Source organism: Pelobates fuscus, chromosome 2 (genome assembly GCF_036172605.1).
Source record: "Pelobates fuscus isolate aPelFus1 chromosome 2, aPelFus1.pri, whole genome shotgun sequence".
Lineage (NCBI taxonomy): Eukaryota > Metazoa > Chordata > Amphibia > Anura > Pelobatidae > Pelobates > Pelobates fuscus.
In genome coordinates, this window is record NC_086318.1 from 364919757 (window position 1) to 365050361 (window position 130605).

General features: G+C 41.0%; 1 protein-coding gene across 2 annotated transcripts; it reads left to right on the plus strand.

The window, feature by feature from the left end:
• The first annotated feature begins 59715 nt into the window (after positions 1-59715).
• RRBP1 (ribosome binding protein 1) lies at positions 59716-118075 on the plus strand. Of its 2 annotated transcripts, XM_063443698.1 has the most exons (24): positions 59716-59865; positions 79674-80732; positions 92555-92703; positions 96120-96242; positions 97824-97976; positions 99246-99364; positions 99963-100116; positions 102125-102263; positions 103181-103368; positions 104128-104165; positions 105094-105184; positions 106104-106196; positions 106967-107059; positions 108184-108264; positions 108986-109075; positions 109211-109303; positions 109989-110060; positions 111022-111117; positions 111858-111941; positions 112328-112411; positions 112954-113028; positions 113222-113311; positions 113675-113818; positions 117584-118075. In XM_063443698.1, the coding sequence occupies exons 2-24, from the start codon at positions 79697-79699 to the stop codon at positions 117620-117622; spliced, it is 3324 nt and encodes a 1107-aa protein (XP_063299768.1). In that variant the 5' UTR covers positions 59716-59865; positions 79674-79696; the 3' UTR covers positions 117623-118075. The 2 variants fall into 2 exon arrangements, with proteins under 2 accessions (XP_063299768.1, XP_063299769.1); XM_063443699.1 differs by lacking the exon at positions 113675-113818.
• Positions 118076-130605: the final 12530 nt, after the last annotated feature.

Below are 130605 nucleotides of genomic sequence, written 5' to 3' on the forward strand. Positions count from 1 at the left end.
TCGACGAGCATGTACCGCGGAGGATGACACCCAGGAATCTTCGTCAACCCCGTAGCCCTTCCACCGGATAAGATACTGTAAGGAACCACGATGGATTCGCGAATCCAGGATCCTCTGGACCTCGTATTCCTCTTCACCTTGTACCAGAATGGGATCAGGAGTGGTAAGAGCATCCCTCAGAAAAGGGTCGGAGCGGTGTGGTTTAAGCAAGGACACATGGAAGACCGGATGAAGTTTCATGGTAGGTGGAAGTTTCAATCTGACCACGTTTTCGTTGATAAGAGACAATATACGAAAAGGGCCAAGGAAGAGAGAACTCAGTTTCTTTGAAGGACGGTTGGTGACAATGTTCTTTGAAGAGAGCCATACGAGATCACCAACGTTGTAAGTAGGGGAAGGTCGTCTACCAGTATCGAAAAACTTTTTCTGAGCAGATGATGCATTTTTGAGGTTATCACGTAACTTGAGGAAGAGGGCAGACATGAAAGCATTGTGGTTGGAGACGTATGGATTAGAAGAAGGGAGTCCTTGATCAGGAAACGAAGAGGGATGGAATCCAAAATTTGAAAAGAATGGTGTCATTTTGCTGCTAGCGTGTACAGAGTTGTTATATGAGAATTCTGCCATTGGTAACCATGTGATCCAATCATCTTGTAAGTGAGAGCAATAACACCGTAAATATTGTTCAACACATTGGTTAACTCTCTCTGTTTGTCCGTTGGTTTGAGGATGATAGGCTGAAGACAATTTACGTTGAATACTGAGAGAGGAACACATCTCATTCCAGAATTTGGAGGTGAACTGAGTTCCCCTGTCTGAAATGATTTCCTCAGGAAGTCCATGGAGTTTCACTATGTTGTCGATGAATATTTTGGCAAGTTCAGATAAAGAGGGTAATTTTCTTAAAGGAATAAAATGGGACATTTTGGTGAAACGGTCTACCACGACTAGAATGGTGTTATGATGTTGCGAAGGAGGGAGTTCTACCAAGAAATCCATTGAAATGGACTGCCAAGGTCTTTCTGGAATCGGTAGGCTTAATAGTTGACCGAATGGTGGATGATGGTCAGATTTTGATCTCAGACAGGTTGGACAGGTTTTGACATAAGATTCTATGGTTCTGTCCTGGCGAGGCCACCAGTAATATCTTTTAGACAGCTCCAGTGTTTTCCTTGTACCAGGATGACCAGCCAGTGGGGAATCATGAATTAAGGTGAGAATTTTATTCCTAAACAAGGGTGGAATGTATAATCTGTTTTTGAAGTAGTAGAGACCGTCCTTTTTTGATAGTTTCTTTTGTTTGGGAAGCTCAAGATCTTCTTCCTTAAGATGTTTAATATCATCCATTATTGACGAAATGATACCAATGATTTTAGGTGGGGGAGTTCCAATCACAGGAAGATCTTGGTGAATTCTGGACAGAGCATCTGCTTTTTTGTTTCTGTATCCAGGTCTGTAGATAATTTGAAAATTGAATCGGGCAAAGAAAAGATTCCATCTTACTTGTCTGGCGGAGAGAGTTTTGTTAGAATGAAGATATTCAAGGTTCCTGTGGTCAGTGTAAACAATTACAGGAGTGCGTGTGTCTTCCAGTATGTGTCGCCAGTTTTCGAATGCTGCTTTAATACTTAACAATTATTTTTCTCCTATAGGATAATTTCGTTCAGCAGGAGACATAGATCGTGAGAAAAAAGCCACTGGATGGAGAGGATCTTGAGGCGATCGTTGTTGAGAAAGGACAGCCCCGATCGCTGTGTCAGAAGCATCTGTTTCCATGATGTAGAGAAAATCAGGATTAGGGAGTTGGAGAATGGGAGCACTTGTAAATCTCCGTTTTAATTCATCAAAGGCTGCTTGAGCCTTTTCGTTCCAAGCAAAGGAACGTTTACTGCTATTGAGCAGGTTAAGCGGATGAGCTACATTGGAGTAATTTTTAATGAACTTCCTGTAGAAGTTGGCAAATCCCAAAAAACGTTGTAAGTCCTTAGTATTAGTAGGAGTAGACCAATTGACAATACAATCTATTTTGGAGGTATCCATACTTATTGAATGAGGGGAGATAACGAATCCCAAAAAGATGATTTCATTGACTTCAAAAATACATTTTTCAGGTTTTGCATATAATTTGTGTGTTCTTAATCTGGATAATACCCATCTCACGTGTTTTCTGTGTTCCTCAAGGTTGTTGGAGTAGATGAGAATATCATCTAAGTAGATGATGACACAAACATCTAGGAGATCTCTGAAGATGTCGTTTATGAAATGCTGAAAGGTTGCAGGGGCGTTACAGAGCCCGAAGGGCATGACAAGATATTCGTAAAGGCCATATCGGGTCCTGAACGCCGTTTTCCATTCATCATTGGCCTTGATTCTAACAAGGTTATATGCCCCACGAAGGTCAAGTTTAGTGTAGATGGTAGCTGTTCTTAATCTTTCGATCAACTCATTGATCAGGGGAAGAGGGTAACGATTCTTGATAGTTATTTTATTTAATGACCTGTAGTCGATGATTGGGCGTATAGTCTGGTCCTTGTTTCTTACGAAAAACATGCTGGAAGCGGCTGGTGAACAGGAAGGTCTAATGAACCCCTTACGGAGGTTCTCATCCAGGTATTCCTTGAGGGTTTTTAACTCTGATTCAGATAGAGGGTAAATGTGTCCAAAAGGGATAGGAGCACCAGGAACAAGGTCAATCGGACAATCATAGGGTCGATGAGGAGGAAGTGTCTCCGCTTCCTTTTTACTGAATACATCGGCGAACTCAGAATAGATGGAAGGTATGGGGGGTTCTTCAGTAACTTGTAAAATGGGGATGTGTTGTAGACATGTTCCCTTACAATATGCAGAGTTAAAGGTGAGAGAGAAAGGAGCCCATGTAATATATGGGTTGTGAGTCCGTAACCAGTCGATTCCTAATATAATTGGATAAAGAGGAGAATTTATAACATCAAAAACAAGATATTCGGAATGAATATAATTAGTAGTAGTTCTTAAAGGGATAGTTTCAGAACGAATAGGCCCCGAGGATATTAAGGAGCCATCAATAACTCTGACAGAGACGGAATTTCGTTTTTGAACACAAGGAATTTTATTTTTTGTAACGAAGGATGAGTCCAGGAACACCCCATTAGCACCGGAATCAATAATGGCATCAGTAGTAATCCTTTCTTTGTCCCACTGTAATATGAGAGAAACAGAGGTGAAATGAGAGGTTGTTTTAGGAGGAAGTACACTCATTACATTCGTGGTAGAACCATGCTTACCGCCTCTAGGACGTTTCAATAGAGGACATTCTGGGACCACATGTTCTTGTGAAGCACAGTACATGCAGAGGTTCATTTGTCTTCTTCTGGTTCTCTCTTCTGGAGTAAGAGGACTTCTCAAAACCCCTATTTCCATAGGTTCTGTGGGAGTTATAGGTTTCTCCGGTGCTCTTGAAGGAGTGAAGGGTTTTTTCCATAGGGAGCTAGTGAGTGATTTCTCAGCTTTTCTTTCCCTAAGTCGTCTGTCAATGCTGATTGACAATTGGATAAGAGTATTCAGTGTAGTAGGTAGTTCAGTCCTGGAGAGCTCATCCTTGACAGCTTCAGATAACCCAATACGGAACTGGTTACGTAGAGTTATGTCATTCCACTGAGTTTCTGGTGCCCATCGTTTGAATTCAGCAATATAATCTTCGACAGGCCTGTTTCTTTGCTGCAGTGTCCTAATGGTTAAGTCTGCAGTTGCTTGTTTATTAGGGTCCTCGTAAAGGAGAGACATGGCTTCGAAGAATTCATCCAGAGAATCCAATATGGGGTCATCATTTTCCAGAAAGGAATGAGCCCAGGCCATGGGTTCACCTCTTAAAAATGAAATAACAGAACAAACCTTAGATCTTTCGGTGGGATATGATCTAGGTTTTAAGGCAATCAACAATTTGCAGGAATTGATAAATTCTCTGTATTGGGATCTGTCCCCAGAAAACTTTTCGGGGTTGGAAACAGCAGGGTCACTAGCCGAGTGTGTAACTGTATGAGGAGTATGTGTTTGCAAGTCCCTTACATAAGTAAGGATTCGTTCATTGGTGACCTGTAGATCTTGCATGCCTTGAGTAAGCGTATCCACTCTTTGGTTTAATCTTGTGATTTCAGAAGTGAGATCTGCTGGATCCATTAGAGAGGGCTGGATCAATCTGTAATGTTCACTTATTGACAATATGGATCACAACTGCAGATAACTGAAAATGTTTATTAACTGGTTACAATTGAATTAAAGTAATATTAAACTTGAACCGTCTCTTTAATTCCTTGTCAGAAAAATAAGCAGCAGCAGGATTTGCAGAGAGATTAGGTTAAGGCAATTATTAGTCCGAGCAGAGATGAGATTCCAATGTAGAACTGGTAGTTGCAGCAGAATATTTAGTTAAGGAGAAGCAAGAAAATGTAAGCAGAGATGCAAGGTAATTATATCCTGTTTAGGCCGATGAGTTCTACTTAGCTTTGTAGGGGTGGTAGTCCAGTTGGTGAGATCTGTTCTCAGAGAGGATTAAGGTAGCTGCAGACAAAAGAGTATCCAAAGGCAAGTCCGTGGTCGAGGAGAGGAGAAGGCAGGTAAACGATAAACAGTCCGGGTCCGATACACAGTAGAGGTAAACACAGATGCACGTAGCGTTGAAGTTTCGCGGGAGGCTTTCAAATTGATCCAGCACTGTGGTGTTGACGCGGTCTCCCTAAGTATCCTGGGAGCGACCGCGTCAGAGGAGGGGGAGTGGCCGCGCTCCGTCTACCCGGAAGTCCCCGGATTACGGATGCCGGAAGGTCTGACACTCCCCCACTATAGCCACAGTCACCCCACTACAACCCTTTACCCCCATTATAGTCCCTACCCCCACTACATCTATCACTATAGATACGATCCCCCCACTGTAACCATTACCCCAAATTACAGCCCTATACCAGAACTGCAGCCACTATTCTCTTACTATAGCCGCTACAAACCCTATTCCCTCACTATAGCCATTATCCCCCCACTATATCTACCACTGTATCCCCTATCACCCGCTATAGCCACTGCCCTCCACTTCTAGCACTGTCCAACCTATCATCCAACCAACCAATAAAACCCCAAACTAGGCATATAACTTTATATATATATATATATATATATATATATATATATATATATCCCCCTTATTTTATTGATACCCACCCAAATGTCTTGTTTGACCAATCCTCGCCTCCTCTGTGCCTCTCTATTCCATAGCTTTATTGCAGCCCTTTTTGACCCTATCATCTCTGTCTACCACAGTCTGAGTAAAAAAGTTTCCTGTTGAAAACCAGAACAGTTCTCAGTTGCCCTACATAATACTGCTCCAACCTACCTTTCCTCCCTAATACACAAATATGTCCCGTCGAGGCCTCTGCGCTCTGCCGAAGACCTACGCCTATCCTCTGTCCGTACTCCCACATCTGATGCTCGCCTCCAAGACTTCTCCAGGGCTGCACCTTTTCTGTAATACTCTCCTCCCTTCGCAGTTACACTTTCACCCAGTCTCCACTCCTTCAAAAAATCTTTGAAAACACATTTCTTCAGCAAATTCTATCATCTAAACTGTTAGCAGACCTGAGTAAGAGAGGAAATATCTGAAAGCTTGTCTTTGAAGTATTGTGTTAGTCCAATAACAAAGGTATCATTGCATACTGCAATACTCTGGTAATTTTGCATCTTATATATGTATATATACGGATGGGGGCATTGAGGAAACTGACCTTGGGGCAGCAAGGAGAGTGCAGTTTTTCTAGTGTTTATTGCACAACAGTTGCTTTCCTACAAGGATTTGCAACTCAGAAACGCTTTCACTGAGAATAAAGTTCACCCTGTGTATGCACAAAGCTATGCAACACAGGTTCTTCTTAGCAAGCTGGTGTCCTTTATTCTCAAACAGCTAACAATCCACACTATATTACATGGTTCTTGCCATGTTGTTTTTGTTAGATGTTACCTATTCCATGTCGACTATATGTGGAACCAACACGCTAATTGACTACTTTGTCTTCTAGAGAACCCAAGCTCTTGCTTAAGTATTCAAAAACAGCACTTGGCCTGTCCCACTGCCCGTTGTGATTATTAATAGTGTATGGACTTTTACAAGAGCATTGCCTGAGCCTGTCCTCGTATTACCTGAACTCTCTGCCACCAGTAATGTTGCTCAAGTTTTAGATCTCAATATGACTCAAATACTCCAGACCACCCTGGAATGGTCTTCTCTAACAGAATCATAGATCAGTGACCACGTCAGTAAATCCCAGCCAGAACATAGCCAATGCTCTGTCAAAGGCAAGCTTACCTGGCCACTACTTATTCTGAACAAAATGCAGATGAATCCACAATTAAGATATTTTTTTAGAAAATAATGAGAATAAAGAACGTAGTGTAATTAAGGTAATTTAAAAATAATAAATGGTGGCTCCTTGAATAATGAGAAACATATGCCATGTTCCTTAATACTTGCTTCGCGATAGGCATTTTAGAAAAGATATATATGTGAGGAGAAGCCTCTTTATCTTTAACTTCAAAAAGACAGAGCTTCTGAGTCGTGGAGATAGCTAGGATTTACTGTTACCCTTCCAAACAGGACTACACACATGGTAACCATTTAAATGTCCTGGCCCTCAGGGTATATACTGGAGCATGCATTTTTGTGAATATGAAACCAGCTGCCTTATCTATTTAAGTCACAACAGTTTTCCCTGCTGGAATTCACATCAGGTTTCTTCAGCCACTCCACCTTCTCACCATTTTCATTAGCAGAAAACTAAGCTTGACAATAACGTATAAAACAATGAAATGTTGCCGGCTCAGTTGATGATCAAACAAATTGATTATCTGTCTTTATGGTTATTGTTGCAAATTTTTTTATTATTCATAAAGATTTTGTTTGGCTTTTCACGTGGCTGCATATCCTCCCCTTCTATTTATTTTTAGTCTTTAAACATCTTATCTGAATGACTTCACACAAATTGAAACAAATGTTGTTTTTTTATTTTGATTTAACGTTTTTTTTTTGTTTGTTTGTTTTTCTGTTGCTTAGCAGTTCTAACATAATAATTTTACTAAAACCTAACATTTTCCATCACATGCAAAAGATTTTGTCAATACGTATTGTACAGTTTATGGAGCAAAATTCACAAAAAGCAACATGGACCTCATCAAGACATAGATGAAGAAATATATAAAAAATATATTTTACTTGTTGTCATTACCATCTTCTCCCTGGAAACCTCATGCTAGCATCACATTCCTTGCTTATGATAGGGATACTAAAAAAACTACCGTATTTATTCGAGTATAACGCGCATTTTTTTTAACCGATTTTTAATTTTAAATTAAGGGTGCGCGTTATACTCGAATAAATATACCTTCCAGGACCGCCGGGCTCATTACAAGCCCGGCGGTCCTGGGGGGGTGGGCAGCAAGCGTTTACTCACCTCCGTGCAGCTCCTCCAGCTTCCCAGTGTAAATCTCGCGAGACCCGCGGCCAGCTCTGACGCTCTGACGTCGTCAGAGCTGGCCGCGGGTCTCGCGAGATTTACACTGGGAAGCTGGAGGAGCTGCACGGAGGTGAGTAAACGCTTGCTGCCCACCCCCCCAGGACCGCCGGGCTTGTAATGAGCCCGGCGGTCGGTATTATTTATTCGAGTATAACAAGCACCCTAATTTTAGATTAAAAATCGGTATAAAATTTTATACCGATTTTTAATCGAAAATTAGGGGTGCGCGTTATACACGTGTGCGCGTTAAACTCGAATAAATACGGTAACTTAATGAAGCATTTTTAAAGTATAGATCAGAGGTAGTCAACCTTTGGCATCCCAGATTTGGGTACTGCAGCAGTTTTTCCAGCATTGTGGTTTTAAAAGCATTATGGGAGATGTAGTCCACAGAAAGAACATTCCAATTTTAAGCCTTTATCTTTTTTTGCGGGGGTGGGGGGTTGGGGAGATGGGGGTGTGCACGGACCACCACAAAAAGGGTTACTCTCTAACCAAAGTACTCCACTATAATCGTTGGATCACTCTAAAATATTCCTAATAACATTTTGGTTGATGAGCTCCTACAGTAAGGGAGTCTTCCATATTGCTCCCCCAGATTGTCACCACAGTAACAGTGTATATCATGCTCGGACCAATAGTATAATTTCTGGGTATACCTGGGATGCACATATAAAGATATTCTAAATTACTGATCTTCAGTCACTTTAGTTACTGTATTCTACACTGTACACAGATACAAGGATATTCACTAAAGACAGAATCATTAGGAATTCCAAGTGAATTTCAAATTGCAGCCAAAAATAGGCAAACTGGAAGCAATGCTGACTTGGAGAGCTTTTCTATTTCAGCTGCTTTGAACTTAAATTTGATTTACTTTGAATTCCTGACTGTTTTCACTTTACTGAATAACCCTGAAAGTATTTCAGGAAAGTATCTTGTTCCACGGCTCCAATGCGAATTATGTTATTTTTTTTTTTTACCTTTGTGAATTATTATTATATATATATACTTAATAGCAAGTGTGATTTTTTTCCCCCCCTTCTTACAGGTATACGTGGCATTCATAGCTACATAGCATGGTATGCAAATTAATGTAATCCTTCATAAATCATCAGCTTTCCCAGAGGTCATCTACTGACGAAAACTAAATCCCTTAATCTGTACAAATGTCACCCACATCACCGTGCACTTTTAAAAAAACGTATAGTTATAACTTGATACCACTCATAGAAACGGTTAAAGTTCTGTACTGTGACTATAATCACCCCCTCCGAGTATGCGCATGATTTCATCCACCCAAAAAAAGGCTCAACTTCCTTAGACTAATCTTTGCTTTCCCCCACCAGATGTTAGGCAGCTACCGCAATATCTTCTGGGATAGTGTGTTTCCGCTATATCTCTCAGTCACAGAGCAACAAATCACACACTGTACATAGGGTCACTGCACTCAGTAGAACACACAATGGAGGTTTGTCTAAGAAAATGAGGCAGTGTCTACAAGGATTCTACTTTTCTATATTTTCTAAAAGGATGGTAAAAAAATTATAAAAATCATTCTTGCTTAGTTCAGTAGAGATGTAAAAAATAGTAAGTTCCTTTTTTTACTTAAATGATTTTTATTTGAATTTTGTTTTCTAGTAAATATTACTGCTACAAACAATGGAAAGAGAGAAGAGAAATAAAGAATAGCCTTTAAACATTCGCACAGGTAACACGTCTCACGTTCTCCATACAGCAAGCTGTTTTAATACGTTTTATGTCATGTAAGAAGTACAGTTGTATCACACTTTTATAATAGTTGTAAATGACAAACAGTTTCCAGGATTTTGTTAATTTACGCTGCGGTAGGTCAGATTGCTACAATATGTCTTCATGATGGAGCGTAACAACATGTCAACAGGCTCATTCACAAAGCAGTGTGGAACTTTATCGAGAATGCATTGATCCTGGGTGCATGTACAGATCTGTGGAAAATAAGAGCTCAGTTACCTAGTTGACATATTCTACATCATAAAACAGGTTAAGGAACACCGCACTTATAAAATACATTTCTAAATTCTTTAGGTAACAATAACCAAAACTATACAATTCTCTAAGTTAGTTGTGTTTTCGGTTTGACTCTTTTGGCGTAACATTTTAAATTTATTTTGAGTTCCCTCTTTTGCTTGCATTTTTTTTTAAATATTATTCTTAGTTTTTATTTAAGGAATCATGAGATGTTCCAATAGTAACATTGTTGGTTATACATCAAAAAGAGACACTTGCAGATTGCGAAGAAGCATATTAGGCTTTATTTGTGTGGATAAACAGCAAACAGTTATAACCAGGGCCAGTTACCTTGTTCTGTGGACTTATGTTTCTTATGTTTCCCTCTTGCAGCTTCACATGTGCTCTTCTCACAAACCGCAAGAGGGTTGCCGTGACAACGCTCTGGCGTGCATTATGTGCCACGCACGGCGTTGCCATAGCAACCAGCGGCAACACAGGAAGCTGCAGGAGGGAAAGAGCATACTTCTGGGACCTCTCCACAGGACACATCAAAATGTGCCACTGGACCACCATGACAACTAGTGTTCCCCTCCCTGACCACTGGTAAGAGACAGGGAGGGGGAAATACAATACATTTTACAAATATATTACATTTTAAAAAAACTGATCATCCCTCACTGCTCCATTACACACACTTCATGCACTACACACAGACTCTGCATCTACTACACATACACTACATGCACCACACACAAACATTGCATCCACTACACACACTATGTGCACTACACACAGACACTGCATCCACTACACACACTATGTGCACTACGCAGACACTGCATCCACTACACACACTACAAGCACTACACACAGACACTGCATCCACTACATGCACTGCACCCACTACATAGATACTGCACCCACTACACAACATCCACTATAAAGACACTGCACCCACACATACACTGCATCCACTACACACACACTTTGTATCCACTATACACACACTTCATCTCCTGAAAGTGCGCGAGGTTCGGGCAGGAAGAGAGACATAGAGCAAGTAAAAAAAACAAAGAACTTCCTTCCTGTGAGTACCAACAAGTTCATATGATAGATAAGCAGTACTATGACCGGCACAGCGCATCTACAGCTAAAGTGCTAATTATATACAAGTTATGCCGTACACGCCGTTGTATTTCCCAACAAACATAAGCATCCAAAATTGTCCAATTTGAATAACATCTCTGTGCCACTCAAAAGAATGGAACAAGTTAACACAATACACCCAATTTCACTTCACTTCCGTTTTTGTTTTGTTTTTTAAGCTATTTTTATTATTATTTTTTGTTTTACTGGTAAAAGAAAGAACAAATCCACCAAATTCCATAGTGACAGAATTAATTTTTTTAAACTTTCTTTATTGTGAAAAACAAATGTGATAGCAAGAATAATAATATTAGAAGATACATAACTTGTAACGAATTTAAAGCAGAGATTAAATAAAGGAGCAATCTGTCATCTTTCTCTGCTGTCCTTTTCTTTGTAAACAAAGGCACTACAGTTTCTTTATAATGCCTATAAACCTTTAAGAGTTTCTGTGATTTTGCAATTTTCTCTAAGACCGGCCACTTGGAAGTAATGTTGCTTCATAAATCATCAAGTCAACATGTACTAATATATCTGTTTTTTTGTTTGTTTTTTAAATGACATATAGGGGTTATTCAGTAAATTACAAACTGTGGAAAGTTGACAAAAGAATTGCAAAGATGGGGCAAAGGACCATTTTGGGCCAGTAGCTGGGTTAGCAAATGTATATAATTCAAACTAAAACTTGCCATTCCTTTCTCAATAATCTACAATCCACAGTTGAGTGACTAAACCCTTTCGTGTCTCGTCAAAATGAAGTTGTACAAGGTTTTCTTTTTCTTTTTTTTTTAGATATATGTTTGCAGTACTGTGCCCTCATATTGTGAAATGTCTCTCCCATATATAGTCAGCAAGGACATTTAAGTTCATGTATAATCGCATACAATTGATGTGTTATCACAAGTGCATTGGAGTCCATAGGAGTGCCTATTAATGGGCAATAAAAATCAACTTCAAACATGACCTTTTCCCTTTAACAGGAAATTAATGAGTTAGGTTAGTCAATCCCGGTCTACCTTTACCTTTCATTGGGAGAATTTATGAACATGAATGATATACACAGTCATTTCTCATTCAATGTAGAAACAATTGCATAATCCATAAAAGCTGTTCAGACGCTGTGAGGTGGGGTTGGGGCTTGTTCTGAATGGTCATCATGGGCCTGAGAAAGAGTTATTATCACAAAATGCTAACAAGACCAGTGCCACCTTCACTTTCGGAGCAGAGTAGGGGCATCGTCAATGTATTTGAGACACCTGGACATGTTTCAGTTGGCCTAGTGCTACTTTATGTAGAGCTTGCATACTCTCTCATCCAACTGGCTGTTTAACTTCAGAAGACGTACAAGAAGACCCACTAAGAAATAAGATCATACAGGCAGAGCCGTCTTTAATAATGATTGGATCCTGGGCAAGCATTTGCTAGGGCCGTGTCCCCCCACTCCCTTACATGCATTCACGCGCTCCACCCCAACGCAGTGGCGGAACTAAAGTATAAAGATCCCTGGTGCAAGAATTTTATTTGGCCCCCCCAATTGCAAGGTTGGACAAAAGGTAGAACCCTATCTGTCGTGCAACTCCAATTTCCCATGCTTGCGGGGTTGTATTTTGCACTGTTTCAATGTAAGCATGTTTTTGGATGAAGTATGTTTGTCTGAATGTGTTTGTATGTGGTGTTGGAGTTTGGATGCAAGCGTGCATTTATGTGTAGTGTTGTTTTTTAAACGTGTGTTTTATATATAATTTTGGTGCTCAAACACTGACATACATGGCAAATACACAAATACACACACTGACTACTTACAGATACACTGACACATACATATACATATACACTGACAGACATACTGACACACACACAGACATACTGACACACACACAGGCATACTGACACACACACAGACATACCCTCCAGTTTCCTACCTTTTGCCCCCCAGGAGTAAGTGGGCCCGGGGCAGCTGCCCTGCATTAAAGACGATCCTGCATACAGGTATGGGCTGGCTTTTGACCACGTTACTGTGTCCTCAGCTGCTACCCAAGTACTATAGTGGGTAATGGCTAAAGCAACTTGTACCATTACTCTTCAGAGCGCATTCCCCAAATCACCAAAATTAATTAACAATTCTTGGCCTTGATTAAGCCTAGTTCATGTCACGATTCGGGGAACCCAACACGCTAACACACACACAGAAAAGGTGCAGTACCGGACCTTAGAGTGGCCGGGCTAAGCACACAAAGAATAGTCAGGAGACAAGCCGAGTAAGGGGAACCAGAAGATAGGATAACGAAAAACAAGCCGAGGTCAAAGGGTAGGAGAAAGTCACAAAGTCAGATTAACAAGCCAGAGAGTACGTAACCAGAAAACACAAGTTCAGTAGCAATACTAGCAAGCAAAGACCACAACAGGGCAGGGAGGAACAGGAAAGGTAAGTATTTATACCAAAAGGTTCATTCTGATTGGATAATTTCCAATCAGAATTAACAATCACACGTGGGAGATATCTAAACCTCCCACTGTGATTGAGGCACTGTGCCTTTAACTCCGGGTCAGGTGACTGACCCCGGCGTGTGATATATTGGGCGGTCTCCCAGCGTGCAGCATCATGCATGCTGCCGCTGGGGGACGTGGAGGAAGTCGCGGGCGGCATCCGAGGCCGGAAGGATGCCGCTCGCCGAACCCACGAGGAGGAGGGGACCGCGGACGGCTGTAGGGTGAGTACTGCGAGCGGAGTGCAGCCTCCCCTCGCAGCCACCCGCGGGATCCCGACAGTTCCACCCCAACCATAAGAATCATAAAAAAACAGGATTATTTATATTACCATCTCTAAAGAGCTTTACAACATACAAGTTCTACTGGAACAGTGCGTTTGAATTACTGCAATGCCGGAGTACTATACTGCCAAAAGAAAAGGAAAATGAATAAACAGAGAACAAAATGACACTTATTTTGACAACATCAAGGCTTTACACCCTAAAACACATATAATGAGTGCAAAGTGGAACGATCCTTGTAGAAAAAGGATGTTAGAATGCAAGTTGCCAACAGATTAAGGAATTTGTTAATGAACTCTTTCTCTCGTGGTTCATTGTTAAAAATCTTCTGCAAACTTTACAAATTTGACTTGCATGAAAATCAACTTTACTGAAAAAGTCAATATCACCTAAGACAAAGAATAAATGAATATAAAGAAAAGGAGCTCTAGATAAACCCCTCTCCCCATTCAGTGACATTATCCTGCAGTTGGGATTAGATAGCTCCTTCTTATAATGCATTGGTCAATAAGGAGATCAAATCTATACTGGTTTCTTTTTAATCCCTCTTGTGAGGTCTTGGCTGCTCACCAAAGAAAAGACTACCAATTGGGTGGGTAGTCCTTTTACCTTTGTACAAAGCAACTAGATAAAGCAGTTCTTCTACTCCATGTAATAAGTTGATACCAAGCAGGTATTCTGCACCTCTCCCCAATCTAAGCTGTAATCACAATTTTGCTATTTTAGCTTGAATTTTGCAATTCATTACCATTCGATTTTTCATGAACAACATCTTCTCCATTTCTCAGTTCCACAAATCACTGTGTAGTAAATAAACCCTCAATTTTATTAAGACACCTATTACGCTGCACTCTTTCTTTATTTCCCTTAGCAGCAAAGAAAAATAACATTAAATCAGTATAAAAAGAAACCAGTGAATAACATGGGAGGTATATCTTCCTAGCAACAGGAACAGCCAATCAGCATCCTCTTCATAGCATAATAGGCGGTATCCATTATACTACTTCCAATTTCTTTGCTGCTCCCTCAGTTAAGTGACACTGGGTCCCACGGTTCTTAAATTTGGGATCTTTTACTTTTACTCATATCATTACTGTGGTGAATATAGTTATTATTATAGTTATTCCATTTTATTCATAATAGTTTCATATTTATAAATATATTTATGGTATATCCTTTGATAATTTCTTTAGTTTCAAAATGGCTTTATTCAGACATAAACATTTCAGGGCTTGCCCTGATCGATGTACAGTAGCATGTATGTATAGAGTTAACAAGCAAACATAATATAACGGACACGCAGGTCCCAGCGAAGAATGTGTGAACAACATTTGAACAATGGTACGTTTTATACAGATATGTTGTTTAATCATGTTTAACTCGTTAGAGTAGTCATATGGGTGACCGATTTGCGGCTTGAGGAGAGGTATATTTGTAGGTTGTACGTTGTGTCTGCCTATTGGTCTCTTTTAACATTTCCTTGTCGCCTCTTGGCCTCTTCCCTGGTGGGTTAGTGAGGGCTATTGGTCCGGTTTTAGTGGTCATTTGCTGTTCATGAGTGTTTCTTGTTCGTGTTGTGTGATGTCATGATATAGGTGTTTGCTTCCAGTCTGATGTGTGAGTGTGAGTGTGCAATCTCGGGTTGAGGTGGGCTGCATCTGTTCAGATAGTACAGGAGTCATTGTTGGAGAACTTAGAGAAAAGATGAGTGAGAGATAAGAGAAGGAGAGAGGGGGGGAGGAAAAAGCGGTTTGGAGGAAGGGTGGGGAGGGCGGTGTGGAGGGGTGGGGGGTCCCATTGCCCGTGCCCATGGTATCGCATGTATCGTATCAGATTTCAGTCCCCATCCATGGGGGGGCGCGGGGCTCCTCGGGGCTGCAGACAGTCGTTCCTGTCTGTGTTCCGGTCTGCTATGTAGAGTAGCCATGGGCACCATCTCTCCACATTTTTGTCCTCGAGGCCCATAAGTGTGGCCTGCATTGATTCCGCTCTATATATCTCTTCCACACGCTCCATCCATTGCCTTATCGGTGGGATATTCGTCTGTTTCCAGTATAGTGGAATCAGTGCTTTGGCTGCGTTCAGTAGGTGTTTACGAATGTTTTTTCTATATGCCCCTATGGGGTCTGGTGTGGAGTGTAGGAGGACCGCCTCTGCGTTGAGATTTCCTTCCATCCCTAAGATTTCCCCTATTTTCTGTAGTACTTCGTCCCAGTATGGCTTAATGAGTGGGCAGTCCCACCATATGTGTAGTGGCGTAGCTCGCTCATCCCTACATCTCCAGCATGTGTCAGGTATATTCGGGAAGATCCTGTGTAGACTGTCAGGTGTTCTGTACCAGAATGAGAGGAGTTTATAGTTTATTTCTTGATGTTGGGAACTCGATGAGCATTTATGGTGCAATATGAGGATCTTATCCCATTGGGACGCAGTGAAGGATGTACCCAGCATGCGTTCCCAGCGCCTGCGGAATTGGTAGTTGTTGGTGAGGTGCCCCACTAGCATGTGTTGATACAAAAGGGATATCGCCTTATCTAGGGTAGTCTTGTGGTCGCAGAGTGTTTCGAATCAGGTTAAGTCCCTATGTAGGTTTTCCTTGCCCGGGAGTGTCTGATAGTAAGATCTGAGTTGCATATAACGGAAGGTTTGTAGGCTGGTGGGTTGGTTGCCTTCCAGTAGTTCCCTCAGGGGGGTCATGCCCGTGTTGTTTAATACCCCATGTATGGGGAATGATTCCCCCTCTCCTAGGAAGGACCATGCCGTCTGTGGCAGCCCACCTCCTATCTGAGGATTGTGTTGTATCTGAATAATCTTGCTTGGTGTTTGAGACACGTGAGGGGCTCTCCTGATAGTATCCCATGCTTTCAGTGTCTGCGCAACAGTAGAGGTCGGTTCCAGAATCCCCCGTGGCATCCTCTTCGAGTTCCACACTGATGTCAGAAAGGGGCGGCCTATATGGTTTTTGTCTAGTTCGATCCATTGTTTGTGTGCCGGTTGGGTATGCCACTCCAGTACATGTTGTAGTACTGTCGCATGGTGATATTTGCAGAGGTCAGGGAGCGCCATGCTCGAGGTAAGCATAGGACTTCCTGTCGGAGCCTTGCCTGTTTCCCATTCCAAACGAACTTCACCATTGCGGATCGGAGTGATGCGAAATATGCCATTGGTAGGGCTTGCGGGACCGTCTGATATAGATATAATAGCCGTGGTAGTATATTCATCTTGAGTATTGCGATCCAGCCGAACCACGATATGTGTGGGTATGTCCATGTTTTCAGATCATGTTGTATTCGTTGCAGCAGTGGAAAGAAGTTCCTTCGGTACATGTCACCCAGGTCTCTGGTTATTGCTACACCTAGGTATTGCATGTGGTTTGCACACCATCGGAATGGGAACTGTTTTTACAATGCGTTTGCTTGGGCTGTCGGAACGGTGATGTTGAGTACTTCACATTTATTCATGTTCAGTTTGAATCCTGAGACCTCTCCATAGTTCGTGATCATAGTGACCAGGGGGGGTATTGTTGCCTCCGGGTCCGTGATAAAGAATAGAAGGTCATCCGCGTATGCCGCCACTTTGTGTGTTGTATTACCATTTTTGAAGCCCGTGATTTCATCTGAGTTGTGCACCGCTTCTAGAAACGGTTCGAGGGCCAGGGCAAAGAGCATGGGGGAGAGGAATCGGTAAGTGCTCCGTTCACTCTCACCTTCGCATTGGGGCATCGGTATAGCGCATCAATCCATTTCATCATGTTCTCCCCAAAGCCCATTTCCCGGAACGTGGCTACAAGGAATGTCCAGTCAACCCGGTCGAATGCTTTTTCCGCGTCCGTTGACAATAGTAGGAGCTTATCAGTTGACCTCTTCGCCAGGTGATGGATGGATTGTACTCTAAGGGTGCTGTCCCTTGCCTCCCTTCTAGGGATGAACCCCATCTGGTCTGGGTGGACCAGTCTCGGGAGTATTCTCCCAATTCTGGTGGATAGGATTTTGGTGAAAAGCTTCACATCCACATTCAGCAGTGAGATTGGTCTATAGCTGCTGCATAGTTCGGGATCCTTCCCCGGTTTCGGGAGGACTGTTATAGTTGCCGCTAGGGATTCGTGTCGGAACTGGGCACCGTCTACCAAAGCGTTGAACGCGTTGGTGAGTTACGGGAGCAATATGGTTCGGAATTTCTTATAGTAGTCCAAGGTAAAGCCATCAGGGCCTGGTGCACGGCCCGTTTTGGCAGTCTTGATCGCTCCCGCTACTTCCGCTTCCATGATCGGTGTATCCAGTATCTCTGACTCCCCTTGCTGCAATCGTGTCCCCACGTGTGATTCGATGTAGCTCCTTATTCTGTCCCGTCTGATTGCTATAACGATGTTATATAACGATGCGTAGAACGAGCGAAACTCGGACGCTATTTTATCCGGGAATTGCGTGATCGTGCCATCCGACGTCCGTAGCTTATGGACCTGGGTCATGCTCTGGGGGCCTCTAAGCATTCTGGCCAGCAGCCTCCCTCCTTTGTTGGCATGTTGGGAAAAGAAGGCCTTCGAGTGCTGTAGGGAGCTGTAGTATCGAGTTGTCATGTGGGCATGGAGTGATCTTCGGGCTTCCAGTAATTCCTTATATGTCTCTTCGAGGTGGGAGCGTTTGTGTTGCAGTTCGAGGACATTTATGTGTGTTAATAGTTCCGTCATATGTCTCTAGGATTCCCTTTTCTTCTTAGAAGCAGCGTACCTCTGAGCACACTTTTGTGGGCTTCCCAGATCGTGGTCGCGGAGAGTTCATCTGTGGTGTTTAATGTGAAATAGGAAGTGAGTTCCTCTGTGACCCGTTCCTTCACCGCTGGAGCCTCCATGTTCAAGTGGATGGGCGCACCCTAGCGGAGTCCATTTGTAGGGTCACAGGTCCATGGTCCGACCAGCTTGCCGATCCAATTTCTGCTTTTTGGATGGTGTCAAGGCGCTCCTGTTGGAGGAAGATATAATCAATCCTCACGTATCACTTATGTATCACAGAGTAGTGGGTGTATTCCCTGTCCACCAGGTGCATTGCGCGCCAACAATCCACCAGCCTAAGGTTCTTAAGCGATTTCTGTATACTTCGGAGGGCTCCTTGGGAGATGCTACTGTGTCCCGTGGACGAATCTGTTAGGGGGATGAGGGGTACATTGAGGTCTCCACCAACGATCAACGTGCCCTCCGTGAATGAGGAGAGTCTGGAGAGTGTTTTACGGATGTAGTGTGATTGTTTGTTGTTTGGCACATAGATCGTCGCGAATGTATACCTATGATTCTGTATAACAGGTATCTGCCGTTAGGGTCAACCATCCGTTCCGCTTCCTGGAACTGTAGTTTAGCATGAAGGAGGACCGCCACTCCTGCCCTACGTGCGGTGGGGTGGTTGCTATGGGCCGCATTGGGATAGTGTTTGCTTTTCAGCAGCGGGGCATGTCCTTGCTTAAAATGTGTTTCCTGTAGGAAAGCAATTGATATGCGTCTATAGGATAGTTCCCAAAGGAGCTGTGATCTGCGCTCCGGGATATTTAGGCCTCTGCAGTTCATGGTCGTGACGCGTAAAGGATCAGGTTCGTAGGCCATTTGTGGTGGGCGTGAGCGGTTCACTATGACCTTTGCTGGTTTGTTTGCACTTCCAGGCGAAGTCTGCTACCAAGTTGTACCCCGTCCCCGCCGGAGTTCCGCGGGCACTATGGCAATGGGGGGCTGGGGGGGAATCGTGGGAGGGCCGGGGGGGCTAGGTCAGAGTCATAGGGAGGATGAGGCAGGGGATAGAGAAGGGTTTGAGGTGAAGTAGGGAGAGACCCCTGTCTGCACAACTGCGCAGGCGGGGGTGTGAAGGTGAAGGTGAATTTACGGCACCTAGAGGTAGGTGTCGGAAGTCCCTCCTGGGAGGGGTGGTTCGCGTGATCACGGCAGCAGCCGGCAGTCGGGCCTGTCAGAGAGTATCCAACGACCTCCAACTATCGACTCCCCGTGGTTCGGGTTTGTTCATGCAAACTTGTTGGGGGTTAGTGGTCGTGTCCTTGTTTTATCACCAAATTAGGATGTGTTTTCTAGTTGTCGTTTTAGGTATATAAGTCCGAGATTACCCAACGGGTGTGCCACCACCATGGGAGCATTTGAATGTCTTTTGCCCATGTTAGTGTTAGTAATGGACCCTATCTAGGGTCACCAGCGGCTATCAGTATTGTCGTTATTTGCAGCCTATTTAGGGGATATCATGTGGGTGCAGAGGCGTGGGTCCCACCCTGTTATATCCCCTATTCGTCCTCCTCCCCTGGGGCAATGGGGTGCGGATGACCTCGAGAAGATGTGGGTTAATGTACGATCAGGGAATCGAGAGTTGTTAATCGGGAAGTTTAGCTAACGTAGTGTAACCAAGCAAAGTAGCGGCCGGGGGTGTCGTGTTCGGTCTCGGTCGGGGAGTGGCGGCCGGGGTCAAAAGCTATATCGTGTCGAGTCTAGGTCCGGGGTCGGGAACGTGGGCGGGGTGGTGCCCCGGTGAGCCGTGCATGTCGTGCGGTCTATGGGGTGTAGGGCTGGGTCTGGGGAGAGGCAGAATTACCACCATCCATCTCAGTGGGGGAGCTGTCATGGCTAGTGTCATGGTGAACTATACAAAATGCATATCACACATTGCAGTACATTTCCTCCCCACCTGGATCACAGATCAAGGCATATATACAGTAAGTGTAGCATTGAGTCCCCTTCACGTTCCCCTTACCTCCTGTTCTACTTCTGCAACTCCCCCTATCCCACCCCAGTGTACCTGTTTTGGAACCACATCTAGGCCTGAGGGGTATGGGGTGATATCGCCCACGTTAACCTCTAGCTACTCCCCCAGTATCTACGGTCTAGCTGTGCCAGGCAACTATCCAAAGGGGTTCTAAACTCCCCCAATCTCTCCCGTATCCTCCCCCACCCTCCCAACTCAGAGCCGCTGGTCTAGAATCTCGGTTATTTGTGCTCCGCTGGCTCCATGATATCCCCCATGCAATCTTATACATTCTTGTATGTTTCGCCCTCCCACCCGTTCCGCTCACAATCCCACAATGCTTTGTCTACCCACTGTTCACCTTCCCCCCCTGAACCTGTTGGTACGAGTTCTCCAGCCTGAGATGTCTCTGCCGGTGCGGGTGTGCATCCCCGGATCAGACTCTTGTGCTGGCATGGTGGAGACATGGTAGCAGGTTCGAGCCAAATGAGCCGGCCTATGATTCTTCAGCCTCATAGGGCTCCCCATGTGGCTATAACAAGCCTTCCCCCTCCCAAAAGAGTCCTGTGGTGGTGCCACCCCCGTGGGCCATAGGCTGTGGAATGGTGGGTATAGGGTGGGAGTTAGCTTGGCCAGTCAGGCCTTTCAAACCAGTGACCCTCAGTTCCATCCCCTGTGGTCAAGAACATGTTACGTCCCTCCCGGACCCCACCCAAACTGTGGCAGTCGCAGGGTGTGTGCGCATCCCAAACACCCCGCGGAGCGTTCGGCGTGAATCAGGGGGTTGTGAACTGTGGAGAATAGCCGTGGGCTACTGCATGTGTCCATACCATCTTGTGCAACCGGTTCTCGGGCAGTGTAGTAGAGCTGAGTCCGGTGTCATCGGGGCATGGCTATTCCTCTGGGTTGGATGGGTGTTGAGGCGCACCATTTTTTCGGTTCTCTCTGGGGCCCCTCCGTGGGGTCCGCGGTTGTCTCTGGGGTCTGGGTTCTCGGTCCAGTGGTTCCAGTATCCAGTCCGGGACCTCTATGGGCGAGAGGTCCAGCCTTTGGAGAAAGCGTGGTATTTCGTCCGGCCAGCGTGCAGCGACCCATTCGTTATGGTGTTTCACTTGGATGCTAAATGGGAAGCCCCATTTGTATGGAATATTGCGTTCCCTCAGTGCTGTAGTGATAGGTCTGAGAGCACGTCTAGCTTCCAACGTGGATGGGGAGAGGTCGTTGTACAGGGAAACCTCCGCCTCTTGATAACGCCACGTGGGCCGGGTCCTGGCTCGTTGCATTATGCGTTCTTTAAGGGGAAATGAGTGTAAGCAGCAGATAATGTCTCTAGGGCCTGGGTTTCCAAGGCCTGGATGTGGCCGCCTTGTGCCTCTATGTCTGTGCGCAGTGCCGTGACCACGGATGTGAGGGAGGCCATGAGGGTGGATGTCAGGGACTGCAGGTCGGACTTGGTGACCAAATTAGCCACCAGTCTCCTGATCTCTGCCCCAATATCGGCCAGAGTAGGCTGGTCGGGCTCCGAGCAGGAGGAAGCTGGAGAGACGGGCGCCATCTTGGATCCGTGCGCCTCGCGGCTCGGTCCCAGCGGGGTTTGCAGGAATCCGTCCATCGGTCCCAATGGCGGTGCCGGCGGTGCTGCCCTGGGGGTATGCTGAGTCTCCTGCCTTTTTGTGCGTCCCAGTTAGGCAGGCTTGCGGGTTATAGACGGCTAATGGTGGCTCGGTGGCGATGAGCTCGGGACTTACATGTCCATGCTGGTCGGACTTCAGGCCATGCCCCCCTGATAATTTATTTCCCCTCTGACCTCCCTGGCCCCAAGATTACCAATAATTGGGGGCTCAGGGACGTCTTTGAGGATCTTTATTCCCTTCACAGAGTTATTGCACTGTTTTTTCCCTTCATTCATCTGTCTGGCCGCTGCTTTGACCCCAACTGGCAGAAATCTAAGTTGGTGTTTAGTTATAGTGGCGGCCAGACAGCTCCTGCGTTTTCCTATTACAATTGCTATTTTTTCACTATTGTGAGTACTTTCATTCCCTTACCCTGTTTATTTATTTATTTTTTACTTGAGGGTTACTCAACCCTTTCCTTTACGAATTATTTTACTTTATTAATTCCCTTAGGCTTGTCTGTATATTTAGGATGCAGTCTGACAGGATCTTTCTGTTCCTTCTGGGACTACAGCAAACATGCAGATTACTTTAGAAGCCTCTCCAGGTATCTTTGGAGATGAGGCTGATTTTTTCTGCTCCTGCTGATCTGCAGGCTTTAATTGACACTTCCATGTCAAAAGCAATGACGAAGTCCCTGGTGTCAGTGATAGGGGTTATGTCTGATTAACTTTCACAGATATTTGCCCAGGCCCTATTACAGGCACAGCGATCGGCTCAGCCAACTACTCAGGCGGCAGTACCTGTACTCATACCTGCTCTGCTTCAGCCTGGCCTCATATAAGGCTAAATACTCCTCCAAAACAATAGAGATGGACAGTACCATACTTGTCATTGATGGCCCATACCCTGGCTTATGTGAGCAACCTTTTCTTCATTTATACAGTGAAGAAACTCCTCCTCTGAGCCATGGAGATAATTGAGTCAGAGAAGTACTAATTCTCAATTATTGTCTGGTCAGAAAAAGTCAAAATTTTCACAACACCCTGAAAGTACCCCCAAAATGCATGGGAACCCCATCTCTGGGTAGCCTGGATCTGGGGAAACGATATATTCGAAAATCGGCCATATCCGTTCGATAGATCGCGAACGACACCGCAGAGAAGATTTGACCAGTCTGCCACAAGGTCGAAGCTCAGAAATAGTTTCATGAAAAATGTAGCAAGAGCCGGTCTCCGTTCGTGGGGTTTTTCACGAAAACCACAGAAGATAAAGTCAAGCTGATTCATGGGGAATGATCCCTGTGTTCGGTATTCTGTAACTCCCGAACGCCGTTCATCTAAGTGAATGGGAAGAAGAACGTAGAGTGCATCCATAAAGACCGGTGTTCGTGAGAGTGCCTGGCCGAAATCAGTTCCAGGCACTCGACGACCAAGTCCCACTGGCAGCGTTTGGGAGACAAGATGGCCATTGTTTCAACAATGGCGGCCACCCAGGGGAGCATTTGATTAACAGTTTTCTCTTTGGTTTTCATACAAGATGCACAACGGTCCAAGTTCTAATTAGTCTCTGGGTTGTTCTCGGTTCGGGTACCGAACAAAATGACGAACAAACTGGAACAGGATAACAAAACGAACGTAAGTAGTAGAACAGTGATGGGGCATTCCTTCACACCTGGGTTGTCTACTTTAAAAAAAGATGTACATGTGAGGTGTGATTCAGAGATTTATGACAGATAACAGTGTTACAATGTCCCTATTGATACATTTAAAAATATATATATTTTGAAACAGCAATATCCTACTTGTACTCATAGCCCTATAACTTGCAAAAAAAGTTAAGAACATGTTAACATTGGGTATTTCTAAACTCAGGATAAAATTTAGAAACTATTTAGCATGGTTGTTTTTTGGTGGTTGTAGATGCGTAATAGATTTTGGGGGTCAAAGTTTGAAAAAGTGTGTTTTTTAAAATAGTTTCATCATATTTTATTTATTTTTTATAGTAAATGATATGATATGATGAAAATAATGGTATCTTTAGAAAGACCATTTAATGGTAGGAAAAACAGTATATAATATGTGTGGGTACGGTAATTGAGTAAGAGGAAAGTAACAGCTAAACACAAACACTGCAGAAATGTAAAAACAGCCCTGGTCCTTAACGGTAAGAAAATTGAAAAATGGTCTGGTCATTAAGAGGTTAGTGTTATTTTTCTTTGCTGCTGACAGAAATAAAGAAAGAGTGCAGCATAATACTCGCCTCCGTGTCATTAATAAAATCATGACCTTACTTCATGCTAATAGTAAAATCTGTGAATTGTTGTGCGTAAAGGGTGTTGTTTAATATTATATACAGTAAAATATATTTAATTTTAATCTTCCTTAGCGTTCCTTGAAATATTCAGTTTTTCATAAACAAATCCTGACTTTTTAACCACTTAAGGACAGAGGCAATTGTACAAATTCTGACCAAAACAAAACCTAGAATTTGAGCTACATGTTTGTTCCAACCATAACTTACCTCTTTTATATTAACTTCACCCACACTTATTATATATAATTTTTCTGAGAAACAGGACTTTCATTTCACATCGAATATTTGTACATTTAAGGAGAATAAAATATAAAAAAGAGTGGGAAATTACTACTGCTAGCTTTTACTGCAATAAAACACACATATTTGTATGCTGTGAAGTGCTAGATGGTGGTTTTAACACTGTAAGGTCAGGAATACATGTTTGTGTTCCTTTAAGTGAACAGGACAAATGTAAAGTTCTGCTCATATTTCGAATTTCCAAGTACAATTTTGCGTAGGAAGTAAAGCATAATTTGACCACAAATTGCTCGGCAATCACTTTTACAGCTCAAGTTTAATGTTATAAGTAATGTAAAGTTCTGAACTTCAAATGACCAAATATGGAAGTGGAATGAACTTGACCGCACTGACATGTGGTCATGGGAGTTTATCCATCTCTTTTTCATACTTAGTATAGTGACTCAGAAACAGATCAAAAAATATTGATAATGCATTGTACACTGAAACAAATAAATTTAAAACAAAGTTGCCTTCCCAAATTCACTAGTGATAATTGACATACAATACATTCTTTTTGCATCAATAATTTGCTACTTTAAAACATACAATTAACAAGCAAATTTGTGCGCTTTGGAAATTGACAATATCGTATCACCTCCTACCAGGAAATATCTAAGGGCAGAAGGTGCAGTAGCATCATTAGGTGGTTCGTCTTCTGGTTAATTATTGCCCTTCATCTCATCTGGGACACCAAGTTGAAGAAGAAGGCGTTTAATAAGTGAGCCAGCCAGTTATTGATGTGTCTTTGTGAACAACCATTCACCTGTTTTGTGAAGAAGAAGGCTTTTCACTGAGCTTTTCTCAGATAGTAGATGTTGCGTGTCCACTTTGGTATAGGGATTTCTTGGGACCCTGACAATCGTTAGTGCAGTTATTTTGTTTTGTTTTGTTTTTTTGCATTTGAGAGCTGACAGGTGTTTATAGTGCTCACAAGGGTGTCACTTAGTTTTATGAAAGAGAGTGAATACGATGACACATAAAGTGTCACATCAACGCAAAACATCATGCGAGTCCTTCACTAAGAACTTACCTGACTGTTCTCAGCCAAAAGGTAAAATCTCCAATGAGATAGAGAAGGGTATTTTTCTAAACCCTATAAAGCTTGAGTGCAGGGCTTAATGTTGTATGTTTGTATTTGCTTTTGTATTATGCCGGCCACCCCATGTGTTCCCTATTAAGGGTTAATAAGTGTGCAGGTGTTTATAGAAATACCCCTCTCTGTCTCATTAGATATTTAACCTTATAGCTTAAAGGACCACTATAGTGCCAGGAAAACAAACTCGTTTTCCTGGCACTATAGTGCCCTGAGGGTCCCCCTCCCATGGCGCTAAAGGGGGAGAAAGGGGTTAATCCCTTACCTTTTTTCCAGCACCGGGCTCCCTCGGCCCTGGGACTCTCCTCCCTCTTCTTCAGTCATCGGCTGAATGCGCATGCGCGTCAAGAAGCACGCGCATTCAGCCAGTCTCATAGGAAAGCATTCTCAATGCTTTCCTATGGACGCTGGCGTCTTCTCACTGTGAAAATCACAGTGAGAAGCACAGAGGCGTCTCTTGCGGCTGTCAATGAGACAGCCACTAGAGACTGGATTAACCCTAAACTAAACATAGCAGTTTCTCTGAAACTGCTATGTTTACAGCAAAAAAGGGTTAAACCTAGATGGACCTGGCACCCAGACCACTTCATTGAGCTGAAGTGGTCTGGGTGCCTATAGTGGTCCTTTAATACAGCAAGGTGAATTGTTAATGTCGGACTCGCCTAAGAGGTTTTGCCTTGACGTGGCAGGTGAGCTTACACTTGAATGGTCATTGGAGTGATACTAAAAAAAAACTCCAGCTTTTAAATATGCATGGGGTTTGGAATAGTGAGCAAGTAACTTTTTACCTTTGGTTTTTACTGAAGGTATTGGGGCTGATGTGTACTATAGTCATTGCTGCCACCCAAGAGTACTGGGACTTTGAGTGCAGGGCTTAATTGTGTATGTTTGAAAACAAAGTTTGTAACTTGGCTTTTTAGACTAAAATTCACTATTTTCATATGATAAGCCCTTTAAAAACATATTCGTACTATATAGACATAACATCAAAGATATAACCAAATATATCCGCTTTACTGTTAGATATTGCAACATTATTTATATATAACTTCCTATGCCTGCATTTCTGAGGGGAAATTTATAAATCCTGTCACAATTTCTAACGTAAAGCATGAATCATTTGGTCATATTTTTTTACTTTGCGTCAGTCTGCATGTAAACAAACAGGCACACATATGGCTTTTATTGTCAGTGTCACTTTGTCTTATTATTAATTTTCGTAGCATACATAAAACAGCACATATCAGATGATGGAAGATCTGGGCACTCTGTAAAATGGAATACTGTTGCCTTTATCCGGAGGAGTTAATTTTAAACATGATGCAGATACCAATTGCCTTAAAGTTGTGCTATTTTTTTCAGAGAAACACTTTTGTTTTCTAATCTTGAGTCACATTATGTCCTTATGTCCTATGTATTACTCTTGTCTTTGTATTCTATCCGTACACAAGAATAAGTGTATCAATGTGGCATTAAAGGGACCTCATTCTTATACATATATTAAAAATACACTGATCTGCCATCTAAGTAACAAATATGCCAGCATTCAGGCCGGAGTTTAAAAACTGTGACTAATACCCAAAAGGTAGATCATTCTGATCTTGTCATTCTGGTGAGGTAGCTCAGTTGGTAAATACCCTGACTACAACACCTGTTAAAAATGCACAGTTTCAAATCCTGGCAGGGTCAACTCTGCCCTTCATCCTTCCAAGGTTGATAAAATGAGTACCATCAATTGGGTAATAATAACATCTATTACTATTCAGTTGATGACTTGGTTAATACCGAGAGTGTGAGTCCCATTGGGAGAAAGGCACTATATAAATACTAGTTATTACTCGTAAGGCATGCAAAGCCTCATGGGATTTGTAGTTTTACAACATCTGGGGATCTACCTTTTGGGCACCCTGGTCTAAATCGATTTGTTTGAACACAAAATAAATGTTTTTTGTTTCAGGCAAATTGGGGTTTCTCCATGTGGTATTTTGGTTTGGGTGAATTTTGTCCATTGAATAGTTTCGGGAAAACATTTAGACAAACCAAAACGGCACAAAAATTTGCCTATTTGTGTACTGCAAAATATACACACACACACACACACACACCGCAGTGCACTGATAAGCACACACTGATTATCCTTTTTTCGCTTTATTGGTCACTTCTTACTAGATCTGTAAATTAAATCAACATTGAGAGTTAGACTGCCCCCTAAAAATCAATTATCTTTTTTTAATGCCATGGACAGAACTTCGAATCACAAAACTCATCCCTTCCTTGTTTCATGATTCAGTCATATTCAGTCAGAGGGCCAAAATGTAGCTGAATTGCGATTTATTTGAAAACAAATGCCCAAGTTTAATTTATATGTAAATACACTGAACAAAATTAGTGTATTTGTTTTTGCCCCCATTTTTCATGAGCTGAAGTCAAAGATCAAAGCCTTTTTCTATGTACACAAAAGGCCTATTTCTCTGAAATAGTGTTCACAAATCTGTCTAAATCTGTGTTAGTGAGCACTTCTCCTTTCCCGAGATAATCCATCCACCTCACAGGTGTGGCATATCAAGATGCTGATTAGACAGCATGATTATTGCAAAGGCCACTCTGAAATGTGCAGTTTTATCACACAGCACAATGCTACAGATGTCGCACGTTTTGAGGGAGCATGCAATTGGCATACCGACTGCAGAAATGTCCACCAGAGCTGTTGCCTGTGAATTGAATGTTCATTTCTCTACCATAAGCAATCTCCAAAGGCATTTCAGAATTTGGCAGTACATTCAACTGTCTCACAACCACAGACCACGTTTAACCACACCAGCCCAGGACCTCCACAGCCAGCATCTTTACCTCCAAGATCGTCTGAGACCAGCCACCCGAAAAGCTGCTGCAACAATCGGTTTGCATAACCAAAGAATTTCTGCACAAACTGTCAGAATCAGTCTCAGGGAAGCTCATCTGCATGCTTGTCATCCTCATCTGGGTCTCGACCTGACTGCAGTTTGTCGTTGTAACCGACTTGAGTGGGCAAATGCTCATATTCGATGCTGTCTGGCACTTTGGAGAGGTGTTGCCTTCACGGATGAATCCCGGTTTTCACTGTACAGGGCAGGGGTCAGAAAGCGTGTATGGCGTCATGTGGGTGAGCAGTTTGCTGATGCCAACGTTGTGGATCAAGTGGCCCATGGTGGAGGTGGGGTTATGGTATGGGCAGGCGTATGTTATGGACAACGAACACAAGTGCATTTTAAATGCACAGAGATACTGTGATGAGATCCTGAGGCCCATTGTTGTGCCATTCATCCACGACCATCACCTCATGTTGCAGCATGTTCACGGTACCGCATGCAGGGTAAGTGGGGGGTCTAATTTTCGGCAGATTTGACCCTTTTAAGGCCGAAATGGGATAGGCCCATTTTTGACTGAAAATTTTGGTGCATACCTAGTTTATAGGATAATATTCTACCCCATAGATAATAATAATAATTTCTTCATTTGGGAGTCTACCAGCTGTTAATACCTGCTGTGCATATGTAAGATTTTTTTCATGTTAGTGAACATCTTTAAATTATCTATCTAAAGGAGAACAGTTACTTCTCAAGATTTGTAATGTTGTTTAGTTATAGCCTATATTTGACAAATACATATATATGATGTGTAATAAATAAAGTTAATGATGAGGCTCGCCATACCTAATTCCGAAGAGGCTGTGGGGCGAGATGGCTGCCAACTCCATTGAGAAGTGAAACAGCTTAATTGTTATGTACAGTGTTATTTTATTAGATTTCTTGTTTTCTTTTCTTTTCTACCTTGTGTTCATTTTTATGATAACAATGTAAAACTATTGTGTTTATTTTTATGATAACAATGTAAAACTATTGTGTTCATTTTTATGATAACAATGTAAAACTTTGACAGATGGCAACCAGGTCACACATAACTATATGCCATGATATATGCCTTAACACTAATCATTTTCCTTTCTGTATCTAACGTATTAACAACCGAAATGTGATGTGGATTTTGCACAAGCCTTGACATACTTGATGAATATCGACTTCTGTAATTCCAAAAATAAAGAATTAAAAAAAAATAAAAATAAATAAAGTTAAAGGGATTCTGTAGTTTTAGGAAGACAAATCTGCATACATTACACTATAGTGCCCTCTAGTCCCCCCTCCCTCATTCCCCTCCTGCCCTCTTCGTAGTACATAAAGAGTTAAAAAAACATTTAGTCACCTACAGGATTGTAGCGCCGATATCCCTCTTAATGCCTCAATGGTTTTCACTGATGTAGGATGTCCTCCTGCAGAGCGTGAGGATGCCAAGCATAGTTTAACTGTGTCAAACTCCCTTAGAAGCCAGGGAGTGCCTCTAGTGGCTGTCTGGTAACTCCCCATTTTAGGACTAAGGGGGACAGAGACAGTGCACCCAGTCCACTTCAATGAGATGAAGTGTCTGGTTGCCTATAATGTCTCTTTGAATGTAGAAATCCACATCTATTTATTCTGCAAATAGCTGCCTCCATCTTAGCTCCCTGTCAGACATTGTTATACCCTTGTTCCTTTATGCCTGGCAGTCAGCTTAGAGAAAGCATGTTTGCCCCGTACTGATCTGGATAGTGATGTCACTTGCTAAATCTTAAATATAAATTTAATTCAGATCATCACATAAAGTGATGTAAATGTTTAATTGAATTTAACAATTGTATTGCTTTCAGAGAAATTACAATTCCTTTTTAATTCATTAAAAACTTGGGTCATTTCTATTCTTTTGTTTCTATTTAAAGGGTCACTCAAGCACTGAAATTGTTTATCTTACAGAAGTGTTTAATACAAAGAACATGTCCCTTGTGTGTATAGGTTTGCCTCCCTTGGCTATCAATCAGCCAGCTGCAAAATGTTCTTCCTGGTTGGCAATATTGGTTTTATACAACTTTATTGTCTCAAGCCAGCTCACACAGCATGCTTAGCCCAGGTACCTTGAGCAAACTCGAGTTTCGCTCCACTGTGCGAAACAAATCAGAAAGTAACAGGATCAATTTTTTAATTTATAAAAGTTCCAATTTATGTTGAAATCTGCACTTTTTGTCACATAAAAAAGGACACGCTCTTCACACATTAAGTGCTTCAGAAAGCCTTTCTATTGGAAGAATTTGACTGAATAATGCACATTTTCCCATCATTAAAAAGGAAGTAAGTGCTGGACCTTTTCTGCAGCCAATGAAAGGTAATTTATTTAAAAGGATTGTGCTTGGAAACTTGCTGCATGCATTTTCAGAGTTACATGTCATGTAATTCTCATGATAGCGTGGCTAACTCCTCAGTAAGAATAATATTTAATTCATATAAATACCTCACTTAAACAGCTACAGCACAGGCGTTTTGCAAAACTGTGCTGAGCATGATATACTCTATTAATCTAGAAATTAGCCCTACAGTGTATTACTAGGCTGTATACACATTAAACGGGTCATAGATGACAGTGATGAGCTTCATCTGAAATCTTATTTCCATGTGCAAGCCTGGTGGAGCTCTAGGAAACCATATCTTCATTGAAATTATAATAACAATAGTTTAATTAAATAAACAGAACAACATGTCCTTAGATGTAGATATGGGGAGACTGATCAATAAATGGTATTGTCGATAACTCTTCTTTTCACCCACATATTTGTATAGTAGGTATCAAAGTGCATTAATCTCATATTGTTACATAGAACTCATATCAATCACAAGGTTTTACTGTCTGGGATTATGCTTGTGCAATAGTGAAGAAACTTTACACTGTGATGTGAGGACCAGACGGTCGTGGAGAACAAGTCATATGCAATAAGAGCAGGGCCGCCATCAGAGGGGTACAGCCAACACAGCTTTACAGGGCCCGACAGCCCAGTACTGACCTTCTACAAGATAGCTTGCAGCAGCGAGGCAATAACATTAGTGAACCAAAATCAAGTAGTGCTAATGAATTATCCATAATATTAGGACATACCATAAATGTCCAAACAAACAAAAAAAAATCTAAATAAATAGATTTTAGATTTAATAAAGTAATTCATTTTTAGGTTAATTGTTTTTATTTTAATCAGGGATAATATTAAATTGCCCAATTCAGCACTTTATTGGATTATATTTGGACTAAGCCATCCTTTGCATTTTTATCATTACAATCACAAAAGCACAACTTTGTAATGCCACACTGTTTGTCGACATAGTGTAGAGAGAGCAAGACAGTGTAATACAGGTTTTAAATGAAGTGCAAAAGGGCAGATAATAACATTAACAGGGATATTCCAAGTGAATTTCAAATTTATGGTCAAAATAGCCAAATTGAAAAAATTCTGAAACAAAGTCAGCTGTGCTTTCAGTTCAGACACTTTAGCCCTACATTGGTAATTCACTTTCAATTCTCACTTTAGTAAATAACTTTGTAAATGACTGCAGGAGTAATGAAGCTTGAGGGAAAAAACATAACTAACAGAGTGAAAAGCTGAGCATACAGACTCCACTCACCACGAACACTTCAAATTCCTAAAGTGGTCATGGTGCATGGAGTGACCCTTAAGAATATTAATGCTAAAAAGGTGAATAATGAAAGTGTCGGTCCATTGAAAGCTTTAAGTCTTTTTTTTTTTTCATAAACAGCGAGGATAAACTTATGGCTGCACATTTGCAAATCTTTTTTACAAAAGCCTTATGCGATTGACACAGGCAAAAGTGCTAAACAATTACAGTTAATCTAAACAAAGCCTTAAGGCCAGAAGATATTTACCCATGTGTTCTTTGGGAGTTTACTACGGAAATCACAGAATTGTTGTTTCTAATCTTACAGGATTCTTTTCTTTCAGGAATCGTACCAGAGGAATGTAGAAAATCAGATACCTGTATTTTAAAAAGGTTGAAAATCTGAACCTAGAAACTTTAGCCCTGTGAGCTTAAAGGGACACTATAGTCACCAGAACCACTACAGCTTAAAGTAGTAGTTCTCGTGTCTTTAGCATGTTCCTGCAAGATTTTCAACGTAAACACTGCCTAGTAACACCTCTAGGTCCAGTCACTCAGACTGCTACTAGAAGTGCTTCCTATTTAAGTGCTGCAATGTGTGCAGCACCTACATTTAGTGTCTCATTTCAGAGCAGTGTTTTGCTGTGCATGAGCAATAGCTTTCCCATGCTTTCCTATAGTATAACATTGGATTGGCTCAGGTCATCAAAATTAATGATTTCAGCCACGGGGGGAGGGCCAGCTGCAGTGAGACCAGTGCGGTGATGGAAACTGTAAGTTTAAAACCTTTTGACTCCATTCTGAGGGTAGCTGGGGACATAAACAGGTACTCCAGCACTATAGTGTTTATATTCCAAAAATTATAAGGTTCCTTTAACGTTTGTGGTTCCGTTTTTGGGAAGTTATTTGTATGGCTGTTGAGTCATAATATTTCTACAAATTTTGAGCAACAATGTAATTAGTAGAAATCAGAATAGTTTCCTGAAGGACACATCATGTCAAGCAAATGTAAATTAATTCTGTTGAGCAGAAATATAATATATTTGATATACCATGGGCTGTCTACTTCTACAAAGGGTATGCAATAATGGCAGCTGACATACAATCTCAAATGCAATATAGGCCCAGAAAACCAATCTGCCAAGTTTCCATATGTAAAAACTGAAATGGGCAAGCTCTTTATTTGAACCTGTAACTTATCAAAACACCATAAAACCTGTACATGGGAGGGTGGCATTGTTGTACTATTGGCACATCACAGCATCAAAATATGTGTGTTTTATTTGAGTAAAAGCTAGAAGTAGCATGGCATTCACAGTTAAAATGCCATGCAGAACTTGGAAAATAACATTTCTTAATTTCTCACTCTTTTTTTTATATTGTATTCATCTTAAATGTATACATATTTGATGTGAAATGAAAGCCCTGTTTCTCTTGAACAAAATTATATATAATAAGTGTGAGTGAAGTTAATATGAAAGAGGTAAATTATGGTCAAACGACCATGTAGCTCAAATTATTGGTTTTGTTTTGGTTCAGAATTTGTACAATTTCATCTGTCTTTAAAGGGATCCTATAGTGCCAGGAAAACAAACCCGTTTTTCTGACACTATAGGCTCCTGGAGTGGCCCCCTCCCTCGTGCCCCCTCTCCCGCGGGGCTGATGGAGTTAAAACCCCTTCAGCCACTTAGCTGAATCCAATGCCGATGTCCCTCGGCGCTGGGTCAGGCTCCTCCCATACTCCTCCCCTGCTGACGTCAGCCGGTGGTGAAGCCCTAATGCGCGTGCGCGGCAATGGCCACGCACGCATTAGACCTCCCCATAAGAAAGCACTATTCAATGCTTATTTATGGGGAAAATCTGATGCTGGAGGTCCGCAAAGAAGTCCAGCGTCAGATAATGGACCAAATGTCTGTTTAGATTTCGGAAGCCCTCTAGTGGCTGTGTAGGGGCTGCCACAGAGGGCAGACTTAGAGCTGCAATGTAAATATTGCAGTTCTATGGAACTGAAATGTTTTACATTGCAGCACTAAGTGCAAAAGGGTCACAGCACCCACCCAGACGATTTCAATTAGCTGAAGTGGTCTGGGTGCCCACGGTTTCTCTTTAACCCTTTAAGGACACATGACATGTGTGACATGTCATGATTCCCTTTTATTCCAGACGTTTGGTCCTTAAGGGGTTAAGTGGCTAAAAAGGTCAGGTTTTGTTTATAAAAAACAGAATATTTAAGGATCTAAATAATATTCATGGGAACAGTTTTTTTGCTCCAAGTAGAACTTTGATTGCTATATGGAGTCAAGAAAAGTTTTTTCCCTTTTTGTGGCACAGTTGGCAATCATGTAAATTTGGGGTTTTGGCTTCTTTCGGATCAAGAGCAAAAAAAAAAGGTGTCTGAAAATGTAAACTTGATTCCTTTTTCATCCTAGATTACTATGTTACTATGTGCCTTATAGTTCACACATTAAAAATGTGATGCTATGCACCCCTGCTATGTGATGCTATGCACCCCTACTGTGATTTACAAAAAATGCAACAGCTGGGACAAGACGATCACACAATACCAATGTTGTTATTATTAAATGAAACAGTGTTTATATGTGTTGCGAATTAATGGGCTTTTGCACAAGCCATGTTGCGAATGTCATATTGCTACCTTTGTCAAGATGAAAAAAAAAAGAATAAAAAAAAAAAAAAAAAAGGGACTAGTTTCAGATTTTGTTCAGATAGCATTTATTTCTATTTCAAAATACGTTTTTCATAGAACTTGGTCCAAATATCACACGGGCACAAACAATGTTATTTCAAAATAAGGATTGCAGTGTCAGGGTGACCTGACAACTTGTGAAAATGAACCAAAAAAAATATAAAAAAATATATAAACCAAACAAATCTCTGTCAAAAACCATACATTCAAAAATGTTGTTTTAAAAGCATAATTCATATAAGGAAAAGCAAACGTACGTAATGAAATCATTGTATGGCACAATATACCAAATATAATTTACTACATTCAGGCATTCAATAAATGTTCTAAAATTCAATATAGAATTCAATATAAAATGCAGTGTGTGGTCCAGGAGCTGGCTGGTGGCTAATGGCTATAGTATTATAAATAGATAATACTATATAGTAGTAGGATAAAAGAGGGTGTATATACCAGATAGAGATGGGTTTTAGTATTTAAGGTGTCTTGTACCTTTAAGTGCTGAATATACGTATTATACCTTTAAGTGCAATAGGGAAGGGTAAATGCAAGAACAAATGAAAAATAAATAAAAATTGTAAAAATAGATATAAATCAAAAATTAGAAATAAAATAGAAGATGAAATATATAAAGAAGAAAAAAGAAAGAAATAGACAAATAGATGGGAAGATTAAAAGACAATAATGCCATCAGCTCTCAGCAGGCTGCGACTCCCCAAGCCGCTTGGGCACTTCCTTCCAATTCTCTTCGCTGGCCAGGACTACCGCCATCGCGGGGCCTCCCTAACTGTCCCCTTGGGAGGCACCGCGCCCCCCCGCAGCCAGTGCCTCCTTGATACCCGCCTGTAGCCCAGAGTTCAGGATATCCAAACCTATAAGCGAGAGGTGGACCCTGTCCCTGCGCATAAGGTTGGAGTTGTCTCCCTCCAATTCCGTGTGCCTCACGACAAACCCCCCGAGGCGGCGAACAAATTTCCCAATGGCCACATTAAGCTTGCGCCTACTGCGCTCCACACCCCTCGCATGAGGCAGCTCACGCCAACAAGGCCTGGACACGATTTCCGACCAGATCAGGATCAGAGCAGGAAAGAGAGCCATACAACAAGCCAGATCATGTCTTATCGCATGTAGGAGATCTACTGACCTGCTGTGCCCTAGGTCATTACCCCCGCGTGGATAACTAAGGTCACTGGCCCCGACACATACCTCTGAAGGGACACACACTCAGAGTACACTTGTTGCCATAACATACCCCTAATACCTCTCCACCTTACCCTGGCTACCTCATAAGGGAACCCCAAATTTCTTCCATAGGAACGCTCCTCCGCTCGCCGTGCTGCCCAGTATACGAATGAATGACCCAATATCTAAACACAGCGAGGCCGAGGACCTAGGAAGAAACAAACGTTATACCAAATGAGGCCTGACATAGGACCTGTACCCAAGGGGTACAATTCAGTGCCTGTGGGGGTACGCGAAAACATGTGGGTAATGGCGGTGGTGCCGGCCGCCGCACAGGTTAAGAACCACTGGCTGAGTCTATCGGGTGTCCCATGCACTTTGGGCCACCTGATATACATGTGCCTTCAGGGGTGCAGTCGCACCCCTGTGTTCCTGCAGCCAGAGCTGGGAGGAAGTAACAGCTTGCATCTACTTCCTCCCAGCTCAGATACCGAGCACTACGGGGAGGAGGGGGCAGGTAGAGCCAACCGGGAGAGCAGCAGGATCCCAACTCCCACCACATTCCAGCCAGCCAAAAGGTAGGCTATATGTGTTTTTGTGTATCTGTGTGTGTGTGTGTAGTGTTTGTGTGTTTACCTGTATATCTGTGAGTCTGTATGTGTCAGTGTATCTGCATGTATGTATCTATCTGTATGTCCGTGTATACGTCTGTGTCACTGTATGTGTCAGTTTGTCTGTGTGTCAGTGTGTGCATCTTTGTGTCAGTATATGTGTCTGTGTGTCAGAGTGTGTATCTGCATATCAGTGTATGTGGCTGTTTGTCTGTCTGTCAGTGTGTGCATCTGTATGTCAGTGTATGTGGCTGTGTGTCAGTGTATGTGACTGTGTGTCAGTGTGTGTGTCAGTTTGTCTGTGTGTCAGTGTGTGCATCTGTATGTTAGTGTCTGTGTGTCAGTGTGTGTCATTGTGTGTCAGTGTGTGTGTCACAATATGTCAGTGTGTTTGTGTATCTGCATGTGTCAGTGTGTGTCTCTGTATGTGTCTGTGTGTCAGCCCCAGCATACGAAACTAAACAGTGTGCGACAGGGAGATGACAGCAGCCCCACTGGACCCCAGGGAAAGCCTATACTCCAGTTCTCCAAAAGGTAGGGAGGCTGGGTGGGTTTCAATCAAACTAATGTTAACAAATTAACTTCTGAGTGTGTGAGTGTGTATCTGTGTGTGTCTGTTTGAGTGTTTGTATGTGTTTGTCTGCAAGTTTGTATGTGTGTGTCTGAGAGTTTGTGTGTGTGTCTGTCCGCGAGCTTGTTTGTGTATGTGTGTTTGTCTCTTAGTGAGTGTCTGTTTAGGTGACCGGTCCCCATCTGATTACAAAAGAAAGGTGATTTTACTTATCTGTTTTCCCACTCTGTGATGGTCTCGCTGTGGCTGAATCCTCCTCCATGGCTCAGATAATCAATCTTGATGATCTCAGCCAAGCAATGCTTTCCCATAGGAAAGCATTGGGAGGCTATTGTGCATGCACTAATCTGCATCTCCTCAAAGAGATGCATTAAATCAATGCATCACTATGGGGAACATTGAGCGCCTCTATGCCGAGCATGGTTTGAGTGACGGCCACTAGAGGTGTTACTAAGCAGCAATGTAAACACTGTCTTCTCTCTGAAAAGGCAGTGTTTGCGTTGAAAAACCTGAAGGGACAAGCTATAGACACCAGAACCACGATATTAAGCTGCAGTGGTTCTGGTGACTATAGTGTCCCTTTAAGAATTCTATTTTTGTCACTTCTATTTTGTATCTGTGTGTCAGTGTGTGTATCTGTACTTATGTCAGGGTATATACCTATGTGTCTGTGTATCTACATGTGTGTCAGAGTATGTAACTGTGTGTCAGGATTAGGGATCGACCTATTATCGGTTCAGCCGATATTCTGGATTTTGACAAATATCGGTATCGGCCACTATTGATACCGATATTGCCAATAATGTGAGAGGGGGCGATGGCCCAGCGCACGCAGGGCAGGAGATTCCATAAGGCAGCACGGGTGGCCGCCTTAGGGCGCACTGACTATGGGGACGCAACAATCAAGTGACTGACAGGAGGGAAGCGCAGAGCACTCCCTCCTACCAGTCACTCAGTGTAGAGTTGTCAAGGGGAGGAGAGTTGACCACGGTACAGGAGCTTCAGTTTCCTGTACCTGGCCGGACTGACAGGAAGTGCTCTCTCAGTGAGGGGAGAGGAACACAAAGGGAGTAGAGAGGTACACTAAGGGAAAGAGAGGGGAGGTGAGGGGAGAGGAACACCAAGGTACAGGGAGGGGAAGGGAGAGGAACAGCAAGGGACAGGGAGGGGAGAGGTACACTAAGTGACAGGGATTGTAGAGGTACAGTAAGAGACAGGGAGGGGAGGTGAAGGGAGAGGAACACTTAGGGACAGGGAAGGGAGGGGAGGAGAGAGGAACACTTAGGGACAGGGAGGGGAGAGGTACACTAAGGGACAGGGAGGGGAGGTGAGAGGAACACTAAGGGACAGGGAGGGGAGAGGTACACTAAGGGACAGGGAGGGGAGGGGAGGTGAGGGGTGAGGAATATTCTTGAAAACATAAAAACATCTGACTGGCAGATGTTCAGTTAACAGAAGATTTGTGTAGAAATTGTTTCTTTTTTCAAAACGGTAAATGCACAGAATATCTGTATCAGTAAGTTATCGGCTATCGGCCTGAAAGTTCTCGATATCGGCTCTCAAAAATCAATATCTGTCGATCCCTAGTCAGGATATGTATCTATTTGTCTGTGTGTCAATGTGTGTATATGAGTGTGTGTCAGGGTATGTATCTATGTATCTGTGTATTTGCATGTGTGTCAGAGTTTGTATCTGTGTGTCAGGGTGTGTATCTATGTGTCAGGCTATGTATCCTCAAGTGTGTTAGTGTATATATCTATGTGTCTGTGTATCTGCATGTGTGTCATGGTACGCATTGGTGTGTCTGTCTGTGTGTCAATGTGTGTATTTGTGTGTCAGGTTGTGTATCTGTGTGTCAGTGTATCTGTGTGTCAGGGTATGTATATGTGTGTGTTAGGGTATGTGTCTGTATTTGTGTCTGTGTATGTATCTATGTGTCTGTGTATCTGCATGAATGTCAGGGTATACATCTGTGTGTCAGTGTGTGTGTCTGTCAGTGTGTCTGTGTATATGCATATGTGTCATTGATATATTTATATTTATCTGCCTGTGTGTCACTGTATTTGTGTACCAGTGTCTGTATCCATATGTCAGTGTGGGTATCTTTGTCTGTATGTTTGTCAGTGTCTGTATCTGTGTATGTATCCTTGTGTCAGTATGTATCTGTGTGTGTCAATGAGTCTGTGTGTCAGGGTATATCAATGTGTGTATCTGTGTGTCATTGTATGCTTTTTTGTGTCTGTGTATCTTCATGTGTAGCGGAGTAGTAGTATAATCCACGGTATCTCCGCTGGTAGTTCGATTCAGCATACAAAGTGTAGGTAGCGTAAATACAATCCCCTTTTCCCAAGAACTAGACGACACATAGTTTGGGAGTCAACTGAGCTTTTATTGCAATGCAACCTTTATATACAAGTCCTCATGCAAGTGGTTTCCATAATGGCATTCCAGGGGTTTTCCCCTGGTGGACTCTGTGGAAAACTTAACTTGCAATGCTATTTCCTATCATGCTTTTATGTACTGAAGAGATAATTGTGTACGAGTATACTGTTAATTACATTATCTCTCCGTACAGAAAAATATAACATTTAACATAAAAATACACAACTTGTAAAATTTTCAACTGAATTGCCTGAAAGACCCTTCATTGAATGGCTGGGATCTGAGCGCACCATCTGGCGAAATACCGCTCAGATCCATTCGTTAGAAAAGAAAAGCCATTCGAATTAAGGGTTTCATACGAATACCCATTGACATTACACAGTTAGATGCTGGCTGTTTGAATAGGAGGGTTTGTGGAGTTTAATCTGTCGAAAGCCGCTCTATTTACACAAATGGATGTAATTATACGAATGGCATGGAATTCCAGCAGTGTTCGCAAGGTTGAGTAGCCGATTTTAGTTCCAGGCACTCGACAACCAAACACCGCTGGGCGTTCTTAAACTAAGATGGCCGCCGCCACTTGTTCGGTTATACGAACGGCAGCCACCCATAAAATCATTAATGTTCTGCAGCTAGAATGTTGCCAGTTCGTTAATTGGAGACACACAACTCCCCTGTGTGGTCTCCTGTTCGGTGGTTTATTTGTTTCACGAACAGTATATTCCACTATTGCTCGTGAAACTAGAGTACGAATGCCCTCAGTCTTTTAGAGTATAAAATGAACACATGGACAGTCTTTGGTATACTGAAGTGGCTAGGTTTGCCACAGCATGTTTGTCAGTATATGTGTCAGTGTGTATCTGTGTAAAAGTGTGTGTATCTGTGTGTGAAGGTGTGTTTCAGGATATGTATCCTTGTGTGTCAGTGTATGTATCTATGTGTGTGTATCTGCATATGTGTCAGGGTAGGTATCTGTATGTGTATTTGTGTGTCAGGTTATGTAACAGTATGTCTGTATCTGCATGTGTGTCAGTGTCTATATCTGTGTCTGTATCTGACTGTGTGTCACTGTATCAGTGTCCATATCTGTATGTCAGTGTGGGTATCTGTGTCAGTGTATGCATCTGTGTGCCAGTGTCTGTATCTGTGTATCTGCCTGTGTGTCAGTGTATGTATCTCTGTGTCAGGGTAAGTATCTGTGTGTCAGGGTGTGTATCGGTGTACCTGTATGAGTGTATCTGTGTGTCTGTGTATATGTATGTGTGTCAGTGATTTATTTTGTCTGTATCTGTATGTTTGTGTATCATTTCCTTGTGCCTGCGCATCTGTATGTATGTGAGTGTGTGTATCTGCAGGTGTGTCTGCGTATCTGTATCTATATGTGTGTCAGTGTTTGTTTCTGTGTGTCTGCATGTGTGACAGTTTGTATGTCTGGGGCAGAGGAGAAGCAGGGTTAGCCTGTGGCATAGTAGAAGCAGGTAGAGTCTGGGGCAGAGGAGAAGCATGGAGGTTCTGGCGCAGAGGAAAAGCACGGAGGTTCTGGCGCAGAGGAGAAGCACGGAGGGTCTGGGCGAAGGAGAAGCAGGAAGAGCATGGGGTGGAGGAGAAGCAGGAAGAGCATAGGGCAGAGGAGAAGCAGGAGGAGCCTGTGGCAGAGGAGAAGCATGGGGCGCCCGGGGCAGAGGAGAAGCATAGGTAGCCTAGGGCAGGGAAAAGGGGGAGATTGGACAGAAAAAAATGTATAAATAATATATGAAATAAATGCAACTATATTAATAACAAGATCTAAAGTGTGTGCTTATGGAATGTAGTATATAGGAATACCAGTTTGTGTAGGCGATGCAGTGTGCGTGTGTTTAGTGGATGCAGTGTGTTTTTGTGTAAGGGATAGAAAGCAGTGTGTGTTTGTGTGTAAGGGATGTATTGTATTTTTCTGTTTGTGTGTAAGGGATGCATTGTGTGAATCTGTTTTTGTATGTGTAAGGGATGCAAGGTGTGTTTCTGTGTATGTAAGGGGTGCATTGAGTGTGTGAAAGTGGTGCACTGAGTGTGTAAGAGATGCATTATGTTTCTGTGTGTGAGAGAAGCAGTGTGTGTTTGTGTGTGTGTGTGTGTGTGTGTGTGTAAGGGATGCATTGTGTGTTTATGTGTGTAAGGGATGCATTGTGTGTTTCTGTGTATGTGGGCAAGGGATGCATTGTCTTTGTGTGTAAGGGTTGCATTATGTGTGTGTGTAATGGATGCATTGTGTGTTTCTCTGAGTGTAAGGGAAGCATTGTGTGTTTTTGTGTGTAGGGATGCATTGTGTGTTTCTGTGTATGTATAGGGAAGCACTGTGTGTGTGTGTAGTGTGAAAGAGAGTTTGTGGGGTAGGATAGGGGCTGAGTCCTACCAGCCCCTTTATTCTTCTCTCCCCCCTTCCCTAGCCTCTCTCCCCTCTAGTCCCTTACTGCTCTCCCCTCCTGTCCCTTAGAGCTCTCCTCCCCTGTCTCCTAGTGCTCTCTCCTACCCCCCTGTCCCTTGGTGCTCCCCCCATCCCTTAGTGCTCTCTCCTACCCCCTCCCCCTTAGAGCTCTACCCTGTCTCCTGTCCTTTAGTTAGAGCTCTCCCCTGCCCCATTAGTGGTCTCTCCTCTGTCCCTTAGTGTTCTCTCCTCTCTCTCACCCCATTAGTTGTCTCTCCCTCCCCCCCCCCGCTAGTGGTCTCTACTCTCCTCCCCCTCCACCCTTAGTGGTCTCTCCTCTTCTCCCCCCTTTCTATTAGTAGTCTCTCCTTTGCCCCCTCCCCCTTAGTGGTCTCTGCTCTCCTCTGCCACCCAGTGGTCTCTCCTCCCCCTTTGCATTAGTTGTCTCTCCCTTCCCCTCCTTTCCATTAGTGGTCCCTTCCCTCCTCCCCCCTTTTCATTAGTGGTCTCTTCTCCCCCCTTAGTGGTCTCTCCTCCCCCCTAGTGGTCTCTCCTCCCCCCTTGTTGTCTCTCCTCCCTACCACTCTCCCTAAGTGGTCTCTTCTCTGCCACCCCTCCCATAGTGGCCTCTCCCCCCACCCTTAGTTGTCTCTTCTCACCCCCCTCCCTAGTAGTCTCTCCTCCTTCACCCACCCTCTCTCCCCTTGTGGTCTCTCCTCCACCCCCCTCCCTCTCTTAGTGGTCACTCCTCACCCCTCAACCTTAGTGGTTTCTCCTCACCCCATCCCCCCTAGTGGTCTCTCCTCCACCCACTCCCTCCGTTAATGGTCTTCTCTTCGGCCCTTACCCTTAGTGGTCTTTCCTTTGTAATACTCTTTTTCTTTCCCTTTGTTTGGCTGTCTGTACCCCATCTATGTGGTCCATGGGTTTGCATCTTTTAACAACCGACCACCCCTGGCTGTTAACCGCAAATTGCTTGATAAAGAAAGTGTTTCCCCTGTGTGTCTCTCGAACGTGGGCAGCGGTACATGGTCGTCGACGACCTGGAACTAATTCCGGCTACTCTACCCTGCGAACACCTGGTGAGCTGATACTGCTGCCCAACCAACTTCCCGAACCAGTAGGAGAATGACGTTCGGGAGACCTAAACGACCGAACAGGGGGAACATTCGTAATGCTAGCAGCCAGGGGGAGCCTTTGTCGGCATTCGTGTAAGAACCCCCGAAGAAGACTGGGCTAGCCTAAAATTCCCTGGAACTGTTTTGGGGCTTCACCTCAAGGCCAACTGGTCAAAACTTCACTTGAATGGCGTTCCCGAACCACCGATCGGATCTGAGTGATATTTTGACAAAGTGGGCACTCAGATCCCAGCTATTCGGTGATGTGATTTCGTGGGGTTCTGAAATATTAAAATGTGTTTTATAATGTTTGGAAATATTGTATATTTTCTGTACCTGAGAGATAATTGAATTAAAGAGTTGTTCTTACTCAATTATCTCTCAGACACAGAGGAGGAGTCTGTGAACTCTTTACTTGTCCCTTGTCTTCTCTCAGGTCCATCAGGGAAATGCCCCTGGAATATGATTTAAGAAACCCCTTACATGGGGAGTTGCATAAAAGCCAACTGTGGCTGAATAAAAACCAGTTGACTACCAGAACTGTTTGTCGTCCAGTTACTGGGGGGGATATTGCCTTGGATATTTGATTGCTTCCTCAGCTACAAGGATTTCACAGCGGAGATATTTATGCTGGATATTGGAGCTCCGCTACACAAACACTGGCACATACACACAGATACACACTGGCACATACACACACTGGTACATACACACATATGCCCACACTAGCATATACACACAATGAGACATACACACAGATACACAGATGCCCACACTGGCACATGCACACAAATACACACACTGGCAATTACACACACAGGCCCACACTGGCACATACACAGGCCCATACACAGATGCCTACACTGGCACGTACACACAAATACACACACTGGCAATTACACAGACTGGCACATACACACACAGATACAAACAATGGCACATACACACACTGGTACATACACAAAAATACGCACTGGTACATACACAAAATGGCACATACAAACAGATGCACACTGGTACATACACACACTGGTACATACACACAAACGCCCACAGTGGCACATACACAAAAATACACCCTGGCACATACACACAGATATACACACTGGCACCAACACACACTGACACACACAATCTTACAAACATTGTAGCACCAGCTTACCTTTTGGGGTCTGGGCTGAGCTTGAAGGGGGTGAGTGTAGCGGAGAGCTGTTATTACACAGGTTATCTCCACTTAAGATCCCAGTAAGGCTCAGGAACAAGTATTAGAAATCCATAAGGCAATAATTCCAGCAGGCAAAACACTCCCACAATATCCCAACATCAATCCCTATGACTGGACGACACACAGAATCAGGAGCAGAACTAAACTTTTAATCACACAGATTCCTTATAAAGGCTTCTCCCATGCAAGGGAGGGATTTACAATAATTGGTACAGTGGCCAATAGTACAGTAGTTACCTCCCCATACATCTCCTCCCCTCAGTGTGACACATAATCCACTTATACATGCTACAGTTTTACCAGGTTTCTGGATGTACCCTAAAACAGTCAGGTACAATTATCTAAGTGGCACCCCCTGGTAGCCCTGATCTGGGTGACCAACATATTCAAAATTCACCAAGATAGGGCCAGGGGTTCGGGAGTTAGGTGGAAGAGACAATTTGACCGCACATGAGGTGGTAGACAAAAAGGGTTCCATGTGTTTTGGCCCTGCGGTTGGTCTCCGTTCAGGAGATAAAATACACATAAATCCTTGCCATCCACTATTAAATGGGTATTCGTCTGAATACCCTTGTTCGCTACTTTTAATTCACCGGACGAGGGGCTGATTGGCCCCTCCGTTCGGGAGTTACGGAGCTCTGGAGGTCTCAGCGGTGTTCGGGTAATTGAGTGTCCGATTTGAGTTCCAGACACTCGACGACCAAACACCACTGAGGTTTCGTGCGTAAGATGGCCGCCGCCACATGTTCGTATGCCGAACGGCGGCCACCCAGATACATCTATAAAGTACCGATTGCACCAATTAACTTGCGGTTAGAGAAGTGTGAAAGCCTAATAAGGTACACACTTCTCTCTGGGGTGGTCTACTGATTCGGTAGTTTTCATTCGTATGGAATACGGATGAAAACTAACGAACAAACATACGAATGCTACATACAATTTTAGTTATACATGAGAATAAACACACGAATTGCAATTTTAACATAACCCTTGAGGACAGTCCAATGCCATACGCTACAGTGAGCATGTAGCTGCTCACTCCAGCCTCTCCATGCTGCCTGTGGTGCTTCTGCTGCCTCCTTTTCGTTCCCCATAGCGGTCTCTTTAGCTGGGAGGAAGTGACTTTCCTCTCATCTGGCAGAAACTGCAGGGCCGGTCAGGCTTTTAAAGGGTCGGGCACCCGACCGAGCCCCTGCTCAGAAATAACACCCATTGAGTGAGTATTGAGTAGGGGGCTGGGGGCTGGGGGACAGTTATTGAAGGCATTTTAAAATGTGCTATATCCTGGAAAGCAAACACACAATCTGACATACATTGATTGTATGTCAGATTTTGTGTAATTTAAAATTACACATGGGGTGTGTGGCGACCTCACCACTGGCTTTTGGAGGGGCTTGTTTGCCAGCCTCCTGCCTTGTGACTATGGCCCTGTGGTGAACTGGGGGTTAAATAAGATACTGTTTCTGCCTCTTGGTCTTATAACTGGAACAGATTTGAACTTTTAAAGTGGTACTTCGGCTACAGTCGAAGTGTTGAAGTGGCAACCATTCGACATTCGAACACGTAGCGGCGGCCATCTTATTTGGTTGAACGTGTTCAGCTGTGTTTTGTTGTCGAGTTCATGGAACTCAAATCGGACACATGACGGCACGAACACCGCTGAAAAGTTACCTTCCAGGGAACTTCGACAATTCGAACGGGAGTCGAACGGCGTTCAGTGAGTCGAAGCCCACGAACAAGGGACACACATTGACTATGTGCATTCACCATTTTGTTCGGTAATTCGAACGGTACTTTGACTGTTTAAAATTGACCGGCTGCACAGCCTAACTGCTTTGGGCATGAAACCATGCGTGCGGTCGGTCAAAAAGAGTCTTCCAGGAATTTCCTGAACCCCTGCTCTGATCTGGGTGATTTTTGGATATGTTGTTCAACCAGGAATTTCCTGAACCCTTGCTCTGATCTGGGTGATTTTTGGATATGTTGTTCACCCAGATCAGGGCTATCAGGGGATGTGACTTTTATGGGGATGTTGTATTTTGGGTTACTTATTGGACTTTGTAAAAATTTGAGTTTTTTCTGTCTGGGGATAATTATGTTAATACATTCTCTGCCTTAATTATATCACAGGCAGAGGGGAGGGATTGTGTACTGTATGGGGGAGTGTCATTCATTGTCACATTGTTTTTTATTTGCTTGTACACTTTGTGTCCCTGTGCCCAACAAGGTTCACCTGGGCGTCACCTTTGTTGTGAAACCTGCATAAAAGCAGTGGTGTATCCTGGTTTTGTGCTGCCCTAGGCAGCACAAAACTCAGGCGCCCCCCCCCCCCACCCAACCTTTACCCCGCCCCGCATTCTAAATACACACATTCACTGACACATACGCATACACTCGCTAACAGAAACACACACTCGCTAACAGAAACACACACTCGCTAACAGAAACACACACTCGCTAACAGAAACACACACACACACTAACAGACACACTAACAGACACACACACACTCACAGGCAAGCAGACACACACACACTCACACACTCACAGGCAAACACACTCACAGACACCCACACTAACAGACACCCACACTAACAGACACCCACACACACTAACAGACACACACACACACACAGACACACACACACTAACAGACACACACACACACACTAACAGACACACACACACTAAGACACACACACACTAAGACACACACACACACACTAAGACAGACACACACACACTAAGACAGACACACACTCACTAAGACACACACACTCACTAAGACACACACACTCACTAAAACACACACACTCACTAAGACACACACACACTCACTAAGACACACACACACTCACTAAGACACACACTCACTAAGACACACACTCACTAAGACACACACTCACTAACAGACACACACTCACTAACACTCACTAACAGACACACACACACTCACTAACAGACACACACACACTCACTAACAGACACACACACACACTCACTAACAGACACACACTCACTAACAGACACACACTCACTAACAGACACACACACACTCACATTAACACTTTTCTTCTTTTTTTTTTTTTACTTTAACCCCCCCAGCTTCCTTACCTTTGGGAATGCTGGGGGGGGTGTCTCTTCCTCCCTGGTGGTCCAGTGGCTGCTGGGCGGTCGGGCGGCGCTGCTGGGCGGGCGGCGAGGGAGCACTCCCCCTGAGCTGTCTGCTCAGCTCCCTCGCGCGCCGCAGAGTGAGGCTGGGAGCGGCTCCGCCTCCCAGCCTCACTCTGCGGCGCGCGAGGGAGCTGAGCAGACAGCTCAGGGGGAGTGCTCCCTTGCCGCCCGCCCAGCAGCGCCGCCCGACCGCCCAGAAGCAGCCCAGCATGTATGTTAGCCGCAAGGCTAACAAGACATTTGCCTTGGGCATTTGGGGGGCGGCTTTTTTTGCCGCCCCCTGGAAAATGCCGCCCAAGGCAAATGCCTTGTTTGCCTCGCGGCTAATACGCCCCTGCATAAAAGGCCAGTGCGCCTCCATTAAAATTGAGTTCCTATTTTACCCTCAACATAGAGTCTCATCTCATGTGTGGGGGAAAAGGCTGCATCTACCCTGGGGATTGCTATATCACTATACTCCCCTGGAATTATAATCACTAAGCTCTTATAATAGCTGTTCCTGCTACTCTCTCTTGGAGGAGAGGTTCACCCACTGGAAGCTGGATCCTGGTCTTGGGTCCAGGGTGGATGGAAGACGGCGAGTTCCTAGAACCGGGGTACAGGAAGCTCCGTTACAGTGTGGGGTGTCTACCAGACAGTCACTAGAGGGCTTCCTGAATTGGAACGGACCTTTGGTCCGGTATCTGACGCAACGTCCTCACGCTCTGCATGATGATCTCCAGTGTCAGATTTTTCCCGTAGGAAAATTGATTCAATGCTTTCCAATGAGGAGTTCTAATGCGCGCGGCCATTGCCGCGCATGAGCATTAGGTCTCCCCCCTGCCGGCTGATGTCGGCGGGGGAGTAGCGTAGGCGGAGCCTGACCCAGTACTGGTGGACCTCGCAGGATTCTGCAGGGAGGGAGGCGCGAGTGAGGGGGGCACAGTAGCGACCTATAGTGCCAGGAAAACATCTTTGTTTTCCTTGCACTACAGAATCCCTTTAAATTGAAGTGAATTTCAAATGAATGCCAAAATAGCAAAACTGGAAGCATATTTGACTTAGAGAATGTTTCCAGTTGGCTATATATACCTTGAATTTACTTTCAGTTCTCACTTTATTGAATAACCCTGAATGTTTCTATTTCTCCTACTCATCTGTAATGTGTCCCCTGGCCATCCTTGGACTGAACTGGATTGTAATGTGGTTTGCAAAATCTTTACTATAAAATCACAAGAAAACAAATCAACACCTGAAACGAGATTAACAAGTTATAGGTGGTGTTAATTGCAAATAAGTTATTTCCTTTAATATCTTGCATTATTTTTTTTTTTCAATAAGGAACTTATATTCCTCATATGTTTGAGCTTTATTTATTTATTTTTTACATTTGCTTGTGGAAATGACTCTGCCATTATACAACTCAATACCTGAAACTTAAAGGGTTATTCCAGGCATCAAGACCAATTCAGTGATTCAAAGTGGTCGTAGTGGCTGTCTGTGTGTGTCTCTGTGTCAGTATGCCTGTCAGAATGTGTCTCTGTATCTGTATGTTGTCCGTTTGTGTTTGTGTGTGTATCTGTATATAGTCAGTGTGTATCTGTATGTGTCAGTGTTTGTATCTGTATATCTGCATGTGTGTCAGGATGTGTATTTGTGTGTCTGCATGTGTGTCAGTGTGTGTGTCAGTGTATCTATATGTAGTCAGTGTGTGTACCTTTGTATCTGCATGTATGTCAGTGTTTGTATTTGTGTATCTGCATGTGTGTGTCTATCTGTGTGTCAGTGTATCTATATGTAGTCTGTGTGTATCTGTATTTTCTGGTGTGTATCTATATGCGGTCAGTGTGTATCTGCATGTGTTTCAGGTAGTGTATTTGTGTGTATCTTTATGTAGTCAGGGGGCCCAATTAATGCTTGCCCAGGGTCCAGTCAAAATTAAAGAAGTGCCCCACATACACACACATACACTGCCCCCAACACCAGGGCCGGCGCTACCATAAGGCGGCCCAGGCGGCCGCCTTAGGGCGCACCGGCCCTTGGGGCGCAAAATCAGGCTGACCGGAAGGAGGGAAGCGCACTGCGCTCCCCTCCAACCGACGACCTTTTGTAGCGTGGCCGAGCGCCCAGTTCTGCGGGCGCGCGAGGGAGCACTCTCCCATGTGTGCTTCCTCTTCAGCTCCCTCGCGCGCCGCATACTGATACCGGAGCTGGAAGATGACGTCATCTTCCGGCGCCGGCATCCCTACGCGGTGCGCGAGGGAGCTGAAGAGGAAGCACACATGGGAGAGTGCTCCCTCGCGCCCGCCCGCCCGCCCGCCAGCCCGCCAGCCCGGGAGACAGACAGCCCGGGAGAAAGACAGCCAGCCAGCCACCAAGGGAGACAGCCACCAAGGGAGACAGCCAGCCAGGGAGCCAGCCAGCCAAGGAGCCCAGGAGCCCAGCAGCACCACTGGACCCCAGCGAATCCCTTCAGCACTCCAAAAAGGTAAGGCTGGGGGATTAAATTACTCACGCACACACTCACGCACACACTCACAGTCACTCACAGACACACATACACTCACTCACGCACACACTCACAGACACACATACACTCACTCATGCACACACTCACAGTCACTCACAGACACACATACACTCACGCACACACTCAGACACACATACACTCACGCACACACTCACAGACACACATACACTCACTCACGCACACACAGAGACACATACTCACAGACACTCACTCACACACACAGACACTCACACACAGACACTCACACACAGACTCTCACACACAGACACACACTCACAGACACTCACTCATACAGAGACACATACACACTCAGACACACAGACACTCACTCACACACTCACTCACACACACAGAGACACATACACACACAGACACACACTCACTCACTCACAGACACACACTCACAGACACACAGACACTCACTCACACACTCACACAGACACTTACACAGACAGACACTCTCACACACAGACACTCTCACACACAGACACATCACATACATTCACAAATTATTTTAATACATAAATAATATCCACCCAGCCTCCCTACCTGGAGAGCTGGTGTGGATCATTCCCTGGGGTCCAGTGGGGCTGCTGGGCGGCGTGCGGCAGGGCTGCGATCAGGCGCGGCGAGGGAGCTCTAACCTTTCTGCTCTGCTCCCTCGCGGGCTGTCTGCTGATGCCGCGGGAGCCGGAATATGACGTCATATTCCGGCTCCCGCTGCATCACTAGACAGCGCGCGAGGGAGCAGAGCAGAGAGGTTAGAGCTCCCTCGCCGCGCCTGATCGCAGCCCTGCCGCACTGGGGGCGGAGATGGTGGCCGGCAGGAGGGAGAGCTTACCTCCCTCCGGTCACTGAAATCTTGCGCCCCCGGAGCCGGTGCGCCCTAAGGCGGCCGCCTGTGCCGCCTTATGGACGCGCCGGCCCTGACCCCACACACACTGCACCCCTCTAACATACCACTGTTCCTATGCCCTATATCCTATAAAGGTAAGTTGTCAATCTGTTCTTAAATGGTTTGACTACTTACTCTGGGACGGGGTCCTGGCACTACTGGCACCATATCCACTACACTGAGCTGTAGTGGTTATTGTGCCTGGATTATTTATTTAAATAATATAAAAGTGCCCCTCCCGAGATCAGGCTCTGGATCTGCCACTGACTTAAACTAAGGTTTGCTGCATTAATACAGGTTTATTCCTAACTCTTAATGGTTAGACCTATGACTGTGTTCGAATACTTGTTCTGTTACCCCAAGGGGTTAACACCTGTTATTTGCTGATTTCCTGCTCTGTGACAGAATTTAAACCTTTCAAATTCTGTCACTGGGTATACAATCCCGTCCAACCAGAATTATAAAGAACGCATTATTATAAGGTTTTAAGAGAATAAATTCTTATAAGCATTACCTGCAATTACAAGCACGGTTTGTTCTTCAGATTCCTGTTCTGCCTGATGATGCAAAATTATTATGTCAAGGTTCTACCTGTTAATTATGCATTTGGAAGCCAAAACATCATATTTTATCAAATACTATTTAGTTCTCTATTTGCTTTCCCTTTTCCAATATTTTCTTGATTATGAGTTTCTCACTTTATTCTCATACTGTGTGCTAGTCTGTACCTTACAAGTATTTCCTGAAATATTTATGTGACTTTATCAAATCATAAGGTAAAAGTGCTTCTGTTTTTCTAGATGCTCTATTATTACAATAAGGATTAGACTTTCAAATCCTCTAACATCTTGGTCAAGCTTACCTTGACATGCAGGGGTAGGAGGGCACTATAGGATTCTATAGTGCCAGGAATACAGCTTTGTTTTCCTGGCACTATAGAATCCCTTTAACCCTGCATTACCCATGTAATGCATTGTAGTTTCTCTTGCATTGCAGGGTTGAGTCCACCTCTAGTGGCTGTCTTGCAGAGGACATCTAATGTCGTTAACCCCTTAACCCCTTAAGGACCAAACATCTGGAATAAAAGGGAATCATGACATGCCACACGTCATGTGTCCTTAAGGGGTTAAATTCCCCATAAGAAAGCATTGACGCTATTGATCTGTGGCGCCAAGTCGAGGCTTCCTTATTGACACCTTGTATGTCACCACAAGCCAGGGTAATGAGTAGATGGATGTCATCTTCATAACTTTGGGGATAAACCGTTCGGAATTGGTTTAACCCCTTAAAGGATCACAATAGGGTCAGGAACACAAACATCTGCGTGAGCCGACAGGGGAGAATAAAGTCCCGGGGAATAAAGTGTGGGAACCAAGATTCCCACCCCCTCAAAAAAATAATATACACTCCAGTGTGTGTATGTATATGTGTGTATATATATATATATATATATATATATATATATATATACACACACATACATACACATACATACACACACACACTGACACGCATACTCAGACACACACACACACACTCACAGACACACATACATATACATTCACAGACACACATATACATTCATAGACACTCACACACACTCATACATTCACAGACACACACACTCATACATTCACAGACACACATATTCACAGACACACATACACATTCACAGACACACATATTCACATTCACAGACACACATTCACAGACACACATACACAGACACACACAATTTTTTTTTATTTTTTATGAAAAAAAATGTCCACTGGAGTGCTGGCGTGGACTTGTCCCTGGGGTCCAGTGGGTCGGGCGCCTGTCTTCAAAGACTTTTGTGAAATAGTGTAATATGAGCATCACGACCTATTTAGTAATTATGAGAATATGCAAAAGTAGAACATCTCTTAAAACGAAATTTATTATACACTGGATTTTGCTACAGTGTACCAACACGTCTTTTTAAACTTTAAACTTCAAATTATTACTCACATAGGCGTGCGCAGCAAACCCCCCCCCTCGGTCGGGCGCCTGCCCAGCTGCGGCGAGGGAGCTGTGTGCTCTCTGCTCCCTCTTGCCGTGCGGGCTGTCTGCTGTAGCTGGGAGCTGGAATATGACGTCATATTCCGGCTCCCGGCATCAGCAAACGGCGTGCGGCGAGAGGGAGCAGAGAGCACACAGCTCCCTTGCCGTGGCTGATATGAAGACAGGCGCCCGACCGAGGGGGGATTTTTGGGGTCCATCACCTCGTTCCCCCCTCCCCCCTGCCTCCCATGACAGGGGGAGGAAGGGGGGTATTTGGGGGCGCTGAGTGCCTGCAGGACTCAATCCATAGGCGTGCCGCGGGGATTAGGGTGTGCCCGGCACACCCCGTGCGCACGCCTATGCTGTAATGTAAACACTGCATTTTCTCTGAAAAGACCGTGTTTACAGCAAAAAGCCTGAAGGTAATGATTCTACTCACCAAAAGAAATTCAATAAGCTGTAGTTGTTCAGGTGACTATAGTGCCCCTTTAAGGTAACACGTTGCCCAGGACCTTGTGGCACCAAAACAACTTTATCATGATGAAGTTGTTCTGGTGCCTGTTGTTTTCCTTTTAATTAGCCTTTTTCATCAAAATCATCAGCATACCTCCACTGTCCAAGTGATCTCTCCACCCAATCACTCTTTTCATCTACTTCCAAACCCAGTTTCCCACCCTTCTAATTAGCTTTAATCCTTCCTGATCAGCGTCTCGCCCAAATTGTCTGCTTCCTTTTTATCCACTATCTTTACTGGTCAGTCACTGGAGGCTGGCATAAGTTACTAGCAACCACAAGTCAGCTATCTACAGGCAAAAGTGTAAGCAATCATTCCTATTCTGATAAAACAAACATAAGGGTAAATGTATAAAAAGTAGTGCAGCTGCAGCCCCCTTTTCTGCTATTTTTGTTTATTTTCCTGTGTGTGCCATATGCAAACCCCTTTTTTCAAAAGTGTGAATCTTCCTATGTACACTGCATCTCTTTTTGCATCAGATTTTAGGCAAAGTAGCAGCCAATCTTTCACTTCATGGAAGGAAGATGACATGTATAAAGGTTGGGGTATAATATTTATACATAACAATGTGGCACATTGAGGGAAAATAGTCACGTCACTTTTTATACATAACTCCCATGTAATATAAATACAACCATAATTTTAGAAAACCTACTGCTGCACTATATCTATACTTACCTCCAAGGTCCTTCTCAGTCCTTCCCAACAAAGTGTGTGATCATGTCCAGCCTAGTGCAATATTGCTTACCTAACAAATACAATGTCTGCAAAATCATGCACATAATGGACAAAATAATAGGATGTTGAAACAAGGATGGTTTAAATGTAAGTTACATATTACAACTTATTTTTTATACATCAAAGTTTTTATGTCAATAACCATTATCGGTGAATTAGCTGTATAAACTGACAGTTATTTACAATAGTGATAATTTAAAGTGAATTTCAAATTTAATATAAAAACCTGACCTGGAAAAAATTATCTATTCCAGCGATGCTTTTCTGGCCTTAAATCTAAAATTACTTTGAATTCTTACTTTATTAAATAATCATGTGAATGTCTGAACAAGACACAATGCGAAGGTTAAATGACTTCCATATAAGCACAGCGGAATATTTGTACTCAATGCGCACGTTGAGTGTTTGTCCTGGCCAGGAATAAATGATCAGTTAAAGGGATACTCTGAGCATGAGAAAAACTACAGCTTTATGTATAGGTTTTGGTGGAAGGAGATTGTCTATGCAGTCTAACAAGTGTAAAGGTATTTTCTGTGAAAAGGCAGTGTTTATATTTGTCTCTATGAACACCTCTAGTGGCTGTCACTCATTCAGCAACAAGGCGTACTTCTTACTATAGTCCTGCAATTTCTGCAGATATGGTGTTTTCACACTCTACATGAAGACGCCAAAGACTCCCTTAAAGGGACACTATAGTCACCTCAACAACTTTAGCTTAATGAAGCAGTTTTGGTGTATAGAACATGCCCCTGCAGCCTCACTGCTCAATCCTCTGCAATTTAGGAGTTAAATCCCTTTGTTTATGAACCCTAGTCACACCTCCCTGCATGTGACTTGCACAACCTTCCATAAACACTTCCTGTAATGAGAGCCCTATTTAGGCTTTCTTTATTGTAAGTTCTGTTTAATTAAGATGTTCTTATCCCCTGCTATGTTAATAGCTTTCTAGACCCTGCAAGAGCCTCCTGTATGTGATTAAAGTTCAATTTAGAGATTGAGATACAATTATTTAAGGTAAATTACATCTGTTTGAAAGTGAAACCAGTTTGGTTTTATCATGCAGGCTCTGTCAATCATAGCCAGGGGAGGTGTGGCTAGGGCTGCATAAACAGAAACAAAGTGATTTAACTCCTAAATGACAGTGAATTGAGCAGTGAAATTGCAGGGGAATGATCTATACACTAAAACTGCTTTATTTAGCTAAAGTAATTTAGGTGACTATAGTGTTCCTTTAAGAGATGCATTGATGTAATGCTGAAAGGTACCATGAATACTGCAAATACAGAGCGAGTCTATGAGAAGCATTGTGTCAACTGAGATAATCAGTAATTATTGCAGCCTGGGAAGGAGTGGCTGTCGTGTTATAACTGCTGCTGAGGTGGATAAAAGGTGAGTGAAACTTTTTAACAGGGGCCCTAAAGAAACAAGAAGCACTTCTAATGTTAGGCATACATTAATATGTCTAACACTATATTGCTCATTAAACAGAGAAATTTAGTATATTACAAACTAAACACTGCAGTCACTTCATTATCCAAAGATCTTGCGTCAATCATGGTGTAGATTTATTGCAATATGGGAATTTTTAATTGCTGTTAATTTGTAAAAGGTTTGAGTGATCACACACTCAGAAATTAAAATTCACTTTGCATGACATGCCATTTCAGATGTGCTCTCACACAATGCAGTAAAGTAGTTTTCCTATATTTGTGATTAAGTTCCCAATTTACTAGTTATATTTTTGTTCTACAGAAAAATGATGCAGCAATATGCAAAACAAACAACCTGCATGATGATATATATTGAGCAACCAGATCAGTAAATCGGCCTATGTGTGGGACATATTATATGTCATATTATGCTGAATAATCAAAGAGTGTATCTGAATCCAAAGCTGAACTGCAGCAATCACTATTATAGGAAACAGACAGGATCACAAATGGAGATGACAGCTTAACTTTAACTGACCCCCTATAGGTAATAAATATATTATTTTATTTATCATATAGATACATCATATACTCTGCTGAAATGTTTGCATTAAAAACATTTACATATCTTTGTTGCAGTGCTGCTGTGATTGCAGCTTTGTGGGTATTATTGCAACAATAACAATAAATATGTTTATTGTAGAGTGATCTTATTTTACGAAGGTTATTAGTCCCACGCCCCCATTTGTTAAAATAATAATTGTCACGCCTAGGATGCATAGTTCATTTTTGCACTTTGGAATATTATCCTTTAATGTAATTTGGGTAGTGCTTGCCTGGTGGAGATGGAATATTGTCAAGTTCAAAAGGGGTTAGTTTGATTGTATGAAAGGTCAGATGACAGAAGGGGTAATTTAAATTGCATAGGAATGTAAAAGGGTTTTATCCTATGCATGAATCCTGTGATTACTCAAAGGCGCTGCAAGATGTGAGATTCTACAATGGAATAGCCTGAATGTCTGGCTCAGCCATATAGCCTGTGTGTGTCTTAATTGATGGGTCAATCTCTTTGATATGTTAATGGCCATTAGCCATTGTTCTCGTATCATATCAAAAGGAAAAAAACATTACTATTTACCCACAGAATAATAATTAAGCATCATTTTTGTTATATTTGGAATGTGACAAGCGCCATCTTCTAAACAAGCCCAAACATGATTGGCATAACTTTTAACCATAGGGGAAGGAATTGTGATGTCCGCTGTATTGGGTCGCAAGTAAGTTGTGCGACATATGTATAGAATGGGAAAATAATAACAAATTCGTAGATGCAATTATTATTTCTGTGGCAGGTACATAAGAGAAGATAGAACCAAATGTTTCCATTTGGATTGATGTTGGTCTGGAACACAAGTGGGTGGTCACTCATTATAGATACGCCATTACTCCACCTCTAGACCAGATGTGGTAATCCACAGGGTATATATCCAATGATACTGAAATGTCTGTGTACTTGCGTTTGGCCAGAATCTAATTCTAAGTAAGTCACCATCTTTCCTACCACTGGGGCAGAAGTATTTACTTTAAAGAGCTGAGTAAGTGATTAGGACTTTCTGTTATTTTATCCCTTTTGTTTTTATCTGTTGTTGGTGTAAATAATTTGTTTTCTCATCTATTTTTTTTGTATGCACTGTGACTATTTTTTTGCTCATAATAAATATTCCTTTATTAAGTTCTGCCTTTTGTCTGGTTAAGAATCACGTTACATGAAGAGACTAATTTGTATTGTTGCAATTCCTTAAATATTTTGCCAAGTTGTATTTGGTGGGTTTTTATTATTGATCTACCTAGGGGACCAGGGCACCCCATTTATAAATTGTCTTGGTGGTGACCGTGTTAAAATAGTAATAGTAATATTATTATGTTTCAGGGTGGGTGGTGTTTAGGGGGATTTTGTCATTATTTCCGGTCAAGTGCAGACAAATAGTGAACTTTAACCCTTTCACCACTCAACTATGTCACGCACACTCTTGAAGTAGGGTGCGTTAGTGACAATAATAATTAAAAAACAACAACGAAATAACGTATGTGTAGTCCAGCACAGGGACAGTGTATTTTCTGTAGTTGCTCCTTCTCCTGGGAATTAATCAGTTTTGTTCAGTCCAATGTTTATAATAGAAAAACATTAAGAACATAAGAGTGGCAATTACCATTCTCCCAATCAAAGGCTTCTCATAGAGAAATACTGAATCCAATGCTTCTCTATAAGAAGCATTAGTGGAATTTGGTATCATCATGCTGTGCATGATTATGCCATATGTACAGAGTGACCAGATCCAACATGTTTACAGGGACACATATAATTTTGTAATGTTTATAAAAACACATGAAAAGGGTTGCCATGCAGTATGTATAGTGCATATTCTACAGGATTATTCATTGCCTAATTGCTTAAAGGAAAACTATAGTCCCAGCAAAACAAAATTGTTTTCCTGGCACTATAGCTCCCATCCTGTGGTTGAGAAGGGAATAAAAACCCCTTCTGCAACTTTCCTCTGCTCCCCCCCATCAGCTGGCGGTAGAGACCTAATGCGCATGCGCGGCAATGGCCACGCTCCCATTAAGATTGACCCATAGGAAAACATTATACAATGCTTTCCTATGGGAATTTGGGTGACGCATTGCCTGAGGATGTCCAGCATTAGGCGACCAAAAGTCGTCCAACAGCCCGGAACTCCCTCTAGTGGCTGTGTCTGGTAGACAGCCACTAGAGGTGGAGTTAACTCATAAAGGAAATTATTGCAGTTAATTAATAACTGCATTAATTATCATTGCTGGGTTAAGGGACCTGGGGCACTGCACCCAGAAAACTTCAATAAGCTGAAGTGGTCTAGGTGCCTATAGTGTCCCTTTAATCTTATACAGCTTCTTCTGAATTCTACATAATACAGGGCAATCCTCCTCATGTGCTTTCCATCGATATGTATATGTGATATGTGTCCCTGAAAACATGGTGAATCTGGTAACTCTGCATATGTAAAGACCTTGAACAATCTAAGATATTAAAGAGGAAGCACCTTTTGTGATTGTCTGCCTGACAGCCACTAGATGTGCAACCAAAAAAACAAAACGAGTACAATGATACTAGGATGTAAGGTAAATAACAGTGTATACCTCCAACATTGGGAGGTATGGATTCAAGACGGGTGGGCAAGCCTTCAGGAGGCAACACCAATGATGCAATTTGTGTCACTGGCAATGCCCATAATGGGCAGGCACATACAGTAGTGGGTTGCCACATCCACGGAAAGGTTGAACCAGCCTGGTGCCAAGCATGTCATACTGATGGACAGCCTCCTGACCTCTTTCTGCAAGATCTTAGTTCCTGCCGCACAGCATGAACAAATCTAATGATGTGCCTGCACTGTGCTGGTGTAAAATAGGGACTGTCCAGCCAAAAGCTGTATAGTTGGCATGCTTGACAATGTTACACACATTTATTGAAGAATATAGACACTTATGCCCTTTCAAAATTCACCACAGATACGGTTTATTTAAAATGTAAATATGTAATTTATCAGAATTGGCAAGGTTTTACTCAGCCAGACAGAAGAGGCAGCATCTATACACCAAAACTACTTCATCAAACTCTATAACTAAAAATATACATATGATGAAGCCATACTTGAAGTAGTTTGATTTCGTGGTCCATTAAAATATATTATTTCCACTAGTTTTATCAAATGTAAGAACTATCACACCTGGAATTCAATTTATTTCATTATAAATGTTAACACTCCGCTATAGGACTGGTATCAAACTAATTGGGAAAACTGCAGTAAGATACACTAATAAATTAATAAAAAAAAAAGTTATATATATATATATTATAATTATTATTTTTTTGTTTCGTAAACATAATACATAAATTGTATATTTATATAATATATAAATTGTATATTATTTAGCTTTGTAACCATAAAGTAATGTTAAAGGATTTTAATGTATTTACATATATATATATATATATTAATATGATATAGTTAAAAATCAATCTCCATATTAATCAGTTTAACTAAGATTACGTATCCCTGATATTACTGATGACGTAGGATCATTCACTCTTCAACACGTATAATACAACCAGCAGACAATAGGAAATACTACAGTGCCCTGATTTTGTTCACTAAAATCCTCTCAATAAAGCTTTGTTGAAGACAAAAAAAAAATCGAAAAGCCTGAAAAGAAAAGTGCCACGACTCCAGAGAGTCAGCAGCAGAGGCTGAGCCGGCTCAGAGAGCGAGTCTGTACCAGGAGGATTCCAAGTGTACCGCAGCTCCCACTGTCTGAGCCTCTCCAGCACTGTCACAGCCGCCTGCCTGCACCATTCAGAGCTCCCCTGTGCAGGTAAGAGCAGGAATAGCTGCATTGTGCCTTCTCTGCCACTGGCAATGCCCTGCCACCCTCTACCCAATACTGCAGACACTGGCACCTCTGGCACCACTGACTCCCACTCTGTTATATAGAATAGCCTGGGTGGTGTGCTCAGACTGTGCCATCCAGGAATCACTGCTGTCCTGAGATATAACACTCCCCTAGGGATTGGGGTAAATTCTTTTTATTAATCATGCAGAATGGCATAACTGAAACAAGGGTCTGCTGGAGACAGAGCAGCTGGAATGTGCCTGAATAGACAAGGATGTCAGACCGGATCCTACATATAAGGAAGGGAATTATAGCTCCTAGATGTTGCTATTACTGTATAACTGATCACTTCTAGACAGAGAGGGAACAACAAAAAACTTGCTTGGACTTTGTATGGAAAACCAGGAAGGATTGGAGTGTGTCCTGACTATAAAGAACCATTCTGGGGGCAACGTTCTAAAAGTGGAGCAATCAGCAGGAACGTTCTAATGGGTTCCACTTTTAGAACTTTGCCCCCAGAATGACTCTTTCTACAGAAAGCATTACGTGTCTATTTACTATGCAAACTATAAGCTTCGGACTAGGTTTCCCAATCATGTCCTGGCAGCCAGAGGCTCCCAAGCTGCCCTGATCTCCCTTACATCGCTTAGTCTGGTTTTCTAAGCATTATGTGTAATGTAGTCTACATCAGCTGGAGTGCATGCAGTCCTCAGTTCATCTAATAGTTAAACCTGCATTGGAAGGTTATATAGTGTCATGTGCATGGGATTTAAGTAGTGTTTTTTTGTTTGTTCCTTTTTTTATATATCATTTCTGTTTTATCAGTAACATGTTTATACCGAATGTTCAATGGAATGTCAGGCAGATGTTTAACAATTTATCAGTAAATGCCGGATTCATTGTGTGATATATTTTTTTTTTAGTGTTTTAGCTTTGATCTTTTATTAGATAGCTTGTGGAAAGACCGTATCTACAAAAAACAAATTTTTATATATATATATATATATATATATATATATATATATATATATATATATATATATATATATATATATATATATATATATATATATATATATATATGTGTGTGTGTGTGTGTGTGTGTGTGTGTGTGTGTGTGTGTGTGTGTGTGTAAAACATGATGATGATTTTGTAATGAAATCTTTCAGTCCTTTTTTTTTTTGTTTGTTTGTTTATTTGTTTCTTTTGGTAATGGAAAAATTGATACACGCTTCTAGAGAGGAACTCCCTGGGTGAGGGAGCTCCCCCAATCTGTGACCTTCCTCTCTAGAAGAAGCTTACGTGTCCACATTTCTCCACTGAGCTGATGGTGTGAGGGACACGTCTGCTTAAACCATCTAGCAGTCTGGAAAAATAATGGATAACTCCATCCTCCTGGACTGCCAGACCCCTTTGGGATGGACCTTATTAGCATATGGGACTGTATGTTTGGTGTACCAGCACGTCTACCTCCCCCTCCTGCCCCCTTTACTTTTTGCCAGAATGTCATAATGCTCAATCAGCTTTGATCTCACTTTCTGCAATTGAGAAATGCAGAGTTTAGTGGTGACTGTACATTAAAAACTGCTAGACCTCTGCTGGTTGTGCTTTTAGATTTTGATTTAAAAAAAAAAAAAAAGATACACAATTTGTGCCATTCAGCAACTTGATTGAGAGATATATATATATATATATATATATATATATATATATATATATATATATATATATATATATATATATATATATAATGATGATTCAATTTTTTTTTTTAAATAAATAAGTTTATGTTATTTTAATTGTAAAAAGGCAAATCTCCATTCCATGTGCAAGTACTTGGCATGAAACATTTTGTTGCTGATTAATGCATATTTATATATTTCTATTTCATATTTATATATTATATATTTCCATATTTCTTAATATGTTAAATAATACATGAATGTTTACAGAATGTCCTTTGTAACATATAACCCCCATATTAATATTATTATTATTGCTATTTATATAGCGGACAATGATCTCTTTTTATCCTGTTTTCTCGATTCATATGAACAAAAATATTTTAAACTCTGCTGGCTGTTCAGGCACTTCTTTAAGGTGCAAGAATTAATCTGTTTTAATATTATGCAAGGAAAAATCCAGATTTGTTTTTTAAACGTGCATTTGTGATACTAGATGTGTTGTTTAAAGAAAAAAAAAAAAAAGTCGAGCGGGGAGAGAGAAATTGAAACACCACTGCCCATATAAATCACTATTTAGTAGATAAACCCAAAATGAAATTTGTGCATTTATAATCGTTTTTTAATTTAGGTATATCTGAAAAACCGCTCGCAAAAGCTGCAGATTTCTTGTCTGCTGCTTTTGCAAGCCCTCCTCTTCTAATATCACCCAGACTTTCTGTGGCTGTCCAATCAGACTTCCCTATGCAGCTCAATGAGAAGTCAAAGCAGGTGCTCTGGGCAATTACTGCCTTTTGAGTATAACTTCACTGAGCTGAACAAACCAGGAAGTAACAGGACCTGTTGTCTGACTGCCAGGGGGTGTAATTTTAATAAATAATACATTTTAATAAAGTTAAATTCTAAAAGTGTAAATTTGTGTTAAATGGGGGGGGGGGGGGATAAAAAAAGAGGACACACTCTTTACACATAAAAGCACTTCTGTGAAGTATAGTGTTCCCTAAACTGTATTTTTCCCAGAAACCCTCTGCCTTCTGTTGAAGAGTTGTACATAACTTCAAGCATCAGAAAGAGACTCTCACAGGCAGCCACTCATTCGTTAAAAAAAACATGAATGAGAAGCACTGCTTTGAGCAAATGGATGTCCTTGTTACATAAGTGCATACTTTTTTTTTTTTTTTTTGTGAATGAGAATCAGTCACTTGATTTATGAAATACATCAAAATATTTTTCTGGTAAAACACTTCAAAAGTCAAAGCAGGACCTAGACTGGTTGGACTCCCAATTTCTCTCTCACTGCTTACTATGTGCTTGGTCCTAGCTGTCTTCTGGTTACAGGCAGAGGCAGTAGATCTTGAACATTTGCTGAAGGCACAGTCTTCATTATCTTTTTATTCTGTTTAGACGTGACTTTGTGATGCACTTTCTAAATGTATTAACAGGGGTTACATACCCCTCCCAAACTTGGCGGGACGCTCACAACGTCTTACTTCTGTCCTGCCATCTCAGTTTTATTCCCTGTAGTCTGGCTTCTGAGGACACCAAGAATCTGTCTCCAGCCAGTGGGGTGTGAGTCCATCGTTAGATGAGCTCATGTTGTGTTGAGGGCTCTAGGTCTATGCAGAGAGTGCTTCAGTAGTGCTGCCTGGGCAGATCCACATCTTCTGTGGGCGAAGCTGACCCCTTTCTGGGCAAGACCGCCTATTTTTGGTATTGCCAGGGGTCTCATTAGCACACCCTTAGGTCCATCCTGATTTCAGGTCTCCTAGTGTTGGAAAGTAAAAGCTGAAACAAATTGCTCTCAATAAAGTGACAAATGTGCGTGCAGTTTCGACCTAAAATTCTTATTTGACCATCCCAGCCTGTGTGCATCTTGGCTTCAGTGTGAAGGTTGTGCAGCCTTTTATATCTAGTCTAGTTGCATTCCTAACACTATAGTGCCTCTGGTACCGACTTCCTTGCGACCCCTGGCACATAAAGGGTTAATACAAATCCTTTATTTACTCACGTGATTTGAGCTCCGACGTCATCTGACCGGGTGGACCTAAGGAGCATGCATGGCATGCGCCGTAAGCGCATTAGGCCTTTCCCATAAGAAAGCATTAAATCAATGCTTTCCTATGAGGTTTTCACTGATGCTGGTTGTCTGTTAGAATCCAAGAGGCGCCACAGCCACTAGAGAGAGTCCTACTCCTTCAAGGGAAGTTTTTCAAATACTGCAGTCTTTTACATTGCAGGACTAAGAGAGACAGGGACACTGCACCGAGACCACTTCAATGAGATCAAATGGTCTGGGTGCGTATAGTGTCCCTTTAAATTAGTTAGTGTAATTGTATAGATTACTGGCCACCACCCTGTGTTTTTTTTTGTTTGTTTGTTTTTTTAATAAAAAGAAAAATAAACATAAAATTACCTTTTTTTTTTTTTTATCCAAAAGGTCAGTGTCTATAGAACAGCTGCTCTGCCTTCAGTGATGTGAGAGGCATGGTATTGGATAAATATTGTGTTTTACATTGTCTGGAAAAAGGGGACTACATCTATGTATCTTCGCTTCATTTAGGTGAGGTGGTTTGGGGCCTAGTGTGTCCTCTTTAACCCCTTAAGGACCAAACGTCTGGAATAAAAGGGAATCATGACATGTCATGTGTCCTTAACCCCTTAAGGACACATGACATGTGTGACACGTCATGATTCCATTTTATTCCAGAAGTTTGGTCCTTAAGGGGTTAAATAATCAGCATTTTAAATTATTGTTTAATATCCAGTTGATTACTTTCTGGATTTGTGTCATGAAAGAGACTTCCAGATATAGAACGAAAGCCAGAGAGAACCAGGCGATTAGATTCAGCTGGCTGTGGCTGGTTATTTGATTAATTCTGTAATGTGGAAATGTAATTTTTCTTTTTCTTTAAGCAAGTTGGTACTTCAAATTTACTGCAAGGGTCAAAGAACATGTTTTACTCTGCCTTATGAGACACTCTAGTCAGAACCCTGGGACCAATGCATATTATATACATTTGTTTTTTTGCTTCATGTTCTTGCTGGACTTTCCACTACATTAAAATATTTTTAGTTACAGTAATACTTATTTATATAGCGCCATCATAATCAGCAGCGCTGTTCAATAAGGAAACAAAACAAACATTTAATTAAAAAAAAAAAAAAAAACTGTGTGACATACATACCGAAACAGTAGGTAAAGAGGACCCTGCCCAAACAAGCTTGTAATCTAAAGTTTTGTTTAAAATAAAAAGTTTTGTAACTTTCTGTAGTATAGCTCTGCCCCCTTAGCCATGCCTCTGGTTTTCACAAAGCCCCTTCCTGGCTGGAAGTACTCGGCTCAGCCAACGAGAGATGAGTGTGAACTGAGCTGCTGACATGATTCTGCCCCACAGCCAATCCCTGCCTTTGATTATCTAGCCCTTTGCCCTTAGCATGGCTTTAAAATATGATATAGATCAGGGGTGCCAAAACGATAGATCCCCAGATGTTGTACAACTGTAACTCCCATGATGCTTTGCATGTATTTAGAATGCTGAAGAATGACATAGCATCATGGCAAGTTGTAGTTTTAAAACATCTGGGGAATCTACAATTTGGGCACCCCTGATATAGATAGTAAAAGGCCAAGGCAGCTGCACAGCTCATTTCTCAAGGCCAGGGCTGCACTGTCTACCTTCAGGAAGATGTTTTGTGAATTGGAGATGTGACTAAAGGAGTGGGGTTATGTTGCAGAAAGCTACAAAACTGTATTTAAAAAAAAAATAATAATAATAATATATACTTTTTTTAGTAACAATGTTGGTGCCCAGAGTGTTCCATTTAAATTCATTGGATTGCATTGCAAGTGTAACTTAAGTGTGGATAATGCATCCAATCACGCTACACTTTCCCTCTGTCCTCCAGACATTAGGTGATAGAGCTGGTCTGTCTGGGTTTTTAGCTCTGCGGTAGACAAGCAGCAGGGCTGATACAGGGAGGTCTTGGGGTGCAGTGCTGGGCAGGGAGCATGGAGAGTGCAAACCAAAGTAATTTCTCCCTTGTGTCAGTATGCTGCTGGTATCCCCAGCTCGCACTTTCATTCACAGATGCACGGATTGTGAGGGAGCTTCTATACTCAACCACCAGGGAGTTTAATCACCAGTGACCATAGCAACCCTCCCTGCAGAAGCAGGAGGGGGGAAAACAAAGACCCCACATGTATCTTACAAACCTCACAGCTAACACACACACACACACATACACACTACACCAGGGGTAGGCAACCTACGGCACTAGTGCCATGCACGGCACTCGAGGTGTCTTTGCACGGCACTCAAGGCTGCTAGAGCCAAACACACTCTGGCCTATCAGGAGTCCCAGTAAAACTTCAGATATCGGCTAATACGAAGAGGGGGTGAATGACAATCCTCAATTTATGCATTGTAGCACATAGAGGAAGTGATCTCAGATCACTTCCTCCCAGCTCTTGTGAATGGGAATCCACACTGTAGTAGAGCAGCCCTCGACAGCTATCACAACTCCTGTTCTTGACCTGTACCTGGCCAGCCTGGTTCCCACTGGACCAGAAATACACAGACATGCAGAATAACCCTCCCCTCATACAAATAATATGAACAGCCCACACACACATGCAATCCCCACAAATGCAACACCACTAACAATCCACATACATGCACACAACCCCACATGCAGCCTCTCACATGCAATACCCCAAACAGCCCCCACACAGCCCCCACACACTACCAAACACACAATTTGACATATCCATCCACACAAAATTTCACAAGCAGCCCTCATACACAGCCCACATTCATATGTATCATACACGATACCATAAACTACTCCTGAACATATACAATATAATAGCTCATATACGTACAAATACAACGATACAAAGCAATTACAGTAAAAATAACACAAGCAGAATACGGCAGCATACACACCTCAATAAAAAAAAAAAATGGGATCGGCACACTACGGGACATCACAATCCTATATCGGCACAGTGCTGCTAATAGGTTGCCTACCCCTGCACTACACTATGGTCCTACCCACACACACTCTATGGGGGGGACAGGGAGAGATGTTGGGTTGGGCACCAGGCATGCATAGGGTATTGACGCATCCAATGCGATTTTAAGCATTGCTACTTGCGTGACAATCCAAGATCAGTCTGTAGTCTATATACTGAGCTGGTGTTTTTTTCAGCCCAGCTGAACCTGCATCAAACTTAGCAATTCGATTTTATTGAATTAAAATGAATCCCAAAATGCCAGTTTAAGCCAACAGGACGGCTGTATTGGCCTCTTTGCCTTGGTGAAGAATAGTGAATTCCGTTACAATGAGGTTAAGTCGCCCCTGGCTTTACCTACCTTATTAGGACCAATTTTCTTGGTCCTTTGCCCACCACAGCTTTTATAATAATATATGGAAACTCTGAAACAATATGTATGATTTTGTTTCCTGTGATTCTTCTTAGAAAGTAACATTGGCACTCATTCAGAAACCATTGATTTCACACCCATTAAGATGTATTGTGTGATGAAGAACAGTGGGTGTATTGGAGTTTTCGTTACTGGATTCCCAGAACATAATTGCTACCTTGATGTGGTATGAAGGGTATTGTATGGTAATGCCCTTCATGTATAAAATGTAATGTAGTACTGTTAACCCTCCCCCTCCCCCCCCCCCCAAAAAAAAAAAAGATACCTGCAGAAATCATTATATCCCGTAATTTGCGTTTAGGTTATTATGGAATAGGTGCCACCCCAAACATGCACTGTAGGACATGGTTCTTTTTGAGCACAAAATAATTCTACAGATCTGTGTATCTGTGCCTTACTTATATCCTGAAATGCTTCTACACACAACACTGGTAAAATAAAAAAAAAAGTATTTTTAATACGTAACAACTTGAGTGCCCAATGTATTGCTGTGGAATGTGTTTAATACATTCTAGAACTTAGGTGGATTATTCTCCAAAACTACTTCCTTTTAAATGCAAATGGTATAAAACTCTTTTTGGCAGATTGAGATAGTAAATGCAAACAGGCTTGATAATTGCAGAGCAAAATGAGAAAATGTGACGATTTATAATAAAAACTGCATTCTTCTGAAGTCATTTCACCTAGAGCTAATGACTGGACAAAATGTAATTTTCTTAGTAATAAGAGGGTTGTTGGGAATTTAAAGTGAATGTCAAATTTAGCGATAAAATAGCTGAAAAATATCTCCCAAGTTAGCTATGCTTCCAGGAACTTTGGTCTAAAATTTGAAATTGTCACTTTAATAAACAACTTATAAACGTAATTATTCCAGTCTGGAAGAAATACCTTGACCCCCACCCCCTCCCAAGATTCTCTCTTGGGATTCTGATATACCTGGCCTGTAATCATGGTTGTGTAACTCAAGGGTATATGTATGACCCTTTGCACCATCTTTAATATATTATATGTTTAATTTTGCTAGAGACTCTTCACCAGTCATAACACCTTAATGATACATAAAAAAAGTCTACGTCAAAAACTTGACTGCGATACTACAGAGGAAGTTCTTTACAATCGTACGTATTGCTAGCTGCTAAGCATCATGGGAAATGTAGTATACAGTAGCAGCAGTGTCAATGGTTAGTTATCACTGTTGTAGTGGTTGAATTCATATTCTTGTGGAAGAATAGCTATCAAAACATTTTGCTAGGTTACTAATTGAATACAGATCTCTAAGGACCCCTTAATGAACAGAAATATACACAGCTCAGGTACATCTGCACTGGTGTTTAGAGATTGCTCTCTTCTTCATGAAAGACAGACACAAAAGAAAACCAATGCGTTCAAACCTGTTACACGTATCATTATGGTTTTCTCATTTTTAAAGAACTGCAAAGCCTGCGGAGAACTGCCAAGGCTCCCGGCATCTGGAAAATTGATTGCGAGCTCACTAAGCCATAAATAAAAAAAAAAAATGTATTGTGATTTTATAGCTTGGGAATTTCAAATCAGGTAGCTGTTTTTTATTACCTGTATGTGTTGTTGTAGATACTGGTTTGAGGAGTGTGCTCTTTAATATTCTTTTAATATTATATTCAGCATTTTGCAGGCAAACTGAATGCAACAGATATTGTTATTGATACTGAAAACATTCAGATATTAAAATAAATTATATATAAATATATATTATAATAGCGCTGCCATCAGAAATAGTCTCTGCAACAACATACAGTATCTTATAAAATACAAAAAACAATTACAGCAAACCTCAAAGAACCATTTCCTGCTTAGTGGAATATTGGGAATTACAGAATTTGATTAAGGTTTACTATATCCCTTTTGAGACGGATGACCTTTCCCGTGCAATACGACCTGTTGGGCACTGTGGAGAGCGGAGGGAGACAGAGGGATGGTTATTTTTTATTATTAAAAACAATGTGGAACAGACAAATGTGGGAGGGAGTGCCAAATGGGTGGGAGAGGATTGCAGGTGCTCTACATTGTGCACGGCATCTTTGTAAGTCATAATTATTTTTAGACCTCTTGACTCATTATTAATAAGGAAATATATTTCACTTTTTTTTTTTTTTCACCGTTCACCTGTCATTTCTGTGTCGTGTTTGGCATGATCTTTGTAAACACACCTTCTGCTGTGTATGTGAATTGTACATGTATGTACAATACCTAGGAGTCCTGTATACATTTAATAAATACATAAGATGAGGCCTGACAACTCTCTTTACTTATTAACTAATATGTATTTAATGTTTATATCGCTCACCCCCCATATTCCGTATAAAGATTAAAGTGTTCCACCTTGCATTGTTCACTTATTAATTGTCCAGGTGAGGCCAGGTCCTACTAAGGCAATGCAACACAGTAGATTTTAGGTATTTATTTTTTTAATTCTCTTGGTTGCCCTGTTTTGAGAGAGAGTCTACAAATTAAAGCAAAAAAAAAAAGAATGAGAACAGACAAAAGCTTGGAGTAAACTCAATAGCTGGCCCTTCAGTACATCCCTGCTCAGATCTCAAAATAGCTTTTCCTCACTTGTGCTATTACAGAGAGAACATATCTGAAGTATATCAGACTGGTCCCACCTGTACGGGTAGTCCAGACTTAAGATGCCAGCAAGCTCCCACTGCACGAGAGATGCAGCAACCCCAGACGATTGTTTCGGCCTTCTTTCCACGTCTGGTACCATTTTAACTTGGGGTGAGCCAAGTTAATGCATTAAGGCATTAATTACTGTTTGGCAGTCAGATGAGAGTCTGGGCTTGGCGGATGCCAGGAGAATATTGCCTGCCTGACTGCATTGTGCCAACTGTAAAGTTTGGTGGAGGAGGGTGTTACGAACGCTCGCAGTTCGGGTGTTGATTCAAACGTTCTCCAGATGAAAAGTAGATTTCCCCAGCAATCAGACATATACCCAAACATCAGCCTTAACTAGATGAAGGATACAACAGGAATTAATTTATTCAGGCCAACTGGCTGGTTTATATGCAAGTCCCCATGCAAATGGTTTACACGTGACACATTCCAGGGGCATTCCCCACTGACTATGGAAAAGTACACACTGTAATTAGATTGGCTCTCAGGTCCAGGACACTCTCACACAAAACTAGATAATCCCTCCTCTGTGCCTGTGAGATAATTGAGTCAGGAACTGTACTGAACTCCATTATCTCCAGGCACCGAAAACATACATTTTAACAACCCCTGAAAGTACCCCCAAAACACATGGAAACCCCACAAATCATATCCTCTGATAGCCCCGATCTGGGGGACCAACATATCCAAAAATCACCCAGATCGGTTCAGGGGTTTGGGATTTCCATGGAAGTCATAATTTGCCCGACCGCACACGAGGCTCCTGTCTAAAACAGTTCCAGAGAATCAGGGCTTGCAGTCGGTCTAGTCCTGTAGTTTAAAAACCAAACAAACTACCTAACATAGTCAATAGTCTTACCCTGGAGCTTGTTCCCCTCATCCAGACGAACGATTCCAATGAATAATGCCCTTAGTTGTATAGAACCGAATGCAGACGATGATAGAAGTTCAGCGGTGTTCCAGAGTTTCCGTGTCCGATTTTAGTTCCAGGAACTAGACGACCAAACACCGCTGCCTGCGTTTATGTGAACAAGATGGCCGCCACCTCGTAGTCGTTCATGCTAACAGCAGCCACCCAGACAAACTATTACAACACTACGGGTAGAATCGTTACTAAGTGTTAATAGGGTATAAAAAGTGGTCTCTGGTTCGTGCGGCTGTTCTTTTTCTTTTCTTTTTGTGCCCCAGTGCACAAAGCAAGGTCTAAAAAGACATGTTTGGTGTGAAAGAACTTGACTGGCCCGCTCAGTCCCTGGACCTCAACCCCATCGAACACCTTTGAGATGAACTGGAACTGAGATTGCGAGCCAGGCCTTCTCGTCCAATTTCAGTGCCTGACCTCACAAATGCTCTACTGAATGAATGGGCAGAAACCCCCACATAAACACTCCAAAATCTTGTGAACACCTTCCCAGAAGAGTGGAAGCTGTTATAGCCGCAAAGGGGGGACTAACTACATATTAATGTCTATGTATTTAGAAAGCAATGTCCCTGTTAGTGTAATAGTTAGGTGTCCCAATAATTTTGTCCATATAGCGTAATTCGAGTGCTTAATTTACCAGATGTGAGTAAGAAATTTGGAAGCTGTTGGTTATACATACAAAATGAATAAATCATCATAAATGTATGACTAGATTTTTAAGAACGCTTTTGATGCAATTCAAAAGAGCATTCACGATTGAACAGTAGACGTGCTATTTTAATTCTTTTCATTTCCTGTACTGGAAGCATCAAAAACAAACGTATTCATTATCAAGGAAAAAATAAATGCTTTTAAATTGTTCATAAACTCACAATGAAACTATTGTAGCCTGCAGTATAAATTACTAGGCTGAATTATACACTGCAGTTCCCTTGTCAGATCTCCATAATTCCTGTTGTGTAAAACGGTATACCTTTTAGCCCAGATCTTCATTTAAAGGGGTCTTAACATCCTAGGAAGCTGTCTCTACAAGTATACCTTTCAAATCCTCTAATCAGCATACGTTTATACTTTGCTCCTATACTCTCTGTCAATTGGAAGGGGGGGGAGGGGGAATCTTTTTTTTGTTTTTTTTAATATATATTTTTTTTAGTAGTTTAGTTTTTAGTAGTCCAGTAATTTGGTGAAAAATCCTGTTCACATCCCGATTTAAAGGGACATTTGATTGGTAGTGTGGCTATTGCTGCACTCCCTGTATCTCTATTCTTTGAAAAGCATTAGATTGGACAATCTAAATTCCAACATGTTTATGTTAAAAATAAATCTGTTTGTAACATTAGAGTGTGTCTTTAAGCTTGAGGAAGAACTTGATCAGATGTCTGGGAAAAGTGCAAATGAGAGGCATTCAGACGAAAATATAAATGTCATTTTTTAAAATTTATTTATTTTTGTATTTTTTATTCAGTATGTTTAAAATCAGTGTTAAGTATACCCCGGGGTGACTTGTTCACTAGATTACAACAATGATCGGCGTTGCATTTCAAGTTTGCATGATTGTATGATAGTATCTAACTACTAGCATTTAAGTTTCAGAGTTCTATTGTTACTTGAAAAAAAAAGCTTTATTGGTGTGGCAGCATAGTTAAGAATTATTTATATCGAGCAACCGCTGTGAAATTCTGAAATCTCATATTCCCACTCCACTTGGTAAATAAGAAATGTCTCACTGTTGACCTATGTAAAAAATACATTGTGACCCTGAGTTGGCAGATGTAAATACAGTGCACTTTTGAAGGTAGTCTTCAAAGTATTCAGTTTTTAAATTGACAGAAAAATGTATTTCATGAACGAGGTATTTTTGTGTTGAAAAGATGTGTGACGACCGTTGATAATCAAACTGTGACAGGATCTAAATTAAAAATAAAACTCAAATGCCGAACCTGTCTTTTGAAAAAGAGCATTTTAATGTCCTTACTGTGCAGGAATGTTCTCACATGTATTCTCTGTGATATGTGGTCCTCTCTATGTGCCTACGCCGGCAAGGAAGATCTCTTAGACAGGATTGAGATCTCCATATTAGGAAGGGGTGAGCCCAGTGACCACATTGTCTAATATGTTAATGTATACACCTTGCATTAGAGGCATTAAAAATTGTAGAAGGAAGCATTTAAAAAAAATTAAAAAAAAAAATTAAAAACCCCACAACCAAAATAAAATACAAAAGGTACTAGGCTTGACCCAGTGAAACCTTTTGATTAATCTGACATTTAAAAAAATACCTGAAAAGAATGGATACTGTGGCCACTGGTGTTTGGAGGGGACTGATTGCCAGCCTCATGCCTTGGGACTATGGCCCTGGGAGATTGGACACTTTAAAAACAGCATTTTGGGCTTATGGACTTCTATTGGACTGTGTATGGCCCTTGTTAAACTTAAACCCCATGGCGATTTTATTCTGTTCGTGGGATCTGAGCGCTGTTCGAATATATTGAGCGCTCAGATCCAAGCTATCTGGTGGTTCTGTTCAGTATGATAGGAGTTATGTATTTTTATGTGTTTTTTACTGTTGCTTTAAATGGAGATATTTTCTGTATGCTGGAGATAATTGGCTTACCACACCCAAGCCATGCTTGCAGTTGGTCAAAAAGGGATTTCCAACTAACTTTTGAACCACTGGACTAATTTGTATGATTTTGACATATGTTTGTATTTAGAGTATGCTGAAAATGTATGTGAATGTGATGTATACTTTTAAAGTTATGAATATTGTGTATTTTCCTGCCTGTGATAATTACGTTAGCCCATTGTGTTCAGTAATTGTATCACAGGCAGAGGGGAGGATTTTGTGTGTAATTGCTGGGAGTGTCTGAGTGTATTGTACGTATTGATTGGTTGTTCTGCAAAACCCTGTGGGCAGTACTATGTGTGTAAAATGTGCATAAAAGCAGAGTGTTGGATTAAAGCTTCAGTTCTACTTCACCCTCAATTTGGAGTGCTGTCTCTTATTGGGGGAATCTGCTACAAGGCATTTCTATGCTCTGCATATTCCCTTGCTATAATCACTCCTAAGCTCTTTTAAGAGCTTGTTCCTGCTTTGCTCTGAAGGAAGAGAAGTTCGGCCTGCGGTGGTTGTGGTGTCTGCTAAAGTGCTTGGAGCCCTCAGGAAGCGTTAGGAGCATCCTTCAACGGAGGTACCCAGTCGGGGTGCCAGGTGATCCATTACAGATACTAATAAATGTCCAAATAAAGTGTGTTTCTCATTTAACTTGTGTCTTCCCTGGAGTGTCTGACCATTGTGTTCTTGGCTGATTATATATTGCTTTGAGAGCATTTCAAAATCCATATGTCAATCTAACATATATATTACATGGCATATATAACAGCTCACTGCAGTTGTTATGTCGTTTGAAGTGTCCTTTTTTTTTTTTTTTTTTTAATTCTTTATTTTTGTAGTGCAGATGTATATTACAGACTGATGAGAGGTACCCCAAAGGCAATCCTCTGGTCTTTCCCTCGCGTAACATGCGGGGCATATGTATAACATGCACAATTTTTATTTTTCTCATGCTTATACATTTGGATTTAAACACAGTTTAAAAGTATAATGCTTTGAAGTCGGTATGAGAACTAGGTTATGAACATTCTAAGAAATGTAATCGCTTGTCATTAATGATAAAAACATGCTGTGCCTTTAACAGGTGAAATATTGCATTTGGTATCATCGAGTACAGTGTGTAACTAACTTAGCTGGGTGCAATAAATTCCTTCGCGTTAAGACCGTTTATGGTAAGCTTTTAAAATCAAAATTGTAAATCAAACTTAAGTAGGCACAAAGCAATGCTAAGTGGGCACAAGGTAATGCTAGCTGGTGTTAACTTGCGTGCTGCGAGACAGTGTAAGGGTAGTCCAGGAGCCAAGCACATGTCGCCAGGAGAAGTGTGGCTGTTAAGCCTGTGTGGAGCCCCTGAAGGTTCAGCCTATGCCCTTAGGGTGCTGGATACTGCCCAGGTACGAGTGAGGGTACGGTTCTTGTCGTCGCTTCGGTGGGTCGCTCGTTGTCGTTGGGTCTTTAGGTAGTCCTGTGTGTACAGTTGTTAGTCTCTTGTGATAAGTGTTAGACCAGGTCCTTATTACTTTGCTTGTCTGTGGGTGCAGATTGTCTACCTTCTTCCCATGTGGGGAGCGGTACAGGACCTTCCCTCTTTGACCGTTTTTTTGCGGTAATTTCCCCCAACTGCGTCTGGCGTCTGTTTGCTTACTGAGGCTTACTTCTTACTCCCAGAGGATATCTGCTCAGGTGGGCTCGTGCGGTCGGTCGCATTTATGTTTGGGCTTCTGTGACTCCTCTGCATGCTCTCTCCGTCTCTTTCTTGCTTTCCGGGCTGCCTGTGCCGCCATTCTCAAGTGGGCCTCCCATTTCGCCCAGAAGAGCTCAAAGGCGGCGTCCACTGCGTTCGCAGGCGCCAGTGGTGAGCGGGTCGGGTGCTGTTGGCTTTGCAGGGTCGGTCTCTGCGCCCTGCTGGCGGCCATTTTATTTGGGTCTCGTGGCGTCCGTCGGTCGGAGTTGTGCCCTGGAGCACCCCAAAGGTGAGCGCTCTGTGCGGGCGTATGAGGGTGGACCGGGATATCCCCCGCCGGTCCAAAGGGGGGGGAACGCAGGCCCAAGGTTGTAGTCGCTGCTTGTCTCGGCTGTGGGAGAGCGGCCGCCTCTCCCGCACCCACCTCGCTTGTAGGCCGCAGGGGCATGTCGGGTGTGCATCGCTGGAAACGCCTCATTTGAGGTATCGTTTTGTTACTCTCGATGCTGTCCGATGCTTGGTGGCCTCCCAGCTTCTTTTAATTGCCGTTTTGTGGGCATAATGTCGGTTTATTTCCCCTGTTTGGCAGGAGCTGTGGAGGCTAACGTCCTCTCTGCTCTGCGGCTAGGCCACGCCCCCCTGAAGTGTCCTTTTTAATACTAAACAGGAACTGTTTGACATCAACTGGGGTGCTTACCAGCCCTCAGTAACTGCCCCTGTGTGGACTGCATTGTTAATCTGGAATTAGATGTCCACATTATCAACGTCAATTCCATGAAGCTGGATGACTTTCATTGGTTGAGCATGCTATATGTATTTTAAATGAACACTCCAAACACCATAACCACTACAGCTCTCTGTAGTGGTTAAGTTGCCAGAAGTGCCATGGTGCCTCCCCAGTGTAAGTAGACAATCCGTTTTAAGAGTGGGGGTTGTAAGCTCCTAAGCAGAGGCTTTTTTTAGTTCTCCTGAGCTTAACCATGTAATCTGACAAATAAGGGAAAAAGTACAAAATTGTGTGTGTATATATATATATATTTAATGTGTGTGTGTGTGTGTGTGTGTGTGTATATATATATATATATATATATATATATATATATATATATATGTATATGTATGTATATATGTAAATATATAAAAATGCTCTTGCACTCACGCTTTAGTGTCCCTTTGTGACCGGTACTAGCAAACCAAGGCTGTATTATGCATTCTTCCAAATAGGTAGCTGCACTCACGGATTTTAAAAGTCCAAAATTTATTAGTAAATGTTAAAAAGACGATCAACGTTTCAGTCCTGCATAGAGGACTTTCATCAGTATTTGATCCTGATGAAAGTCCTCTATGCAGGACTGAAACGTTGATCGTCTTTTTAACATTTACTAATACATTTTGGACTTTTAAAATCTGTGAGTGCAGCTACCTATTAGGAAGAATATATATATATATATATATGAGAGAGAGAGAGCAGCACCCTATCATGTGATAGTGTAATAGCTCCTGAAACACACACAACAATAAAAACCAAATATAGGTGCGCTATGCCTTTAAGACAAATGCGCTACAAATGCGCTATGCCTTTAAGACAAATTCCTGATAGTGTAATAGCTCCTGAAACACACACAACAATAAAAACCAAATATAGGTGCGCTATGCCTTTAAGACAAATTCAATTTGTAAAGTGCAAAGAGTATTCTAAAACGTGTAACTGTGCAATCCAAACTTTAAAGTGCAATTATATTCTTTGCAAGCAGGGAAAATTCCAGTGTACATAAAACACTAAACTTACACAAAATCTTTTCTGAACTAAATAACTTTCATAATTATCAGACAAGATGAAGACATTCATTGTTAAATCTATAATATTTATGCAATATGACTAGCTGATTGATTAAAGTATTTTGCTTATTAAAAAGCATTTTGAAAATGTGTTTTGACAAAGAATGTGTCCGTTCTAACCTGGAGGGACTCTTTAGTAATACCTTGAATGTTCATTAACCCCTTAAGGCAGGGGTTCTCAATCCAGTCCTCAGGACCCCCTACCAGCCCAGGGTTTAGGGATTACCTGGGTGTGTCTAAGGTGTTTAAAAAAAGGGGGAAAAAAAACACCTGAGACTCTAAGGTGTTTATTTTTTATTTTTCTAAACACCCTAGACACACCCAGGTAATCCCTAAACCCTGGACTGGTAGGGGGTCCTTGAGGACAAGGTTGAGAACCCCTGCCTTAAGGACACGACATGTGTGACATGTCATGATTCCCTTTTATTCCAGAAGTTTGGTCCTTAAGGGGTTACGCCATCCTGAAGAAATTGTTAAAAGTCTAGTGATTTCAGAATCGTATTCTAGATGGGTCAGTTGGTTCTTATCTGCTGTCACAATCCATAATTCTAAATACTGCTTAAACTGCACCTGTCATGTTACATTTTTAAAGTGGTTGCGCCATTCTTCCAATATGTTTAATAATGCATTCCACTCACCTGCCTTGGAGACACTGATGACCCTTTGCTGTGCCGCTTCCCATAATTCTTACCAGCATTCACCTAACCTATCCTTTCTGATTGGTTTCTCATTCCGTGTATTTTCTAACTCTCCCGCATAAGACATTGTCTAAGAGTGTAAAGAGGTTAAATAAAGACATAACTGCAAAGAGGGTATGAGGAAATGCGCCATGAAATATATCTAGTTACACACACACACAAACTATATTGTTTTATATTATTAATGTACAATTTTCTTTGTCACGCGAAAAGCATCTTCTAAATCACTGGGAAGCAACAAACCGGTACACTTTAGTTGTTACATATCTGTTACATATCTGTTACATATCATACACTTTCTAGCAATTTTGTGCACAATGTATACAATAAATCAAGATCTGTGTATATGTTAAAGTGATCTACTGCCCCAGACCTCTCCAAGTGTACCTTTGCCTCCTGTGTTCCATGATCCATTTGCCTTTTTTTTTTTTTTTTATCGAGGATTAAGGTTTTACTTCTGGGAACCTAGCAAAGGTAAACCCCAGACTTTAGCGGCCCGCTGAGAAATTCCCTGGTTTCCCAGTGGGTCAGTCCAGTCCTGATCTAAGCTTAGACAGCTTTTCGTGATACTCCATGCACACTTGGGCATGTGTTTAAGACATGGCAAATGGTATCGAGTTTCCTTTCATAGTGCTTTGTGCGTACATGGACCCTCACAGCACCCTTGGACGTGACACAATGGCTTGTCAAGCATTGTATGCTTTTGCAACACCAGGGCAGATGTGAGCATGATAGCTCAACTTATTGCTATCATTTATTTATATATCTTCATTTATAAAGAGCAGCTAAATGCCTTAAACCACTGCTATGCACTTTAACACGGAAAAGTCACTACTCTGGAAGTGAGTTTCCTTCTTCCCCCACATTAGTAAAAGTCATTGAATCATTTACATGAGTGAATAATACAGCAGAGATCAGAAAAAAGTCCCTTTGAACACACTTATATGTACCTGGGCATCTACAAAGCCATGTACAAGGCCACTTTTGGCATCCCTTCAGTACTGTGGTACATAGCCAGGCTGAGTGTGGATGTATTTCACAGTATGCAAACTGGCGAGGTCTGTTAAAATAAATAACACATTATAACTAACTTTTTAGATGGCTATTGGCTTATGCATAAATCTCACAAGTATCACAAGTGACCGTTTTCATTTCAAAGACACTCTATCCCTAATAGCTAGAAGTGCAGTGAGGTGCCGATTTATCTGAGAATACAAGTTTTACATTTTGTCATTTTTGCCTTCAGGCACAGAAGAGTTGCAGAAGAATCCTTGTTAACTTCACTTGTGTATGCCAATAACTTTTTTATTATATGGCTGTAAAAATTAACGTTATTTATGTTGCATATCACAATTGTATTTAGGTACTGCGGGCGCGTATAATGTAAATAGTTCAAGATTTCATTAAGATCAATAATTATTTTTAATGTGTAACATTCACACACAGGTTAGATGTTGTTGTTTATTTTAAAGTGAATTTTGAAAGGTTAGGGTAAAATAGGTGAACTGGAAAAATTCAATTGCCTGTGATTTCAGTTTGACTATTTTAGCTTACAATTTAAAACTCTCTCTTGTGTACCCATGGGCCAATAATGCCCTGGGCACACTTGCTCGCATGGGCATGTGTAGAATTGTGATTTATAGTTTAAAAGGATGCCCCAGCATGCACTAAAGTGAAAATTCAAGGTAAATTCAAAGTGAATTTCACATTTCAGGTCAAAATAGTCAAACTGGAAGATTTCTCTGTCAGTTATGCATTCCAGTTATCTACTCTGGCCTTAAATTTGAAATGTATCTTGAATTCTTACGTTGGTATAAACAGGTTGAAATAAATTTGGCAAAATTAGTCAAGATTAATGAAAACATTACATTGGTTTTTTTTGGGTGTTTTTTTTTTTAAGAATACATAGCTAACTTTTTGTTAACTGCTGTGTTGAATAATCTGGCTTGTAGCAGCACCCTTCTGTCTCCACTTTCTGAAAAGTGGACATTTTCACAAAACCTAGTACACTCTCTGTTGCATTTTAATAATAATTTACAAACTTCTGGCAGTCAGTGAACTGCAGTTAAGAACCAATCTGAGAATTCTATCTTCATAAATTGTCTGTTCCTATTTGCCTGTCATTTACAAATGCATGCTAGTCGAATGCAATTACATTTAGCCTGAAACACCTGAATATGTTTGTATTTTTATAAGTATTCCTTTCACAGTTCCTTTCTCTAATTCTTTTTATTTTTTTAATTTTATTGTAGACACTACAGAATAAAAGCTCAACATGGATTTGTACGATCCTCAGACTTTAGGAGTAATGGTGTTTGGTGGCTTTATGGTTATATCAGCCATTGGAATTTTCCTGGTGTCTACATTTTCAATGAAGGAGACATCGTATGAAGAAGCTTTGGCCAAGCAACGCAGAGAACAAGAGAAGGGCCAACAACCCAAAGTGGACAAGAAAAAGAGCAAAGTCATCGAGAAGAAGGGAAAACCCAAAAAGAAGGACGAGAAACCAAATGGTAAACTCCACGAATACGAACATTCTCAGGACAGCGACGAGCAGCAAAAAAATGACCCTGAACCTGTGGTAGTGGTATCAACTAAGGTGCCAGTGCGTCAAGTGCCTGTTACTGCCGCTGTGACTCCCGCCCCAGAAAAAGCACCCTCTCCTAAAGGTAAAAAGAAGACTGAAGTTCCAGTTATACCTACTACGATTCCGGCTGTAGAAAAAGTAGCTCCTCCTTCAAAAGACAAGAAGAAGAATGAAGTGCCTGTGACAAAGGCTGCGACTCAAGCTCCTGAAAAATCTGTGCCTTCTACTAAAGACAAAAAGAAGAACGAAGCACCTGCCGCGTCTGTTGTGGCTCCAGCTGTTGGGAAGGCCATACCTTCTACCAAGGACAAAAAGAAGAACGAAGTGCCTGTTACACCTGCTGTTGCCCCAGCTCCAGAAAAGGCCGCACCTTCTCCTAAAGACAAAAAAAAGAATGAAGTGCTTGTTACACCTGCTGTTGCCACAGTTCCAGAAAAAACAGCGCCTTCTCCTAAAGACAAAAAGAAAAAGCAGGAGAAGAAAGTGCAGAAGGTGGAACCATCTCCAAGCCCAGCAGTGGCTCTAGCCCAGGCTACTGTTCCTAAGCAAGCTGCAGTTTTCGAGACCGTAACCAAGGAAGTGCCTGTGGTTGCTGTTCCCCCTGTGGGATCGAGGCCAAGCCCACCAGTCACCAACTCGTTGCCTCCTAAAAAAGCTGAAACTGTTGTAAACCATGAAGAAGCACCGAAGAAGAAGAATGCATCTAAGAAAAAATCTGAAGCAGGTATACAGTTTATTTAACAAATTCAAATGCTGTTTTATATTTATTTATAAAAACTAGGATTTAAACCTGTCCATATAATACTTTCTGACAGCACAGGCAAGTAATCAAAACCCAGTAAAGTATTTAAAAATAATAAAAAACAACAGCCCTGCACTGAGTATAATGGAAGTTTTAGTTTTTATTACAGCTGAGGATATGGTTATCCCGTTCAAGGCTCCCCTTGGGTAATGTGGGTTCCAAGCCAGGTATATTGGATTTACATGGGAGGTTTGGAGAAACTAGGGCTATGTCCCTCTTTTACAAAGATGATGAGGCATGAATGGTTAATCAGCTGCTGGTTGCTTAATAATTCAGTGGACATGTCTCCACCCATGATAGTCCTCCTGATAGCTCTATGGTGAGTCATAATGACCCCCATGTGCTCTTTATTTTAACTTTTTTCAGTAGCAACTTGCCAGCTTCCACACCCACTAGCCATCATATTACCAAGGGTTTTTTAATTATGTGTCCACTGGATGCTAGATGCCAGTAGGCAAATACTTCGCATGAAGCAGGTTAATCGGTGTTAGGAATGCAACTTCAGAATTTAGTTATCAGTAAATCTCCAAATCCTATACTTTTGTATAGGATTTGTACACAAGAATGATAGGCCGATTTTAAACCAGACAGCGGATTGTATTGAAAGAGAAGGTCTCATTCAGTTAAAATTCCCCACTTTCAAGTGGATATGCCTTTAGTAAATATGAGAATTGCCACATTCTGCCCTTAGTGAATAATGTTCATACTATTTTATCAATAGTACATTGGGTAAAAGGCAAGTGAAGATTCCGTTACTAGTTAGTTAAATTACCGTATATACTCGAGTATAAGCCGACCCGGATATAAGCCGAGGCCCCTAATTTTACCCCAAAAAACTGTGAAAACTTATTGACTCGAGTATAAAACTAGGGTGGGAAATGCAGCAGCTGCTGGTAAATTTCTAAATAAAATTAGATCCTAAAAAAATTATATTAATTGAATATTTATTTACAGTGTGTGTATATAATGAATGCTGTGTGTATGAGAATGCAGTGTGTGTGTATGAATGCTGTGTGTATGAATGCAGTGTGTGTATGAGTGCAGTGTGTGTATGAATGCAGTGTGTGTGTATGAGTGCAGTGTGTGTGTATGAGTGCAGTGTGTGTGTGTGTGTGTGTGTGATGCAGAGTTTGATGCAGAGCCTTGGTAGGGGGTGGGCATTTTTATTTTGTAATTATTATTTTAATATTATTTTTTGTTTCATTAATTTTTTATTATTATTATTATTATTTATTTTTTATTTTATTATTATTTTTATTTTATTATTTTATTTATTTTTTTAATTATTTTTAAAATTATTTTTTTATTATTTTATTAGTATTATTAATATATATATTAATTTTTTCGTCCCCCCTCCCTGCTTGCTAGCTGGCCAGGGAGGGGGGCTCTCCTTCCCTGGTGGTCCAGTGGATGGGCACTGTGTAGGAGGGGGCTTTGGGGGCTGCAGAGAGTTTACTTACCTGTCCTGCAGCTCCTGTCAGCTCCCTCCTCCTCTGCGCCGGTCCGTGCAGCTCTTCTGTCAGCTCACACTGTAAGTCTCGCGGCCGCACTATGACCCCGCGGCTCTCGCGAGACTTACACTGGGAGCTGACCGAGGTGCTAAACGGACCGGCGCGGAGGAGGAGGGAGCTGACAGGAGCTGCAGGAAAGGTAAGTACAGCTCTGACAGCCCCAGTCTGTATTATGGCAATGCAAATTGCCATAATACAGACTATTGACTCGAGTATAAGCCAAGTTGGGGTTTTTCAGCACAAAAAATGTGCTGAAAAACTCGTCTTATACTCAAGTATATACGGTAGTGTTCTCTCTTGCAAATGAATGATTTCTCCTTCGTAATTTGCTGTAGTTTCTTTGGAAAATGTGTAAATGGTTGGTTATAACCAAGATCCAGATCAATGTGAGTAATTCCAGGCAAAGTGTAACTGAGGTTACAAAAACTACAACATGTACAAAGACGTTTTTAAAAAATATTATTTTTTATTATTTTTTAATACCCCAAACTAAATCTAACGAAATCAAATATGCAGAACACTTCGACACTGAAAAAGTTTATATATTTTTATTCCATGTATGATATAAATTGTTTCAAATGTAAAAACATAGTAACACAAGTGTATGGAAGAATTATTCCCCCCCCCCCCCCAGTAACAAATGAAAATTATTTACAGTACAAACACACAAGCAACAACCAGCCAAATCGCACCCAAAGTGTATCACGTTTTTGCTAGACATATGGGTTTTAGTGCATTATTTGTTAGATGTAAAGACAATAATGCATATTTCTATTTAATGATGACATATAATATTACCTGTAATATCTTTAAGCTACAAAATAATTAAAAAAACACACAAACAAAAACAAAGACTCACATTATTGTGTGTGTAGACCTACATGTAATTTTTGTGTAAGGTGTATGGATTGCTTATGGTTTGCGATGAAAAGTTGGCGTGAGATCTAAAATTGTGTTTCCTTGTGTATCCTGCATCATGTGGATCAGTAGCGGATTACTTCAAGGCCAGTGTTTTTCTTCAGTTTAAATTCTTAAAGGCAACTTTACTTTGTACTTTGTACATTTATTTTTTGAATAATCTGATCCGTCCTTTGATGATAAAAATCCTCGTCACTATTTTTGGCACAGGTGTCTTTATGATATCCCAGTTCAACAATGTACAAAATTGATTGGTTTTCAAATAGAAAAGTTTTTACTGTACCTGTGGACACATTCTGAGTTGATTCACTGCCCAGACATTTTACATTAAGTGTTTGCAAGAGCCTTGTCAGCCAAGGCACAGACTATATTAAAGCACCTCTGCTTGTGCTACCTGTACCTTTTGGGGCCTATGCACAGTCATTCATGTATGCAGATAGAAACATAGAAACATAGAATGTGACGGCAGAGAAGAACCATTCGGCCCATCTAGTCTGCCCAGTTTTCTAAATACTTTCATTAGTCCCTGGCCTTATCTTATAGTTAGGATAGCCTTATGCCTATCCCACGCATGCTTAAACTCCTTTACTGTGTTAACCTCTACCACTTCAGCTGGAAGGCTATTCCATGCATCCACTACCCTCTCAGTAAAGTAATACTTCCTGATATTCTCTTTAAACCTTTGCCCCTCTAATTTAAGACTATGTCCTCTTGCTGTGGTAGTTTTTCTTCTTTTAAATATAGTCTCCTCCTTTACTGTGTTGATTCCCTTTATGTATTTAAATGTTTCTATCATATCCCCCCTGTCTCGTCTTTCCTCCAAGCTATACATGTTAATGGATGGAATAGGTGGTTAGTCTTTATGGCACCAGGAAGTTTTGATGTAAAAATAAAGTCAAATAAATTATTATTTTTTTTTTCTTGGGAAAGATATCATGATTCAGAGACAGGCTACTTTTAGAGCTCTAACTGCTATACAACTCCCATGAAATTTAGCCAGTCTTTAAGAGCTGTGCAACTCCCATGAGGCTGCAACGGTTGGGGGATATACATTCTGGACAGCCCAGGTCTGGATGTATTGCCCAGGCCAGCACACGGCACGGTACAGCTACTGTGCTCTGCTGCGGCCATGTTGGCTGGCTTTGCATCATGGGTGTGGTGAGCTTACCTTTCAAATTGCTTCTTTCACAGAAGAGCCATGTTGTGTCATGGGGCTAATGATAAATGTTTTCATTTTTCCATCAAACTGATTCTCCCAGCACTGTCCTTTTCTAAAGGCTAACGTTTTAATCATCAGTTTAATCTCTCGCTTTCATTGTGGTCTTATCACGTTTAGACCATTTCCAGTTATTGGTGGCTATAAAGATATGTTTTTTGGTTTTTTTTGAAGATCTACTGGTGTTTCTTTCAACCTTATAGTGCAGTCATGTTTGTTTTATTCATTCATTAGTGTGATAGAGTAGAACTGAATTTCATTAAAATAAATTAGATTCATTTAGCTGTCTGTCTGAAGGCTTGGAAATGACAGACTCACAATTTCAAGGTTCTTTTTACTGCAGGCGTTAAAGCTTTTGTGTGGTTAGATTTTCTGTTACGCTTTAATCTCTCTCCATTTGTCTCTTGATGTTGCTCTCCTTTCTCTGTCACCCAAGCATTAAGTCTTAAGCTAGAATGTTACCTCCCTGCAACACAAATTTCCTGCCCCGTTGACATTGTTGTCCCTGTGATCTCGGCTTATATTATTTGTTATAGAGCTGTTGCTAGGTGGCACAATAATCAGGGACTTCAGCCCAAGGGTAAATTCTATGGTTTCCCCCACATATGTTGACTTAAGCCCCTTCCAAAAACTCTACCCTATGTCACACCTTATGTCCAGTCCTAAACCATAATCTGTTCTATAAATCAAATTATGACTGGATCTTTGAATTAACTTAGACTATAATATAAACCTAAGAAAAAGTTACATGCGCTCTCTCATAAATCCCTATGTATATTTAAACAAATGGAGGTAATTTAGTTGCTCCAATGGCCATTGGAGGGAATGCCTGCCTGCCACGTCAAGGCAGTCCCCCCTAGGCGGATCCTACACTAACCATGACTGCAGACCACTTACATACCCGTTGCCCCCCAATAACGACAAGACACCTGAGTATTGGATAAGGGCAACGGCCACAGTTTAATTATTACAACATATCAATTCAGCCAGCTTTATCACCAACTGTCGGCTGTTGGGGTGACTACCCAACAGACAGATATACCGGATAATTCCAAGAGTCCGTACAGTCTGCCTTCTGCCATCAGCCCTGGCAGCTGCGACTCCCCAAAGCCTTGTCTTGCATTACTTGCGCTGGCCAGGACCTCCGCCATAGCTGTGACAAAAAGAAAAGAGAAACAACAAACACTGCAAAACACAGAACCACATACATAATTATCCTAAAGGGAGGGAGGGAAGGAAAAAACCTGTTCCAGCCTTCTTTCTAGGAATGGTGAGTACCCTCCCCTTGCACACATACTTATACGGTCCCACATATTGCCACAATTGTATCCCATAAGTCCACACCCCTTACTGTGTGGCAGCAGTCATGCCTCCCCTTCCTTACAGCCCAGGGGATCCCATTCACCTTGCTTCCTTGAGCTTGTGGCAAAGATATCTCTAATGAGACAGAAAGGGGTATTTTTATATACACCCCTATATACTTATTAACCCTTAATAAGGAACACATGGGATGGGCGGCAGCATTGTAACATAGCTGTGTGATAGAAGAAGTGAATACAAATACAGAAAAAAAAAATTCTGGTGCTCACTCCCATTACTCCTGGGTGACAGCAATGACCACAGTACACATCAGCCCCAATACATACAGTAAAAACCAAAGAAAAAGTTACCTGCGCTCTCTCCTTAATCCCTATGTATATTTAAACAAATGGAGGTCATTTAGTAACTCCAATGGCCATTGGAGGGAATGCCTGCCTGCCAATGCCAAGGCAGACCCCCTTAGGTGGGTCCTACACTCACCTTGCTTCCTTGAGCTTCTGGCAAATATATCTTTAATGAGACAGAGAGGGGTATTTTTTTATATACACCCCTATATACTTAATGTTTCCTATTAAGTATCACCTCTGCATCCCCAGCATTAACCCCAAACTTGCAGCATTAAAAATTCACCCACTGAATTAAAAACCTGCACCCACAGTAATAGTTGCATGTTGTGCTGTATAAGTAAATCCGAATATGGTGCATTAAAGTGGCAATATCACAAATGATGTAACTGGAGGTGTTATTTCTCTCTCGTTGCTACAGAAACTTTGGGACTAACAATGAAAGGGTGTTAAATCAGACTGTGTACTTTTTGGGACCTCACTTGAGACTCCAGACAGATTTAGTACCTATCCAGCCAGCAAGGCGACTGCTGACATGCACATTTCCTTAAGGTGTGCATCAAAAGAATATTTAAAAAAATATATAAATATATATATATATATAGGATTAACATTTATTCCATTCAAGAGACTTAATTTGAAAAATAATCTAATTTAACACTTTTACCATAGTATAAATTAAACACAAAAACATATTAGTTATTGTAGTTTTAAGCACTGGATACAGCCAGTTTTATGATCTGTCATCAACCAGATTATGGTCCAACTCAAAGTATCTCAAATGTTTGGTAGGGACCTAAAAGAATTGGTGTAAAAAGGACAACTTGTCAAACCCTTGTTTTGTGTCTGTATTCTTTATGCACAGCACACCCCTTGCGCATTGCTATGAAATGCATTTATAAATGGGTTTAGATATATTATACGCTAATAAATAAACACGGCCACTGTATTTCATTTTCACAACCTCCTCCAAATGCACACAATGCAAGTTTTATTGTTTTGAATTGCATTGAAACCAAATGGTTTTAGCTTCTAGAAAGGAGGACAGGGAAATTTGGGCCTCCAAATATTTTTTTATTTTTTTTTTTTGAATTCCAAAATATGCACCAATAAAAGTTATGACCTCTCACCATTTACTTCTTCTCCTTTACAACCCTTTCTGTCTTTCCTGGTAGTGTGTCTCTCTGGGAGAGCACGTAGCGAATGAATTGCAGCAGTGTGATTTGTTTGAATGTCATTCAGTAGAAGGTTCATTGCTGGTGGCTCTAATTACAGTCTAGAGACAATATATGGAACACATTAACATTCTTGATATTCAGGAAACTGTACCCTTTTGCTTTCTAGGGACATGGCAGATACAGTCATAGCATAGCAGAAGTGAATAAGTCATTTTATTGAAACCGTACAATTTGAATTTATTGTAGCTTACCTTAGACAGGTGTGTCTGTCTTTATACGTGTGTGTATATAAATGTACTCTTTAGGTTAGTATACCATTTTATTAAAATTGTTTGTTATTGTTGCTAATGTCTTCTGCAATGTAAAGAGTGATAATGAAGTATGATTTGCATGCTGTAGCCAGTCCGTCTCATATTGTAATATATCACAAACTTGCAGTTTTTGTAAACACTTATTTTGAAGTTAATTTAACCCTTTCAATAAAAATGTGTTAGCCACATCGTCTTAGATCATTATCATTCTGAATTGAATGTGTACATTTATTTAAGAGTTTCCAGAACACTTTACGTTATAACAATTAATCATAGGGAAGAATCACAAACAGAAGGTTTACACTATATGGACAAAATTATTGAGACACACATTATTATTATTATTATTATTATTATTATTATTATTATTGCCATTTATATAGCGCCAACAGATTCCGTAGCACATTACAATATTATGAGAGGGGATTTAACTATAAATAGGACAATTACAAATAAGCTTACAGGAACAATAGGTTGAAGGGGACCCTGCTCAAACGAGCGTACATTCTATATGAGGTGGGGTGTAAAACACATTAGGGCAGGAATTTGCAATCAAATAAGGAGGGCTGCCCTTTAGGAGAGGGCAAGAGACAGGTATGTGAGGTAGGGGTTAGTCTTGGAGGCCATAAGCTTTCCTAAAGAGATGGGTTTTAAGGCACTTCTTAAAAGATGCAAGACTAGGGGAGAGTCTGATGGCGGTAGGCAGGCTATTCCATAGGAAGGGAGCCGCCCGCGAGAAGTCCTGCAAGCGCGAGTTGGCCGTACGAGTGCGGACAACGGACAGGAGGTGGTCACGGGCAGAGCGGAGAGACCGAGAAGGGACATACCTATGGATCTGTGAGGAGATATAAGAGGGGCTAGAGTTGTTCAGTGCTTTATAGGTGTGAGTTAGTACCTTGAATTGACTCCTATAGCATACAGGAAGCCAATGTAAGGACTGGCAGAGGGTAGAGGTGTGAGAGAAACGACTAGAGAGGAAAATCAGTCTAGCAGCAGCGTTCATTACAGACTGTAGGGGTTTCTATTAGACCCATTGCCACAGGTGTGTAAAATCAAGCAGCTAGCCATGCAGTCTGCATTTACAAACATTTTTGAAAATAATGGTCCGTTCTGAAGAGCTCAGTGAATTAAAGTGTGGTACTGTAATAGGATGCCACATTTGCAATAAGTCAGTTGGTAAATTTTCATCCCTGCTAGTTATTCCACGGTCAACTGTAAGTGGTGTTACTGGAAAGGCAAGTGTTTAGGAAGAACAACGGCCATGAAGCGAAGACCACGTAAAGTTACAGAATGGTGCAATCGAAAACGGAGACTGATGGTGCGTAAAGGTCACGTTGAATCCATAGCGGAAGGGTTCCGAACTTTCATTGGCATTAATATCCGCACAATACTGTGCAGTGGGAGCTTTATGGAATGGGTTTCCATGGCCGAGCAGCTGCATGCAAGACTCACATCATTTGGATTTGGCAGATGCCAGTAAAATGTTGCCTGACTGCCTGTTTGTTATTTTTTACATGTAATATTTCCTGGTTTTGCTGTACAAAGCAGTGTATAGGATTTCATGTGTTTGGCAGAGAACAAAACGTGTGTTTGAATATGTAAAAACATCTCCTGCCTTTATCATCAGAGAGCTAAGTAACAAGAGATCTTGATTGTTCCATATCCAACGTAGCAATTAATTAGCAACTGTTTACACGGCTGAATTTCTCCCTACGACAAAGTTTGGTTTCTAAGTTGCCTGGTCAGCTAAACTTAATTTTAACTAGTCAAAACATTCATCGAAACGAACCAGAAGTAAGACTGAATTTGCTTGTTCAGGTTTTATGTTTCATCACCGGGATGAAGGCTGAGTAAATCATTTTCTCACTAAGTTCCACACTGTTTAATAAGAGGCTAAACAAGCATTTTTATGTCTAGAAAACCAGATGTTAATAGAATTTAAATATAGCTCCTGGTACTAGAATACCTACAGCACGCACCAAATGACACATTTTCAGTGCGTACACAGTAATTCACAGGAAAAATATATTTATAGATTCCTTCATACCCTAATAAAAGACTTGTCTGTTGAACTAAACAATGGCCCATAGAATGAAGTGTCTCTGTAACAACTGGAAAAAAACCTTTACATTAACCAGCAGAGATTATAAACTCTAGATGTTAACATGTTTAAATTGGTTCAGGACTCCATAAAATGTTTTAATAAAACACTATTGCTATATAGAGTTGCAATTACCTAGGCTATGGCGAGATTTACCAGAATCCATCTGACTTCCTATTGTCTGCCCATGTTTCATCTTTTTTAACGTGTTTTATAACTGGTGCAAATAACCGTATTTAATATTCACGATAATAAGTATTTATCATTTTCCTTGTATGCGTTCTTTGTGACTCGTGCATTTTGCAGAACGCAACTTAAAACCATGTGGGTTTATTGCACCAACGTCTTATTCCAAATCCATCGATAAACCGGAAATGCCACAAAGCCTTCGAGTGCCCTAGTGTGTGGCTTTAGAACTCCCAGAGATCAATGAAACCAATTAGGACTCACATTAATGGAATCTCCCGTTGCTGTGCAGCTGTGTGAATGTCTTCCCATTCATTCCTAGGAAGATACATCAGTGCAGAAAGTGCACATCTGCAGTGTTAATTGGATTTATTTAAAGGTGGATTCCAGGTTTATTTTAAAAAGTACTTGACGGAGTTCTCCAGATTCTAAGAGACATGGCCCAAATTCAGGCACCCCCCCAGACAAAATGTAAATTTTTCCAGCTGTTTTGTTTGCACAGCTAAGGACATGCAATGTGTTCTTGCATCGTACCTTCACATTGCTTGAGTACTATGCAGAACAGAGCTGGGGTAGGACTTTAATAGACCCATTGCGCCAGTTTAGGCCTCAGTTCTGTCTCTGCCAGCTGGGCACATATACACAACCCGTAGCTAGCCAGAAAAAGAATATGAAATGTCGAAAGTTATTTCCTAGGTTCAGGACACAGCTGTTTGCTCTGAGAAAACCAAATTCTAGGTGCCAAGTCCAATTCCTGGGTGACATGTTATGGCCAATTCATGGAAACGCTTTGCATTATGGAACCTGAGGGATACCTTAGCAGAAATGAATGCTGCCCCAGACCCCCTGATCTTCTATCAGCCCGTGCTATTCAAATATATGCAATATTTATAGCGCGGTAATCGAGGATCTCCAACCGAACCCTCCTGGCTCTTTCAAATAAATATAAAGGGCTGTCTAAACCTATAATCTTATATACCCCTTTGTTTATAATAAAAAAAATCAGCCCCTTCCTGGTACATTAACCCTTTACTTAGGTCTGCAATAAAGTTTACTAGTGAGGTTATGTTACATGTTGAAGGAATTGTTAGGAGTTTACACCCTGGTTTCTCAACCTGTGGTATACATACTCCAGGGGGTATGTGCACCAAATGCAAGGAGCACATGGAGCTCCAGCTCAAAATAATCCTAGGCTGGCCCTGCCAGATCGCAAGCTGAGCGCAGAGGTGGGTGTCTAATTAGGCAAGTTAGGCAGACTCCAACAGATGCCAAATTTGATAGTTTCCTCGCCTATGGGTGACAGGTGTGTGCATTGCCCCATTCCAAGTTCTCCCTGGCGGTCTATGGCCCGATGACATCATCTTCTGAGGCCACCCACGCATTGGGTCCAGGGAGGTTAAGAAGGACAGGTTTGTGGGCAACCAGCCTCACACTCACCTTGGCTAGTTTTTTAGATGTGACGGGAAGGACTCAGCTTTCCGCCTGCCAGGCCATATTCGCTGATACAGGGACTAACTGAGTTCAGGGTGTCTAAAATCAACAAATCTATAGCAAATTAGACATTTGGAGCTGGTGTAAATAAATATAATTTACTCAAATTGTAACAGGTGTAGGAGAGTTGGTTTACTGCCGATGGTATCCACAGCACACACTAGTGCTTTTTGACATATCCTGTTATTGAATTTTGACCCTAATGGAGGGATAATAAGGTAGCTTGAGCGTTGGTGATACAATGTAGGTCTTGTACAAGGTATCCATTACCTGTGCATGAACACCAAGTAACCAAGAAATCAAGGATTTGTTTATTTTTTAATACATAAAAAATGAGGTTCTGTTTTCAGATTTAGTCTTCCATATTTTGCCCCAAAGCTATAAGTTTTTGTGTTGGTGTCTGTGTGTGTGCATGCCCTCTCTGTGTAAGTGTGTGTATTATATTTTAATTTTGTGACTTTCATACTTCAGATTAATAATTCATATTTTGTACTATCTTTAATCAGGCTTGTTCTCCAATATGGGATTAATTTAAATATTTTTATCTGCATGTTCATTTGGAAACGACATCAATGGAAATGACTTTCTCTAGGCAGGGGGAATTCTCCGTGAACGATTGGGGAATACTTGTTTACCCTACAATTTCATTTCCCCAGTTAAGAATGGCTCTAGACATCTGTTCCAACTTAACAAGTTATCCCGATAGCCAGAACTGGCTTTTGCAATAGGGTAGAAAGAAAGCAGGTGATCATAATGTTTCATATATTTTTTTTAGCTTGTTTTCTTGCAGAAAAAGAGCGTGCAATCGCAGACTTTCTTCAAAGCTTTTTCTTAGAGGTTGCGTTAAACATTAGATAGTGCCAGCATATACCTAAGCGTTATACAACTGTACAGTAAGGATACACTACCTCCAAGAATTGTCAAGATAAAATAAAGTTGACAGACTCACTAGGTGATGAGGGCTCTGCTAAAATCAGCATACTACCAAATTAAAAATACTACTAATAAATGTAACAGATCTACATTAATACTGTGTGGGGAAGAATTGGAAACTTGTACAATGATTGCTACTGCATTCGATGTAAACAAGAGAGTACAATGCTGCCAAGCATCCCCAATGATTAAGAGAACACTATGTAACTGTCTATCATTCGTTATTATTTTGCAGTAATTAATGAATTGGATGGAGCGATCTACCTTCCCTACAAGACCCTGGTTTCTACTATAAGCAGCATGGCGTTCAGTGAAGGTGAAGCTCAAAAGCTCATCGAGATTCTGACAGAGAAGAATGGCACCAAGCAGGGTACCTGGCACACGGTAATATTCCATTTTCTGTTGAATGTGATATATTCATAAACGAAACAAATGTTGCTGATGTCCTTACTCCAGGTTTGTATGGTGAATACCAATTTATGTTAATAAATCTGCTTTTAATTTACAGGTTATTACATACATTTTAGTACTCAAAATTCAGCTCCACACCCACCATGTAATTCCGATGTTTCTTTCTTTTGCTTTTTATTTTATTTATTTTTACTTTTAAATTGGCTGAATGCAGAGTTGGCTGTGAATCATACACTACATCTTTACAGCAGATGTACAGTACTTAAAGGGACACTATAGTCACCAGAACCATTACAGCTTAATGTAGTGGTTCTGGTGTCTATAGCCTGTCCCTGCAGGCTGAGCACTGTAAACAATGACTTTACAGAGAGAAGGTAGTGTTTACATTGCTTCCTAGGAACACCTCTAGTATCCTGACACTATTATTATTATTATTATTATTATTGCCCTTTATATAGCGCCAACAGATTCCGTAGCACTTTACAATATTATGAGAGGGGATTTAACTATAAATAGGACAATTACAAATAAGCTTACGGGAACAATAGGTTGAAGAGGACCCTGCTCAATCGAGCTTACATTCTATAGGAGGTGGGGTGTAAAACACATTAGGATGGGAATTTGCAATCAAATAAGGTGGGCTGCCCTTTAGGAGAGGGCAAGAGACAGGTATGTGAGGTAGGGGTTAGTCTTGGAGGCCATAAGCTTTCCTAAAGAGATGGGTTTTAAGGCACTTCTTAAAAGATGCAAGACTAGGGGAGAGTCTGATGGCGGTAGGTAGGAAGGGATCCGCCCGCGAGAAGTCCTGCAAGCGCGAGTTGGCCGCACGGGTGCAGACAACGGACAGGAGGTGGTCAGGGGCAAAGCGGAGAAACCGAGAAGGGACATAACTATGGATCTGTGAGGAGATATAAGAGGGGCTAGAGTTGTTCAGTGCTTTATAGGTGTGAGTTAGTACCTTGAATTGACTACTAAAGCATACAGGAAGCCAATGTAAGTACTGGCAGAGGGGTGAGGTGTGAGAGAATGGACTGTAGGGGTGCAGTACGGCTTATGGGAAGACCAATCAGGAGAGGGTTACAATAATCCATGCGGGAAATTACTAGAGCATGGACAAGCTCATTGGTAGTATCTAGTGCAAGAAAGGGGTGGATGCGGACTATGTTTTTAAGATGGAATCTACAGGATTTGGCAACATGCTGGATGTGAGGCTCAAAGGTGAGACCAGAGTCAAGTATGACGCCAAGACAGCGCGCTTGCAAGGATGGACTGATGTTAGTACCAGAAACTTGAAGGGAGAGCGAAAGAGGAGGATCAGTATTAGGAGGAGGAAAGACAAGGAGCTCAGTTTTAGAGAGATTGAGTTTCAGAAAGCGGGAGGACATCCAGTCAGAGATGGAAGAAAGGCAAGCAGTGACACGTTGCAGGACTGCAGGGGAGAGGTCCGGGGAGGAGAGATATATCTGGGTGTCATCAGCGTACAGGTGGTAGTGGAAACCAAAAGAGGTAATACGTTTGCCAAGAGAGGCAGTATAAAGAGAAAATAGAAGGGGACCAAGGACAGAGCCTTGGGGGACTCCAACCGAGACAGGACGAGGGGAGGAGGTATCATTCCTTTAGGTAAGGTGTACAGAATGCACCTCTGTATAATAATAAACTAAGCATTTGAAAATAGTCTCTTACAATGGCCTTGATTTTAATATTCTTTTTGGAAACTTTTTTTAAAAAAATGATTTAATATTTTTTATATTTTTTTTATTTTTTTTTACATTTTAACTGTGGTATATTTTTTACTATTTTAATAGTTAAAAAATATAAATAATTTTAAAAGTTTAGCCCAAAATATTAAATTATTTTGAAAAGCTTATCCAAGAAAATTAGATTGAGGCCAGTGTTTGCAAACCATGTTGTCTATGAAAATATTTGATTACATTTGTTTGTAAATGGTGTTGTCTCTACTGTAGAAAGCTCTTGCAACCTGCAAAAAAAATAAAAAATCTTCATTGCTCAGAGCCCTCCCAAACTGCTAAAATGCAGTCAAAAAGTTGCCCTACAAAAGTTAGTGTAGATATTGAGCAATGTGGAGAAATGTAGAGGGGCAGAAAGGAAGCCCTCACAGAGGAATTAGTTTCATGACTACCAGCGTTGGAGCCAACCAGACATAATGTCTGACTTTTTAAAGGGATTCTCCAGTGCCAGGAAAACATCTCCCTCCCACCCCCCATCCCAAGTTGCTGAAGGGGGTTAAAACCCCTTCAGTGACTTACCGGAGAACAGCACCGATGTCCCTTGGCGCTGGGTCAGGCTCCGCCTACTTTCAGGCACGCCTCTCTAAGGCACGCGCATTAGACTTCGGTGACGCTGGAGGTCCTCACATAGCGTGAGGACGTCCAGCGTCGTTTTAAAACACTTTTTGTGTTCTATGAACACGGAAGTCTCCTCTAGTGGCTGTCTGGTAGACAGCCACTAGAGGAGGACTTAAAGGGAAACTCCAGTGCCAGAAAAACGATCCGTTTTTCTGGCATTGGAGGGTCCCTCTCCCTCCCACCCACCAATCCCCGGTTACTGAAGGGGTGAAAACCCCTTCAGTCACTTACCTGGGACAGCGGCGATGTCCCTTGCCGCTGTCTCGGCCTCCGCGACGCTCCTCCTAATGATTACGTCGGCCGGTGGGCGAGACTAATCTCGCTCACCGGCCGAGGAGACCTAATGCGCATTACGTCTCCCCATAGGAAAGCATTGAAAAATCATTTCAATGCTTTCCTATGGGGTTTTGAGCGACGCTGGAGGTCCTCACACAGCGTGAGGACGTCCAGCGACGCTCTAGCACAGGAAACCTGTGCTAGAACCCAGGAAGTGACCTCTAGTGGCTGTCTAATAGGCAGCCACTAGAGGTGGAGTTAACCCTGCAATGTAAATATTGCAGTTTATGAAAAACTGCAATAATTACACTTGCAGGGTTAAGGGTAGTGGGATTTGGCACCCAGACCACTCCAATGAGCAGAAGTGGTCTGGGTGCCTGGAGTGTCCCTTTAACCCTGCAAGGTAAATATTATAGTTTATGAAAACTGCAATAATTACACTTGCAGGGTTAAGGGTAGTGGGAGTTTGCACCCAGACCACTCCAATGGGCAGAAGTGCTCTGGGTGCCTGGAGTATCCCTTTAAGATAGTTTGCTTGTGTTGTTTTTCAATGCAAAATAAAAATTAACCTGTACAGATCTATTTTTAAGAGAAGGGATTAATATTTCTATAACATACATACTTATGTAAATATGTCATAGCTACTTTTTATTAGCTGGATAAAAAAATTCTGTCGTAGGTAACAATCCAATTTTAAATGCCAATCATAGTTAATGAAATCAAATTCTCCCCTGATCTTTATTACAGGCTACTCAAAAAGGAGACCCAGTTACAGCTCTGAAAAAGCAGTTGGAGGAGAAAGAAAAGCAATTATCAGCTGAGCAAGAAGATGCCGTGGCTGCTAAAAATAGGCTACGGGAGCTGAACAAGGTAAATGTCTCCACACGTGACACCGAACACCTGCTTCTCCTGCGTACTGGAGCTGTATTGGTGCATAGAGAATAACTCACCTTGGAGGAAAGTTTATACCTGTGGTTCTAGAACATTTTGGAGAACTTGCATTTGCTAGTCTTCTAAAAGACTGCTATAATAATGTATGTTTGTCAGAAAAAAATAGCCATAATAGTATAGATGTCCACTTTCTATTTTTATTTTTATTTTTTTAAAACCATAATGGCTGAACTGGAATAATTCTCTAGATTATGCTTCCAGTTTGGCTACTTTGGCCTTGAATTTGAAATTCACTTTGCATTGTCACTTTAGTGAATAATCCTGTATTTTTTATTTATATAATGTCAGCATATTGCAAAGCCCTGTGAAGATTGGGTATGAGGAAGTAGGCAGATGCAGTACACACCTCATTTATACACACAGATACAATAGAAGCACGCAGGAGATTTTTAGACATATTGGTCACCATGGAATCTGGTAGGTAATCTGAAGAAACAAACAATAACATGCAATATATTGGGGAAAACACATTGCTGCAATCCAAGCTCTTGAGTAACATATTAGAGACTTCACTTCCACAAAAAGAAAAAAAAAAACATCTCTAAAGTCAATATTGACTTTGAAGTTCTTCTATGGATCAAAGAAATAAATAACAACGAGTGAATAAAGTAAAAGAAGAAAATGTATCAAGTTAAATAAAGTGAAAGCAGTAACAATGTGGAGTAAAAAAAAAAGTTAATTGTGGAAAAATGCCCTGTTCAGGCACCACATCTCAGCTCTGAATGAGTGCTGGAGATACAGGGTGGGGAATAGGTTGATGATAGACATCTGGTGGAGCTGTCCCAGTATCGCTCCGTTGTAGTCTATTGTCCATGCTATTGTGTCTGATAGACCTTCGCTTTAAGACACACTTTTAGTGCGTGGGCAATTTTAGTGACATCTAGTGGCAAGTATAATGTATTGCATTCCACTGGGGGAAAAAAAAATAATAATTAGAAAAGATAGCTTTAAAAATCCTTCAGGTTTTCAAACAAACTAAAGTTGGTGTTTTCCAGAAATCTAGTGATTATTGTTATATCCTTGCTTGTAATTAAATTTGCACTGCATTACTTTGTTCCAATAATATATGTCCTCAATAATCTCCTTGTTTCTCGTTAACACTTGTAATAGTTTGTTTCTTAGTTATTTTCCGCTATTGCCACACACTCAAAATCATCCTTATAAATTGTCATTGGGGGCTATTTTGAGATGCAAAACTCTGTTAATCTTTAATGAATTTTCAATTTGTTAATGTCCTAAAAAGTTGCAAATATTATAAGACTTTTTTAAAAACACTGTTCTCCGACTGCAATGCACCTCAGTATGTTAGTTTCACCCCCTTGATTTCTGCACCAGTGATAAAACAAGTTAAGAAACTGGAAAACAAAAAACACAAAAACAAATGAGTAGCCAGTCAGTAACAAATGGACATGTCCCTGACGGTTCCCCTTTAATTTCTGCCTCTCTAATACTGTATTAGATACATCATGTTGGCTGAATGCATGATCTGTGTTGTTTCAGGAATTGGCGACTGAGAAGACCAAATTAACTGGTGTGGAATCCAAACTCAAGGAGCAAATTGTATCACGGGACCAGGAGATTGTTGCTCTGCAAGCCCGCATGCAGGCCAGTTACACGGAACACGTGAAGGAAGCTCAACAGCTGCAAGGAAAGGTAAAGGCTATTATATGATTGTATTCTTCGTATATAAAGACATACTTTAATCTATGTGAAATCTCAATGCATTTATTTCTGGAAAAACTATCTACCAAGTAGACCTAAATGTATTCATATTTTTTCAAACATAGACATTCTCTCCTTTATATATTAGAAATCAGCTGAAAATAAAAGTGCACAAGCCAGCTCCCAAGAGTGTAATAAAATTAATACATTTCAGAATTAGCAGATTAAAAACACAGCACGAAATCTATACTCCCAAACAAGGTGCTGCTATCAGCACTTTACTGCTTATGTTTTGAGGTGGAAATGCTTCGATTCTGATGCAGTCCATATGTGCACAGGCATTGTAACTTCTCATGTCCTTGCAGGACAGTACAGGTGCCAAGTCTGGCAATTTATGTGAGTACAGAAGTTGATTTGAGAATTGCTTCCTTTTAGATCAGCTGTTGTAGAACTACAACTCCCATTTAGAATGCCTTTAGAACGATAAAGCATCATGGAAGCCGTAGTTTTAGAACATCTGGGGATCTACCTTTTGGGCACCTCCGTCTTATATAGTCCATAACTTGCTTAGTGAATAACCCCAAGATAAGCACGGATAACTTTGTTTTAACTTTGCCAACTGCTTGCACATTTGAGGATGACAATTCTTATTTGTGCTGGATAAATATTCAAGCCATTTTGATCTGAAGATAATCCAATTATTAATATATTTATTATCGACAGTAAGCTGCATACATAATATAATAAGGCATTTTCATCTTTCATAATTCAGAAAAGAAACATAAAAACTCAATATGACTAACTCCGTCTGCACTCCAGATGTTGTGGACTACATCTCCCATAATGCTCTTACACCCATAATGCTGGCAAAGCATATGGGGAGATCTTGTCCACAATATGTGGAGTGCCGAAGGTTGTCTACCTCTGGGATCCATTGTCCACTGATGTGTAAGAGCATATTGAAATGAGAAGTTTATGGCCCAAACATCAGAAATCCAAGTACAGATTGCTGGTGCACTTCAGTATTCTAGTTTATTTTAGATCAGATTAGAGTAATTAATTGCAGGTCTAAATACTCCTCTAGACTAGAGTCAATTTTTAGGATACCTTGACCAGTCTAGTTCAATAGTTTTTGGATGATTCGTTAGTAGCTATTGCTTTCATGTTACTTAGGTTTGAAGTCAAGAGGTTGCTTTGCAAGTTCCAGTTTTGCTTTAGTGTTTTTTTTTTTTAAATGGGTTTTCTTTTGTTCCTTCTCAGATTCGGAACCTTCAAGAAGAAATAGAGAATGGACCCAAAGCACAGCTTGCTCGTCTGCAGCAGGAGAATTCTATCCTGAGGGATGCTCTAAACCAAGCCACTAGCCAAACCGAGAGCAAGTAAGTATTTCTTTTACTTAACAAAAGGCAAGCAAACAAAACCCTCCAACAAACATCAAAGGAATTTATAACAATAATAATACATCTATATTTGTATAAACCACCCTTTCCTCATTGAAATTAGTGATACTACACAATGGGTGTCCAAATTAAAGAGGCACTCTATGTGACATAAACACTACGGCTTTCTATATTAGTTATGTTGTCAATAGCTTTTGGTGCCATTCCCCAGTTTTATGTCAGACCATTTGGGAACAGTTTGACAAAACCCGGGGCACTCAGACAGTGCCCCCTCTTCAGTAACATTGGAAATCCCAAATTAATATGACCGCATTTAAATTTTGTCCAACCTGTTCCAGGGTGGATTAACCCAGCACTATTAACCAACCATGGTCGTCCACCAATATTGTTTATGCTAAAGTGTTAATTCTTTATTATCAATGTGTCTTTTTTTGTTTGTTGTTTTTGGAATACAAGTAATTTTGATGGGTTCACAAACATTCTCTCCTCGCTGTGGCTGACATATATTATTGTGCTGAAATACTGTGAAAATACATTTGCAATATCTCACACAGCAGTAACACTATTTATCTTCTAGACAAAACGCAGAGTTGGCCAAACTCCGTCAGGAATGCAGCAAATTGACTAAGGAACTTGGCGAAAAGTCTGACTCTCTGCAGCAAGAGGAACAACGCAGGAAGACATTGGATGTTAAAATAGCCGGCTATGAGAAGCAAGTCTCCCAGTTACAGGTAATTCACAGGAATGTCCTCCCTGCTTTTGCATTCTGCACTTTAAATAAAACGTATTAGGTCAGCTCTTTGAATAGGATGATAGAGACCGCTTTGTTGACAAATTCTTTTAAAACTCATTATTGGGGACATGATGGCCAGAAAGGAAGAATACAAATGTAGTACTTTTGCACGTGACCAAACCAGGGGCTAGATAGTGTGCTATGAAAGCACTTCTGTATGGTCAAGAATTGTGCTGCTGTCCTGCAGCTCTAGTGTCAGGAATAGTGTAATAAAGTTCCAATACTTATTGCGTGCTGTTTTGGGGTCTTTTCTCTGATGTCTCTGGATATGGTACACCCAAGGTCCTAAATGTGGTCTGTCCCATGAGATCCATAAAAAGGTTTGTGGTATAAATCTTTACCAGTAATCTTGTGTCCTTTCGGTTGCAGTCATATTAAAAAGGTAGTCTGTGAGCCATGAAATGGAAATCAGACAGATCTTTGACCTACCTTTAGTCTTTAGCTTACTGAGTTTCAGTATAAAGAAATCCATAGATCCGACATTCAAATACTACCCTATAATTCCATACCTGATTGAGTAATGCCTCCTCCCATCTTTCGTATTGCCCACTTTCCCAAACCCTCCTTTCTTTATGTGGATACTTATACCCTCACCCATGGTTTGCAGGAATGGTTCTCTGCTAGAGATACAACTCAGATTCTCGGAATCCAAGGACAATCACATCTAGAAAAAATTCCCTCTTTTTTTTTTTTTCCCAATTCAAATTTTGCATACATATGGATTCTGAATAGAGGACATTTAAAACAAATCTGCTTTGAGTTGCAGATTACTCTTTAATTTCCTTTGCAGCTTGTAAAATGAGCAAACATCTGCAGGTGAAAGGATGGCAGAGGAATAAAACCTCTTTGTTAAAATGTCAGTAATATTCCAATATTCCATGCCATTTCACTTTCCTTGGAAATAAATACCTTTTCACAGTTGCGTTGCTAAATGATTTACCATCAGACATGAACCAGTACATTTGTTTCCTTTGCCAGTGAAGATGTTTACTTATAATGGAATGTCATTTTGTCATGTTGTCTCCGGGTTTCTATTGGCTACAGTAATCCAGGGCAAGCGACCTGCGACACTCCAGATGATGTGGACTACATCTCCCATAATGCTTTTACAGCAATAATGCTGGCAAAGCATCGGGGGGATCTTGTCCACAAAATGTGGAGTGCCGAAGGTTGTCTACCTCTGGGATACATTTTCACCACAATGAGTAGGTAGCTATCTACCTCATAAACTGAAGGGAAATATAGCCAGCTGGCCAAGCATTATTCCATCTGATATGATCTGTGAAGATGCCGGCAGATATGTGATGCTTCATAGTTTATGGTTTTCAATTTGTAATTAATTTCTATATACATAATCTAGAATATTCTACATTTAGATAAGTATAAATATAGATTTATTATATTGCTAATATCTACAGTTCTGTACACCCCCCCCCACCACCTGCAGAGTATCCTTCAGAACACTTTAGAGTTTAGACAGCATGCCGTTGTGTCACCATAAGCTATGTATATGACTGACCTATTAATACTAGTGATGACCTGTATTCTTGCTCATGTAGCCTAGAGGGGTATGTGCTATGCCTTACTGACAATGCCTAACAAGGCTGAAACGATTGTCTGGGGTTGCTGTATCACTCGTGCAGAGAAAGCCGGCCTGCGTTTTGGATCTGGACTGCCCTTTTGGGTGGGATCAGTCTGAAATGCATGTGGCCCTTGTTCTTTTTGTAATGGCGCAAGATTGGCTAAAACCAGCTTTAGATGCTAGCAGGGACCCACCAATGGGAACGCTACGTGAGCTTGAGAGCTCAGTTCTCACTTGCACCCTATGGTGTTTTTTTTTTTTTTTTGGTATGCTGTGAAAAGATCATGGGGCTATGTAAACCTCAAGGAATATTTATTTGACTGCTAATATGTTTATCTGTTGTGCTTTTTATTTTGTTTTCTAGACGTTACAGCAGGAGACTGAAGCCACTTTGCAGAAGCGATTGGATGAAGTGAATGAGGAATTGCGCAAGTCGCAGAGCAGTTATAAAAGCTTACTGTCAGATTCTGATAATGCCAAAGAACAACAGAAATCTATGGCAGGTGAGAATCTGACCTGGAGGAAACCAAAAGGAGAGCAAACATGCCTGTACGGCATCTTTTCGTTTGTGGTAGTGAGGAATCTGGTTTAACCACGTTAATTTAATTTACTTTGAATTGATCATATTTCTTGCGTTAGTCACATATTGTCACACGCCACTTTATGACATTTACAGTATTTGCATAGTAATGAAAGTTATTCATCTATCCTGAACTGTACAGTCAGTGATGCTTGTACGTGAAATGTCACACCTCTCCTGTTTTCTCAGAACTTTTAAAACTCTATCACGAGTTAATATTATGTATTGTTACACTTGGCTAGAGTCAAACAAACTTTCTTTTTTTTCTTTTTTTTATAGAAAATTTTAAACATTAATTACATAGTGTGTGCGCATGTGAAACTATTTTATAATGTATTTAAAAAATGTTTTTCTTAATTTAGATTTGCTATGTACATTTACCTGTTTAATTTTTTTAAACTATTTTTAATCCTATACAAATAGCCATACAGTAAGGTTTTTATTATGCCCCCTGCCCTCGCAAAAAATCATCATAAACAAATATTAGTTTACATGCAATTCATTGTGTTCTTGTGTCAAAGCCTGGATTTGAAATTCTGTCTGCCATTAAACCCACCACATTCCCTTTGTCCGATTTGCTGGACATTCAATCTTTCACCTTTCAGCTTGTAGATTGGTACAAAAGAAGACATAGCATAGTGTTTGCGTTCCAGATGTGTACCAGCCCAAAGCCACGTAGTTATTTCACTGATAGGTGGTGTAGTTTGTGCAGCTCTTCAAAATAATTTTTTTCTTCTTTATATCTTTCACTTTCAAAAGTCTCTTGGCCTTGTTGGTCTCGTACATGTTGATTGACAATATAAAAAGTAAATATTTTTGTGATTTCCTCTTTTCTGATAGATCTTCAGACTAAATTGATGTCATATGAATCTGAAAGCAAGCAGAAGACTGATGAGTTAGACAGGCTAAACCAAAAACTTCAGGATGTTACAAGTGAAAATGTCCAACTGAATGAAAGGATAAAATCTATTGAATCTCTGCTGGAAGCTGGACAGAGCAAAGATACAGAAACAGACCAGCAACAACAAGTAAGAAACAAGTAACGTGTCAATTCAAGGGTGTGGTTTTTGTTGTTGTTGTTGTTGTTGTTGTTGTTTTTTTAACTAAAACAATCAGCTATTCACGGATCTTAGAACCCAGATATTTGTGAACTATATTTGCCAAGATGCTCAGCTACCTTAAAATTTAGCCATTACTGCACTAGGGCAACTACAGAGATCCTTTTAATCTGGGACACTTCTGAAACCTGTGACCCCTTGTATCCATTAATAAGCCAATCATTAAGGATTGCAAGACTTGTTGTGCTAAATTCGGGATAACATTTCCCTTTCACCTTTCTATCATAGGCAGTATTAAAATATTCAGCTATTTGAGCTGCAGTAATCTGGTTTGGAGAATGAGGAGTTGTTTATTTATATAAGATATTCAAAATCCAAGCTACTTTTTTATATTTTTCCATCATTTATAATTTTTAAAGTGTTATTTAAGGCACGGTAAAGGAAAACTCTTGCAACAACTGTGTATTACAATTTTTGTTGCTAATGTAATCGTTTTTTTTGTCTATATTGTTCATTTTAATTAATTAGTCGAAAGACAAAAATTACCTTTACTGTTGTATGAACATATGTAGCAGAGTATATGAAGCATGCTTTTATGTACTAATACAATTTTTTATATACACTGTTGTATTTGATGGGAATAAAGGGAACACTTTTTATTGGAGAATGCTTTTCAGTTATAGCGTGCACAATTAAACCATGTTTGCCTCTCTTTGTGTAATTGTATAGGAAAGTAAAGCTGCTGAAATTGAACAGCTGCAAGCCAGGTAAGAACACAAAATGCTAAAATGTACCACGAACTGGTACGTACGCCGGCATACAGCCTATACATAAAAAATATTGATACTGTGCTTTTTTAAATTTGTATCATTATTATGTGACCAGCTACAATGTATTCCATTTATGAACTCTTGGCATAGATTCTTCTGTTACATTAGAGTGCTCAATCCTTCAACCAGCAATACCGATTAAAGGGTTTCTCCAAGCATCCTTACCAGTAACCTGTCCCCATTTCCCTGTAACGGTTTGCCCTCTTACCTAGGTCCCCCCGCTGTGTGCTGTGGGTTCTTCCTCCTCAAATTACTTATTTAATTTAGCTTTTTTCTTTCTGAATTTGTGCATGAGCGCTTATGTTTAATATAAAGCCAAAATACTAGCGGTATGCAATGATGCCTTTATTATGGGACATCATTGGGCTGTTATCCTTTTTGTATTTATCTGCATGTGGACTTCTGATCCTGTACTTTCCTGTTTTCCCTTCTTCATGACAATAAAATGCTATTAAACCTAAACTGTGATCAAGGACAGTCAGAGGTACAGAATTTCCGATTTATTCACTAGCATTAAATTAGATAAGCTCATAAGACCTGGATTGGTAGCCGTCCTGGAACATTGGTTTAGGTTTCCCAGTGAAATATCTAGGGTTGTCACTGTTTTCCTGGAAGCTTTCAAATTTGCAAGAGCATGTCTATGTGCAAATAGTATTCATATACATTATGAGGAAATAACATTGAGAATTTTAATGTCTTCTTGATTGATTAATTGATTTATATGCTACACAATGCATGACAACAATTTTTACAATCTGCACAATATTATGGTAAATCTTGCAAACTAGATGTCTGCAGACGGCTTTTACTGAATATTATGTATTCCTGTCCTCTTGTTTCATTGTCCTGTAATTGTCATTGTCAGGCTTCAAAAAAGTGAAGAACAGATTTCTACATTCGAAAAGGAAATTGTGGAATTAAAGGACACAATTGAACAGCAGAAAAATAAAAACAATGTAAGTTTGCAGTTTTAAAATATTAATATTTTACCTACGTATGGACAGTTTTGTTCAGTTAATTTATAAGCAACAAAATCATTACAACACAATGTAGTGGTTATGCTACTAAGAGGTGGTGGTTGTTTTTTTAAATTAATTTATTTATTTATTTTTATCATCAAGCTATTTGAGAACTTTGTGATATACAGTGGGGCTTTTGAGGCTCCCCCAACACCCAGAGACTACCTCCTACTCCACCGCATTGATGATGTAGAATTTACGCTTCCACGTTTGCAGCATTAATTCTGTTCAGACTGGAAGGCAGTGACAAAGTGCTCTGGTCTAACTTGTCCCCAGCACTCAGAGCCTGTCACTGCTGTCCAGCTAGGAAGGAAATGATATTAATAATGCCGAAGTGTAAAATACGTTTGGAGAGATCATAAACCGCAAGACTGGAAAAATATGTCGTTCACAATGTTATTTTGCACCAAGGCACACTTTAACAGGAGAAACCGTTCAAAGGCAAAGCTACTTTTTTTTTTTTAAACCCTAAAAGCAGCTTCTAAATGTCATGTTTACGTGCAGCCTTACTAGACACTGATACAGCATTTATAGTTGGTGATTCTAGCTAAATTGACTTACGCGTTTTAATTGCTGGATAGGAATCACAATTAATGCTGGCACGTATACAAAAAACAAAACAAAAAAAAACACTACAAAAGGAGTGCATTCAACCTATTGCAGCCCTGAAGTCAATGTACTCGAGGTGCCTTGTGCCAGGAAACTGGTTTAGAATTCTGTAATGATGTTATTCCAGTTGGGAATCCTTTGAGGGCATTGGGAAATAATTTCACGTTGGTCTACAGCTTTCACAATTGTTTGGCAGTCATCCTCCTTCAAGAAATACTAAAATGTTACACAATTTATTGTTTTCAAGGATCTGCGAGAGAAGAATTGGCAAGCGATGGATGCACTGGGCAAGTCTGAGAAAACGTGGGAAGAAAAATGGAACTCTGAGAAGACAATAAAGGTGAAATAACCGGAGATACAATCTGGCCTTGTTGCTTGATGGCTTGATGCCCCTCTATTCATCGTCATTCCTATATGGAATGCTAAATACACAAAGGTTGTTTTTTTCCCATAAGTCCCATTACTATGTGGTCTGTACCTGCACATCAAGGATCTAGATTAAAACATTAACTGCTGTCACTGTACTATGACTACTAGTGTTTCATGGAAAGTGCAGGTAGAGAGTGTCAGCTGTAGGCTCTCAGCCAATGACCTAAGCCCTACACTGCAGGTCTTGCGTGTTCCTTTAAATTTTAAATGAATTTTTAACTTTGGTGATTACGGTGCATGGCATGTTCCTTTAAGGCTAAATAAAGTAGAAAAATTCAAGTTTTACTGGTTGGCCTTTCATTTGAAATTCACTTAAAATTCCTGACATTTCCCACGTTAGTGGATAACCAGAAGACATTTCTTCTTTTGACCTCTTTTTGATAAACCGCAACCTTTTATAAGGAACTTTACACCTGAGAGAACTGAAAGCTTTTTTTATTGGCATTACTCATTTATCAGACCTAAAGCAGAATTTATTGGACTTGAAAATCTTTGTCAGCCTATGTTACAGCATTAGCGAGCCTGGACAAAGTGTGCTGAATGCTGGTAGCATATTTAGTTTGATAATACGCTGATCCAATACCGTTTAATTTGCAGTTAAGTTAAATATGGGTTTGATGGCTGATAGTCCCTTAATTGATGTGTATTAAGATGTTTATATGTTGCTGTTTCCATTTACAGGAAAGTATAGAACAACAGCTGAATGAAATTCAAACAGAGACAAAGGAAACATTAAGATCCTTATTTCCCCAGGTTACTGTAGAATCACAGCAGGTATAGTACTTTTTCATTGTGTGTATGCTTTATTATTTGTTATTATATCTGCCTTTTATTACATTGAACAGCTCATGTTTTAGAATCCCATATGCACAAGGTAGAGACTACATGATTCAACGCTGTGCAGTTTGGGGGTCATTAACCTAGGCAGAACTGGGACATAGGTGTCTGAGTGGTAGCTGTCTACATTTTAATTCATCTTGATCTCAAGCTGGCTTAATGGAAACAGCTGAATGTTCCTTACTCTGGGGCCAGTGCTAGGAAGCTTTATAAATTTTATCATGTCACCACTGGGGATTATTTTCAACCCTCCTTCCCCCGTGTTGCTGCCTATTGTGCCATCAAATGGGAAAAGCATTTCATGAGCTCCCACATTTTTATTTTATTTTTTATATTCAATTATTTGGGAATCGGATTCCATCTGAACAATTGAATGCTATTTCAGGGGCTGTCATGGCCGTTTTGGAAGGAATTATATCATACACAATTCCGATGTAATCTTCCTCCGTTGAGAGTTTTAGTATTCTTCCTCTACATTTTGTATCTGTATTGGCCCAGAATTATTTTCCCAGAATAGGCGAGTATAACATTGCTTTACAATTCTACTATGTAGAAAGCTCTACTCAAATGAGCTTACAATCTACAAGAATGTGAGGTAAGTGGTTATATATATATCGTTAGGTGTTCGGTGTTAAGTGCAACGACACTTACTGTTAATGTGGTCTTCCTGGGTTTACCAGTTCTAAGGCAGCAAGTTTACCACTTCTCTAACTGGCTGGTACGATAGAACAAAATGTATGTTGACGATGCAGAAATGTAAATTCTGCGTTCTCATTGCAGGTGAGTAGGGGATGGTGGTGGTTCTGGGAGCAGAAAAGAGATAAGGTTTTTGTCCAAATGCTCCTAAATGGTAGCGGTAAATGTTCTTAGAGCAGCCTTTTAATCTAGGTTCTGATGTGAGAGACTTTACCCAAGAAAGTGGGCATCTCCATATGTAACTGATTTTTTTTTCTTTCCTTGAGTATAAATGGGAATAAAAATGAAAATGCAGCTTGCAAGGTCAGCGTATAAAGCAAAATCTGAAGTCCTGAACTGAATCCTTCTCTTATTAATTTCAACAGTCATACGGTGAATGGTTACAGGAGTTCAGGGAAAAGTCATCGGGCGTTCTGAGCCAACAATCTGAAAATACAGCTTCATCTGTAAGTACCGGACCATTAACTCTGACATTATAAGGACAGATTGGACTCTGCATTGCTACAGAACGAATACCCCAATCACCAAATAGACATTATCACAAAGGCAGTCCTAGCTTTTCAAAGCCAGCAGGTGGCACACTTACACTTCACATATTTTTAATATGCCTAGATTGAGCGAAACATACGTTTTACAAACTCCTGTGTGTCAAGTGCATGTTCTGCAGTAACCATTACTTATTGGCGAGGTGTCTGTTTACATTTCTGGTGAGTGATTTAGGCCTCAATTTTAATATTGTTGGTTAAGTTTCCAAATGACTTAATCATTTTGGGTAAACTTTTAAAATTGCTTAATATTGTGAAAAATATTAAACTTTTGTAATATTTTGATATCTTTTTTTTTTACATGCTGATATTCATTATCTATGTTTTTATATTGCAATGTGTTGAAAAAATAATGATAAAAATAATTCTGAAAGCTTATAAGTTCAGCCCAACACAGGAGGGCGTAGGTTTAAAACTCGTTAAAATGACTTGAAAAAAATAGCATTGCTGCCGCAAGAGTAATTGTGTGAATTGGCTGTCTGGTACGTGCAAATGTAGAACAAAACTGTCATGAATCATATTCTACAGACAATCGTGTAATTGGGTATATGGAAATCAGAAATCTTATAGAATATAATGATCAATGTTTACATCTGTAATTTAATATTCTCTTTCTTTGTAGGAATTATTGCTGAAACTAAAAGAGACAGAAGAAGCACACAATACAGTACAAGCAGAATGCGAGCAGTACAGAACCATTCTCGCTGAGACGGTGAGTTGGAATTTGAAGCTTATCCCCTTATAACACTTCATAATGGCAAACACTATGCATAGCGCAGATCTGTCTGTCTTTTTTTCATGCTGTCCTTTTATAACCTTTTTTTTTTTCTTTTCAATTTTTATTTAGGAAGGGATGCTCAAAGACCTTCAGAAGAGTGTGGAACAAGAAGAACAGGTGTGGAAAGTGAAGCTTACAGAGTCTGAAGAGGAGCTCCAGAAGGTGCGCATTTTATTTAAATTCCATCTTATTTAACCCCTCTCTGAAATGAATCTTTGTCTTGCACAATTTGTTTTGTGCACACATGCTGACCATCTTGGACGTGTTCGACTTTTTATTTATGAGTTTACCGTCTTGAGTTGACTTTTCCAGAACACACTAGTAACCAGGAAAAGACGCAAGACTTCCCTTTTTTCTAATCCCCCAGAGGGTGTTGAATGATATAATATAACCAGAAGGGTGTATCATGGTTGCTATCTTCAGACTACCTTAAGGAACTTGATTTGAATATATTGTGTTTATTGTGTGTTGAAAGTATTTGCGGTTTATTATAATACAGTCACAGTTAAAATGCTACAGAAGCATTTTTTTTTCGCAATTATTAAAAAATATCGGACAAAGCATGTTAAAGTTTTTTGGTCTTAAATTTATTTACTAAACCAACTACAGTTCGAGGCTTGCCATTTTATATGTACTACTGATAATTTATGATTCTACAATGGGATTGGATTCCTGGTACTGGAAAGCGATACTGTAAATTATAAGAATCCTCGTTTGGCTTTTCAGTGCTAATTATGGTCACATGTAGTAAGTTACCAACACCGATACCGTCTAATTTTGGGGAGTACACTAAGCTTTGACATTATTTGATTTAACTTATTATTTATTTTACTTTTTTTTTTTACAGTCCCAAATCCAGGTGAAATCTCTAGAAGACTTAGTGGAAAAACTGAAGTTAGATGTTCAAAGCACAGATCAGGTACGATAAATTGCTATTATTTGCTCTGTTTTGAATGACATTTTAAACACAGATTTACATCCAATACACGGACACTCCAGTTCATGCATTCTACAGAGAATTGTGCAGAAACTGCAGAAAAAAATGATGTAAAAAAAAATTAAATGTATTCTCACCATTTAAAACAATCAATATGTACGCTCCCTTCTAGAGTTGCACTTGTACAATAATGCAGAAGCAGGAGAAAGTTCAGGAAAAGGGCTCTTCCAATCAGCATCTCCTTCTTGTCTATAGGGTTTAATCTTATTCCATGCACATCAGTTCAGCAGCGGTTTATGAGATATGTACTAAAGCCCCTGCAGTCATTTCCACAGCTGCGAATCACCCTTTGACGGTTGCATTACCAGTTCTTTCTGAATGGGATTAAACCGAGAATTTGCCATGGTCGCAGACTATGAATGCATGCGCGGAGCTCTGGCTCGTATATCCTTAGATGGCTAGAATTGAACTTGCCTGGATTGCGCCTACAAAGGCTTCGCAGATCCAGTCCCCACTCCCCATCTAACATTATGGATTTCTCCAAATAGTTTACCCTGACGTCAGAAGGATAAAGGGCATGCTTATGACTGCAGCAATTTTTGCAAATGGTTGCAATTATGAACAGTTATGTACAAAGAGGCTGGGACAGAGGGACCTTGCCCCCCATCCTGTACAGTGATCATAAGGTTTCGCCATGTTTGGAGTGTCCCTTTAAATATGTGGTTGGCCGCTATCTGTCTGTATATACATGTTATTATTTTAAGAAAAAGCCTTCTCGTGATCTCTATAAGGCATCTTCTTGCACTGTTCCAGATTATGTTGTCCCCACTTCAAAGCATTTTTCTTTCCTTTTTATTTTTTGGAAAAACAAACAAACAGATGTTTCTTTTCGTGCATGCAAATAAAGCCAGTTGTTTTTCTCTGAATATTTAAATGTTTATAGTTAAAAGAATGCATCTCCCTCATGGAGGCACAGCTGGAAACTCAGATGAACTCTGCAAGCACAGAATGTCAGAACTACTCAAAGGAAGTAGAGATTGTAGGTATTTTACGGGACCTATGAAATGCAAATTAACATGGTGTGTGCACGTTATGTTTTGGGTAATAGCCTTCCCCACACAGGTTTTGCATGGAAACTCTACCTTTAATTAAAATGAACATTGGTTTTGGTAAAACTGCATTGCATTTGATATTATAGAAATATTTCTAACAATATGTTGCTGTTCATTATGTTTACATGACCCCACCAGCAGTTTAGTTTTAAATGTAATTAATAACTCATTAACCATAAAACACCAGCAGTAAACATTTCATGTTTTTATTGTGTCATAATTTCATATAACACAAATAACTATTACAGTGATGTTTTACCTTTTTGTGTGCATTTCCTATTTTGCCTCTACGACATCATTATTGGGAGACACCCCATCATCCAAACATAGTCCTACCTGCAATGAAACAATGTGTTGGGTTCTCTTCCCCAAGTAATTGTAAGGATTGGTTGGGTGTTGATGATCTAACTACTGATTGGCTATTGGTCTCTCCTCTATGCTGTTGGTACTTTGTTCCCATAGCCAGTGTATTCAGCTATCTTGGTTGTATTTGACACAAAAAAAAAAAAAAAATTACAAAAACAAATATTTTTTTTTTTTTTTTTTTTTTTTTTTTAGTTTTTGGTGGTAGATAAGTCTGTAATCTGTTTTGTAGTTAAACCTACTTACAGTTAACTTGCTACAAATCTCCATAATGTTTATTTATTTTTTCTATTGTGTGCATTAGCTGCGACAGCTCTTATCAGATTCCCAAGAGCACTTGGAATCCACAACAGTAGAAGCAAGGAAGCAAAGCAAAGAATTATCACTGGTAACATGCACGGTTTCATTCCTCCATTTTTCTCCGTTTGTATAATTGTGTTTTAAAATCTAAGTATCCTGCTTCCAGCACTTTTAATAAATATTTCTAGTTAGAGCCCTCAAAGGGACACTATAAGCACCAAAATAACTTTAGCTTAATGAAACAGTTTTTGATGTATCGATCAGGTCCCTGCAGTCTCACTGCTCGATTATATATAATTTATTTGTATTCCCTTATAAATAGGAGAGAAAGAAACTCTCTCTGAACATAAATAAACTTCCGATTTACAGATTAATTTTTCTGTGCCTCTTTTATGTTTTGTTTGTTTTTCTTCTTCTTCTTCTTGTATTTTTTTTTTTTTGGCTTTTAATGTCGGTGTTTAATATTTCTCACAGCTCAGGCAGCAGCTCCATGAGATGCAAAGTCATGTGCATGACAGGGAAACCCATGCAGTAGAGGAACATCAAATTAAACAAGAGGTTTGTAATGATCTTGAGAAAAAAAAAAAATGAGTAATTTACTAGGCAACCTATACAGACTGTCAGGAGTATTCAGTGAAGTGAGAAACGTGGACAATACAGAGTGAATTTCAAATGTAAGGCCTAAGTAGCTGGAAAAGAAGCTAAGCTGTATGGGAGAATTTTTCCAGTTTTCCAGTTTTCCAGTTTCCAGTTTGGCTATTGTAAAATTCACTTTGAATTCTCACTTTAGTGAATAACCCTGTCTATATTCAATAACGATAATACTTTTCTAATAATACAAATGGACGCCAATCTATCCAGTGCTAAATGCCGACACAGCTCCTCCTGTACGTTGGTCAAAAACCCTGTATTCTATAATGTGTGCGTAGGGAGCATATTTTTTCATAAATTCATTTTCCCAAACCTACCGAAAAAATTAAAAATAATTCCTTTCATTCATGAGCTTATGTGGTTGTTATTTTATGGTTTGATATAATTATTGGAGTTGTAAACTGTTAACATTTTGTTGTTTTACTTTTATTAATTAATTTATTTAATAGGCTCGGTTGGAAACGCCGCAGTCCAACCCTGAAGTGCCAACCGAAGAGCAGAATATTTCAAATGACTTAGAAGAGGTAAAATAAAATCTTTACACTTCAATCATTTTACATACCGGTATATGCTCAATTTGGTAGATAAGCGTGTGTATGTATATGTATGCATGTGTATATATGAAGCACATCAAGGTTTAAAAAAAAAGAATTAAAATCAAATGTATCTCTTCTGTTCCTTTTCTCAAATCTATTTTTTTGGGGGGAAACCAAACAGAAATCGGTGTTCAGTTTGCAGGAAGAGCTGAAGAAGCTAAAATTTGAAGGTGATAGCGCTACAGGGACAGAAGAAGCACATGAACTTAAGGTTTGTAATTTGTGATTATGGATGTTTTTTTTATCCTTCTAATTAGGATTTTAATATCTTCTACTGTTCTTCTGTCAGGTGGTTACCATCTGCTCAGATTTGGTAACACTATGGTAGTAATGACTTCCAATAACACATTTTCTCTACGGTGTGCGTTAGTTTAATCACAGATTGTGGATGACATACATCATAAACATTTTATGTCTGGATCCACTAGGCATTCTGAGTGAAGGCTATAAGTGGACACTGGTTCTTACAATCCACAATGACTGACTGGATCCTGGAATCTTCTAACCATATTTTCTGGATAACCCTATTAGAATCCTCCTAACTAACCATCTTGCTTCACTGAAAATATTGTAGGAAAGGCTTGACAAGGAAAAAAAACTAACACGGGACTTAGGTCAAGCAGCTACCAAACTTCTACGTCTTTTGAAGGCCTCTCAGGAACAACTAGCTAAGGAAAAAGAGTGTAATAAACTTCTGAAAGACCAGCTTCAAGAGACGGTACTAACTGCCATACTTTCTACCTTTCTCAGTTTGTCTTCTTTCCTGTTTCTCTAAAAATACTAATCACTAATCTAACTGACTCTGTTCCTCACAGACCTCTTTCCCGTCACTGGATGTTTATATACAGGCTTTAATATGAATGTATATAGACTTTTTCTGTTCCTTGCTTCTCTGCATACTCTCTTGAAAAGGTAGTCATTGGAACACATTACATTTAGTCATTACCACATATGTCATATGTCTTATTACTGGATAAATATGCCTATCTAAGAAAATATTACACACCCCCAAGCCCTTCTCCCTCTCCCAAAGATTTGAGTACTGATCTGCTGGGAACTTCTATTGTTCTCCTTAACGTAGATTGAGATCTTATCTTGCCAGTTTGAAATCAATACATTTCTTTCAAGTTGTCTCCTAAATAGATTATTTTAATGCCATTGATTACCTACATTTAGCCTGGCAGAAAAGGAAGATTCTTGCTCCTAGCAACATAATTGTAGTAGATTTAATTATATATCGCTAATCGCAATTCTTGATTAGGGATGCACTGAAATTTCGAATCGCGATACCGGGGGGAAGGGAGGGTGTAAATAGCCCAAGGCAAACTAGGCATTTGCATTGGGCGGCAATAACAAGGGGGCTGCAAAAAAGGCCACCCCCCAAATGCCCACTCTGGCTTACCTGATGTTCCCCCTCTCCCTGGGGCTGCTGGGAGGCGTGCGGCTGTGTTTCAATCAGAGGCGGCGAGGGAGCTGTGATCTCCCTGCTCTGCTCCTTCGCGTGCTGTTTGCTGATGCCGCAGGAGCCGGAACATGACGTCATATTCCGGCTCCCGGCACTAGTAGACTGGGCGCAAGGGAGCAGAGCAGGGAGATCACAGCTCCCTCGCCGCCTCTGATTGAAACACAGCCGCCCTCCTCCCAGCAGCCCCACTGGACCCCAGAGAAAGATCCACGCCAGCTCTCCAGGTAGGGAGGCTGGGTGGAAAATTTTAATTTATAATAATTCTAATAATTTGTGAGTGTGTGTGTATGTGTATGAGTGTGGGTGTGTCTATGAGTGTTTGTCAAATCAGTGAGAGTCTGTTTGTCATTGAGTGTGAGTGTGTGTGTGTGTGACTATCCATGTGTCTGTTAATGAATATGTGTCAGTGAATGTGTGTGTGTCTGTCAGTGACGTCTGTGTGTGTGAGACTGTCCGTGTGTATCTGCCAGTGGGTCAGTCGGTGAATGTGGGAATGTCAAATTAGTAAGTCTGTGTTTGTCATTAAGGTGTGTGTGTGTGAGACTGTCAGTGAATGTATGTGTGTCTGTCAGAGTGTGTGCTTAAATGGATACTGTAGTGCCAGGGATACATAGCTGTATTTCTGGCACTTCCGATCCCTTTGCCTCCCCTGCGACAAGTGGGGTCTAATGCGCTTGCGCGGTAATTGCCGTGCGCCCATTAGACCTACCCATAGGAAAGCATTGAATTAATGGTTTCCTATGGAGGAAAATCTGATGCTGGTGATACTCATGCAGAGTGTGAGGACGTCCAGCGTCAGATAACGGACCAAAAGTCTGTTACGATTCCGGAAGTGCCCCCCAGTGGCTGTCTGGTAGACAGCCACTGAGGGCAGACTTAGGGCTGCAATGTAGACATTGTAGTTCTCTGGGACTGCAATGTTTAACATTGCAGCATTAGGTGCAAAAGGGACACAGCACCCAGACCACTTCAATGAGCTGAAGTGGTCTGGGTGCCTACAGTGTCCCTCAAGATTTTAAAGGGACACTATAGGCACCCAGACCACTTCAGCTCATTGAAGTGGTCTGGTTGCAGTTTCCCATTCCCTTTAATCCTGCAAGTGTAATTATTGCAGTGTCTCAGAAACTGCAATAATTACCTTGAGTGGTTAACTAGTCTACCAGAGAGACTTCCGGGTGGTAAGGCGACCAAAAGTCGCCTAACTGATGCTGGACTTCCTCAAGCTGTGCATGAGGACATCCTGCGTCTGCTAAATCCCCATAGGGAAGAATTGATACAAAGTCCAATATGAATAAAATTATAGAAAAAATTATTTTAAAGGAACACTATAGTCACCTGAATTACTTTAGCTAAATAAAGCAGTTTTAGTGTATAGATCATTCCCCTGCAATTTCACTGCTCAATTCACTGTCATTTAGGAGTTAAATCACTTTGTTTCTGTTTATGCAGCCCTAGCCACACCTCCCCTGGCTATGATTGACAGAGCCTGCATGAAAAAAAAAAAACTGGTTTCACTTTCAAACAGATGTAATTTACCTTAAATAATTGTATCTCAATCTCTAAATTGAACTTTAATCACATACAGGAGGCTCTTGCAGGGTCTAGCAAGCTATTAACATAGCAGGGGATAAGAAAATATTAATTAAACAGAACTTGCAATAAAGAAAGCCTAAATAGGGCTCTGTTTACAGGAAGTGTTTATGGAAGGCTGTGCAAGTCACATGCAGGGAGGTGTGACTAGGGTTCATAAACAAAGGGATTTAACTCCTAAATGGCAGAGGATTGAACAGTGAGGCTGCAGGGGCATGTTCTATACACTAAAACGGCTTCATTAAGCTAAAGTTGTTCAGGTGACTATAGTGTCCCTTTAAAATCATTTGGGGGAAAAAAGTAATTTTCGGTTTCGGTTTTTGGCCAAGGGTATCCTGAATTTCATTTCGGTGCGTCCCTATTCTTGATTTTAAAACCAAACAAAAGCTACTTGTAGAATTACTTCTTTAAATCAAAACATGTACTGGGCTAAAAAAGAGCTCTATAACATTAAGAATACAAATCTGTTTTCCTAACGTTCTAGTGTTCCTGTCTCTAGTAGTATTAGGTCCCCCCCGTTCGGCATTGAAAAAATACAAAACAAAATAAAAACAACTTTTTCCACTCACCCTGATCCAGAGCAGAGGCTCCCTTGCTGCTGATCTCTCCTCTCTTAGCAAACGCTGGCCCTGGATGGTTCAATCCAATTCTCCTCATCGGGGACCAATTGCGCATGTGCGGCATGCAGTGCGAGCATAGTCAGAGTAAAACGCAATGCTTTCCCTTGCAGAATTTTGACTGTTTTGCTGAAGCACCACTCATGGCTCTTAGTATGACAGCCAATAGAGGAGGAGCTAACCTTGCAATGTAAACATTAGTTTCTCAAAAACATTGAGAGGGGTGACTATAGTGTACTTTTAATCAACTTTACAATGCAGTTACACATTTATTTATTTTTTATAATTATTAAACAAAACTAGAAAAGTGGCAAACATGGTCACTGATTTTTGTTTACCTGTATGTATATACATTTTTAATTCTTGTTTTGTGCATAGCAGCTGTAGTGAAACGTACATTTGCCCATCATCTACAACCAACCCTAGGGAAGTTATCTAAAGAGGGATGCGAGAGCCTTGTTGGGTGACTTCCCAAGTACATTATTATGAATTGGGATGCCTATGTAAATTATTATAAAATTATACTTTGATTTTCACTAAATGAATTCTTATGGAGAGCTGTAAGGTACAGATAGTCTCTACGTAAGGTGCATTCTAATAGTTTTCTGGAGAGTTCTTGTTGTGTCTCAGATGGAACCCTGCATCTTTATTGAACCCATCAGTTTAAAGTTCTACCATGTCACAGAGATCTACTATTGTAAATACAGTTTCCTGGTGACCCTCAAAGACTTGCTGAATTATCAAGTAGTTTGTAATACACAAATCTTCCGATTCATTATTACTATTTATGGTCTTATTTTTACGCTTCCAGGAAGAAGATAAGGATGAAAATAGCGGAACATCAGTTTGATATCAAGAAAAAGTGATCTCTACCAAAATGCCTTAAACATCCCTTTCTTGAGATTAAAATAGTAACAATATTGTTATAGTGAGCCAAAAATACTTCTGAAGTACAAATAAGAAGTCAAATTATATAATTTTTTTGCTAATTTGAAAAAAGTACATTCCATTAAAAAAAAAAAAAAAACACTGACTGTGTCAGTAAGCCAATTTACATATTCATCTTCCGAATAGCAGACAACATATGGATGCTTTGTAAAAGGGAAAAAACCTGTGTGCTCTGTACAGGAATCTGCACATTTTTTTTTAGGAATTTCATGAGGTGAGCGTTCTAAGAATGTAAACCAGCAGGGAATAGGAGATTGATGCCCTATGTATTGTAACTGGTCTCCAGTATAAAAACAAACAAACATGTGAATTGTTGGTTGTCTAAATGCCAATAAAACATTGCTGTAGCCAAAAATTGTCTTTCTTTGAAGATAAACATTTCCTTTTTGCCATGTTTATGTATGGCTGGATGTTGGATGTGACCTCCCAGGTATGTATGCATTTTAAATTTGCTTGGTGGGTTTGTTTTATGTTTTGTATCTTGTCTATCAGATAAAGAACAGGTCTATAATAGGCTTTCAAGAAACAATTTTTTGTCAAATCTACACTTGAATTCTATCTGGGCTGTTTTTAAATGGGGGTTGGTCCCACATTCTTCCTCGTTCTATGGAGGTGTCCTCTCTGATTTTTGAAGTGTGTATGGCAGATAATCACAGGAGTCATAATTTAGCAGGATTGCAAAGCATATGACAACTTGTATGTCTTGTACTCAAATAATATCATGTGGGATTTAATTCAAGAGATATGTATCCTATCTGGCCCCACCAAACCAGTATAACGAAGTACACAAATAGAAAAAAAAAAGGAAAAATTTTAAAAAATTAAAAAAAAAAAGTACCAATACACAATTGTAATTGCTTAATTTGTTTTAATTGAAAATCCTGAAGATATGAAATATGTTTATGCAATTTGACAGAAGTTAATGAAAGTCACTGTTACCTTTTATCTTTCAAAGATGGAGAAATTTATATAGCGAGATAGACCACATTCTAGACTTCTAGTATTGCTATCACTGGTAGTATGGACCTTGGGGTTCAAGAACTGCACTGTTTGTGAAATGAATAGAATCTTTATATTTTGCTATACCTCTAACAGGGAGAGAACTTGGTGGAACCTCCAAATACCTATATGCTGCATCTTGTTACCATATGTTACACTGAGTGGGTCAGCGGTACTATCTATTATATCTCTGATATAGGCCTCAATTTAATATTTTTGCATAAACCTTTCAAATGATTTATCGATGAAAATCCCCATATACTTTAATGGTGACTATTGTAGATAAATAATTTAAAACGTTTATCCCAAAATATTAAATCAAGGCCATTGTGTCTATTTATGACTCCATGGACACATCCCAAAATATTGCTATTTTAGTGCATTTTATTATTATACATTTTTATACCCTAATTGGCATTTAATTCCGTTCAGTTCCAGCATTGATCTGCTAAAGCCAGTCATAAATGAAGACAGTGGCGTACATACCGGGGTCGCAGGGGTCGCGGCTGCGACCGGGCCCGGCCCACCAGGGGGCCCGGCCGCCCTGCGACCCAGGTATGTACTCACTGGGCCAGCCTCTTCTCCTGGGGGGCCCAGGAGCCGGCCACCTCCGGGCCCCCCGAGGCTGGCCCTGCTTACACCCGGCGGGCAGTCAGGCTGGCGGGCGCGCGAGGGAGCACTCTCCCCTGAGTGCTCCCTCTTCAGCTCCCTCGCGCACCGCACTGAAACCGGAGCCGGAAGATGACGTCATCTTCCGGATCCGGCATCAGTACGCGGCGCGCGAGGGAGCTGAAGAGGGAGCACTCAGGGGAGAGTGCTCCCTCGCGCGCCCGCCAGCCTGACTGCCCGCCGGGTGACACCACTGGACCCCAGGGAATCCCCTCAGCTCTCCCACAGGTAAGGAGGCTGGGGGGATTAAAAAGAAAAAAACAAAAAAAAAAACGTGTGTGTTAGTGTGAGTGAGTGTGTGTTAGTGTGAGTGTGTGTGAGTGTGTGTTAGTGTGAGTGTGTGTTAGTGAGTGTATGTTAGTGAGTGTATGTTAGTGAGTGTATGTTAGTTAGTGTGTGTGTGAGTGTATGTTAGTGAGTGTATGTTAGTGAGTGTGTGTTAGTGTGTGAGTGTGTTAGTGTATGTTCGTTAGTGTGTGTGTGTGTTAGTGTGAGTGTATGTTAGTGTGAGTGTATGTTAGTGTGAGTGTGTGTGTTAGTGTGAGTGTGTGTTAGTGTGTGAGTGTGTGTTAGTGTGTGAGTGTATGTTAGTGTGTGTGTGTTAGTGTGAGTGTGTGTTAGTGTGTGTGTATGTTAGTGTGTGTGTGTGTGAGAGTGTATGTTAGTGAGTGTGTGTGAGTGTGTGTTAGTGTGTGTGAGTGTATGTTAGTGAGTGTGTGTTAGTGTGTGAGTGTATGTTAGTGAGTGTGTGTTAGTGTGTGAGTGTATGTTAGTGTGTGTGTGTTAGTGTGAGTGTGTGTTAGTGTGTGAGTGTATGTTAGTGTGTGTGTGTGTGAGAGTGTATGTTAGTGAGTGTGTGTGAGTGTGTGTTAGTGTGTGTGAGTGTATGTTAGTGAGTGTGTGTTAGTGTGTGAGTGTATGTTAGTGAGTGTGAGTGTGTTAGAGTGTGTGTGTGTAAGTGTTAGAGTGTTTGTCTTAGTGTTAGAGTGTGTGTGTGTGTTAGTATTAGAGTGTGTGTTGGAGTGTGCGTGTTAGTGTTAGAGTGTGTGTCTGTTAGTGAGTGTGTATGTATGTTTGTCACTGAGTGTGTGTCTGTCAGTTAATGTGTGCGTGTGTGTCTTAAGCACTTACCTTTCTCCAGCGCCGGACTCCCTTGGCGCTGGGGATCTCTCCGCCCCGATCCGCCTCTCAGCTCCGAATGCGCATGCGTGGCAAGAGCCACGCGCGCATTCAAACCGCCCATAGGAAAGCATTACTCAATGCTTTCCTATGGACGTTCAGCGTCTTCTCACTGTGATTTTCACAGTGAGAAACGCAGAAAATCCTCTAGCAGCTGTCAATGAGACAGCCTCTAGAGGCTGGATTAACCCTCAGTGAAACATAGCAGTTTCTATGAAACTGCTATGTTTTCAGCTGCAGGGTTAAAACTAGAGAGACCTGGCACCCAGACCACTTCATTGAGCTGATGTGATCTGGGTGTCTGTAGTGGTCCTTTAAGTGTATGTGTTTATGCATGCACTGGCGTACATAACGTGGTCGCAGCCCTGCGACCAGGTGCCCGCCGCCATGTGTTGCGGCCCAAGCCCGCGCAGAGTAAGCGCGCGCGCAGGGGGGGGGGGGGGGGGGGGCAAGGATCAGTTTTCGCACCGGGGCCCCATGGGTTGTGTGTACGCCACTGAATGAAGATGTATCCATATCCTAGAAGGTATATGTATGTTTTAAATAAAAAATATTGCCAATGTAGGCAACCTAAAACCGATTCTTAATTTGTGAAAATATATAAAAAAATCTCTAGATACTTCAGTCAAATGAAATGATTTAAACTGTCATTCTATACACACTGCATTGGCAGACTGTGTTTTTTGCTTTCATTGATGGCTAAACTTATTGCCCGAGGTGTTTGTAAACTACATTTCCCATGATCCTCAGCTCAGAAAATGTAGTTTACGAGCATCTAAGATGAGCCATCACTGTTCTGTATTTAAGTTTGTTTTTTGGTGGCACGGTTTAGCTATATGAGATGTCCTTCCAATGATTTAATTTTGCCAGTGCAGAGTTTCTGGGCCAGTTGATCAATGGTCAGATCATCTTGACTGTGAATTTCCCATTGCTTGTTGACTCCTGGGGGGGAAAAAAAAAATCAGTGTTTTTATAAAGGACAGAGTAATTTACAAAAAATTTAATAATAGAACATGGCTCCAGCTATAATAATGAATCTGAAGTCTTATGATACAACCCAGAAATTACTTGCAGCATTAATTATTCTTGTTTACAGAGGAGATTCATGGTATTCTGAGATCCGTACTGACTTTCTGGCTAGAATTTGGTAGTACGAAACACAGTAGCTGTAATCACATGTAAACCGAGAAGACTTAGCCTTCAACTGTTGTCCTCTGTACCACCTTCCTTACTGTCTGTAACTTTCTAAAGCTCCCTTTCTGTCCCTTTTACAAAAAAGATAAATACATCATGAACACATTTCCACACTTAAAAGAACAAAACAAAACACCTCCTTTTGCCTTGCCAGAGGTAATGGGAAAAAATTAGGGAAACAATGGAGATAGAGAGATTGTCGGCCTTGATTCACGAAAACACAAAATATTTGTACAAAATTTCGTACCCCTGGGTCGCGGAGCTTCCGGGTGTGCATTGAGGGGCTGCGGAGGTTAATGGTGAGGAGAGTGGTCATCATGGCCATTGGGGTGGGTGGTGTGCTTTTCCCCTTTTTACACCCATGTAAATTGTATCTGACATCAAATGTCACCGTTCCTTGTAGTTTGTGATGGAATAATCTTTGAAGATGTTGGGAAGGAGTCCCCTGATCATTGCCATGTTGCCTGCTGTCTCCCCAAGCCTACAATTCATTTCTCATTTTTTTCCGCACACGCTCTTCTTTCTTACTCTCCTTCAACTACTCATCCTGCCACAATTCTTCAATTGTACACCTTGTATATCTCTGCCAGTTCCTTGCCGTTCTTCATGTTGGCTTTTTTTCAGTTGCCATTGCTCAACCTACTGATCATTTCTCCTTTCATGCAATCTCTGCAGCCCTCTCTTCATACAAACATCTTATGACCTCTCTCCATGCACCCTTTTCAATCTATATCTCCAAGCACAACGCATGATCTCCCTTCTTATGCCATATACCCTAATTACTTCCCCATATTTATTTTCAAGGTCTTTCTCGCCAAGACTTTTATTGTGATTTGGTAGCTCCCTATTTTCAGTCCATTATTTTTTACCATCTTGTATGCAGGCAACGTATCTTCATTGTAATTTTATCTCTCCACACCTCATATCATGTAATCATATCATAACAGTTACAAATTATTAGCTGAATTTATGTTACTGAAAAGAATTAAACTATAAACATGACATATGAGTAAGTTGGGTACCCTGTTGATTAGTGACACCATCTTTGGCTAAAGATCACAACCTCCAAAAGGTCTTTTGTAGCCACCTAACAATCTTTTTGTTCTTGCTTTACAATTTTTTTGACACTCTGCTTACATACTATTTATAGTTCAGAAATATTCTTATGCTGCCTCTCTCGCATTGGATTCTTGAGATCAACCAAGAAACTTTTCAGTTTCGATGTATTTATTGACTGTGAGAGATTAGCTCCCAGGATTTATTCATATTTAGTATGAATCTATTTTTCTCTCTACCCTTACAATATTTAATCTGCCCCTGGAAGCTACACAGCCTGAAAGCATAATAAAATCCACTCACGTACTTAACCGGTAGCAAGGTGCTCTTTTCTTCAAATGATTCTCTTGTTTCTCCAAACATGCCTTTGGGGATTGTAGTCAGTTGACTCCGTTTTAATTCATCAGACCACAGCACTTGGTTCCAAATTGCCTTTGGCTTATCTCCCTGGCTCGTGTTGCATAATTAAGATGTTGAGTTTTGTGATGAGATCGCAGATAAGGTTTCCTACTGCAGAACCTTCCAGAAAAATATGTTCCGTTCTAAAGCATGTTTTATCAACGGAAAGCCAGTGGTAGGCTAAGAATGTCGGGGCTAAAGGAGAAGTCTAAGGGACCAGGAGAACAGGTGCCATCAACAGAAATTTGGTATAAAACCGTTTGTGATTGGTTTTATCCCTTAAGGTAAGACACCATTACAACTTTATGAAGATGAAATTGTTACAGTGCTCGGAATGGTCCTTTAAGGTCCATGACCTTACAAAGAAATCACCAGTAGTTTTTTTTTTAGTTATATCAATCAGTATAGAGGAGCTCTATACTGACTGTCTACAGACTGTCTGAATGCTCAGTGCTCTCTCCCTTACACAGCCATGATGATGTCCTGCTCACATTGTATTTTCTTTGCTCTTTAAATGGTATAAGGTAGCACTGAAAGCCTGGGTTACCCTCTGGTAGCACCAGCCCTGATCAGTCCTCCATTGCTTTACATGCATTTGAATATACACACCAATATAAAAAAGGTGTTTGCAGTATTAGGCTATTGCAGAACCTAGAACCATCTGTAACATACCTGAGAGGACTTGCTTCATGTATGGCTTTGAGCTAGCGAAGAGCATCTTTTCTTTAATGGGTGCATCTTCAGGGGCCCTGGAAAACAAAAATTAATGTTTAAAATAAATATTAACTACCATATATAAATAAGGTCCATAATATGTTTTTATTTCCTAAAAACAAAATATTCAAATAGGCCCATCACCTGTAAAGACAGCCAGTCCCCTTCCTAATAAAATATGTTACAAAACGTATGGGTTTTATTTTAGATTTAATACAAGGCTGCCGTCTTGATCAACGAAGTGTGCTGAGTGCATCTGGAAAGATTAAAGGACCACTATAGTGCCAGAAAAACAAACTCATTTTCCTGGCACTAGAGGGTCATTAGGTCCCCCCCACCCTCAAGGCCCCTTCCCGCTGGGCTGAAGAGGTTAAAACCCCTTCAGCCACTTACCTTTCTCCAGCGCCAGGCTCCCTCGGCGCTGGTGACCTCTCCTCCCCCTGCCGACGTCAACTCAGAATGCGCATGCGCGTCAAGAGCCACGCGAGCATTGAAACCGCCCATTGGAAAGCATTACTCCATGCTTTCCTATGGACGTCCAGCGTCTTCTCACTGTGATTTTCACAGTGAGAATCGCGGAAGCGCCTCTAGCAGCTGTCAGTGAGACCGCCACTAGAGGCTTAATTAACCCTCAGTGAAACATAGCAGTTTCTCTAAAACTGCTATGTTTACAGCTGCGGGGTTAAAACTAGAGGGACCTGGCACCCAGACCACTTCATTGAGCTGAAGTGGTCTGGGTGCCTATAGTGGTACTTTAATTAAAATAAATAAATCTATATGTCTTTTGCAACTTCCTTGCCACTTCTAAGAAGACACATGTGCCCTCTTTAAAACAGATCTGCCATTTGTATGTTTTCTGTAAAGTTGGAATCTTTATTGAGAACCTCATGATGACTACATTGGAATTTCACAACACTATTCCGGCTCCCGGCACTAGTAGACTGGGCGCAAGGGAGCAGAGCAGGGAGATCACAGCTCCCTCGCCGCCTCTGATTGAAACACAGCCGCCCTCCTCCCAGCAGCCCCACTGGACCCCAGAGAAAGATCCACGCCAGCTCTCCAGGTAGGGAGGCTGGGTGGAAAATGTTAATTTAATTTATAATAATTCTAATAATTTGTGAGTGTGTGTGTATGTGTATGAGTGTGGGTGTGTCTATGAGTGTTTGTCAAATCAGTGAGAGTCTGTTTGTCATTGAGTGTGAGTGTGTGTGTGTGTGACTATCCATGTGTCTGTTAATGAATATGTGTCAGTGAATGTGTGTGTGTCTGTCAGTGACGTCTGTGTGTGTGAGACTGTCCGTGTGTATCTGCCAGTGGGTCAGTCGGTGAATGTGGGAATGTCAAATTAGTAAGTCTGTGTTTGTCATTAAGGTGTGTGTGTGTGAGACTGTCAGTGAATGTATGTGTGTCTGTCAGAGTGTGTGCTTAAATGGATACTGTAGTGCCAGGGATACATAGCTGTATTTCTGGCACTTCCGATCCCTTTGCCTCCCCTGCGACAAGTGGGGTCTAATGCGCTTGCGCGGTAATTGCCGTGCGCCCATTAGACCTACCCATAGGAAAGCATTGAATTAATGGTTTCCTATGGAGGAAAATCTGATGCTGGTGATACTCATGCAGAGTGTGAGGACGTCCAGCGTCAGATAACGGACCAAAAGTCTGTTACGATTCCGGAAGTGCCCCCCAGTGGCTGTCTGGTAGACAGCCACTGAGGGCAGACTTAGGGCTGCAATGTAGACATTGTAGTTCTCTGGGACTGCAATGTTTAACATTGCAGCATTAGGTGCAAAAGGGACACAGCACCCAGACCACTTCAATGAGCTGAAGTGGTCTGGGTGCCTACAGTGTCCCTCAAGATTTTAAAGGGACACTATAGGCACCCAGACCACTTCAGCTCATTGAAGTGGTCTGGTTGCAGTTTCCCATTCCCTTTAATCCTGCAAGTGTAATTATTGCAGTGTCTCAGAAACTGCAATAATTACCTTGAGTGGTTAACTAGTCTACCAGAGAGACTTCCGGGTGGTAAGGCGACCAAAAGTCGCCTAACTGATGCTGGACTTCCTCAAGCTGTGCATGAGGACATCCTGCGTCTGCTAAATCCCCATAGGGAAGAATTGATACAAAGTCCAATATGAATAAAATTATAGAAAAAATTATTTTAAAGGAACACTATAGTCACCTAAATTACTTTAGCTAAATAAAGCAGTTTTAGTGTATAGATCATTCCCCTGCAATTTCACTGCTCAATTCACTGTCATTTAGGAGTTAAATCACTTTGTTTCTGTTTATGCAGCCCTAGCCACACCTCCCCTGGCTATGATTGACAGAGCCTGCATGAAAAAAAAAAACTGGTTTCACTTTCAAACAGATGTAATTTACCTTAAATAATTGTATCTCAATCTCTAAATTGAACTTTAATCACATACAGGAGGCTCTTGCAGGGTCTAGCAAGCTATTAACATAGCAGGGGATAAGAAAATATTAATTAAACAGAACTTGCAATAAAGAAAGCCTAAATAGGGCTCTGTTTACAGGAAGTGTTTATGGAAGGCTGTGCAAGTCACATGCAGGGAGGTGTGACTAGGGTTCATAAACAAAGGGATTTAACTCCTAAATGGCAGAGGATTGAACAGTGAGGCTGCAGGGGCATGTTCTATACACTAAAACGGCTTCATTAAGCTAAAGTTGTTCAGGTGACTATAGTGTCCCTTTAAAATCATTTGGGGGAAAAAAGTAATTTTCGGTTTCGGTTTTTGGCCAAGGGTATCCTGAATTTCATTTCGGTGCGTCCCTATTCTTGATTTTAAAACCAAACAAAAGCTACTTGTAGAATTACTTCTTTAAATCAAAACATGTACTGGGCTAAAAAAGAGCTCTATAACATTAAGAATACAAATCTGTTTTCCTAACGTTCTAGTGTTCCTGTCTCTAGTAGTATTAGGTCCCCCCCGTTCGGCATTGAAAAAATACAAAACAAAATAAAAACAACTTTTTCCACTCACCCTGATCCAGAGCAGAGGCTCCCTTGCTGCTGATCTCTCCTCTCTTAGCAAACGCTGGCCCTGGATGGTTCAATCCAATTCTCCTCATCGGGGACCAATTGCGCATGTGCGGCATGCAGTGCGAGCATAGTCAGAGTAAAACGCAATGCTTTCCCTTGCAGAATTTTGACTGTTTTGCTGAAGCACCACTCATGGCTCTTAGTATGACAGCCAATAGAGGAGGAGCTAACCTTGCAATGTAAACATTAGTTTCTCAAAAACATTGAGAGGGGTGACTATAGTGTACTTTTAATCAACTTTACAATGCAGTTACACATTTATTTATTTTTTATAATTATTAAACAAAACTAGAAAAGTGGCAAACATGGTCACTGATTTTTGTTTACCTGTATGTATATACATTTTTAATTCTTGTTTTGTGCATAGCAGCTGTAGTGAAACGTACATTTGCCCATCATCTACAACCAACCCTAGGGAAGTTATCTAAAGAGGGATGCGAGAGCCTTGTTGGGTGACTTCCCAAGTACATTATTATGAATTGGGATGCCTATGTAAATTATTATAAAATTATACTTTGATTTTCACTAAATGAATTCTTATGGAGAGCTGTAAGGTACAGATAGTCTCTACGTAAGGTGCATTCTAATAGTTTTCTGGAGAGTTCTTGTTGTGTCTCAGATGGAACCCTGCATCTTTATTGAACCCATCAGTTTAAAGTTCTACCATGTCACAGAGATCTACTATTGTAAATACAGTTTCCTGGTGACCCTCAAAGACTTGCTGAATTATCAAGTAGTTTGTAATACACAAATCTTCCGATTCATTATTACTATTTATGGTCTTATTTTTACGCTTCCAGGAAGAAGATAAGGATGAAAATAGCGGAACATCAGTTTGATATCAAGAAAAAGTGATCTCTACCAAAATGCCTTAAACATCCCTTTCTTGAGATTAAAATAGTAACAATATTGTTATAGTGAGCCAAAAATACTTCTGAAGTACAAATAAGAAGTCAAATTATATAATTTTTTTGCTAATTTGAAAAAAGTACATTCCATTAAAAAAAAAAAAAAAACACTGACTGTGTCAGTAAGCCAATTTACATATTCATCTTCCGAATAGCAGACAACATATGGATGCTTTGTAAAAGGGAAAAAACCTGTGTGCTCTGTACAGGAATCTGCACATTTTTTTTTAGGAATTTCATGAGGTGAGCGTTCTAAGAATGTAAACCAGCAGGGAATAGGAGATTGATGCCCTATGTATTGTAACTGGTCTCCAGTATAAAAACAAACAAACATGTGAATTGTTGGTTGTCTAAATGCCAATAAAACATTGCTGTAGCCAAAAATTGTCTTTCTTTGAAGATAAACATTTCCTTTTTGCCATGTTTATGTATGGCTGGATGTTGGATGTGACCTCCCAGGTATGTATGCATTTTAAATTTGCTTGGTGGGTTTGTTTTATGTTTTGTATCTTGTCTATCAGATAAAGAACAGGTCTATAATAGGCTTTCAAGAAACAATTTTTTGTCAAATCTACACTTGAATTCTATCTGGGCTGTTTTTAAATGGGGGTTGGTCCCACATTCTTCCTCGTTCTATGGAGGTGTCCTCTCTGATTTTTGAAGTGTGTATGGCAGATAATCACAGGAGTCATAATTTAGCAGGATTGCAAAGCATATGACAACTTGTATGTCTTGTACTCAAATAATATCATGTGGGATTTAATTCAAGAGATATGTATCCTGTCTGGCCCCACCAAACCAGTATAACGAAGTACACAAATAGAAAAAAAAAAGGAAAAATTTTAAAAAATTAAAAAAAAAAAGTACCAATACACAATTGTAATTGCTTAATTTGTTTTAATTGAAAATCCTGAAGATATGAAATATGTTTATGCAATTTGACAGAAGTTAATGAAAGTCACTGTTACCTTTTATCTTTCAAAGATGGAGAAATTTATATAGCGAGATAGACCACATTCTAGACTTCTAGTATTGCTATCACTGGTAGTATGGACCTTGGGGTTCAAGAACTGCACTGTTTGTGAAATGAATAGAATCTTTATATTTTGCTATACCTCTAACAGGGAGAGAACTTGGTGGAACCTCCAAATACCTATATGCTGCATCTTGTTACCATATGTTACACTGAGTGGGTCAGCGGTACTATCTATTATATCTCTGATATAGGCCTCAATTTAATATTTTTGCATAAACCTTTCAAATGATTTATCGATGAAAATCCCCATATACTTTAATGGTGACTATTGTAGATAAATAATTTAAAACGTTTATCCCAAAATATTAAATCAAGGCCATTGTGTCTATTTATGACTCCATGGACACATCCCAAAATATTGCTATTTTAGTGCATTTTATTATTATACATTTTTATACCCTAATTGGCATTTAATTCCGTTCAGTTCCAGCATTGATCTGCTAAAGCCAGTCATAAATGAAGACAGTGGCGTACATACCGGGGTCGCAGGGGTCGCGGCTGCGACCGGGCCCGGCCCACCAGGGGGCCCGGCCGCCCTGCGACCCAGGTATGTACTCACTGGGCCAGCCTCTTCTCCTGGGGGGCCCAGGAGCCGGCCACCTCCGGGCCCCCCGAGGCTGGCCCTGCTTACACCCGGCTGGCGGGCGCGCGAGGGAGCACTCTCCCCTGAGTGCTCCCTCTTCAGCTCCCTCGCGCACCGCACTGAAACCGGAGCCGGAAGATGACGTCATCTTCCGGATCCGGCATCAGTACGCGGCGCGCGAGGGAGCTGAAGAGGGAGCACTCAGGGGAGAGTGCTCCCTCGCGCGCCCGCCAGCCTGACTGCCCGCCGGGTGACACCACTGGACCCCAGGGAATCCCCTCAGCTCTCCCACAGGTAAGGAGGCTGGGGGGATTAAAAAGAAAAAAACAAAAAAAAAAACGTGTGTGTTAGTGTGAGTGAGTGTGTGTTAGTGTGAGTGTGTGTTAGTGTGAGTGTGTGTGAGTGTGTGTTAGTGTGAGTGTGTGTTAGTGAGTGTATGTTAGTGAGTGTATGTTAGTTAGTGTGTGTGTGAGTGTATGTTAGTGAGTGTATGTTAGTGAGTGTGTGTTAGTGTGTGAGTGTGTTAGTGTATGTTCGTTAGTGTGTGTGTGTGTTAGTGTGAGTGTATGTTAGTGTGAGTGTATGTTAGTGTGAGTGTGTGTGTTAGTGTGAGTGTGTGTTAGTGTGTGAGTGTGTGTTAGTGTGTGAGTGTATGTTAGTGTGTGTGTGTTAGTGTGAGTGTGTGTTAGTGTGTGAGTGTATGTTAGTGTGTGTGTGTGTGAGAGTGTATGTTAGTGAGTGTGTGTGAGTGTGTGTTAGTGTGTGTGAGTGTATGTTAGTGAGTGTGTGTTAGTGTGTGAGTGTATGTTAGTGAGTGTGTGTTAGTGTGTGAGTGTATGTTAGTGTGTGTGTGTTAGTGTGAGTGTGTGTTAGTGTGTGAGTGTATGTTAGTGTGTGTGTGTGTGAGAGTGTATGTTAGTGAGTGTGTGTGAGTGTGTGTGAGTGTATGTTAGTGAGTGTGTGTTAGTGTGTGAGTGTATGTTAGTGAGTGTGAGTGTGTTAGAGTGTGTGTGTGTAAGTGTTAGAGTGTTTGTCTTAGTGTTAGAGTGTGTGTGTGTGTTAGTATTAGAGTGTGTGTTGGAGTGTG

Excerpts from the sequence above, each read along its gene's own strand:
- RRBP1 (XM_063443698.1), top strand. The coding sequence starts at position 79,697 with ATGGATTTGTACGATCCTCAGACTTTAGGAGTAATGGTGTTTGGTGGC. Across the intron at positions 106,197-106,966 it reads ACTCTGAGAAGACAATAAAG|GAAAGTATAGAACAACAGCT; the intron begins GTGAAATAACCG and ends TTCCATTTACAG. Across the intron at positions 111,942-112,327 it reads AAAGCAAAGAATTATCACTG|CTCAGGCAGCAGCTCCATGA; the intron begins GTAACATGCACG and ends TATTTCTCACAG.